At 39.3% G+C, this 144179-nt stretch overlaps 1 protein-coding gene, 2 non-coding genes and 1 pseudogene across 3 annotated transcripts; 3 read left to right on the top strand and 1 right to left on the bottom strand.

Moving 5' to 3' along the window:
- The first annotated feature begins 41147 nt into the window (after positions 1-41147).
- Positions 41148-76929, top strand: LOC139186639 (uncharacterized). Its single transcript, XM_070801925.1, has 7 exons — positions 41148-41304; positions 47044-47165; positions 47469-47711; positions 47825-48065; positions 48278-69742; positions 70353-70462; positions 72518-76929. Exons 1-5 carry the CDS (start codon positions 41148-41150, stop codon positions 49486-49488), a joined length of 1974 nt encoding a protein of 657 aa, XP_070658026.1. The 3' UTR covers positions 49489-69742; positions 70353-70462; positions 72518-76929.
- On the top strand, positions 47316-139219 carry LOC139186452 (large ribosomal subunit protein eL31-like; annotated as a pseudogene).
- Positions 69180-69253, top strand: TRNAN-GUU (transfer RNA asparagine (anticodon GUU)). The gene has a single exon. It is a non-coding gene; the product is annotated as a tRNA-Asn (tRNA).
- On the bottom strand, positions 103786-103858 carry TRNAS-GGA (transfer RNA serine (anticodon GGA)). Its single transcript has one exon. It is a non-coding gene; the product is annotated as a tRNA-Ser (tRNA).
- Positions 139220-144179: the final 4960 nt, after the last annotated feature.

The raw sequence follows: 144179 nt of genomic DNA, 5'->3' as shown, positions 1-144179 counted from the left end.
TTGTTGAGGATTTTTTGTGTATGTTCATGAGACATACTGGTCTTTAGTTTTCTTTTTTCTAATAGTTATTCTCCTTTTGGTATTAGGGTAATGCTGACTTCCTTCCTCTTTTATTTCCTGGAAAAGTTTGTGTAGAATTAGTATTATTTTTTCCATAAATATTTAGTAGAATTCACCAGGGAAGCCATCTGGGCCTCCTGTTACCTTTGTTTTAAGGTCTCTAGCTATACATTTATTTTTCAAAGGGATATAATACTATTCAGGTTATCTATTTTGTGTGTGTGAGAAAATTTCCACTTGTCCATTTTCTTCATATTGTTCTTCAAAGATCAAAAGATTTTACATTAATTATAGTACTTAATGGACTTCTTTGGTGGCTCAGATGGTAAAGAGTCTGCCTGCAGTGCAGGAGATCAGGTTCAATCCCTGGGTTTGGAAGATCCCCTGGAGAGGGAAATGTCTACCCACTCTAGTATTCTTGCCTGGTGAATCCCATGGACAGAGGAGCCTGGCAGTCATATAGTCCATGGGATCTCAAAGAATTGGGCATGACTGAGTGACTAACACTTTCACTGTTTCATAGTACATAGTACAATAGACAAGAGCAAGCAACTGTAAGTTCTTAATCAGCACAGAACAATGAGACATCGGGAAGCTGAGTAGGATTCAGACAGAATCCAAGAAGGAAACTGGGGTTAAGGAGACTACCTAGCAGATAAGAGTCAGGGAGAGGTAGTGGCAATGAAAACAAGGAAGAAAGGAGCACTCGAAAGTCACTTTAAAGAAGGAATTGACAGAACGTAGTCATGTCTGGAAGTAGGTAAAGATGAAGAGGAACACTCGAAAATGAACCCAAGATTCTATCTGAAGGGATGAGAAGGTCAAGAGTGCAGACAGACATGACTTGATGGAAAGGGTAGCCCTTTTAGAGTTAAGATAATGCTTCATCTAGGGGCACACTGAGTGTGAAGTGAGTTGCTCTGGGAACTGACAGCAACAATAGTGTGAGAAGTAGGACAGTAGAAAAGATTTTTGGATTAGTGATGTCAGAGTTCCTCAGAAGGAATGGAGAATCAGAGAGTGTGGCCATATACAATACTAGACGCTCAGTTAAATGAGAATTAAAAAAAAACAAACACATTTATATGTATTTATTTATTTGGCTGTGCCCAGTTCTTAGTTGTGGCATGCAAATTCTATTTTCAGTCAGTTGTGCCATGTAGGTGGGCTTCCCTGGTAGCTCAGCTGGTAAAAATCTGCCTGCAATGCAGGAGATCCCAGTTCAATTTCTGGGTCAGGAAGATCCTCTGGAGAAGGGATAGGCTACCCACTGTAGTATTCTTGGGCTTTCCTAGTAGCTTAGATGGTAAAGAATCTGCCTGCAATGCAGGAGACCTGGGTTTGATCCCTGGGCTGTGGAATCTAGTTCCAAGATCATGAATGGAACCTGGGCCCCCTGCATTGGGATCATGAATCTTAGCCACTAGACCACTGTGGAAGTCCCAAATGAGAATTAATAAGGAGTGAGGAGTTGTTGTTTTTTAATATGTTTGCCATATAAAGCCTCACAACAATGCTTCCAGGTAAGTACCATTATTTCCTTTTTACAAATAAGGAACCTAAAGCTAACAGGGTTTTTCTTGAGGTAATATAATATATTGGTTTGATAATGTTTTAACTAAACTGGAATTATTTTCCCCAAAATTTCTGTACTTGTATTTGTTGTTTAGTCACTAAGTCATGTCTGACTCTTTCTGGACCACATGGACTATAGCCCTCGGGGCTCCTCTGTCCATGGAATTCTCCAGGCAATACTGGAGTGGGTTGCCATTTCCTTCTCCAGAGGATCTTCCTGACCTAGGGATTGAATCCGCACCTCCTGCATTGGCATATGGATTCTTTACCACTGAGATACCTTGGAAGTTCTGCACTTGTGTGGTTCCTGTCTAACGTTGGCTCTGGAGAAATCTGTATAGGATTTGAAGTGAAGCAGCAGCCATCACCCTCAAAGCAGGCTGTCGCCGATGTCCTTGGTGGCTCATCTTTTCATCTTGAAGCTCAGCAGCTCCCTCAATGTCCATCAGTCTCCTTCAGATGCTCTTGAGCCCGGGCAAGATTAGGTGCAGCAAGAGACACGGTGTGAAGGCAATCCTCTGTGTTACCATAGGCAGGTGTGCCTGCTTCCCACCACTTGGCAGTCAGCTTTCCTTCCTGACTGCCCGCCTTGCCACTCTGCAGGCAGGTGACTTTGGGGCCACCAGCCGAGGAGTTGGGCTTCAAGAGAGCCCTTCATCAGCTTCCATTCATGTTTCAAGGTTAGCAATTTTATCTGATCCTCCAAATATCCCCTTCCTTCACAGACCTTTGCTATCACATCTTCCCCCACATTTGTGTAATATCTACTCCCTGTAATGAACCCCTTAGTCCATATCAGTCCTAAGAGGTCCTGCCTCCCCGACTGAATGATTAACCAGTTAGGTACACATCAAAAGCAAGTTGCTGAGGAGCTTCTCAAGCCCAGGTCTGTCTGACTCCTTCTTCTCACATTTAGAAGAGCAATTAAGATTTTTATTTGGATGATACTCATTATAAAGCTCAGTTTATTGTTATAGATGGTATACCTGGTTAATTGTTACCATGTTGAAATCAGGTTTCCCAGCAATTTGAACATGTTTTATATTTCCTAACATTTTTGTTGTTGTTATTTAACATTTTATTTTATTTTTACTTGTCACGTTTGGCCACACCCCCACACGTGTAGGACCTTAGTTCCCTGACCAGAGATTAAACCCAGGCCCCCTGTAGTGGCAGCACAGAGTCCTAACCATTGGACCACCAGGAAGGTCCCCTAAAATTTCATTTGAATTACAGCTGTTGTGTATATGTCCCCTCTAGTATTGAATGATGAAACTCTTCAAGGACAACATAAAACTTTCTCCTTATTTTTAAGCAGTTATTTTGTAAGTAGCAGGTACTCAATAAATGCTTGTGACTTTTAATAGAGTAGCTAAATTCCTCAAAAATAGGCACACTACTACCATGTCAAAATATAACACATGCATTTAGGGACACTGGGTGTATGCTATAAGATATGGAAGAGATGTTGCCGCTAAATCAGGACATATAAAAAGATGAACAGTTTTGAACAGAAATTGAACTACTGTTCAAAGCATTGGAACGTTCTTGTTACAAGCTGAGGCTTAGCTTCAGAATGAAAGGCAGAGTCCTGCCCTGCCTTTGACATTGTAGTCTCATTGTAGAGAATTCTGTTACGTGCTACTGCAAAGATACTGTCCTGTTACAGCTCTCTGGGAAAAATATGTTTTGTTAAATTTCTCTGCTATTTACAAGTAATGGTTATAAACATGACACACTTTTAGGTGAAATTTGTATTAACATTTTTCCATCAGTTAAATTTTAGACAATCAAGTTCTAGACAACAAAATAATAGATCAAGCCTCAATTTGTGGTGTTTGCCGATTTCCATGGTGTAAACACTCCTATGATGGTTGATGTCCGAGCTTCCAGTGTGATGTCACTGAACGTGAAATCAGGAAGAAATGTGCTAGAAATGTAAGAGAGTATATTACTTTGTTTTATAGATAATTTATATAATTGTGAGTTTATATTATATAATTTAATATTCAACATTACATTTCATGACTGGCTTACAAAATTCCTGAAACTTTAGCGATTACCTTTTACAAGCAGGGAAACCTGACTCCAGCACACCACTGCTTGGTGGCCGCTCAGCCAAGAAACTGCACTGCTCCACAGAAGCTAGCGCTGTACACAGAAGAGCTGATGGCACACAGCACAGCTGGGCACAGATCCTGTCACTGGGTGGGCACAGGAGCATCCTGCTGGAACCAGTGCTCATTGTTGGTTGAGGAAACAGCCACCAGCTGGCATCTGTCACCAGAGCAAAACACTCCTTGTGTCTTTTGTGTTGCTGATTCCAGGACTTTGAACTGGTAGATGCATCTGACTGACAGCTCTCACTTAGTTCAGTTCAGGTCAGTCGCTCAGTCATGTCGAGCTCTATGTGACCTCATGGACTGCAGCACTAAGCTCTCACTTAGGTGAAAAAAAAGAAAAGTGTTTCTCATTTTCATGTCTCATAAAGTGAGCGGTTCTAGAAATATGGAGAGAGAGTCCAGATATTTGGTGACAAAAATGAGTAACAAGCATATGCTCAGTTCTATATTTCACCTGATTGGCTGTGGGAAAATTGGTTGCTGGTTTGCTGTATCGCATGAGAAAGCACAGCAGTCTATCAAGAACATGTGTCATTATTCCACCATTCCATAAGGCCAGCTACTTCTGAGTGATGCATAAGTGAATCCCATGGGTACCAGCTCAGTGTCTTGGGCTTCCCTGGTGGCTCATACAGTAAAGAATCTGCCTGCAGTGCAGGAAACCTGAGTTCGATCACTGGGTCAGAAAGATCCTCTGGAGAAGGGAACGGCAACCCATTCCAGTATTCTTGCCTAGAGAATTTCCCGAAGGCCAGTTACTTTTGGGTGATGCATAAGTGAAGTCCATGTATATCAGCTGACTGTAATACTTCTCTTAAGTTTTTGTTTGAATTAAATTTTTGATAATATGCTGTCTTTTGCAAACATGTATCAGCTTCACTGACTATCAGATCACATCAGTCGCTCAGTCGTGTCCGACTCTTTGCGACCCCATGAATTGTAGCACTCCAGGCCTCCCTGTCCATCACCAACTCCCAGAGTTCACCCAGACTCATGTCCATTGAGTCAGTGATGCCATCCAGCCATCTCATCCTCTGTTGTCCCCTTCTCCTCTTGCCCCCAATTCCTCCCAGCAGCAGAGTCTTTTCCAATGAGTCAACTCTTCGCATGAGGTGGTCAAAGTACTGGAGTTTCAGCTTAAGCATCATTCCTTTCAAAGAAATCCCAGGGCTGATCTCCTTCAGAATGGACTGGTTGGATCTCCTTGCAGTCCAAGGGACTCTCAAGAGTCTTCTCCAACACCACAGTTCAAAAGCATCAATTCTTTGGTGTTCAGCCTTCTTCACAGTCCAACTCTCACATCCATACATGACCACAGGAAAAACCATAGCCTTGACTAGACGAACCTTTTTTGGCAAAGTAATGTCTCAGCTTTTGAATATGCTATCTAGGTTGGTCATAACTTTCCTTCCAAGGAGTAAGTGTCTTTTAATTTCATGGCTGCAATCACCATCTGAAGTGATTTTGGAGCCCAGAAAAATAAAGTCTGACACTGTTTCCACTGTTTCCCCATCTGTTTCCCATGAAGTGATGGGACCGGATGCCATGATCTTCGTTTTCTGAATGTTGAGCTTTAGGCCAACTTTTTCACTCTCCTCTTTCACTTTTATCAAGAGGCTTTTGAGTTCCTCTTCACTTTCTGCCATAAGGGTGGTGTCATCTGCATATCTGAGGTTATTGATATTTCTCCTGGCAATCTTGATTCCAGCTTGTGTTTTTTCCAGTCCAGCATTTCTCATGATGTACTCTGCATAGAAGTTCAATAAGCAGGGTGACAATATACAGCCTTGATGTACTCCTTTTCCTATTTGGAACCAGTCTGTTGTTCCATGTCCAGTTCTAACTGTTGCTTCCTGACCTGTATACAGATTTCTCAAGAGGCAGATCAGGTGGTCTGGCATTCCCATCTCTTTCAGAATTTTCCACAGTTTATTGTGATCCACACAGTCAAAGGCTTTGGCATAGTCAATAAAGCATACAGGTGACTTAAGTGGTGATGTGAAAAGAATCCTGTCCTTGCATCTGATAGGTTTGTTATGATAATCTTTATCTCTGTGACCCTCAGGTATGGGGCTTGCTTTTTGGTGACTTGTTGGTATAGGGGGATACACAGGAAATGCTCCAAGGGGTCTGATTGTGGCCCTTCCTACCGTCATAGCTCTTGCTCTAACTATGACAAGGAGTCATTCTTTCAGTCTTTCACTTCATCTATTCCTTATGCTCTTAGCACGGATGAGTGAAATCAGAGTCCTCCTGGGCCTACAGAGATGAACACAGATCAAAACTTTATTTCTCATTTTTATATATTCAGTAACTACATTGTAGGTGTTTGTCCTATGAAAGACATTGTTCTGGCTTCTTGGGACACAGCAAGGAACAAAACAGACAAAAAGCCCTGTCTTCCTGGAGCTTATGTTCTAAAAGTAGGTAACAATAAATTAACTAACTTAATAATATAGAACCTTAGAAGGCAATAAATTCTATGGAGTAAAACATCAGTCAAGGAAAGCAGATACGGAGTTCTAGATGGGGAAGTGTTTGTACTTTTAAATAGGGTGCTCAGAGAAGGCTGTATTTCTGCTAAGATTAAAGGCAGCAAGGGAATAATCTCTATCCTGTAAACCAGTTTCATTCAGGAATGAATTAGTTCTCAACCAGTTTCCAATAATCCCCCCAAAACATCTAGGTATTTGCCTCTACAATGTACTTTTCCCCTGAACAATGACCTTCAGGTACTATTGGGGAAATCCAGAAGGAAGATTCACAGTACCTATGTGTGTTGTTGTGATAGGATTTTCCTCCACAGGTCCCCACTCCCCGTTCAGTGTGGAGTCTTGGGGTCACTGAACCAACTCAGGTTCAGAAATCAGGTGAATGGCTCTGAACCCCCAATGCCAAGGCTCAGAGCAACTGTCATTCACCAGACTCATTAGTTGTTGGTTATTTCATCGAATAGTCCTTTAAGGGGCTGACCATCAATTTTGGTTCAAGGGACTGAATACTGAAATCGCTGCTAAAAAAATTCTTGTAGGCTTCACTCTCTTTACCACTCCCATTCTACTGCCACACATACCTTGCCCTGGTGACACTGCTGTGGGACCTTGGAACGCCCATTGCCAGTTCACTGGGGATTGAACCATTTCAACTAACACATCCCCAGGCTACACTGAATAGCCAGTTCAATGTCCATGTGCTTGTTCTTCAGTGTTGGTACCCCCTCCACCAAGGAGTGTCTCTGGACCCTCTAAGGGTACACAGCTGGGAGTTGGGGGAGCAGCCTCTCCCTAATGGATCCACTCCAACATTTTATCTCTCTGCTTTTTGTATTGTTTCTTTGACATTATATCAAGAAATGTGTGGCATCTCAACTTTATTCAGCCAGGTTTCAGTCAACCAACTGGGGAAAGCATTAGACCCAATCCTAGCTGCTGGCATTAGCACACCCAATAAATTCAGTCTGACCTAAAATTCTGTCCCTTAGTCTTAGCCTAACATCCTCAGAATCAGTTTCCAAAGTTTACAAATATAAATTAGCATAATTTTACAATTCTTCTGATATGTAGTCATTATCTCTTTTACTGGATTTTGTTATTATCACATATCTCCTCCAAGGCATGCTAGGGTATATATAATACATATTTTTATATACTATATGTATTCTATATACTAATATATGCATTTCATATACTACATATGTAGTTACTTATGTATATATTTAGACCCTTCCCTGTGGCACAGTAGTAAAGAATCTGCCTATATACACATATATATATGTGTGTATATATATATATGTATATAATATGTTTACATAACTAGATATATTTACATAGGTATAAATGTGTGTAGTTATTAATATATATGTAAGTGTACATAGTTGTATACATATATACACACACATACACATATAACCACATGTATATGTAACTATATATCTAGTAGAGAGATAGGAGACAATGATGGGTAGTGGAGGTAAGGTATGAGGAAAATATTTCTCACCAGATCAAGTCTTTACAGAGTTTTCAAGCAAGGCAAGCAGAATCTTATCTGCTGTAATTAGCGAGGGAAACTCCATGAGGTTGGAGTTTCAGTATATACTGAGTCTAATCCTCCCATGTATTCATACTCCAGTCCTCAAATCCTACCCTTGCTTATTCAGAGCCTTAACTTGAATATGAGCAATCTGGTGAGGTTGGTACTTCACCTGGTACTGAAATTAGATAACTCACAAGATCTAAGTGGTTGTTCAATTTTCAGTAATCTCAGCATTTATTTTGAGGTCTATCAACCCTGCTACACAATATATAAGAGATTTTTTAAGAATAATCATAGAAAGTCTCTGTTTGAGTCCTTGATAAAGTCCATTTTCTTTCTTTAAGCTCTCCCGTACCATTGGAAGCACCAATTCTACCCTGCAGTCTTTGAATTCATCATAGCTTTGAACTCTTCAACATCCCATGCTGTATTCTGGGGAAAGCCCTGGATTTCTCAGTGCCTCATATGAAATACAATAGCGCTTCATGCCAGGCGGCCGTAGTTAACCGCACTATGTGTTACCAAAGCTCCACCCTTCAAAACCGCTTGGTTGTTTACTCCATTCAGCCCCAACCTGGCCAGGCCAGGTTCCCAGTCCCTCTAGTTTTTCTGTCCCCTATCCCCAGAGCACTGCAGAAACACCAACAAATTCATGTATGTCTACCTTTGTGTTAGTCGCTCAGTCGTGTCCTACTCTCTGCGACCCCATGGACTGTAGCCTGCCAGGCTCCTCTGTCCATGGAATTCTCCAGGCAAAAATACTGGAGTAGGTAGTAATTCCCTTCCCTGGGGGATCTTCCCGACCCAGGGATTCAACCCGGGTCTCCCTCATTGCAGGCAGATTCTTTACCGTCTGGACCAATAAGACTCTGTTTATGTCATGGCTCTTCTGTTATAACTTTGCACATGCAGACATGTTGCAAGAAATTGAATCACAAAGATAAATAATTTTATATCATTTCTATTTTTTATTTGTAGTGGTTAAAAGCACTGGCTTTTGCTACTAGATCTGTAGTTCACTTGTATGGTCTTGGTTAAAGTACTCAGCCTCTTTAAGACTCAGTTTCTTCATCTGTAAAAATAGGGATAATAATATTTTATCTCGTTGGGTGATGTTGTCATGAGGATTAAAATCTATGAAGTTCTCAGTGGCACGTATTAAACTCCAAGTTTCTATTTCTTAAGTTAATCTCATGAGGATTTAGAAAGCACTCAGTTTCATCCAGAAGACATTTACAAATGATCAGAAAATGCCTCCGTCTAATCTCACGCATTATCAACAACACACAATTAACAAGCAACACACAAACAGCGTCAGTGCTATGGAGAGTGTCAGTGTGGAATTCAGAGATCCATTTGAATGCTCGTTACGTGGAGGTATTGTGTCTTGGTTACCACTGTATCTCCACATACCACCACAGCTCACAGAGGGCATGGCCAGAATCAGGCACCAAACAAATATTAATTGAAGAAATAACGTTTCTTTTGATCTTGTCCCCAAATTCTAGATTGTCCCCTTTTTATTTTCAACTTCCAAAGCCCTATAAACAGCACACTCCCAATCAAAATCCCAGTAAGTTTTCCCTTTTTGCTTTGTAGAAATTGTGAAGCTGATTCTAAAATTAATACGGAAAGGTAAAGGGTGCTGACTACCCAAGGTGATCTTAAAGAGCAAGGTTGGAGGACTTTCACTGTCAGATCCTAGGACTTCTATTACAAAACTTATAGTAATTAGGAAAATGTATTAGATATTCCTACATAGACAGACAAACCACCACACAGAACAGATAAAGAATCCAGAAAAAGACCCATGCATATACGGTTATCTAATTTATGACCAAAGTAGCACTGCAGGCCCGTAAAGAAAGGATTGGTGATGGATTGGTTGGATATATAAGGGGAAAAAATCTTAACCCTTGCTTCACACCTTACACAAAAATTAAGTTCCAGGTAGATTGCTTGTTAAAGGAAAAATTACAGAGCTTTTAGAAGAAAGCACAGGAGAAATATTCATAGCATTGGAGTAGGCAAAGATGGCTTAATCACAATACAAATAGGGCTAAGCAAAAAATAAGAAATGACAAATAAGACTATATTAAAATTAAGGAGGGACTTGGGCCTTTCAACCCGGAGAAGTTAGCCGGTCCTCTCCGGGTGGGGGGCGGCGGGCAGGCTCCCCGCCTCCCGGGAAATTATTTTTAAAAAAATAAATAAATAAATAAAATTAAGAATTTTATTCATCAAAAGAGACCCTTAAGAGAATGAGAAAGCAAACTATAGAGTGGGAGAAGATAAAACAATACACATATTGACAAAGGACTCAACCAGAATATGTAAATACTTCTACAAATCAAGAAAAGGACAAGATACCAATAGGAAAATGGACAAAAAGCTTGAACAGACTTTCACAAAAGATGACGTAAAAATGGCCAATAAGCTAATGAAAAGATGTTCAACTTCTTTAGACAATAGGGAAGTGCAAATTATAATCAATTGATGCTACCCAACATTTAAAGAATACCAATTATTTTCAAATTCTTCTGAAAAAAGAGGAAACATTTCATAATAAGAAAGTATTACTCTGATACTAAAACCAGAAAAAAATACTGCAAAGAAAACTACAGACCAATATTCCTTATAAACATTGATTAAAAAATCATTAACAAAATATTAGCAAATCAAATCTAGCAGCATATTTAAAGGATTATATACTATGACAATGTGGGGAATATCCAAGAAATGCAAAGGTGGTTCAACATAAGAAAATGAATCAACAAAACATACCGCATTAATAAGATGAAGGTGAAACATTACATGATCGTCTCAGTTGATACAGAAAAGGCATTGGACAAAATCTAAAACCCTATTCCCAAAAAAGCTAGGAAGAGAAGGGAACTTCCTCAAATGATAAAGGGCATTTGTGAAGAACCCATTGCTACCATCATATTCAATGGTGAAAGACTGAAAACTTTCCCTGTAAGATCAGTAACACTATGAGGATGCCTGTTTTAATCACTACTATTCAACAATGTGCTGGAAGTTCTAGTCAGAGCAGTTACACAAGAAAAAGAAATAAATGGCATCCAAATTGGAAAGGAAGAAGTAAAACTATCTCTGTTCACAGTGACATGATCTTATATATAAAAACATTTCAAAAGACTGTACCAAAAAGAAAAAAAAATACTGGAGCTAATAAATTTCAGAAAAGTTGTAGAAGTGTGATATAAACATCAGTTCAGTTCGGTTCAGTCACTCAGTCGTGTCTGACTCTTTGCGACCCCATGAATCAAAGCACACCAGGCCTCCCTGTCCATAACCAACTCCAAGAGTTTATCGAAACTCATGTGCATTGAGTCGGTGATGCCATCCAGCCATCCCATCCTCTGTCATCGCCTTCTCCTCCTGCCCCCAATCCCTCCCAGAATCAGGGTCTTTTCCAATGGGTCAACTCTTCACATGAGGTGGCTAAAGTATTGGAGTTTCAGCTTCAGCATTAGTCCTTCCAATGAACACCCAGGACTGATCTCCTTTAGGATGGACTGGTTGGATCTCCTTGCAGTCCAAGGGACTCTCAAGAGTCTTCTCCAACACCACAGTTCAAAAGCATCAATTCTTCGGCACTCAGCTTTCTTCACAGTCCAACTTTCACATCCATACATGACCACTGGAAAAACCATAGCCTTGACTAGATGGACCTTGTCAGCAAAGTAATGTCTCTGCTTTTGAATATGCTATCTAGGTTGGTCATAACTTTCCTTCCAAGGAGTAAGCGTCTTTTAATTTCATGGCTGCAATCACCATCTGCAGTGATTTTGGAGCCCAAAAAAATAAAGTCTGACACTGTTTCCCCATCTATTTGCCATGATGTGATGGGACCAGATGCCGTGATCTTAGTTTTCTGAGTGTTGAGCTTTAAGCCAACTTTTTCACTCTCCACTTTCACTTTCATCAACGGGCTTTTTAGTTCCTCTTCACTTTCTGCCATAAGGGTGGTGTCATCTGCATATCTGAGGTTATTGATATTTCTCCCAGCAATCTTGATTCCAGCTTGTGCTTCTTCCAGCCCAGCATTTCTCATGACGTACTCTGCATATAAGTTAAATGAGCAGGGTGACAATATACAGCCTTGACATACTCCTTTTCCTATTTGGAACCAGTCTGTTGTTCCATGTCCAGTTCTAACTGTTGCTTCCTGACCTGCCTACAGGTTTCTCAAGAGGCAGGTCAGGTGGTCTGGTATTCCCATCTCTTGAAGAATTTTCCACAGTTTATTGTGATCCACACAGTCAAAGGCTTTGGCATAGTCAATAAAGCAGAAATAGATGTTTTTCTGGAACTCACTTGCTTTTTCCATGATCCAGCAGATGTTGACAATTTGATCTCTGGTTCCTCTGCCTTTCCTAAAACCAGCTTGAACATCTGGAAGTTCACGGTTTACATACTGTTGAAGCCTGGCTTGGAGAATTTTGAGCATTACTTTACTAGCGTGTGAGATGAGTGCAATTGTGCAGTAGTTTGAGCATTCTTTGGCATTGCCTTTCTTTGGGATTGGAATGAAAACTGACCTTTACCAGTCCTGTAGCCACTACTCATCTTCACGACACAGATAATCACAATGGTGTGATCACTCATCTAGAGCCAGACATCTTTGAACGTGAAGTCAAGTGGGCCTTAGAAAGCATCACTACGAACAAAGCTAGTGGAAGTGATGGAATTCCAGTGGAGCTATTTCAAATCCTGAAGGAGGATGCTGGGAAAGTGTTGCTCTCAATATGCCAGCAAATTTGGAAAACTCAGCAGTGAGATCAATACACACACACACACAGGAACAGTTGTGTTTCTGTACATCAGCAATAAATGTATGGACAAGGAAATTAAGAAAACAATTTCATTCTCAAGAGTGTCCAAAAGAATGAAGTATTTGGAATAAACAAAACAAAGGAGGTGAAAGACTTGTATACTGAAAACTATAGAATATTGCTTAAAGAAGTTGTAAATAAATGGAAAGACATCCTATGTTAATTGAACAGAAGCAATATTGTTAAGATGGCTGCTGCTGCTAAGCTGCTAAGTCGCTTCAGTCGTGTCCGACTCTGTGCAACCCCATAGACGGCAGCCCACCAGGCTCCCCTGTCCCTGGGATTCTCCAGGCAAGAACACTGGAGTGGGTTGCCATTTCCTTCTGCCATCTTAAGATGGCAGCAGTACCCAAAGTGGTCTGTACATTGAATCTGTACCAACATTCCAATGATAATTTTTACAGAAATGGGAAAGTTGATTCTCAAACTCATATGGAATTGTGAGGGACTATTAAAAGCCAAAAAAAATTTTTAGAAGGACAAAGTTGAAGAACTCACATATCCCAATTTAAAAACTTACTATAAAGCTACAGTAAACCAAACTGTGGTACTGATGTAAGAATAGCCATGTAGACTGATGTAATAGAATTAAGAAATAAACCTGTACATCTATGTATATAATTTTTAAGAAGGATGCTAGGAACACTCAGTGAAACTTGCTCAGTCATGTCCAACTCTTTGTGACCCCATGGACTGTAGCCCACCATGCTCCTCTGTCCATGGAATTCTCCAAGCATGAATACTGGAGTGGGTAGTCAATCCCTTCTTCAGGGGATCTTCCTGACCCAGGGATTGGACCCAGGTCTTCTACATTGCAGGCAGACTCTTTATTGTCTGGGCCACTAAACCATATCCAATCAGTGTGAAAAGGATACTCTCTTTAGCAAATGTTGTTGGCATAACTGATCTACATGCAAAGAAATAAAGCTCAATCCTTACTTCACACCATATATAAAAATTTATTTAAGATGGATCAATAATGTAAATATAGAGCTAAGATCATAAAACTCCTAGAAAATGGTGGTAAGTATTTATGGCCTTAGATTTGCAATGAATTCTTAGATACGACATGAAAATATAAGCAACAAAAGGAAAAAAAATTGGACTTCATCAAAACTAAAAGCATTTGGGAGTGAGTGAGTGAGTGAATTTGCTCAGTTGTGCCTGACTCTTTGTGACCCCATGGACTGATATTCAAAGACACTATCAAGGAAGTGAAATGATAACCTATAGAATTGGAAAAAATATTCACAAATCATATATTTTATAAGGGCCTAGTATCCAGAATATATAAAGAACTCTTACAATTCAATAAAAAAAGACAAAAAATCCAGTTAAAATATGGGCAAGGGCCTTGAATCTCTGCAAAGAAGGTATATAAATGGCCAAGGAGCGCACGAAGTTGCTCAACATCATTTGTCTTTGGGGAAATGTAAATCAAACCTACAATGAGGTGCCACTTTATACCCACTAGGACGGCTATGGCCATCCAGAAAATAACAAACATTATTTTTTTTCTGCTGTGGATGTAGAAAAATTGGAGCCCTAGTACATTGCTGGTAGAAATCTAAAATGGAAACAGTTTGGCAGTTCTCTAATAAGCTAAAAAGAATCACCATGTAACACAGAAATTCCACTCCTAGGAATTATATATTCCTAACCAAAAGAATTGAAAAGAGGCATTTGGAACGTCCCTAATGGTCCAGCGGTTGTCTCCACACTCCCAGTGCAAGGGGCCCAGGTTCAATCCCTGGTTAGGAAACTAGATCTCACATACTGAAACTAAAAGCCCACATCCCGCAACAAAAATCCCAGGTGCCGCAACTAAGACCTGGTTCAGCCAAACAAATTTAAAAAAAATAAATATTTTTTTAAAAAAGAAACAAGACTATTCAACCAAATATATGTACATACATATTCATTGCACCACTATTCACAATTTTGGAAACAACCCAAATGTCCATCAATGGATGCATGGATAAACAAATTGTGGTCTATGGAATATTATTCCACTGTAGAAAAATGAAGCCCCAATACAATGTGAGTGAACTTTGAAAATATGCTAAGTGAAAGAAGCCAGAAGCAAAAGGGCATATATGGTATGACTCCATTTCTATGAAGTATTCAGAATATGTAAATCCAGAGACAGGATGCACACTGGTGGTGACCATGGACAGGTGGAGAGGAATCAGGGAATAGGGAGTGAATATTTAATGGGTGTAAAATTTTCTTTAGGGAAAATGAAATGTGTTAGAGCTAGATAGAGATGGTGCTTGCAGAATATTGTGAATGTACTAAATGCTACTGAATTGTTCACTTTTAAAAGGTTAATTTTATCTTATGTGAAATTCACCTCAATTTAAAAGAAATATTAAAAACACATACAAATTGGTATAACCACTAGAGGAATAAAACTAAAAAAGACATAAATGTTCAGTCAATTCAAATCAGGTCAGTAGCTCAGTCGTGTCCGACTCTTTGTGACCCCATGGACTGCAGCACAGCAGGCCTCCCTATCACCGACTCCTGGAGTTTACTCAAACTCATGTACATTGAGTCGGTGATGCCATCCAGCCATCCCATCCTCTGTTGTCCCCTTCTCCTTCTGCCCCCAATCCCTCCCAGCATCAGGGTCTTTTCAAATGAGTCAGCTCTTCGAATCAGGTGGCTAAAGTATTGGAGTTTCACCTTCAACATCAGTCCTTCCAATGAACACCCAGGACTGATCTCCTTTAGGATGGACTGACTGGATCTCCTTGCAGTCCAAGGGACTCTCAAGAGTCTTCTCCAACACCACAGTTCAAAAGCATCAATTCTTCGGCGCTCAGCTTTCTTTATAGTCCAACTCTCACATCCATACATGACTACTGGAAAAACCATAGCTTTGAGTAGACGGACTTTGTTGGCAAAGTAATGTCTCTTTTTTTTAATATGCTGTCTAGGTTGGTCATAACTTTCCTTCCAAGGAGCAAGCATCTTTTAATTTCATGGCTGCAGTCACCATCTACAGTGACTTTGGAGCCACTGTTACCACTATTTCCCCATCTATTTCCCATGAAGTGATGGGACCAGATGCCATGATCTTAGTTTTCTGAATGTTGAGCTTTAAGCCAACTTTTTCACTCTCCTCTTTCACTTTCATCAAGAGGCTCTTTAGTTCTTCTTCACTTTCTGCCATAAGGGTGGTATCATCTGCATATCTGAGGTTATTAATATTTCTCCCGGCAATCTTGATTCCAGCTTGTGCTTCTTCCAGTCCAGCGTTTCTCAGATGTACTCTGCATATAAGTTAAATAAGCAGGGTGACGGTATACAGCCTTGGCAAACTCCTTTTCCTATTTGGAACCAGTCTGTTGTTCCATGTCCAGTTCTAACTGTTGCTTCCTGACCTGCATACAGGTTTCTCAAGAGGCAGGTCAGGTGGTCTGGTATTCCCATCTCTTTAAAGATTTTCCACAGTTTACTGTGATCCACACAGTCAAAGGCTTTGACATAGTCAATAAAGCAGAAGTAGATGTTTTTCTGGAACTCTCTTGCTTTTTCCATGATCCAGCGGATGTTGGCAATTTGATCTCTGGTTCCTCTGCCTTTCTAAAACCAGCTTGAACATCTGGAAGTTCATGGTTTACATACTGTTGAAGCCTGGCTTGGAGAATTTTGAGCATTACTTTACTAGCGTGTGAGATGAGTGCAATTGTGCGGTAGTTTGAGCATTCTTTGGCATTGCCTTTCTTTGGGATTGGAATGAAAACTGACCTTTTCCAGTCCTGTGGCCACTGCTGAGTTTTCCAAATTTGCTGGCATATTGAGTGCAGCACTTTTACAGCATCATCTTTCAGGATTAGAAATAGCTCAACTGGAATTTCATCACCTCTACTAGCTTTGTTTGTAGTGATGCCTCCTAAGGTTCACTTGACTTTGCATTCCAGGATGTCTGGCTCTAGGTGAGTGATCACACCATCGTGATTATCTGGGTTGTGAAGATCTATTTTGTATAGTTCTTCTGTGTATTCTTGCCACCTCTTCTTAGTATCTTCTGGTTCTATTAGGTCCATACCATTTGTGTCCTTTATTGTGCCCATCTTTGCATGAAATATTCCTTTGGTATCTCCAATTTTCTTGAAGCAATCTCTAGTCTTTTCCATTCTATTGTTTTTCTCTATTTCTTTGCATTGATCACTGAGGAAGGCTTTCTTATCTCTCCTTGCTATTCTTTCGAACTCTGGATTCAAATGGGTATATAAATGCTAAGTCCCATAATGCTAAAGGGAGTGAAGCAATGGGGACTCTCACAGAATGATAGATATGTACATTGGTTGCAATTATTTGAGAAAACCCTGCTTTCTGCTACAGCTGAACCATCTGCACACCCTATCACCCAGCAAATCTTCTTTTCAGTATATAGCTCAAAGTACTGAGTGAAAGAAGCCAGACACAGAAGAGTGTATGCTATATGATTCCACATAAAGTTCAAATACAACCAAAGCTACTTTATGTTGATAGAAGTCCTCACAGTGGTTGGGGCTGAGGAGGTACTGACTAGAAGGAGTCACTCCTGGGGTGTGATGGTGTTCTGTTTCTAGATCTGTTGCTCTTTACACTGGTATATTCATTTGATGAAAGTTCATGAACTACGCCTTTATGATACATGGCCCTTTCTGTTACACTATTCCTCAATACAAAATTTAAAAATTTTTTTATAGATATAGGAGTGTAATTTATTATGAAATGCCAAGTGCATCCCAATATTTCAAACTTAATTCTTAAGAATCATTGAAAAAATTTTAAAGAATGCATAAAGAAAAAATTTCTTACAAAATTATGTTTTGTTGAATACTTACTAATTGACCAGTTTGTACGCCAGTATATAGACTTTAGGAGAAGGCAATGGCAACCCACTCCAGTACTCTTGCCTAGAAAATCCCATGGATGGAGGAGCCTGGTAGGCTGCAGTCCATGGGGTCGCTAAGTCGAACACGACTGAGCGACTTCACTTTCACTTTTCGCTTTCATGCATTGGAGAAGGAAATGGCAACCCATTCCAGTGTTCTTGCCTGGAGAATCCCAGGGACGGGGGAGCCTACTGAGCTGCTGTCTATGGGGTTGCACAGAGTTGGACACGACTGAAGTGACTTAGCAATAGCAATATACACTTTATAATTTACAGCTGTTATTATTTAAAATCCTGGTTTACAAACTGTGCCTCACAGCATCAGAGATGTTTTCAGAGATTCCAAAACCATATAGTATGCTGTCTCAAACAACAACATTTTTTTAAAGCCTTTATTGAATTTGTTACAATATTGCTTCTATGTTTTGGTTTCTTGGCCATAGGGCATGTGGGATCTTAGCTCCCCAGCCAGGGATGGAACTAGCACCCCCTGCATTGGAAGACGAAGTCTTAACCACTGGACCACCAACCAGAGAATTCCCAACAACATTTATTTTTATGGAGATGTTCTGGATAATCAGGAGAATTTGTTTCCGACGGCCTTTGAAAGAGTGAGGATGAAGCTAGACTCCCTTTTCTCTAAAAATCTTAGGACTCCAGGAAAACTTGGGTTATACAGGGGGAATCTTCGTGCCCTGTCTCTTTTGGGGGTTATCATGGCCACAAGGAGACTTCCACTAGGAATTTTTATTCCTATTTTGAAAAAACAGCATCATTTCATTTGTTTCTATTAGAAATAGAGAGTTTGGTAGCTGGAGCGAACCTCAAAGATGGTCTAGTCCAATTCCCTAATTTTATTACTTAGGAAAAAGCCTAGAGAAGTAACGAGCCACATGATTCTCTGAATCTCCTCTCCTCCCATTTATAATTCAAATTATATAACTTTAGGATTTAAGATTCTGAGATTATTTTTAGAAAGAAAAACTCAAAACATCAAGAAAGTACCCCTCTGAATGATCTTTCTTCAAGAAAATTAGAGATACCAAGGGAACATTTCATGCAAAGATGGGCACAATAAAGGACAGAAACAGTATGGACCTAATAGAACCAGAAGATATTAAGAAGACGTGGCAAGAATACACAGAGTTCGGTTCAGTTCAGTCGCTCAGTCATGTCCGACTCTTTGGGACCCCATGACGCAGCACACCAGGCCTCCCTGTCCATCACCAACTCCCGGAGTTCACTCAGACTCACGTCCATCGAGTCAGTGATGTCATCCAGCTATCTCATCCTCTGTCGTCCCCTTCTCCTCTTGCCCCCAATCCCTACCAGCAGCAGAGTCTTTTCCAATGAGTCAACTCTTCGCATGAGGTGGCCAAAGTACTGGAGTTTCAGCTTTAGCATCATTCCTTCCAAAGAAATCCCAGGGCTGATCTCCTTCAGAATGGACTGGTTGGATCTCCTTGCAGTCCAAGGGATTCTCAAGAGTCTTCTCCAACACCACAGTTCAAAAGCATCAGTTCTTCGGTGCTCAGCCTTCTTCACAGTCCAACTCTCACATCCATACATGACCACAGGAAAAAACCATAGCCTTAACTAGATGAACCTTTGTTGGCAAAGTAATGTCTCAGCTTTTGAATATGCTATCTAGGTTGGTCATAACTTTCTTTCCAAGGAGTAAGCGTCTCTTAATTTCACGGCTGCAGTCACCATCTGAAGTGATTTTGGAGCCCAGAAAAATAATGTCTGACACTGTTTCCACTGTTTCCCCATCTATTTCCCATGAAGTGATGGGACCAGATGCCATGATCTTCGTTTTCTGAGTGTTGAGCTTTAAGCCAACTTTTTCATTCTCCACTTTCACTTTCATCAAGAGGCTTTTGAGTTCCTCTTCACTTTCTGCCATAAGGGTGGTGTCATCTGCATATCTGAGGTTATTGATATTTCTCCCAGCAATCTTGATTCCAGCTTGTGTTTCTTCCAGTCCAGTGTTTCTCATGATGTACTCTGCATATAAGTTAAATAAACAGGTTGACAATATACAGCCTTGACAAACTCCTTTTCCTATTTGGAACCAGTCTGTTGTTCCATGTCCAGTTCTAACTGTTGCTTCCTGACATGCATACAGGTTTCTCAAGAGGCAGATCAGGTGGTCTGGTATTCCCATCTCTTTCAGAATTTTCCACAGTTTATTGTGATCCACACAGTCAAAGGCTTTGGCATAGTCAATAAAGCAGAAGTAGATGTTTTTCTGGAACTCTCTTGCTTTTTCTATGATCCAGCGGATGTTGGCAATTTGATCTCTGGTTCCTCTGCCTTTTCTAAAACCAGCTTGAACATCAGGAAGTTCACAGTTCACATATTGCTGAAGCCTGCTTGGAGAATTTTGAGCATTACTTTACTAGCGTGTGAGATGAGTGCAATTGTGCGGTAGTGTGATCATTCTTTGGCATTACCTTTCTTTGGGATTGGAATGAAAACTGACCTTTTCCAGTCCTGTGGCCACGGCTGAGTTTTCCAAATTTGCTGGCATATTGAGCGCAGCACTTTCAGAGCATCATCTTTCAGGATTTGAAATAGCTCAACTGGAATTCCATCACCTCCACTAGCTTTGTTCATAGTGATGCTTTCTACGGCCCACTTGACTTCCCATTCCAGGATGTCTGGCTCTAGGTCAGTGATCACACCATTGTGATTATCTGGGTCATGAAGATCTTTTTTGTACAATTCTTCTGTGTATTCTTGCCACCTCTTCTTAATATCTTCTGCTTCTGTAGGTCCATACCATTTCTGTCCTTTATCGAGCCCATCTTTGCATGAAATGTTCCCTTGGTATCTCTAATTTTCTTGAAGAGATCTCTAGTCTTTCCCATTCTGTTGTTTTCCTCTATTTCTTTGCACTGATCGCTGAAGAAGGCTTTCTTATCTCTTCTTGCTATTCTTTGGAACTCTGGATTCAGATGTTTATATCTTTCCTTTTCTCCTTTGCTTTTCACTTCTCTTCTTTTCACAGCTAGCTGTAAGGCCTAGGGTCCAATTCTATTTTTCTTAAAGAGAAACTTTAATAATCATGGAAACTGCTGGAGAAGGGAAACATTTTCTGCTCACAAAATGCTAGCAAACCATATCCTGCTGATGTTCAAGTTATATTTATATTTTTTCAGAGAAAAAAAATAAATGGAAGATTTCATCAAAACCTGTCAATTCTCTGGAATTCCAGTCCATTTATATTAAACAGGGCATGAATTGACAAGCTCTTAACCATAAACTAGAGACAGAGAGTCATTCTGATCTTCTCAGTTGGAATCCCTGTTCTCAACACCTATACTTGATGCACATACATAGTCCCTTGGCTGTCATCCTTGTGCCCATCTGTTGGCATGGCTCTCTGCCCACTCGCAAGTTTGGACTCCCGCCCTAGTGTGTAGGTGCCAGAGAATAACAGTTTACACGAGCAGCCTGTACCACAATATAAGTGTGCTCTCTGCCCGATGTCTGGGTATGGTGTCCACTAAATGTGGACATTGGGTGTGCCCCCAACCTTATTGGACCAAGCTTTTCATCATATGTTCTTGATGGAGGTCAGAGAGAAGAGGCTGAGGAAAGTGAGTTTCCTGGTTTTTAATGTTTTAAACCCTGCAGGTTAATTTCACTGGGGCAGCTCCCTCGACAAGGCGTGAGCTTCACAGGAGCATCAGCAAGTGGAAGGAAACACCTCCAGCCCTTTTACAAGATCAACCACAGCACACAAGTGACTCACAAAAGACTGAATTTGCTCCCTTAAATTTCCCAGTGATCCTGAAGGCTGAAATTCTTTTGTTTACTTTTTTCTTCCAGAAAGTTTTTGTTTCTGATGCCTCTTCATATCAGGCTTAGAAAAACAAGAGATTCTGGGTGTTTCTGAGTTTGGTGTGGTTGAAATAGAAAAGATAAAATTCTAATCTATAGCATCTGCCAAATTCTTCAAAGGCTGTTGCTTATAGCTCAGCTAGAAATGTGATTATTTTCAAACATAAGGTCTTGAATATAAATATCATGCTCTTTCCTATATGTTTTAGTTCATATTTTCTATATGATACCTAGAAAAATGTTAGGAGTAGCAATGGAATGTTAAAGCATAAGATTTAAAATTCCAATGCAAGGAAAATTAAAGTCAAATCTCCTGGACCCCTCAAATATGGCAGAGAGGCTGGAATCATACATATAGAAGGAAACGCAGATTGTATAAGATCTGATGATTTATTCTTTGGTTCAAAAGAAAATGACTCAGGGTCTTCCCTGGTGGACCAGCCATCATGGGACACACACACACACACACACACGCACACGCACACGCACACAAAGTAAAGAAAATGACAACTCAGGTCATAAAACTCAGACAATAATCTTGCAGAATTCCTAGAAAAAATATCAGGTGTCTTCCGATTAGAAAAACATATAATAAATAGGAATATCAATAGAAATATAAGGTAGCTTTTGTACCTTTGAAAAGTCCTGATACAATTTTTATAAAAAGTTAGCAAGATTTGGGGGTTTGTTTACTTTCTGCTAAATGGTATGAATTTTCTTTTTCTATGACAATTCTGGTAAGCCAGAGCAAAAGATATATAGATATATATAAAACCTTAAGCTGGAAACAAATATGGGTTAAGCAGTTATCATATGCCTGTTGCTGCTGTTGCTGTTAAGTCGCTTCAGTCGTGTCCAACTCTGTGCGACCCCATAGACGGCAGCCCATCAGGCTCCCCTGTCCCTGGGATTCTCCAGGCAAGAACACTGGAATGGGTTGCCATTTCCTTCTCCAATGCATGAAAGTGAAAAGTGAAAGTGAAGTCATTCAGTCGTGTCTGACTCTTAGTGACCCCATGGACTGCAGCCTACCAGGCTCCTCTGCCGTGGGATTTTCCAGGCAAGAGGACTGGAGTGGGTTGCTGTATGCCTAGCATGTGCTAAACATTAAAAGGGATACAATACTCACTCATTAAATTCAGCATTTAACAATAGAAGGTTGTGGTGGAAGCAATCCTGAATTCAGTATCAATTTGATCGTTTTGGCGGTCCTGGTTACATCAATTGCCAGCTATGAAACTTCAAACAAATCTCTTTTTCTGTTTGAATTTTCATAGCTGGCAATTGATGTAACCTTACCTGCAAAATGAAGATAATAATGCCCGTCGGGGTTTCTTTTTTAATGTGGTCATGGTTACAAATTAGCTATGTAAAAGCTCTTTGAAAATTGTATGATGCTGTAAAAGTAGGAGGAATTATTTATCATCACACATTTCTGGAAAATTCCTTACCTTGTTCTTTGAAAAATCAAGTTCTATGTAGGATACAGATTATAAAAGTGAGTGCTGGAAGTTTGGATTTTATCATGGAGGTTGTAGTAGTTACTTATGAATTTTGCAGTTGGGGAGTAAAAAACTATCATTTGCTTATTTGATTAAATTCATGTAACTTTTATACATTTAAAAATCTTAGGTAGTTTTCGCTTATTCAGAATATTCTTATTTCATGACGAGTTTCATAGGCCCAATATCATCATCTTCATCTAACAGTTACTATGCCTTTTTTTTTTTTTTGGCCACACTGCATAGCATGCAGGATACTAGTTACCTGACTAGAGATCGACCCCGTGCCCCGTTCATTAGAAGCACAGAGTCCAAACCTCTGGGCCTCCAGGGAAGTCCCACTGTGCTTTAAATATATTTACTCATTTAATCCTCATAACAACCCCAAGTATAATTACAGGCATGTCTCACTAGTTGAATTCGTTACCTGTCACATAAAAGAGATTAATTATGTCAACACTGCAGCTGAATAATAGGTTTGGAGAAAAACTATGGCCAAGCCTGAAGTTTTAATTTTAATTTCTATGGAAGAAGATATAAAGTAGCAAAGGAACAAGGAGATGAGGATTTTTAGCATTCAGGGCTGAATATGAAAAGAGAATAGGTACCCAAAAGGGCAAAGCCAAGAATGGAAAGGTTGGGTGTATTTACATGTTAAACTCTGCACTTCTTCAGAAGATAAATTTTTCTTCTCCTATCTCCCCGTCTTGGTAACCTCATAACTCATTCGTCATACTCTCCTACTTAAGCAACTTCTGTATTTTATTAACCAGAACACTCCTGCTAAGGGGCTATGTACTCCAAACCAGTTTGGGCAGCAGGACACACATATATTCTGGATATTAGCCGGATGGCATCTTCCTGCTACAGTCTCTATACAAACCATGTGTGCCACACACTGCTATTGGCTTCAAGATCCATTCTCCCTTGCTTTTCTACAGTAACTCCTGATTTTTAGCAGACACAAGACCACCCAGAATAAACATTGCCTTTCTGAGGCTGTCTTGCCATTCCTTTTGACAGCATGCTCATTTTGAGATTTACAACAAGCCTGGCCTCTTTCATGAAACCCCCTCTGATTCATGTACCTGACAGGTGACTTCACCCTTCTATGAATGTTCATGGGATTTGTCGGCAACTCTGTTATGACATTTGTTCAAGTGTCTACGTACATTCCTTAACACTTCTACTATCTTGTAAACTGTGTGGCCACATAAATTGGATCTTATTTATGTTTGGTTGCTTCATATCAAGTATTTCACAAGTAGAAGGCACTCAGTCATATCTTTTTGTATTAAATTGTGGAAGCTGCTTCCAACTCCCTTCCTACCTGTTTTGGGCTCACTCTCCTAATGTTTTCTTTCTAATTTTTATTCTTTCTGGTAAAGACAATGTAACTGAACCTCAACAAATGGAACTTAAGAGGTTCTTGCTTTCTTCCTGTCATCTTTTAACATCATATTTGCAAAAGAAGAGGCTTATACTTATTTAATTAATTGCATTTTTATTTAGGTCATTAGTGAAAAGCTTCCTAAAATTAAACTCAGCACTATTCTTTTGTTCAGGAGCCTGGAGTGGGCCCCTACTTTTTGTGTGTCAAATCTGAATTCCTCTGACTTGTTTTTCAGTAGATTCCTTCATTTGGATAACCAATGTAGTTTGTGAAAGTCACTCAGTTGTGTCTGACTCTTTGCAACCTCATGGACTATACAGTCCATGGAATTTTCCAGGCCAGAATACTGGAGTGGTTAGCCTTTCCCACATTCAGTGGACCAGATTCTGTCAGAACTCTCCACCATGACCCATCTGTCTTGGGTGGCCCCACATGGCATGGCTTAATTTCATTGAGTTAGACAAGGCTGTGGTCCATGTGATCAGATTGGCTAGTTGTCTGTGATTGTGGTTTCAGTCTGTCTGCCCTCTGATGCCCTCTCTCAGTGCCTATCATCCTACTTGGGTTTCTCTTACCTTGGACGCGGGGTATCTCTTCACAGCTGCTCCAGCAAAGCGCAGCTGCTGCTCCTTACCTTGGACATGGGGTAGCTCCTCTTGGCCGCTGCTCCTGACTTTGGACGTGGGGTAGCTCCTCTCGGCCACTGCTCCTGAACTTGGACTAGAATTTTCTTGAAGCGACTAGAGATCTCTTCAAGAAAATTGGAGATACCAAGGGAACATTTCATGCAAAGATAGGCTTGATAAAGGACAGAAATGATATGGACCTACAGAAGCAGAAGATATTAAGAAGAGGTGGCAAGAATACGTAGAAGAACTATACAAAAAAGATCTTCACCACCCAGATAATCATAATGGTGTGATCACTGACCTAGAGCTAGACATCCTGCAATGTGAAGTCAAGTGGGCCTTAGAAAGCATCACTACAAACAAAGCTAGTGGAGGTGATGGAATTCCAGTTGAGCTATTTCAAATCCTGAAAGATGATGCTCTGAAAGTGCTGCACTCAATATGCCAGCAAATTTGGAAAACTCAGCCGTGGCCACAGGACTGGAAAAGGTCAGTTTTCATTCCAATCCCAAAGAAAGGCAATGCCAAAGAATGCTCAAACTACCGCACAATTGCACTCATCTCACACGCTAGTAAAGTAATGCTTAAAATTCTCCAAGCTAGGCTTCAGCAATACGTGAACCATGAGCTTCCAGACGTTCAAGCCAGTTTTAGAAAAGGCAGAGAAACCAGAGATCAAATTGCCAACATCCGCTGGATCATGGAAAAAGCAAGAGAGTTCCAGAAAAACATCTATTTCTGCTTTATTGACTATGCCAAAGCCTTTGACTGTGTGGATCACGATAAACTGTGGAAAATCCTTAAAGAGATGGGAATACCAGACCACCTGACCTGCCTCTTGAGAAACCTGTGTGCAGGTCAGGAAGCAATAGTTAGAACTGGACATGGAACAACAGACTGGTTCCAAATAGGAAAAGGAGTACATCAAGGCTGTATACTGTCACCCTGCTTATTTAACTTATATGTAGAATACATCATGAGAAACACTGGGCTGGAAGAAGCACAAGCTGGAATCAAGATTACCAGGAAAAACATCAATAACCTCAGATATGCAGATGATACCACCCTTATGGCAGAAAGTGAAGAAGAACTAAAGAGCCTCTTGATGAAAGTGAAAGAGGAGAGTGAAAATGTTGGCTTAAAGCTCAACATTCAGAAAACTAAGATCATGGCATCCAGTCCCATCACTTCATGGGAAATAGATGGGGAAACAGTGTCAGACTTAATTTTTGGGGGCTCCAAAATCACTGCAGATGGTGACTGCAGCCATGAAATTAAAAGACACTTGCTCCTTGGAAGGAAAGTTATGACCAACCTAGACAGCATATTCAAAAGCAGAGACATTACTTTGCCAACAAAGGTCTGTCTAGTCAAGGCTATGGTTTTTCTAGTAGTCATGTATGGATGTGAGAGTTGGACTGTGAAGAAAGCTGAGCACCGAAGAATTGATGCTTTTGAACTGTGGTGTTGGAGAAGACTCTTGAGAGTCCCTTGGACTGCAAGGAGATCCAGTCAGTCCATCCTAAAGGAGATCAGTCCTGGGTGTTCATTGGAAGGACTGATGTTGAAGCTGAAAGTCCAATACTTTGGCCACCTGATGGGAAGAGCTGACTGATTTGAAAAGACCCTGATGCTGGGAAAGATTGAGGGCAGGAGGAGAAGGGAACGACAGAGGATGAGATGGTTGGATGGCACCACCGACTCAATGGACATGAGTTTGGGTAAACTCCGGGAGTCGGTGATGGATGGGGAGGCCTGGTGTGCTGTGGTTCATGGGATCACAAAGAGTTGGACCCAACTGAGCAACTGAACTGAACTAGCCTTTCCCTTCTCCAGGGGATTTTCCCAACCTAGGGATTGAACCCAGGTCTCCTGAATTGCAGTTGGATTCTTTACCAGCTGAGCTATACAGATGTAATTCCCACCACTCCCCAAATGAGCCTTCATTCCTACCAGGTTAAACTCTTTAATGCCTGTTAAACACTAAGAATGTCCACCTCTGTTATTTTGCTTATTCTCTTCCTCAACTTGTTACTCTTAAGCCTCTTGATGAAATCTTACTCACCTCTTAACTGCCTGCTTAAAGTTCTTCTTCTCCTTTTAAATTTTACTTGAATACACCAACACCTATTAACTGCTTTCTTTTCTCACCTTCTGCTATATTTATAATGTACAATTTTTCTTTTAATTTAATCCATTTAAAATTATGTTTGTGGTTTAGATCTTATATCCTCAACTAAATTATAAGCTCTTTGAATGTAAGAATATATATATTTAATTATGGGTAGTTATATAATCACCACATAGCAACTAGCTCAGGGCCGGGCATATAGCAGATTTTCAGTAAGTACCTATTTCTTGATGATTGATTGAATATAGAATTATATTCTATAACTTTGAATTGAATATAAACTAATTTCTTTTATTTAAAAATGTATTTATATGATGTGTATAATGTTTCCAACTATACATCTAATTTTATTTTTGTATCACTTTGAAATGAACTGAATTCCTATCTACTTTTATCACTCCATTTTAAAGTGATTTGTTGAGAATGCTCTCTCTGCAATGAAAATAAAAACCTACAATGATAATTCTCTCTTGAAAATTCAATTAACATACAAAATTACTTGGAATTAAAGAAACTTTTACAATTTAAGAAACTTTTAATTTTATTGTATACTGTTTAGAAAAGCCTAGTAATTCACTTTTTTCCTGAAATGCAGACTTTCCAAATTCCAGATTTTATTGTTGGCATATTATATTGAATAATAGAGTACCCTCAAATTTTCAAAAAACAAACCCAAATAAGCAGAATTGATTATGAGAAAGAATGTGAATTAGTGAGAAGACAAACTTACAATGTAAAAAAAAAAAGTATCTTCACTAAGAAAAGTTTTTTTCAGCACTATGCTGATAATATTGATGATAGCAACCCTTAGAGAGTGCTATAATGATGCAATAATACTGACTAATAAGTACTCCTGAATAAAATACTTCTAAAGCCCTAGAAAGTTTATTATTTTAAGTATGAAAACACTCTATTGTGGGACCTAATTTACACTTCAGATGCATTTATAAACCCTTTTAATAAACCACGTCATTGTTGTTTCGTTGCTAAGTTGTATCTGACTCCTGTCGACCCTATGGACTATAGCCCGTCAGGCACCTCTGTCCATGGGATTCTCCAGGCAAGAATACTGAAGTGGGTTGCCATTTCCTTCTCCAAGGGATCTTCCCAACCCAGGGATTGAACCTGCGTCTGATTCTTTACCACTGAGCCACCAGAAAAGCCTTAATAAAGCATATGAAGGTAGAAATATAATCACTGCTACTGCTGCTAAGTCGCTTCAGTCGTGTCCGACTCTGTGCGACCCCATGGACTGCAGCCTTCCAGGCTTCTCCGTCCATGGGATTCTCCAGGCAAGAACACTGGAGTGGGTTGCCATTTCCTTCTCCAATGAATGAAAGTGGAAAGTGAAAGTGAAGTCGCTCAGTTGTGTCTGACTCTTATCGACCCCATGGACTGCAGCTTACCAGGCTCCTCCATCCATGGGATTTTCCAGGCAACAGTACTGGAATAGGGTGCCATTGCCTTCTCCCAATATAATCATAGTAGCAGCTAACTCAGAATTCACAAGATATGAATTAATTAGGCTTCATTACTAGCTATTAAAAACAAAGTGTTCAACATACAATTTTAAATTTCAAAATTTAATTATAAAACTTTAACTTTAAGATGAATATTTAATTCCATGACAAAGAAAATATTTTTTCCATGATCCAGTAGACTAGTCTAAATTCATATTATCATCATAAAAGAATATTATTATAAAATGGAAAATTTCTACTATCAGCCTGGAAAAGTCTTAGTTCAACTTTGATGACTGGACATCAGAGATCAGGTCTGAAAAGCAGTCCATACAGCTATTGTATTCCAGTTGCTATTCCTGAAGTTGCAAAGTGTATATAACAACTACAATGCAGTTAAGAATTTCACTTAAAATTGTATATTAACATAGGACACAAATTTTCAGCAACTTGAAGGAAAAAAGAATTATTCTTTGATTTATGCATTCATGGGTCAGACTTACATGCTTGATTAATTGGAAAAATTCAGAAGCATGTATAATTTTCATCTTATAAAAGTCAAGTACAAATATCTTATAGTCCTTCATAAGCCCATACAGCCCCATTTATGATTAAGATTTAGGCCATTTTAGATCAGAATTTTAAGGTTTTTGGTCATGGCCATTAACAATCTTACAGAACAGATGATTACTTATTCTGATAATGGCATTGTAAGGGATTAATTTAAAGCAACATAGAGGCTAAGTTCCTGAGCATGAAAATAAGTAACATTCCAAATGGATTTAAATTTTAGAAATATCATTATTTTACTTTAACCACTAGGTCTAAAGTGCATATTTCTCCTATCTTTAAAACAAATGATTTAAAAGACTCTAAGGGTGATTAATTATATTGTTGAAGCAGTAACATATCTTTTCTCAAATTGATCTTAAACATGTGTCTGTCAGCTTGTCCCCAAGGACTGTCTGGCATGATACTTGTCACAGTGATTTCAGAAATTAGTCAGCCATAGAGCAGAGGTAATGGAGATGCGCCATTGCTTTCAGGAGTCAATACTCTACATTATTTTTAAATGTTCTTTGCTTCTTTGTGTGGTCTTTTATTCAGGACCCAGTATAGCTTGGACCTACATTTGAGCTGTGTAGGAAAGAATGTGATATTTGCAAAGAAATTTATTGGCAACTGGATGCAATTGTGAATTAAAGATATTTTAAATTTTTTGTCATCTTTCCCATTTTGTCTTCTAGTAAAGGTGCTTTTTGGGTAAGCTGAGATTTGTCATTTGAGTCTAATGATCTAATTTCTTTTCAAAGGAATAAAAGAAAAAGCCAACACTCGCACCTGAAAACTTGGCATTAGGCATGAAATCAAAACGCCCATCTTTGTCACACATTAAAGCAGGTATGGAAGACAGTGGGCCTTCCCTGGTGGCTCAGTGGTGAAGAATCTGCCTGCCAATGCAGGAGACGGGGGTTTGATCCCTGGGTTGGGAGGATCCCCTGGAGGAGTATTCTTGCCTAGGAAATACTAGTAATTACTCTAGTAATACTGAAGGATCCCCACTCCAGTATTCTTGCCTAGGAAATCCCATGAGCAGAGGATCCTGGTGGGTTACAGTCCATGGGGTTGCAAAGAGTTAGACACGACTTAGCGACTGAACAACAACAACAACAGTGGAAGACAGTTTCCAGGATGGCTCCCAGTGACCCCACATTCTGGTTGTTCTGTCCTTGTGTAGCCCCCTGAGTTGGACACAACTCTGTGACTCATTTCTAATGCAGAGAATCCAGCATATAAGAGACTGCAGCTTTCCTCGAGTCACCTGTTTCTGATTCTCTCTTAGATTTTTCCCTCTGAAGAAAGCCAGCTTCTGTGCTGTGAGCTGTCCTATTGAGAGGTCTGTGTGGTGAGGAACTTAGGGAGGAACTGGGGCCTCAGCCCAACATCGTGGGTCCACTAGTCCCTTTTGAGCCTTGAAATGGCTACAGACTCCTGAAAGACTCTGAACCAGAACCAGAACTGGGGGCTAAGCAGCCCCAGACTCCTGACCATCTCAGAAACTATGAGATAATGAATATTTGATGGTAATTTGTAATAAAGCAATACAAAGGTATTACCAAACGTAACTTCTGACACTTTAACAACTAAAATCCATTGGGCAGAGGCCCAGAAGGACCAGTTTTATGCCACGTTCTACTCCATAACTAGTAACATTATATAATATATGGAGTAGGTGTTTAGCTAAACGCAGAGATAGCATCTCCTATTCCTTAATGTGAGATTTCATTTTCTAGAAGTCAGGAAAGAGCCTCAGGTCTGGTGTCAGACTGCCTGGGCTTCAATCTTGACTACTGGTTATCAAGTGTATAAATCTGAACAAGTATTCAACGTACCGAAAACACTCTTCTTCACTTTGAATGGAGGCAATGATCATACTGTTGTGAGAACTGAATGAGGGGATTCATTTAAAGGACCAGTACACACTAAACATGGAAAATTACTATTATTATTGTCATCATTATCAGGTCAGAGAAAAGACAGTGGCAGCTTTTATTCCAAATATATTTTCTTCACAGCTTGAAAAAGAGTCACTTACTCTATAAAATAAGAACATGACTAAGTTCATTTTCTTCAGAAGACTATTGCTAATATTTGTCTCATGTTATAATTTAATTGCCAGCTCTATTTAGAGAGTACTTCCATTCTTAAAATGACATTGATATCCCTTTTTTCACCCTTAAAATATTTTTGATTTATAAATGTCTTATTTGCTCTGTGATGAAGTTTTTGTAAGTTTAACATGGGATGAAAAATGCAAGTACTAGAATTATCAGATTGATGACAAAACTTTTGAGTACTTCTTAGAAAACATCAATGTTGCTACAACATGCAGTATGTCTATAAGATGAGTGATTTTTTTTAAAACAGGCAAAACTACCCATTCAAATGAATTGTTTCCTTCAGAATAATAACTTTCATTCAGAATAATAACTTTCATTCATTCCACAAGCATGTGTTAGCACCTCCTGTCCCAGGCATTATTCCAGGTGCTAGGGATTCAGTGATAAACAAAGTACAGTCTGTGCCTTCAAGGAATTTGCAGTTGGAGACAAAAGAGTTTCAAGCAACTTTGTGTTAGTTAAAGGGGTTCAGTGGGATAGGCTCTGGGTGCCATAAAAAAATAGGTGTGGGAGAAGACTTCTTGGTTGGGGTGAAGGTTGACATAGGTCCCAAAAGGTTAGCCAGAATCACTGGGCAGGGGAAACAGACAGGGCGGGTGGTTGGTGTTCCAGTCTGGGCAGGAGCCTGGAGACAGCAGAGCATGAGGCATGTCTGGGAGGCAACCAGTATTCACTGTGGTTGGATTTTGCCAGGCTACAAAGAGAGGAATGACCAGAGGTGAAGCTGGGGAAGGAAGCACAGTTCCTGTCGTGAAGCATCTTGGGTGCCATTCCAAGCATTTTGGACTTTATGAGGAATGCTTTGGTGAGCCAAGGAATGACTTTAAGAAGAAAGTGTTCCCATGGGTAATATTCAATAATGCTCCTTTATTCAAAACTTTATAGAGCTCCTTTTAAATTACATTCAGCTTGCTCTTTTTAAAAATTCTTTTTCTTGATGTGGATCATTTTTTAAAGTCTTCAATGAATCTGTTACAATATTGCTTCTGTTTTACGTTTTGATTTTTTGGTCATGAGGCATGTAGGATCTCAGCTCCTTAACCAGGGATTGAACCCTCACCCCCAGCATTGGAAAGCAAAATCTTAACCATTGGACAACCAAGGAAGTCCCTAGCTCATTCCTTTGAATAGTCTCACTGCTGAGAATGCTTTTGAGGGTAGACGGGATTTAGGGGTGGGATGAAAGGTAAGGAATGGAAAAGAAACCAGTGAGGAGAATTGTGTTCTTTGCGTTCTATAAACAAAGTTGACGATGAAGCAGGTTAATATTAGTGAAGGGGTCAAAAATGTACTCTGATTATAAAGCCATGAGGTTGAATCTTTGCTTCTGACTGCATTTCATGGAATACACATCTGTACACTTTAGAATGTGTTCATTGGATGGCCACTTATGTTTTTAACTGACTTGGCAGCAGCTGAATCACCCAGATTCTTTGAAAGAATATTATCTCCCAGCCTTGGAAATGGCGCCCTGGGAAGCTTCCGGTCTCGGTCAGGGCTCCGCAGTCAGAGCAGAGCTGTGGGGCAAAATTTCCCCACTGTCCACACTTCAGACCACCAGCTGCGCCAGCAGATGCAGCTAGGTTTCTCATCTTGCTACACTGTCTACCAGTGTTTAAAGCATTTTTATATGCACTTATCTCCTCTAAAGTGTTGAGGACAAACTCTTTCAGTTCAGTTCTATGATGTGTGAAGTCCTTATCATTATAGTAAGATGTTTAAGGCTGATACTGAGCATCAATGTTTTACATTCATCCTACTCACAAGTTTATGGCATTTGGAGGAAAGTTAGTACTTTTTTCCCCCCAGGGACATCATATAGCGTATTTTTACCAAGGAACAAAGCAGAAACTCATACTTGGGACTAAAGTATTCTATTAAAGTCATTTTATAGCTGTGAAATGCTTAACCTCACTTTTTACTTTTGATATCTAGTACGTTGGTAGTTGTTGTTGTTGATTTGTTTGTCGGCTGCACCCTGTGCAGGATCTTAGTTCGCTGATCAGAGACTGAACCTGGGACCGTTGCAGTGAAAGCATCGAGTCCTAACCACTGGATCCCCAGGAAAGTCCCTGCTGATAGTTTTTCTAATTTGGGAAATCAAATATCTTAGTAGTTCTTCTTCTTTAGCAGAAATACTCTTATAACCCTATCTATTTTCAAAAAGATTCTGCTGTGAGGAGAAAAGAGGCAACAGAATGAAAAAACAAAAGTAAAGGGGTCAAGAAAAAGGAGAAAAAAAGAGTAGAAAAGATAGGATCAGGAGTCAGGTTAGCATACAAAATAGATACAGTGAGGATGGCACTTTTAGGGAGAGGGATACACATTTGCCTTAAAGCTTTTTTTTGTTGTTGTTGTTAAAGATTTATTTATTTATTGGCTGTGGTGGGTCTTCATTGCTATGCATGGGCTTTCTCTAGTTGCAGCCAGTGGGGCCTCCTCTTTAGTGACATCTTCTCAATGCAGTGGCTTCTCTTGTGGAGCATAGGCTCCAGGCACGTGGGCTTCAGTACTTGAAGCTCATAGGCTCAGTAGTTTCGGCTTGCCGGCTCTAGAGTGCTGGCTCGGTAGTTGTGGTGTACACACAGACTTAATTGCTCTGCAGTATGTGGGATCTTCCCCGACCAGGGACTGAACCAGTGTCCCTTGCATTGCAAGCCTATCTTAACCACTGGACCACCAGGGAAGCTCTGCCTTAAAGGTTTTTAATTTTAATAGTCAAGAGGGAAAAACCAACACCACTGGTCGCCATTCCCAGAATCTCAGTGGTACAGTATCTGCTGGCAAATACAGGAGACTTGGGTTTGATCCCTGAGTTGGGAAGATCCCCTGGAGAAGGGAATGGCAACCTACTCCAGTATTCTTGCCTGGAGAATCCCATGGACAGAGGAGCCTGGTGGACTACAATCCATGGAGTCGCAAAGAGTTGGACGTGACTGAGTGACTAAGCATGCACAGCATAGATGATTTAGAAAGATCACATCACCAGCAAAATCACCATCAGCAGCAGCAGCCTGCCTTTGGAGAAGCCTAGCAATTTGTGGTTGTGAGACCAAAGAAATTTATCATCCTCTAAGTACAGCTCATCAACTGTGAGGAAACCAAATAGACTATAAAGTAGTTTATTGTGGGTTACCTAACTTGGTAATATTTTGTACTGAAATAGCTAGAGACAAAAACCAAAAAGGGACAAACTCAAGTGGAGTTAATAATGATTTAAGACATTTTATAAAGAAGGGGCAATCAAGAAAGTTCCTGTTTAATGACTCCAGCTCCACCCTACCTCTGCTAATGGCCACCAGCAAAATGGCCAGCTTGTATCTGCCTCTCCTCACTTCACTCCATTTTCCTAGCTGCCACAGAATCTGGGAACTGCAGTTTTTAGCCTCCCAGTCTCAGCTGTACGGGAAGACACAGTGGAAGGAGGTTAGAAGTCATACTGTGTAAATAAGTTCACAATATCTACCTCAGCAATTTTAATCCTCTGGATACTGATTAGTCTAAGAATAGGCATGGAATCCTGTTCTCACTGATGAAATGGTGATGGCTATTTTTCTGACAAGGGCTTCCCTTTTTCTTTTTAAAAAACATTTTATTATTACAGTGCTGTGATTTACAACATTCTATTTCAGGTGTAAGGCACAGTGACTCAGTTTTACATTAATATATTCAGTTTACATTGCATAGATTTACATATATCCATTCTTTTTCAGACTCTTTTCTCATAGAGGTTATAACAGAATATTGAGAAGAGTTCCCTGTGCTATTTAGCAGGTTCTTGTTGGTTATCTATTTTATATATAGTAGTATGTGTATTTTAATCCCAAACTCCTCATTTATTCCTCCACCCTACATTTCCCCTCCGGTACCCATAAGTTTGTTTTTGATGTCTGTTTCTATAAATAAGTTCACTTGTATAACTTTTTAAAATTATATTTCACATACGAGTGATATTATATGATATTTGTCTTTCTCTTTCTGACTTCACTTAATAGATAACCTCTAGGTCCAAGGGGCTTCCTTTTCTGAACAAAAGACAAAACTTGTGAAGGAAATCATTCTCCACCCATACCTTTCTTCTTATCTGAAACACAGATGCAATGGCTGGCAATGTAGCAGCCATCTGGAGAACATGGGATAACGAGCATGAGAATGAAAGCTAAAATATTAAGGATGATAGAAAAGGAAGATAGAGCTGGGTCTTCAATGGCATTGTTGCACCAGACCTGGATTGCCTACCCTTGGACTACTTTTATGAGAGACAAGTATAAAGCTCTCTTTGTCAAAGTTATCATAGATGAGTTTTCTGTTGTTTGCTACTGAATGCATTCCTAAGACAGAACCTATTACAGTATTCCAGGCAGACACAGGAGTGATAGGTGTGAAAGCAGAGAGAAGCATTCAGACTCAGAATATATTTTGAAAGCAGAACCACGAGGACTTGATGATGGGTTGGCTGGAAAGGGATGGTAAGGGATGGAAGAAATCTAGGACGATGTCTACCTTTTGTCTAGATATGACAGATGGAAATGTAAAATCTTATTTTCATTCAGAACATGGGAAAATTCTTTCTCCCATCACTGCAGAAATAGCTAAGGAAGATAAAAACATCTTTTTTTTTTTTTGGATAAAAACATCTTCCTGTTGTTCTCCTGACACCTGTTTTCCATTGAGCCTAAGGGAAAATTGGGTTAAACTCATGTTAAATACTGCAGAAAAGGGTTGGAAATTCCTAACATCTATTATGGATCTTGTAGCTGGAACATACACATTCTCTCCAAAGCCATCTCATCATCAAAGCTTTTTACCCCATTGAGGTCCAGGTACACAAAACTAAATCCTGACATCAACCATTGTATTCTGGTTTTTATTGCTTGCAGGAGTAGACTATCATAATACTAATACTTCTAAAGAATATTATTAATTTCTTGAATCAGCAGGATAATGCTCCACAGCTGGATCAAATAAACATTCCAAACCAGAGCTTTTCTTTTTTTAAAGAATGTATTTTTTTAAAATGTCTACTATCATTACATATCTATATTTTAACATCAGGTGGAAAAAAAGAAAGATGACTTTGTATGTTTTCTGCTGATTACTTGCATCGCAAAGGCTTTTCTTTTGCTGATGAGAATATCCTAGGAATGTCAAACACATTGCCTGCTGAAACCAGTTACTTCTAAGGAAGATGGATCACCCCCCACACCTCCTAAGAGGGCAGATTTGAGGTACACGGATCACATGACCCCCTTCAACTCCCGTCCTGGCCCCAGCTGAAAGGACAGTAAATTCACAGGCGTGACACGGCATGACTAGGCTTGAAAGGGTGAGCGGACCACTTAAATTCTCTCCTTGTCAGGAATTTGAAACGAAAAACTTTAAGTGAACGAAGCAATCTGCCTGGGAAGGTAAAACTTAAAGTTATGAGGTACGGCGATGCCCTGAGAGCAGCCTGGAGGGCCTGAGAGGGAAATGAAGAGTTACGCTACTGGTCTGAGAGACAAAAGAGCCAGCCCCCCGCCCCCGCCCCGCCCCTGGTGGTGGAAGATTCCCTAGTCCTCCTCCCTCCTCTGCCCACCCTGGGGAAGCTGCAGAAGGAAACCAGGTTGCAGCCCTGGCAAGACAAGCCTCAGGACCGACACAGAGACACTCAGGAAGTGAGCAAAGCCCTGTAGGTGACCCCAGAGCAGGGTGTCTTCTGCACAGCCTCCACCCACAGGCCCCCTCCCTATCTCTCAGTGAGCTGAAATAACTTGAGTCAGGCTCTGACTTTTGAAACAGCTCAACTAAACCCCAAACAGTAACAAAAGTTTAATGTCTTTTACAGTGTAAATAATAATTATTAATAATGCCAGAATTATTGTTGTAAACAAATAATTACACCTTTGTAGTCTCTCCAGGCTCATGCTCCCTAACTGCAAGGATTATAGGAACATAGAATGCTTTCATATAAATGCCCCTGAGCAATATTTTATCCAAGGGTGAACCCAAACCTTACAGGAGGCATTTCATTCAAACTGGAGCATTCTGTGAAACAGGATGTCCAGAGAAAACATCTGTGCACCTTACTCCACAGGCCTGGGCAGGGTGTGATGTGTGAGGGAAGGGGGCAGACAGGGGCCTGCCTGACAGCCCTCAAAATAGCGTGGGATTGTGGCCCTCCACCCCGACCCCAGTAGGACAATTTTGTATCATTTTCCCCTCCTTGGGCCCACTCCCCATCCCCCTTCTTCTCTCCTCTTTCCTTTCTCCCCAGATGTTGGTTTCACCAGCCCAAAGGCAGCATTTTATAGTGTGAAAGTATTTGCATTGAGAGAGGAGCCAAGAGTTGACTTAGCAAGTAAACAACAACAAATTTGCAGACAGTCGGAGGAAGCTTGAGGGAATATGGTAAAGTGGAATTGCAAGAAATCCAAATTGAGATATACATACTTGATATAGAACCATCAATGTTTCTGCTGATACAGGATACCATTTCTGCCAGGAATCTGCCACCTGGGTCCTGGGGAAACGGCAAATATGCAGGAGTCCTTGCTTCTCTCCCACACACTTCTCTACCTGCCAGGAACCCAGTTAGTCACAGACTAACGGACTTCATATTTGCATTTTAAAGGAAAAGGCTATAGTCCTTCCTCTCCCCAACAATTAATCTAAAGCAGGTGATAAGGGAGCTGCTTTATCTAGCTTCCTGGAAGATAGTAACACAGGTCTTTCAAATTCCACCATCTCTTGTTTGACACTTTTTTTTTTTAATTCCTCTCACTCCCTTTTAAACCAAATTTAACCAGTTCAAATACCCCCATAAACTGTACTCATACATGGTCGCTAAAGCAAAGATAAAGTTTTCTTATACCTCTTTCATTTGTTAAGTAAGAGATACTGAACCATTCCTGACACACGTCAGCCTTCAGGAATCTCATCCTATAGTGACCGCGGGAAGTTTCTCTATGGACAAATGAGAACTTAAGGGCGAGAAAAAAGAAAAAACCCCAACGGTGCTAGAACCAGCAAACTAGCAGAGGAAGCAGCGTACACAAAGGCCCCAAGTCAAGGCAAGAGTCTGAGATATATAAGGAATTAAAACAAGAGCCAGTGAACTGGAGCATATTGAACAAGTGGGAAACGGCAGGATTTGATCTTGGGGAAATATGTAGAGGACAGACTGTGTTGGGACTTGCAGGCCACAGTAATAGGTTTGAATTTTAGTCCAAGCATAAAGGAAGCTTTTGAGGAGTTTAGGCTGTACTGTTATAATATGTTTTATGTTTCAAACATGTTGATACTGGTTATATAATGTTCAGAAATGGGCAAAACTCATCTATGGCAATAGAAGTCAGGAGAGTGGTTACTTCTGGGAGGTAATGACTGGGAGGAATTATATGGAGGGTTTGGGGGATACTAATAACATTCTACTTTTTGAGCTGAATATTGGTAATGCAGCTCTGTTCAGGGTGTGAAAATTCATTGAGCTGAATATTTATGATTTATGCATTTTTCTGTAAAAATTTGACCATACACATACACACACACACACATTCTCAGTATCTGAATAGAGAACATATTTCAGGAGCAATGCAGAAGGGAGGCCCCTTAGAAAGTTATTACAGTAGCACAGAGAAAAGTACATGGTGGCTTGAGCTGATATGCTGAGCGTCAAGATAGAGAAGAGAAAGATAGGAGACATTTTGGAGTGAAACTGATAGAACTTGATGATGATGTAGATATAGGAATTTTTTTTAAAAAAAGAATGAGTTCCAGGTTCCTGACTTGAGCAATTAGGTAAAGGGTGATGCCGTTCACTGAGAATGGGGAGGAGCAGATTTATAGGTAAAAGGTCAAGGATTTAGCTTCAGATATATTATGTGATTTTAGATGCCCGTGAAGCATTCAAATGGTGATATCAGGTAGGCTGTCTGGTAGATAAATTAGTGTTCAGAGAAGAGATCTCTAGAGAGGTGTAAATGCTGTCATTGTAGACATAGAGATGACAATAGAGTTATAAGGATATGTGAGACCATTTAGGAAAACAGCATTAGTCTCTCAGTCGTGTTCGACTCTTTGTGACCCCATGGATCTTAGCCCACCAGGCTCCTCTGTCCATAGAATTCTCCAGCCAAGAATACTGGAGTGGGTAGCCATTCCCTTTTCCAGGGAATCTTCTCGACCCAGGGATCTAACTCATGTCTCCTACCTTGCAGGCAGATTCTTTACCATTGACCCACCAGGGAGCCCTAGGGAAAAGAGTAGAGACAGTAAAGCAGATGGACAGGACCGTGTCTTAAGGAACCTCATCACTGAGAGTTAAGGTAAAGAAGGAAGAACCAGCCAAGGGGACTAATAAGGTGGGGAAAGAGCTGGCAATCATGTTTGCCTAAGAGGGTTGCCTGATGCTGAAGCTGAAAAAGATGACGGAAAAGGGTCCATTGCATTTGACAGCATGGAAGGCTATTAATAACATTGGTGAGCATCTCTGTCACCATATTAACTATTCTAAGCCTTGTTTCTCTTAAAGCTCAACATTCAGAAAACTAAGATCATGGCATCCGGTCCCATCACTTCATGGGAAATAGATGGGGAAACAGTGGAAACAGTGGCTGACTTAATTTTTCTGGGCTCCAAAATTACTGCAGATGGTGATTGCAGCCATTAAATTAAAAGAGGTTTACTCTTTGGAAGGAAAGTTATGACCAACCTAGATAGCATATTCAAAAGCAGAGACATTACTTTGCCAACAAAGGTCCATCTAGTCAAGGCTATGGTTTTTCCAGTGGTCATGTATGGATGTGAGAGTTGGACTGTGAAGAAAGCTGAGCACCGAAGAATTGATGCTTTTGAACTGTGGTGTTGGAGAAGACTCTTGAGAGTCCCTTGGACTGCAAGGAGATCCAACCAGTCCATTCTGAAGGAGATTAGTCCTGGGTGTTCATTGGTAGGACTGATTTTGAAGCTGCAACTCCATTACTTTGGCCACCTGATGGGAAGAGCTGACTGATTGGAAAAGACCCTGATGCTGGGAAAGATTGAGGGCAGGAGGAGAAGGGTACGACAGAGGATGAGATGGTTGGATGGCATCACCAACTCGATGGACATGGGTTTGGGTGGACTCTGGGAGTTGGTGATGAACAGGGAGGCCTGGCGTGCTGTGGTTCATGGGGTCGCAAAGAGTCGGACATGACTGAGCAACTGAACTGAACTGAAGCCTTGTTTCCTCAGTAAAATGTCATAATAATTGTACCCTCTTCTCAGAGCCTTTAAGTGTGTAAAGCACTTCCTACCCTTGTATAATGTCTAACTAAATGTGAGTTGTTACATGAGCTAAGAACAAATGCTTGCATTTATGTAAGATAAGTTTACTAATATTCTCCTCATTAACTTATTATGAGGAATAATATGTTTTTAAAAGTAGATTTTTTGGATTTTCCTGGTGGTCCAGTCATTTAGAATCCACCTGGGAATGTAGGAGACACAAGTTCGATCCCTAGTCTGGGAAGATTCCATATGCTGTGGGGCAGCTAAGCCCATGTGCCATAACTACTGAAGCCCGTGCACTCTAGAGCCCATGCTCCACAAGAGAAGCCACTGCAATGAGAAGCCTGTGCACCGCAACAAAGACGGAGCACAGCCAAAAATAATTAATAAATTAAAAGAAAGATTTTTAAAAAGAAATTAGCTTTTTAAAAAAAGCCACAGATAATTCCACAATCCCTATACTTGAATTAATTCTAGCCAAGTACATCTGGGAATAAGATGACCCAGCCATTCTTCAAGGAAGTAAAAGACTCCATAGTAGAGTTAGGCACTATCATCCATTTGCTTATGTCAGAATCCTAGAGAGAGGTAGTTGGATGTCAGTAAAAACCAAAAGAGCTATGTTGCAGAAAACATTATGATAAATTAAAGCACCGTTTCTTTCATTCTCTACAAGAACACCATCTGCCTAGCTCCCTATGGTTACATTGCTGATGTCGATGCTCGCAGATGCACTGGGATTTAGCCAAAATTGTCACAGGGCTGAACAAAGGCAGTGGCCCAGGATGAAGGGATCCAATACCAGGAAAGACAGAGCCATGGGGTTGTCCACAGATTTTTCAGCACGAAAGCCAAGACGAGTCCAGGAACGTGAGGCCTTGCTCAAGGCCTTCATTTTCTCCATCTTCCTTATCTGGAGGTACAGTTCTAAGAAGACAAGTATAACTGGTTGCTGGGACTGGCCCAGCACTGAGCCATCGTGGGTACTAGAGTTAGTTCCTCTATTCCTTTTTATTATTATTATTTTTTAAGTCTTTGTTGAATTTGTTAAAACATTGCTTCTGCTTTATGTTTTGGTTTTTTTTTGGCCGTGAGGCATGTGGGATGTTAGCGCCCAGACCATAGATCAAACTTGAACCTCCTGCATTGAAAGGCAAAGTCTTAACCAGTGGATCACCAGGAAAGTCTCTCTTCTATTCCTTTTAACTGCGTGTGTGCTCAGTCGGTTCAGTCCGTGTCTATAGCCCGCCAGGCTCCTCTGTCCATTGGATTCTCCAGGCAAGAATACTGCAGTGGGTTGCCATGCCCTCCTCCAGAGGATCTTCCCAACCCAGGGATCAAAACTGTGTTTCCTGCATTGCAGGCAGATTCTTTACCACTGAGCCACTGGGGAAGCCCATCCTTTTAACCGAAGTTGGACTAATTGATCAGGTTTTCAAACTAATGTGGTGGAAGGTCATCTTTGGCAGCCAATGAAAAAGAAATATTACTCATCAAATTAGTTAATAGAATAAATGGAAAGAAACCCTAGAACGACTCTGGAAGCACACAGGGACTCATTCCTGGACCACCTGACACCAGAGCAGCTGAGAAGGAAACTCTCGTCCGCAGACGACAGGTCCATCTTCTCAGCAAAGGGCAGGTGGTGGGGTGGTCAGGATACCAGGAAAAACAGCGCTGACTGCTTGCCGAGCTACTGTGTTTGTGATCCCATTCTCCAGGATCAGAGAAGCCAATCGAGACCATTTCAAAAACAAACACTAAGAAAGTTCAAAACACAGTTTACTGGTCAAGTCCAAGTTAGGAATATGGGAATGAAAAAATTCAGCTAGCAATCACAAAATAGGAAAACAAAATCAAGTCAGTTACGGGGAGGAGACAAAGGCAATTCAAATCGGACTCAGGAATCAGATAACCAGCTAGGAAAAGGCTGGAGTCTGCAATGCCTGCATGTGTCTGAAAGGGCGTCTTCCTTCATCAGAGGCCAGGGTACAAGCTAAACAATTCTTTCACACATCAACACAGATCAGCTTCCAAAATCAGCATGTCCCCAAGTCTCTTGAATTAATATAAGAAAGGCTGCAACATTGAGAAATGGTCTCCAGTTGTTCAAACTTAAGAAGAGTTAGTTTGTTGAAACTATCTTTGATCATGGATAAGTTATTGAATGGCAAAGCAGGATAATCAATTATAGGGATGACAAATCAGCTAGAAATTATATCTTACTATTTTTTGGTGTTGGATAATTCAGTGATTAGTTGATATTTGTTCAATATTTAAGAACAAGGGATACAATGAATTTCACTTTTATATCATTAGCATTTTGACCAACAATTCATTTTTTACTTTAAATTAGGGTGCCAAACTTAATTATTGATGATTCATTCATCTTCATTTGTTTGGAAATTGCCTGCTGCTGCTGCTGCTGCTAAGTCACTTCAGTCGTGTCCGACTCTGTGCGACCCCAGAGACGGCAGCCCACCAGGCTCCCCCGTCCCTGGGATTCTCCAGGCAAGAACACTGGAGTGGGTTGCCATTTCCTTCTCCAATGCATGAAGGTGAAAAGAGAAAGTGAAGTCGCTCAGTCATGTCCAACTCTTCGCGACCTCATGGACTGCAGCCCACCAGGCTCCTCCATCCATGGGATTTTCCAGGCAAGAGTACTGGAGTGGGGTGCCACGGAAATTGCCTGAAAACTGCTAAATACTGCTTTTAGGATAGAATCTTGACTGACTGTAACCAGACTGTGAGAAAAAAATGTCCAAGTACAGTTTATATTTTAAATAACTGAATCATTACATGATTGTTTGGCTTTCCTAACAATTGATTTTGAATTGACACATGTTCTAATTTCTTCACAGAATGGAACTCGTCATTAACATAGCCAATTTAAAAAACCCTAAGCTCTACAAAAATTATTTAAGAGACTGTCTTTTGTCATGATGTATAAGAATACAGCTCACAGTAAAGCTGAAATTTAGCAATCATCTAGTTAATTTGATTTATGTGGACAGATAAATTATCTGGTTGTCAAATACATAACCCAACCAATATTTCATTTTCTATTTTATACATGTGACTTTAATGATATGAGCATTTTACATTCAAGTTAAGTTTGCACCTGAAGTCTCTAATTAATTCATTTTCCCCTATGTATCTTACACTGATAACTTAATTGCCCAGATATAAGGAATGGTATGAACCAAAGCAGATTATAGATCATTAAATGCTATTTTAAATGGGACTTAGACTTGTCAGTTACTTTTGACTAAGCAAAATTGTGGACAAAATGTTTATCTCTGTTCCTCAACAATTTTCCATCCTTAGCCCTCTTTCTGCTCCTTCCACCTCCTCAAGTTCTCTCTCCATTCATATTAATTACTCAGTGTCATGAGACTTTCTTCCATGTACCAGCATTAGCTCTGACACTCATTCAAAAGTATAAATTATTGATAACATCTGAGAATATGAGTTTTGTTACTATTAGTTGGATTTTACCTACATTGTAACATCTAAGCTAAAACTCTGAAAGGGTCAATAAATGGGTAACAGAAGTATTTTAGAAGGATACACTCCTTGCAATTGCTCTTGAAATTGTACCAAGTGGCAATTTGCCTACTCCACCTGTGACAAAGGCAGGTAAGAATTCTGCACCAATCCCCTCTTCTCATAAAACTCTTTTGTTTTATAGAACCAGAAACTGTTTATCTTAATCATCTATGTATTGGTTTCTATTTTCCCTGCATCTTTGTAAGGAAGAGCATGGTGAAAGTTACAACATAAATCTTATGCTAAATATTCTAAATAAAGAATTAAAATGACAATCTCTAGATGCCATTTCAAATGACTGATTTTATTTCACAGTGTTCATAAGGATACTTTAGGAGTTTCCACCCCCCCCACCCCGCCCACTAAGTTAGTTAGTTTAAAATAATTAGGTAATTTCTAATTCCTCAGCAGAAAATAAATTATGTAAGTAGGCAAAATATCATTAGAAAAACAATTTGGTAGCCCCACTCTAAATTGCCTACAGTACAATGTACAGTATGCAAATGTTCATTCGTTAATTTTAGAGGACAGCATTTAACTGCAATAATTGAAAACAGCTCATAGCCTGTTCTGTGAAAAAACAAAACATTGTTTGTGTTAGTGTCAAGTAAGTTAATTATGCTTTATAATCTTCAAATGGAGCATATAATTGATTTATGAAATTCTGTTATCATTGCGTTTAGACCATTGTTAGTAATCAAGAATTCTAGTAGTTTCTGATTATTCTCGAAGTATGAAATCAGCTGAGTATTCTATATGTTTAAAAACAATTCTGTTCAGAATACTTGTACTATAATAAAGTGAAGAATTTAAAACAATATATGAAAATGAAAATATATGAAAATGTGTTAAAACCACTGAAAAGATTACTTAGTTTTACAAAACATTCCATTTATTGTAATAATAATTTTTAATTCAGTAAAACAATTATGCAACTTTTCTGTATTACTTGTAGAATTTTCATTATACTACTTAAGATCAGTGGCTTACATGCAATTTTTATTTGTGACATAAAAACTGTAACATTTTAGCTGATCAACATTCTTTTACTCTGTTACTTTTAGATCTTTACAATTATTTGAGAAATTGAGGCATTGAACACATTGCCAAATATTTAGCTGAAAACAAACAAAAATGTTTTCAAACAAATGTAGATTTTAAAAAAGCAGTAAGATTACCTCAGTAACTCCCATCACCATCCCTGCAACCACCATCAGCACTACATACACTTTTCTTAGAATATTTTGGTATCATATACAGCCCTCTTAAAGCAAAACATAGTAAAATAAAAGGAACACTATTCCTAAATTTCCACTTAATGTAAAGAATTATAACTTTTGAACTTGCTGTATTTCAACATCTATGTTCAACATATTCATTGTTCAGATGACCTTGAACTTCAATAAATTCTACATATTTGATAAATGAGTGCAAGTGTGCATCTTAATTTTATGTTAAAAAGTTGTTAAAAGCTTTTCACTACATTTCTCATAAAACAATTAAGAAACAACATTAAACATTAACAGGGGAAATTTTAAGATATTTCATTATCTAAGTGTTTGATCATGCTTGGTATCCAGTAGACATAATCAGAAGAGTAATTAACAAAGCAATGGATTGGGAAGTGATTGCTAAAGAATATAAACTGTATTACTTTTTAATATTTTAGTACAAAAATAAGATCTTAGCAAACTTTTAAATATTTTAGTAAAAAAATAAGGTCTTAGCAAATAACTTACTTCATGTTTTTAACTGAATGTTCTTAAAATGACTAGAATTATAGAAAAATGAAGTTATTTTCTTTGCTATTTCCTGTGATTGTACATACCTTATTTTAGGCATTTACATTTGTTTCTTATTAGAATCAAATACTTGAATGTATTCCATGTGCAATATCTAGTACTAAAAGTGTACTTCAAAATGTAAAAATTGTACATATTTGAAATTTAAGGTATTCATGAAACAAATAAGCAACATTTAAAATACTTAGTATAACATATTTCAGTGGGTTGAAGGAATTATGACTTATGCTATAACAAAGCAGGTGATTCTAAACATAAAGAAGTGCCTTAAAAGTATTCAATAAATTACCAATATTGAGATTTTGAAAGAGAAAAAGACCAATAGGTAATGTTAAGAATAATAAAATAGTTTTGCAAAAATTTTGTATAAGTTGACTATCATATATTGGACATTTTGGATTCAGTTTTTTTCATTCCTAAGAACTATCTTGCCAAAAATTTGCTCTGAAGGTAATTTATATTAACTATCTTTCTAAATGGATTTTGAATCAAACATAAGAGTTCTACTTCAAATTTGCCTCTTCTTTTAAGTCTAAGACAGTGACTGTATGCTTTTTTTACAGGGTAGATCTATCCAATAGAGATGCTTTTCTTTTTGAATGGTACACTACTTTGTACCATTTAACACATGAAATTCACATGAGTACCTTAACGCAATGAAAATTAATCAGTACCTGAACTTATGAAAAGAAACCCAGGTTTCTCTTGAGTTTAATAAATGCTTTGGAATGTTAAAGAACAAACAAACAAACAGAAAGTAGGCCTTAATACCTAATCAGTTGCATTCAGTGGCTAGATTTAAGAATGGACAGAGTACCTATTAAGCTACAACTTTCAACTTTTATTTCTGAAGGAAGTGATCCTTGAGAAATGAGAGAGTTATTTAAGTTTTATTTGCTCTTGTATTTGGCTGCCATAAAATATCCTTTCTAAATGGCTTTAGAGTTTGCACTTAAAAAGAAAAATCATGATTAAATTAAACATGGTGAGTTAAATTATAAACTTTCCCACAAAAGAGGGAAGCACAAAAACTTGAGTAAATCCAAGAAACAATATAAACATGAGACTTATGGACAATGCTCAATGTAAATTTCATATACTGTCAGATGATAAATATGTGTTCCAGATTGGAATACTTTAATTTTTAAAATGTTTAAAATCTCCTACAGTCCTTTCTGTTTCAGAAATTGAAGCTGCAGTGTTATTTGTGAACTAGGCCTTAGAGCTTTTCTATACTTTTTACTTCTTAATTTTGTAGAATCTTCTAAAACCATCACAGATGGCTCTCTGAGCTTGAACTTTAGCATTGATCTGCTTGTCTTTGAAAGTCACAAAAAACAGGAGGAGAAGATCACCTTACCTAAAGATGCCAAGACTAAAGTTGGAAGTTAGCCATCGAGCTTTCTCTTTTGGAAAAGGATTTAATCCTGAAGTAATTCTAAGCCTGCATTTTAATGCAACTTTTCTACTAGAATACAAGAAACTGGATGGGTTTCCCAACCCCACCCCACCCAACCCCACCCCTCGTTTGGAAAAGAGATGTTTTCCTTGTGGAAATCTGTAATCTGAAAAAAATATTTATATGAAGGATCAACAGTTGGAAATAGCCTAAATGTTACTTCAAAATTTAAAGGCCGGCTAACGTAGAAGTAGTGAGAAATTCGCGGAGTTCCAAGGTCCCAGGCAAAGCGGCAGGTGAGCCTGCGCGTGCGTGGCAGACGGAGCGAGCGTATTCAAGGGCCCGGCGGCTGGCGTCCAAGGATCGTCGAAGGCGCGGAGTTTGGCGCGTCTGATATACTGCAAGGTCTGAGTTATACGAACATTCCAGGGACTAGTGGCACGGATAGTGCTATCTGGTTAGAGTTGACCACGGAAAGAGGACGCAGTGAACGGGGGCGCACAGGAGTGAAGACGTTTCTTTTCCAGGTGCAAAACCAGGGAAACGCTGACCAAGACGCCCTGGGACACTGTGGGGTTCGGTTACCATTGCAGTGATCCCGAGTCCACACTTTTCACGGGCTCCGCTCCACCTGTGAAAGCCTGTGAAAGCCGTCGCTTCCAGACTCAAGCCACCACACTCCTGCGCCGGGAAGGAAGGAGGGCCCGGGAAGCCCACAGCGCTGCGCAGCGCGGAACCCGACGGCGCGTGTGGCCGCGGTGTCTCCTCGGCCGCCCCGTACGGGTCAATGCTGGGAGTTGGGCGAGGCCGGCCGCAGCTCTCGACGCGCGGCCTCGCTGCCCGGCGTCTCCCCCCGCCGCCGACTTTGTCCCCAGAGGATCGTCCGTGGAGCTAGCGCTGAGGTTGCGGACGCCGGCGAGCCGGGGGCTCCTCTAGCGCCGGCAAGGACGTCACTTTGAGTGAAGGACACTGTCAAGTGCAAGTGAAGAAACAAGGAGAGGGGTACGAAGGGAATCTACCCGGGGCGCGTTGGACACTCTTACAATAGACACTATCAGTCGACGGAAACTAGGAGTTGAAGGTCGGGGGTGAGAAAACCTCACTTTCTGTTTCCTAAAGAGCCTCCCATTGCCCCAGAATTTAACCCCGCAGGAGCTTAGGGACATCCCCGCGCCGAAAATCCCTGGGACTGCCACCGCGCAGACCGGCGTCCCAGCCGCCTCCCGGACGGGCGCCCAGAGGCTGGCTCTGGGCCATCGTTTCTCCCGGGCCCGCCTGAGGTTCCGGGCCGAGCCCGGTCTTAGCCGTTCTTCCGGCTGCGGGGACAGGCCTGGAGGCCTGGGCCCGGCGCCGCCTCGGGCAGCGGTGCTCCGGGTGGGCCGGGGACGTGGCCCCGGCGGGAGCGCGCGAACGAGGCCGCGCCTTCCCCGTCGCAGGGTGCAGGTGGAGGTGCTCCGTGGGTCGCTCGACCCGAGGCCGAATGCGGGCGGGACCCCCAGCTATTCTGGGAAAGGTCTAGGTTCGGGCGCCCCTCCTGGCTCCCCGGTCACTGTGCGCCCCTCCCTCCCCGCCTCGGGTGCAGTCGGTCTTTTTCAGTTTCTTTCCTCGACGCTTCTCGATTACACCATCCCTCTGCGGCACGCGCCCGCCGCCAACCCCGCGGGGGGAACTGGAGAGATCTGCTGGCCCCGGGGGTTTGGGTCGGGCCCCCTCGGGCCGGGGACCGAGGAGGGAGGCCGCCCAGCCACCAGCAGGAGCGGGAGGTGCGCTGGACGTCCGGAGCGGGGAGGGGGCAGCGCGGGCCCTGCGTGCCTCCCCGTCTGCCGGAGCAAAGCTGCTGAAGCTGCAGAAACGCGTTGGCGCCCGTCCACCCGCTGCAAACAAAACCAAACAAAACGCGGCGAAAGGAAAAGCGAAATGGCGCTGCTGAAAATGGAGCCTCGGCCTCTAGGACGTCTTTCTTTTCTCCTCCGTCTCTTACTTCGGCAACTCTGTTTCTTGTCCTTTAACGCTCCGCCGCCCCTCGGCTTTTCTCCCCGTAGTCGCTACCCCATCACCCCTTTGCTTTTCTTCTTAACCATCTCCTTCCCCCGCTTTTCCTTCTTTTCTTTCCCCTCTCGGTTCCTCCTTCTCCATTTTGTGTCACAGGCGCTTCTCTTAGTTCCTTTCTGGGCTCGCGCTCCCCCGCCCGTCTCACTTGGTGTTTTCTGCGTGTCGGGGAGCGGGAGTGGTGGGGGTGGTGAGGCTAGGTATCGAATTGGTTTGGTGGAGACAGGGTTGGTTTTTTTTTTTTTTTTTTTTTAGAACTCAGATGGCTCCTTTAATTAGTCGTGCGCTCGCCCGGCGCCCTCGTCCCCCGCGGCTCTGCTCCTGGACTCGCGCGGCGCCGTCCCACCAGCCGGGCGTCACAGACCTGGAGGAGACTCAGGGCTTGCGCAGAAGTTAATACCTTTTTGAATTTTTTAAGCTTTAGAATATCATTTTTGCCATCTTCGCGGGCATGGCATACTTGGATAGATGGATCTCATTTTCCCAAGGGACTTCCAAGGACCATTTTAAGAGAAGTGTGTAGAGAAGACGGCAATGCTAATAATTTTTTTCCCCTTGTTTTCTTTTGAGCCGAGGGAACCCTAAGCACTGAGATACTTGTGTTCTCCAGGCCGAACTTTTTTGAAAATTACTTTTCCTTTTACACGCATTGTTGACTTTGATCCTTTTGAAGAATGAGGATGAACTCTGTTTAAAAAAAGAGAGATGCTTTTAAATACGTAACGCCCCAAAATGTGGTTCTCGGACAGTTTCTCTAGACGCTTTTATGATTTTGAAGTTCAGGGTCTCTAAGCGGTGTTCAGTGAAACAATGAGAAATATGTCGCTACGTTAAAGATAAAGCAGAAGGTGATATTTCCGGATTGTGCTCAATCGTAGTAGTAGAGTCTCGGGTTTGTTTTTGCTGGGGGTGGTGGTAGTGTTTGGGCAGAACGTGCCTTGGTTCTATTAAAGAATCAGCTGATAGAAGCTATTTCAAGTGAAGGGCTTCAGGCAACACAAAACTCTGAAAGCAGTGACATCATTTTCTGACCTGAATGTGTCTTTTAGTCGTGGTAAAAAAAAAAAAGGTTAGTCTCTATACAATATTTGAAAACAAAAAGATTGTGCTTCCCAGTATAATTATTACCAACTACCTTTCACTTTATTTTCATATCTTCTGACTAGTTTGATCTCCTCTGTGGTCTGTCAGAACCATATCCTACAGAGAAAAATATACACATGCTCATTCCTTACAAGATTCTAGTGCTCCTGGAATTATTTGAAAAGATTTCAAAATTTCATAAGAAGAATCTCTTTAAAACTGTCTCAGGGTAGTATTCTTTGAAAGAATCTTAGAATGGTTCTTTAAAAATTTACCTTCCTTGGTTTTCATGAATTGCTTTGATTAAAGTTAGGTTTTGTTCATATCTTACTTTCAGACTATTTCTTCATAAAAGAAAAAAGAAAGGAAGTAGTCTTGGCAAGAGCTAAACCAGTGCAACTAGGCCTTATTAAGATCCTAAATCTGTAAATTGGTATCCTCCTGGTATGTTTATCAAATTGAGTTTTACATAAACAGCTGACTTTATGTCTTTTAAAAATAGTTTAATCCAGACTCCTACTTCTTTTTTATGCTTTTCCCTTGATAGATAAGCAAAATGAGTCTCAGTGAAAGGGTAGGTAGATTTTTTTCCCCCTAGACAAGCTTTCTAAAAATGGGTAAACTTCAAAAGTTATTACTGCCCTTTATTTTTTAATACCCTTCATTTTAATTGGAATGATTCAGTATTTATACCAAGTTAATCCTATTAAGATGTTGTTTCCTGCTCAAAGGGGATATATTAAGGCACAATTAAGTTTATTTTAGATGGACAACTTTGTATATGCTCTAAGCAAGGGGGTGGGGGGTGCCTAGAGAAAAGTCTCATTTATCTAGAATATATAGATACATACTATTAGTAATGTTCAAAGACCATTGAGTCAGTGTATTGGGGAGAAGGGTATAAATCAGACATGGTATCTGATGTTGAAGTAAATACACATTATAAGAAGTGATTAGTTCTTTATTTTTCTCATTTAAAAACAGACATTCCTATGGAAAAGAATAAAATTAGGTCCCTACCTTACTCTACACACAAATTAAATTCAGATAGACTAAAACCCTAAATAAGAAAAACAAAACTTTAAAAATATTAGAAGGAAATATAGGAGAATATCTTTAGGACCTTGGAGTAGAGAACAATTTCTTAAAACATTGAGATGCACAATTCATAGAGGAAAGGATACATTGAATTATATTAAAATAAATTGTATACGTATGACAAAAGACATCATAAAAGGTTAAAAGACAAGTGGAGACAATATTTCCAAGACATGGACTTGACAAAAGATTAATATTGAGAATGCATAAATAACCTACATGAAGAATTTAATAATTTACATATGAATAATTTCATATGTGAAAGAACTGGGTAAGGATATACACATGTGAAATATAGTGCTACTAACAGGAAGGACTCATTGACTTAAAAAAAAAATTGATTTCCTTTTGGAGAAAAGGAAGGAGGGGAATAGGAAGAAATCCAAAGGGGGTGTCGATTCTTCATAAAAAGATCAAGGGCAACTACAGCAAGATGTTAACATTTTTGTTCTTTCTACTTTATGATATGACTGTTACAATTTATTTAAAATCTCTAGCATTAATTCCTAGTCCAACAAACAAATGACACATTTCTTTATCTTAATTAGTAATAACTATTGTAAGATGGTGTTCACATATAGGATGACAAAGTAAACACCATTCCTCAGTGTTTTTCCTATACCATGTTCAATTATTATATGATGTTCACATCAGAGATTTCTCTAGTTTGGTGTCTGTCTTTTGAAAGCTTGTTTTCTGAGTAGATTTAGTAGGAGAGAGAGACTTGTTTGAAGCTATGAATAAGCATAAGAGTGTTTATTCTAATATGACTAAATCATTAAAAATGCTTTTAAAAGCAAGCAAATTGAGAACTTTCCACGTCATTATAAAACACTCTTGAAAAATCAGTCTCAGGCCTAGAATGTAAGGCAGTATTTTGGCATGTCTAATTTCTTTTTGATGCAGATTGAGTGTTAGGAATTGGTATTTTGGAAGTACATATGTGGCCTCATGTTCTCATTTTATATGGCAGAAATTCATATAAGATGTGGAGCTTCCCTGATGGCTCAGCTGGTGAAGAATGTTTGTAATGCAGGAGACACAGGAGACTCTGATTTGATCCCTGGGTTGGGAAGATCCCCTGGAGGAGGAAATGGCAACCCACTCCATTCCATTTTTGCCTGAAAAATCTCATGGACAGAGGAGCCTGGTGGGCTACAGTCCAAAGGGTCGCAAAGAGTCAGACATGACTGGATGGGCAGGCATACAGTGTACATTTCTACCATTGCTACTTTTCATTAACAGAAGTTTTATTTGCTTGTAACTTTTACAGGGACTAGTAACTTTCACAGAGACTATTCATATCATGGTGACACTGAAATAATATAATACTTCATTTGCTCTGAGACTTCATGTTTGTATTAGGCCAACCAGCGTGATAAAGTAACACAGTTACTGTTTTGGTTACTCATGTGTGAACTGAGTGAGGGGTGTTCACACATTGTATGAACTCTGCCATATGCAGTGGTGTGTGTGTGTGTGTGTGTGCTCAGTCATGTCTGACTCTTTGTGACCCCATGGACTATAGTCCACCAGGCTCCTCTGTCCGTGGGATTTCACAGGCAAGAAAACTGGAGTGGGTTGCCATTTCCTATTCCAGAGATCTTCCCGACCCAGGGATCAAACTCATGTCTCTTTCCTCTCCTGCATTGGCAGTGGGCAGTGCCAAATACAATCATGTCAAATAAAAGTAACTTGAAATGTATGATTCTTTGGGCACATACAGATCCTGCCAATTTTGCTAAAGTAACTTCTGGAAGTTCTAGAGCTTTAATCAAAAACCTTCTATGACTCTCTATTGCCAACAAAATTACAGCCTGTCTCCTCTCTGGCATTAAATGCCCCTGTAACATTATTACGTTTGCATTTCTAGCCTCATTTCCAAAGGCTACTGAACAAGCTGTCTTTAGCTGCTGATCTATTATTATTTGTAATATGTTTATTTAGAAGAGGGTGTCTATACTGTCTTCTCTATCTTTTCTTTCTTTCTATATAAATTAGAATGTACTAGAAAACATAGCTAAAACAGAAGGTTGGGGTTTTTATTCTTTTGTTTATGTAACAAGTCTGTAGGTAAAGACTTGCTGGTATTTTCTCAGGGTTTCAGTGATGTCACAGCTCTGCAATTCACTTGACCTTTAACTCATGATTGCAGAATGGCTGCCACACTTTAAGTATCACATCTTCACCTTGGTACAGAAGTGAAAAAATAGGCAGAAACTGTTCCTCATCAGCCTGACTCATGTCAAGGAGGTAAAATATTTTCCAAAAGCACCCCACCAAAGGATTTCCTCTTACATCTCATCAGTCAGAATTTTTATATAGTTTAGGAACTGGGCCCATTTTTCCACATCAAAGAGAATCTTCTCAATGCCTAAACAAAACTGAAATTCTGCTTAGCCAGGAGGAAATGAGGGAGTGGCTTTTACTTAAACAGTAAACTCTGCCACATCTCCCAGTTTGCACCCAGCATCTGCAAACTAGTTTGTCCCTATCACACTCTTGAAACACCTTTGACTGCTATCGTCATTGACTTTTGAACTTTTTAATCTAGTGAACACTGTTTATTTTCTAACTTGCCTGAGCGTCTTCTGGGACTTACCCACATTCTCCTTGAAATTTATTCATTCATCAACTATCCACTCATCACTTACTATGTATCAGGCATTCTGATAGGTGAGAGTACAGAATTAAATCAGGCATAGTCTTGGTCCTCCACAAGCTTATAGTCAAGTGGAGAAGACAGGTGAACAGATACATGCAAAAATATTAGAGATGCTGTGATGGAATAAGATAAAGTTGGGCACAGAGAAAAGAGCAGTCATTTCTATAACTCAGGTGCTAGGCCACTTTTCAGGGAAGGAAGGGATGGTGCAGTCATTAACAAAGACAGTCTTACTGTTGCTTTGCTGTGGTCTCTGCCTCCTGTCCTAGAAGAATACCGTTGTTATCTAGTTGCTAAGTTATATCTGACTCTTGGGACTCCCGTGGACTATAGCCCACCAGGCTCCTCTGTCCATGGGATTTCCCAGGCAAGAATACTGGAGTGGGTTGCCATTTCCTACTCCAGGGATCTTCCCAACCCAGGGATCTAACCCATTTTTCCTGTATCTCCTGCATTGGCAGGGAGATTCTTTACCAATGAGCCACCTGGGAAGCCCAGAAAAACACAGACCTTTGTATAAAAGTGGGAGCAGATGAGGGCCAGAGAGCTGGTCTCCCCACTCCCCTTGGCCTGACAAATGTATGTGAAATTCCAGAGAAGAGTCAGTCAGCCTTTTTTTAAACTTCAGATCATCTGACACATACAGAATCCACCCAGTGTAGAGGTTATGGAGTGACTTCCTGGTTTATTTACTTCTCACCACTAAACCCTGGATGGACCATATTTCTGCTCTCTTAGATGTCAGAGCCTAACCACTCAGGATGGCAGAAAGGACATATCTGGGGAGATGCAAGCCTGTCTGCTGGATTGCAGGGTAGGACTGGGGAAGAAGTCAAGGCATGATGAGACAGATGGGGTTGGAGAGGTAGGTACCAGTTCACTGCACCCTTAGTGTCTCTGCAATTTTTTTTACAATGCTCAAGACCAAGAGAAATACCTAACAGTTCCATTCATTAAGTTGCTAGTTCCAAATGCCATAATAGTAATTTGTGCAGTGTCTGATAGATGTTGCTGCATTTTCCTCAAAATAAATAAATAAATAAATACATAGTCTACAGCAAATCTGAGGTCACGGTGTGGTGCCCAAGGGTGACTTGGTGCACAGTGTGGGAACCATTCTATAGGTTATTCAAGCTTTTTCATCTAGTAAATTAAATACTTAATTTTGTATTTTAGAAAGACCATTCTTCCAGTGAACTGGAGGCTTGGTTGGAATTAAGATACGATGGGAGGTAGGGAAATTATGAGTTAATGGCAGCCATTTAGGGAAGAAGTGATGAGGATGTAATATGCAGCATACTAATGAGAATGCTATTGGATCTAAACTATCTTATGAATGGATAGGATTTCCTTATCAATTGGCTTTGGGAGAGAAGAGATAGGATAATTCCTAGATTGCAGGGTTGGGTTAAAGGGTACATGATAATAGGAATGTAGGAAAGGCAAATCTTGGGAGAAAGAGTTCCTTTTCTTGGCATGCTGAATTTGAAAGGATGAGATGGATGCATGGTATTGGACCTCAGGAGCAGGTCTGGAAAAGAATTATAAATTCAGGGATTTTCCTGGTGGTACAGTGGTTAAGAATCTGCCCTGCAATGCAAGGGACATGGGTTCAATCCCTGGTTGGGGCGCTAAGGTTCCACATGCCGGGGGGAAACAAAGCCTGAGCACAACTAAAAGTCCAAAAACTGCAGTGGAAAAAGATCCTGCATGAGGCAACAAGGATCCCGTGTGCCACAACTAAGACCTGATGCAGCCAAATAACTAAATAATTTTTTTAAAAAGAAAACCATTATATATATATAATGATACCATATATATACCATTATATATATATAAAGAAATGTACATTCACAAGTTATTTATCCAGAGATTGGGGTTGGCAGCATGACAGTAGACTAGGGAGGAAGCATCCCTGTGTTCAGAGTCAACAGGGGAAGAGGATCCTGCAAAGCAGACAGGACGAGGAGAGAGGTCATGAAGCTTGTACAAGGCAGTGCATCTGGATGAAGCCGGGACTCTACTCTTAACCATTGTACTGTGCAATAGACATCTGGGTCTCATATCTTCTGGGGTGGGACCCCCTGAGTAGAGCTTCCTAGCAGCAGCAGCATCACAAAGAACCCTGTGTGGGCTTATGCTGCAGTGGAGACGGTGGAGTAGAAGGCAGAGGGGCTCAGGAGAGGTGAGTGGCCCATCTCCAAGGAGGGCTCTCTGCAGCAGCAACTCAGCCTTATGTCCAAGGAGCTGCCCTTGCTGGAGCCTCAGGAGAGGAGTGCCATTTTTGTGCCTGCATTTTAAGAAAAAATAAGGTAATGGTCTGTTGACAGTATCAAAGATAATACGCTGATAAAGTAAGGAGTGGTGAAAGTCCATGAAATCTGACCATTTGAGGGGTCTTGGTGACTTATCTAAATACTTCTCTGCAGTGTGTGTGTGTGTCCAGTCACTAAGTTGTGTCCTGCAGTAGAGGGACACAAACTCGAGGAGCTCAGAGAATAGCAAGGAAGACAGTCATGTAAACAAATAATAACAATATTGCAGTCATCTCACACGCTAGTAAAGTAATGCTCAAAATTCTCCAAGCCAGGCTTCAGCAATATATGAACTGTGAACTTCTGATGTTCAAGCTGGTTTTAGAAAAGGCAGAGGAACCAGAGATCAAATTGCCAACATCCGCTGGATCATAGAAAAAGCAAGAGAGTTCCAGAAAAACATCTACTTCTGCTTTATTGACTATGCCAAAGCCTTTGACTGTGTGGATCACAATAAACTGTGGAAAATTCTGAAAGAGATGGGAATACCAGACCACCTGATCTGCCTCTTGAGAAATTTGTATGCAGGTCAGGAAGCAACAGTTAGAACTGGACATGGAACAACAGACTGGTTCCAAATAGGAAAAGGAGTACATCAAGGCTGTATATTGTCACCCTGCTAACTTATATGCAGAGTACATCATGAGAAACGCGGGGCTGGAAGAAGCACAGGCTGGAATCAAGATTGCCAGGAGAAATATCAATAACCTCAGATATGCAGATGACACCACCCCTATGGCAGAAAGTGAAGAGGAACTAAAAAGCCTCTTGATGAAAGTGAAAATGGAGAGTGAAAAAGTTGACTTAAAGCTCAACATTCAGAAAACAAAGATCATGGCATCCGGTCCCACCACTTCATGGGAAATAGATGGGGAAACAGGGGAAACAGTGTCAGACTTTATTTTTCTGGGCTCCAAAATCACTGCAGATGGTAACTGCAGCCATAAAATTAAAAGACGCTTACTCCTTGGAAGGAAAGTTATGACCAACCTAGATAGCATATTCAAAAGCAGAGACATTACTTTGCCAACAAAGGTCAGTCTAGTCAAGGCTATGGTTTTTCCTGTGGTCATGTATGGATGTGAGAGTTGGATTGTGAAGAAGGCTGAGCGCCGAAGAATTGATGCTTTTGAACTGTGATGTTGGAGAAGACTCTTGAGAGTCCCTTGGACTGCAAGGAGATCCAACCAGTCCATTCTGAAGGAGATCGGCCCTGGGATTTCTTGGGAAGGAATGATGCTAAAGCTGAAGCTCTAGTACTTTGGCCACCTCATGCGAAGAGTTGACACATTGGAAAAGACTCTGCTGCTGGGAGGGATTGGGGGCAGGAGGAGAAGGGGACGTCAGAGGATGAGATGGCTGGATGGCATCACTGACTCAATGGACGTGAGTCTGAGTGAACTCCGGGAGTTGGTGATGGACAGGGAGGCCTGGCATGCTGCGATTCATGGGGTCGCAAAGAGTCGGACACAACTGAGCAACTGAACTGAACTGAACTGAATATAAGATATAAGGTTTCCTATCCAGGGTGTAGATTTCTCCTGCCTCTGTCATTCACTCACCACTTGCTGCTTTGAAACATCTGTGCTCCTGGGTTCCATTTGAGTTTCTCTCTTCTCTGCTTGCTGTGTGCGTGTTTAATCACTCAGTTGTGTTCCACTGTTGCTGGTCCTTTGGATGGTAGCCTGCCAGGCTCTTCTGTTCAAGGGATTTTTCAAGCAAGAATACTGGAGTGGGTTGAAATTTCCTCCTCCAGGGGATCTTCCCGACCCAAGGATGGAACCAATGTCTCCCATGTCTCCTGCATTGCAGCCGATTCTTTACCCGCTGAACCTGATCTTCCCCAGCAGTTTCATCCCAGCTTAGGACTTTAACCAGCACCACTAGACTCTTGATTTCTCAATCTATATCTCTAATTCCCTGAGTTTCTGATCTTGAGTTCTGCATCTCCAAAACAATGTGTGCCTGAGCCTGGGCACATGCAAGCTTTTCAGTCAATGTGAACTGCTTTAAAAGTTGATCCTAAATCAATGGACGGTCTACAGACATAGATTTACATATCAAGCCATCACATATTATAGAATAAGTAGATAAGGAAATTTTTCCTGCCAGATTTATCACCAGATGTCAATAATTAGCCAGAAACCAGGTGACAGTTTCAACATGCGAGTTGGGTTAGATACGGATAGTCACTGTGAGTAGTGGACTAGAATACACAGATTTGCAAATCAGAGTGCAGGTTCCACTGCCAACTTTGGGCCATTTAGCTAATTCTCTGCCTTTATTTCCCTGTTAGAAAAGAATTCAAAGACACAATTATGCTTCTTATTTTAATTAAAATATAATTCATGCATCATAAAATTCATCCTTTTAAAGTGTACAGTTAAGGGTATTTACAGAGTGTGCAACCATGACCACTGTCTAATTCCAGAACATTTTCATCACTTCCCAAAGAAACCTTATTCTCATTAACAATCACCCTCTAGTCCCTGACTTCTGCTCTGTATCTGTAGATTTGCTTATTCTGGACATTTCATATAAATGGAATCATACAATATGTGGCCCCTTCATGGATCACAGCCTTCCTTATTATGGTGAAGGTGTTTGTGTAACTCAGTGAAGCTATGAGCCATGCTGTGCCGGGCCACGTAAGACAGATGGATCATAGGGAAGAGTTCTGATAGAACGTGGTCTGCTGGAGAAGGAAATGGAATCCACTCCAGTATTCTTGCCTGGAGAACTCCATGAACAGAATGAAAATGGAAAAAGATATGATGCCGTAAGATGAGCGCACCACCCCCACCCCCCCAGGTTGGACAGTGTCCAGTATGTTACTGGGGAAGAGTGGAGGGCAATTACTAATAGCTCCAGCAAGAATGAAGCGACTGGGCCAAAGTTGAAACGACGTCTGGATGTCTGGATGTGTCTGGTATTGAAAGTAAAGTCTGATGCTATAAAGAACAATATTGAATAAGAACCTGGAATGTTTGGTCCATGAATCAAGGTAGATTGTATGTGGTCAAGCAGGAGATTGCAAGAGTGAACGTTGACATCTTAGGAATCAGACAGCTTACTAAAAAGCAGAGATAATCACTTTTCCAACAAAGGTCTGTATAGTCAACACTATGGTTTTTCCAGTAGTCATGTATGAATGTGAGAGTTGGACCATAAAGTAGGCTGAGCACTGAAGAACTGATGCCTTCAAATTGTGGTGCCTGGGAGTCCCTTGGACAGCAAGGAAATCAAACCAGTCAATCCTAAAGGAAATCAACCCTAAATATTCATTGGAAGGACTGTTGCTGAAGCTAAAGCTCCAGTACTTTGGCCATTTGATGTGAAAAGCCAACTCATTAGAAAAGACCCTGATGCTGGAAAAGATTGAGGACAGGAGAAGGGGGACAGCAGAGGATGAGCTATTAGATAGTATCACCGACTCAGTGGATGTGAATTTGAGCAAACTCCTGGAGATAGTGGAGGTCAGAGGAACCTGGTGTGCTATGTATAGTCCATGGGGTCACAAAGAGTCAGACAGGACTTAGTGGTTGAACACCACCACCACAATATGTGGTCTTTGAGTCTGATTTTTTTGCCTTTGCATAAAAAAAGAGGTCCAACCTACCATGAAGTTTTCAAAGTTCATTCATCTCACAGCTTATGTCAATACTTTATTCCTTAAATAAATATTTGATCCCTTAAATCATATTCCATTAATTGGACATAGCACATTTTGTTTGTCCAATCATCAACTGATGAACTTGGTTCCATCTTGAGATATTATGAATAATGCTGCTGTGAACATGATTGAGTTTTTGTGTGGCCCTACGATTTTAACTCTGAGAAGGCAATGGCACCCCACTCCAGTACTCTTGCCTGGAACATCCCATGGACAGAGGAGCCTGGTAGGCTGCAGTCCATGGGGTTGCTAAGAGTCGGTCGCTGAGCGACTTCACTTTCACTTTTCACTTTCATGCATTGGAGAAGGAAACGGCAACCCACTCCAGTGTTCTTGCCTGGAGAATCCCAGGGACGGGGAGCCTGGTGGGCTGCTGTCTGTGGGGTCGCACAGAGTCAGACACGACTGAAGTGACTTACCTTACAATTTTAACTGCCTAGGAGTGAAATTGTTGGGTCATATGACTCTATGTTTAACATTTTGAGGACCTGTGTAACTGTTTTCCAAAGTAGCTGTGATGCTCTGCATTCTCACCAGCAATGTCAAAGGGTTCCAATTTCTTCACATCCTGGTCACCACTTGTTATTGTCCATCTTTTTTATTTTTGCATGCCAGCAGATGTGAAGTGATATCTCGTTGTGGTTTGAGTTGCATTTCCCTAACAACTAATGATATTGGGCCGTTTTTCCTGTGTCTGACACCCATTTGTATGACTTCTTCTGAAATATGTCTGCAGATCCTTTGCCGATTTTTAAATTGGGTTAGTTTATTGCAGTGTAAGATTTTTTTAATATATATATATTCTATATATTAGATCCTTATCTGAGATATGATTTGCAAATATTTTCTCTTTTTCTATGGTGTTTTTTTCCCCCCTCACTTTCTTGATAGGGAACTTGAAAGCACAAAAAGTTTTTAATCTTGATGACATACAATTTATCTATTTTTTCTTTTCTTTCTTGTGCTTGTATTTTTTTTTTTAATTGTTGCCTAATTCAAAGCATGGAATTTAAGGCCTATGATCTTTTCTAGTAATTTTATGATTTTAGTTCTTACATTTAGGTCTTTGATTCATTTTGAGTTCATTTTTGTATGTGATGTTTGTTAGGGATTCAACTTCATTCTTTTGTATGTGGATGTATAGTTGTCCCAGAACAATTTGTTGAAGACTATTCTTTCCCTACTAAATTGTCTTGGCCTACCTGTTGAGACTCAGTTAGTTATAGATATCTGGGCTTTCAATTTTATTCCATTGATCTCTATGTCTGTCCTTATACTAGTATCATAATTGCAATTCCAAAACCATAAAGTGAACTGTATTGAAGACATTCTTTTTCCCAAATTACTTGATAATTCAAGAGACATCAGTCTGAATTTTCTTTCATACCTTTTTGAAATAGAAGCCTTTGGATCAAAGTCTTCCATCTAAAAATAACTAAATTACATGCATAAATCTAAATTTATTTACTTATTTAAATATTTACTGGTGTATAGCTGCTGGCTGCCCAGGTGGCTCAGTGCTAAAGAGTCCACCTGCCAATGCAGGATCTTTCAGTCCCTGGGATGGAAAGACTCCCTGGAGGAGGAATTTCTTTTCTGGGAAATCTCATGGACAGAGGAACATGGAAGGCTACAGTCCATGGAGTTGCAAAGAGTTGGACACAACTGGGTGACTGAGCACGCACATAGTTGCTTTACAATGTTGTATTTATTTCTGCCATACAGTAAAGCGAATCAGCTATACGTATACATATATCCCTTCTTTTCTAGATTTCCCTCCCATTTAGTTCACCACAGAGCATTGTGTAGAGTTTCCTGTGCTACATGGTAGGTTCTCATCAGTTATCCATTTTATACATAGTAGTGTGTATGTTGTTTAGATGCTGAGTCACGTCCGGCTCTTTTTCGAGTCCATGGACTATAACCCACCAGGCTCCTCTGTCCATGGGATTCTCCAGGCAAGAATACTGGTTGTTGTTGTGTTGTGTTAGTCGCTCAGTCGTGTCCGACTCTTTGCAACCCCAGGGACTGGAACCCTCCAGGCTTCTCTGTCCATGGGATTCTCCAGGCAAGAATACTGGAGTGGGTTGTTATTTCCTTCTCCAGAGGATCTTCCCAACCCAGGGATGGAACCTGTGTCTGCTGCATGACAGGCAGATTCTTTTACTGCTGAGCCAGCAGGGAAGCTCTGAGCCACTTGGGAAGTACTATATATGCATAAATCTAAATTTAAATGCTCACCTACATGAGCCTTTTATATAATTCTACTTTTATGTTGATGATAATGGGCTTTGGCAATCTCTCGTGTATTCTATGAAGCAGTTAAAAAGTCAATTATGAATTGAGGCATTCAATTTCTTATTGTTAGAATGCTGAATATTAATTGAGAACCTAGTGTTCAACTTCCAGTAAAAGCCTTCAAGTTATTAAGTTTAAAAAGTATTTTTTTTGGTTATACCTTGTAAAATTAGACAAACAGATTAAAAGGTCTTTAAATGTAAGAATTCTTAGAAATGAAAAATCTCTTCTTTAGGCAATAGAACCTCTTGGTTTTGTATTTCTGTTATTGAAAATCTTAAAGGGGAAAAAAAAGTTTAAAAATATTTCCAAGGAAAAAGTTCTGTGGTAGCAAGGTGAAACTTTCATGCTGAGGAAAGAAATAATCCTCTTGGATTGACATAGACAGTTGTATTTGGTTCTGTAGCTCATAAAAAATTTTGGATTTTGTCCCCCTGAGTAAAATAGATCACAACCTGTTTCCTGGTCTTGACAAAGGAGGGCCATGGCACAAGTTTTCTGTAGAGATCCCTTGTTGAATTGTTCGTGGATCCCCTATTATCTCTGAGAGGATTTTTTTTTTTTTTTTTAGACAGTGCTAAATCCTTGAAAAATCTCTGCTCCCTATATTTTATTGATTATGCTTAAGAACTTTGTGATGGTTAATTTTATGTGTCAACTTGCCTTGGCCAAAGGATGCCCAAATTGCTGGTCAAATGTTATTTTTGGGAGTGTCTGTGAGAGTGTTTCTAGAAGAGTTTAGCATTTAAATCAATAGACTGAGCAAAGAAGATCCCCCTGGCCAGAGTGGGTGGGTATCAGCCAATCCACTGGGGGCCTGAGTAAAACAAAAGGCAGAGAAAGGACCTTTCTGTTTGAGCTGGGACGTCCATCTTATTCTGCCCTCAGACTCTGGTGCTCCTTTTCTTGGGCAGGATGGGGCTTACGCCACTGGTTCCTCTGGTTCCCAGGTCTTTGGGCTTGGGTTGGACCTCCTGCTTCTAGATGGCAGGGCGTAGTTCTTAGCTTTCATAACCTCAGGAGAAAACATTTCAGAAAAAAATCTCTTTTTCTATTTGTATGTATCTCCTATTGCTTCTGTTTCTCTGAAGACTAGTACAAACTTCTGTGGCAGCCAATCCAGGACAAGAGGTACCCTTGTCCAAACCCTGATAAACCCCAGCAGCTCCATGTGAGTCTTACTTCACAGTTTCAGAAATTAATATGCATCTGTTCACCAAGAGCTTAATAGGTGAGGAAGACTGTTATCATAACCAAGTGATAAAGGATTTTGTTTTTGAACCACAAAACTCAATGATGATTCACTGATCACAACAGATCATGTGAATGATCCATCCCACCCCCAAAACCGTAGGCAATGGTTATTCCCCTTTCAGGTGGCTATGTCTCAGGAGATGAAGTGTCCCGTCAGAGTGATTTAGTGAATATAAAATTGAAACAAAGAAGGGATAATTAGGGGATTTTAAAATAAAAATTTAAATTATTATTTCAAGAATATTTGTTTAAATAAATGAGATTATTCACATTGTATGATGTTGAGGAATACTGAAGTCTGTTCTGCCAAACTCAAGGTCATTGTCACCTATCTCCCTGGGCTTGTTCTAGCCTCATTTTTTTTTTTTCCATTTTTCCATTGTTTCAGATGGATGTTATAGCATCCAGTTTATTAAATGTGTTAGAGGGAGCAAAAGCACCCAACCTGAATCTGTTTATGAGGAAAACACCAGACAACCTGACATTTAAGGACATTTTACAACGTAACTGGCCTGTATGCTGCTGAAATGTCCAAGTCATGGTGTGTAAGAGACAAACAAATACATTCAGGAACTGTTACAGATTTTAAAAGACTGAAAGACAGTTCAATGACATGCAAATCATGACCTTGGATTATGTTTTGCAATAAGGGACCTTAGTGAAACAACTGGTGAAATCGGAATAAGATCTACAGATTAAGTCCTAATCCTCATAATGCCGTATCAATGTTAAGATTCTAATTTTGATCATGATTCTGTGGTTATGTAATGAAATTCCTTCACTTTAGGAAATACCCCAAAGTATTTAATGGCTATCACATCTGCAATTTACTGTTAAATCAGAAAAAGTTAAATATTGAGAGAAAGAGAAAAAGTTACAGTGTAGTAAGATAACAACATTTGTGACATTTGGTTAAATTCTTTGTACTATTCTTGCAACTTTTGTGTCTGAAATCATGTTAAAAAAAAACAACAACTTTAAACTAGTGGGAGATTTTTAAAGTCTCCAAATTGTTTAAAAACATGTCTAATGTACAGTTCTCAAAAACAAAACAAAAAAAGAGGCAGGATAGCCTAGTGGTTAAGAAAGTAGTCTGGAGACTTCCCTGGTGGCCCAGTGGTTAAGAATCTGCCTTCCAATGCAGGGAACCAATGGTTCAGTCCTTGACTGAGGAACTAAGACCCCTCATGCCCTGAGGGCAACTAAGTCCACACTTGGCAGCCAAAAATACATAAATACTGAAATAAATAAGCATAATTTTTTTTTAAGTGTCTGGAGTAACATGCCTGGATTTGAACACTGGCTCTGTCACTGACTGTGATTTTGGGTTAGTTTCTTAACTCTAGTTTCTCTACCTGTAAAACAGGGATGGTAATAGTGGAAGTTACTTAACTAGGTCACTGTAAAATTTAAACAGGGAAACATTGGTAAAGAACTTGGAACAGTGCCTGAAACAAAGTCTTATATGTTAAATAAATAAATTTAGAAAAGCACTTCAGCCTTAGCAGTACCAAAATCACCTTTAGGAATAGCAGTGTTTTAAACTTTTAAAAAATTTTAAAGTTTTTTTAGAAACAGTCGATTTGACCTTTTATTAGTCTCATCTTTGGTCAACTTGGGATTACTGTTGTTTCCCTTGATAATTCTGGTACTAAGTCTTTTAGTCAGCTTCATAGTAGGAATCTGTGAACTCTACTAATATTTTACAACAATATGACTATAACTTTCATTTTCAGTTGTTCAATACATTTAACATAACTAAGTCAAGTCCTATAGGAGGTATAAAGACATAACATTTCTGAGCTCTAGGCATGTACACAAGTTAGAAGGGGTTTAAATAGGTACAGAGATGGCTGCCAATATAATATGAGGTTTGGCCAAGGAAAAAGTGCTAGATGGTTACAAGAAGGAAAGATTAGATCTAGTTGGAGGGATCAAGAAAGGTTTCATAGGATGAGACCACTGTATGAGCTTGAAGGAGAAATAGGCTTTAAAAGGCAAGATGACAAGGGAAGGGTATTCTAAAAACAGGCATGAGAAGAAAAAAAAAAGGTACAACAACAAGGAACAACAGGTGGTACCTTGGGCAAGTTATTTAAAGTTTAAATAGATTTAGGACTTAAATTTAAAACCATTATAAGCCTTAGTTTCTTCATCCATAAAATGGGTATAACAGTAGTATCCATTTATTGGAGCTTAAGTTCTATGTAGGGAAATAGGAACATGGAGTATACCTTGTGAATATTAAGCAGTGAAAATGGGGGTGGAAAAGTGGAGACAAAGTCAAAGTTTAGAGCTGTTGCAAAGGTAGAATCTATGACTTTCTGAATGATCCAAGGTAAATAAAAGATAAGGAACTTGGATGATACTAGGATTTCAACTGAGCTTCCAGAAGAGTGGTAGTGTCCTTTAAGGGCCACAGTGGGGGAAAACTACCTTTACCATATCTCATAAACATTGAGCTTGCGCTTTGTTTGTGATATCTCATATTTGAAAAACATCCTTTTGGTGGGATCATACTTTAAATATATAAGAGCACTTGTTATTTACAATATTCTAGGATGAATCATTTTGTAAATATTGTCAAATCTTTCAAATATGGATTTATTTGAGCTTGCTTGTGCTTTTTTTTTTTTTTTTTTTTAATAAAAATGACCTGTATAATGTTTATATGCCTTTGAAAACTCTAATGATGTTATGGTCAATGTTTCATTGAGTGAACAGTTCATTACATACCAGCTCTTTAACAGCTACAATCTTCACAGTGATTCAGTTGACTTTAATTCAAGGTTTCAAAATCCATTTACAGGATAATAGCCACAAGGAGGAGGCTATTCCCAGGGCTTTGGTCTGACTCCCTTTTACTGCATAGCAGTTTTAAAATGTGATTTCAGTTAGTTTTGAAAGTGGGTCTCAGTTCTTTACTTGCTTTTAGAGACTGCTGGTTCAACATTCTCTTTTAACTGATTTCCTTGTGTCCCAATCTCTAACTCCCTGGATTTCTTTTTAAATTTTAACTAACTGGATTTTTCTTTTTTCTAATTTTTTAAAATTTATTTATTTTAATTGGGGGCTAATTGCTCTACAATATTGTGGTGGTTTTTGCCGTAAGATTTTTCATTTTTAACAACTCAGTCACTGTCCTTTTGAAATACAGGAATTGAAAAGAATTAAGGTCATGCACAATTGTGTTCATGAAAATCCTGTGGGTTGCGTCTTCTATTGGTTTGAAATTGGAGGCATGGCTTCTGAGAGCACTGGAATCATGATACCAGGAAGGTCTATAAATCAGTGTGAGCCATCTTGCCTTGTATGTCAAGATAGGTGGATTCCATTTGCAAGATGTTCTTTTTCTCTCTTTTTTCCTCTCTGAGATGGAAATAAAATATAGAGGCCCATTAATCTGCAGAGGTCAGCTTCTTTGATAGGGCACATTCTTGGAAGAGTTAAAGTTGCAGTTCATTGTATATAATATACAAAAAGGGGGCAAAATGCCCAGTCCTTTGTACTTTTAGCAATTATAAAGACCCTAAGTATTAATGAAGCTGTAAGAATCATTTGTTGTGGGTTATCCTGAAATTTAAGGAAAAATGATGTGTGTTTCTGAAGTTAATCCAGTGGACTTAATTTGGCTTTAAAAACTGGGCATAGATATTAAGGCCTAAAATGAGATAATCACAAAGATTTAGATGACAACACATGCACTTATTTTTGTAAATGGGCATTTTGCATAGAAGTTACATTTGATATGCATCATGGGAGTGAAATGTTCATATTCCATTTAATATATGTTCTTTTGAAGAATTTACAAATAGACAAAATGGCAAAGCTAATGAACTGTGGATATAGCAATTTATTTTCTTAAAAATATTAACAACCACAGAACTAGGCTTGAAGACCAAATTTTAAAGAACTATCTTCACATAGAAAAAAAATTTTAGGATACAGTGAGCTAATTAATTAGTGTATGATGAGCCAATTATTTCTTTTTCTCATCAACCTTTTCAGCATCTCTCTTTTTCAAAGTTAGAATGTTAGCATGATGACTGAACTGAGGAAAAGAGATTGGAGCTTTAGGTAATCTCATGAATAGAACTGTCCCTAATATTTCAAGCAGCAGAGTAAATATTGAATGAAAGGGTGGTGAGGTACTAGTCGCAGTCTGTTCTAACTGAACAGTAACAAGCACAACAGCAAAGGAGAGAATACTCATTTTGGTATTCAGAGAAGAAAAACCAGTGTCTCATAGTTTTTGCTCACATTAACAGGTACATAAAACGTTTAAGTATGGATGTAGCATCATATAATGAAAGCAGATTCATTATATGTTCTTTATAAGTACTTCCTGGATTTTTCTTTAATTCAAAATTTTCAAATGCATTTCTTAAAGATCTTTTTTTTTTTTTTTTTGAGGGCAGCGTGGTACAGCTTGGTATGAATCCACAGCTGTTTGATATCTCAGTGCTTTCAAGGAACTTCACTAATAGGTTCCAAAGCCAATTTAAGTTGTCTTATCAAGCCACAGGAACTCAAAATGTTGACTGGACTAAGGCACACCACATACAACTTCTATAAATCAAGATATGAATTCTTCCTCAAGGGATTCTAGACAGCAATTTAGTGACTGTTAAAAATTTAAATATAGATTTGTCAAGTGGAAAGTAGCAATTCTCTGAGGCGGAAAGAGGGGGAAGTGTCTAGGGTTTTGAAGATTATCTCAAAAGGCATCAGGATATAGTCACACAAAGGGTAAGATTTTCATATAGTGTATTTACAGGGATGTAGTGTTTGCCACAGGTGTTTCTGTGTTAGGGATTTTCAGGCATTAATCATAAATCATACTTTTTTTTCTTCTTTAACTTCTCTTTCCTCAAATTGGGTTGTAAATATCCTGTGACATGTATGTTTTCAGTGGCATAGTTCAAATGTAGGTGTACAGGCTAATTTCAGGGAGACTTGGGAGCGAATTTAGCAATTAACTACAGTGTACAGAGATTAAAGAATAATGCTGTAGCTTTTCCCCAATAACAAAATGTAAGTGATGAGTAATTGCACTTAGAGATTAGTACACAACAAATGGGAATTGTATATACGGATTATTTTAATAATACCTGAATATAAAAATGAAGGCAGATACAATTCAGATGACCTTGGGAATGCTACACAAGAAAATTATGAAGATTAGTGAACAAAGCACCGGATAGAGTTTGAAACAAAAGGAAAGTTTCTCAGCTCATAAGATTAAAATTTTTATTTCCCTATAAAACGAACATAATAAATAGTTAACTCCCTGAAACAAAACGTTCCAAACGGGAGGGGGGTGGGGAGTAACAGCAGTATTTTAACTCTCTTGCAATATGAAATTCGGCTCGATCTTGCTGTATTTTATAATTTTACAGTATGCTTAAAGGTAGAAAATAGAATTAAAGGGTTAGAAATGCTAACTGGAAAAATTGGATTTTAATGAGAGGAATCAGTAAGCAGAAAAGAAAGAAACATTCATGCACTGCCTTTATTATTCTTCATAAAGGTTATGGCTGGAGGTGGTAACCGCATCGGAGTCTCTGTGGCGCAATCGGTTAGCGCGTTCGGCTGTTAACCGAAAGGTTGGTGGTTCGAGCCCACCCAGGGACGCTCTTCTATTTTACAAGATTGTCGCCGGCAGTTTTGCACAAATCATGGGGTTGAGGCCTCTGGGCTACGCTGAGCTGGATTTTCGGAGCCGGTGAAGAACAACCGCGGGTCTCACTTCGCGGTCCGCGGGCAGGCGGAGGGGGGAATTCTTCAGCTTCCGGGCGCGCAGGGGCCCCTCCTCCAGCCGCCTCGCTGCCCGTGCGGCCAGGTGGGCGCTTCCTGCCAGCCCCGGGTCGGGCGTGTGCGTCCAGCGCCTTAAAGCCCCCGCGTCCTTTCACTTACACGCCCTCAGTTCCTAGACTCCGGCCCTCACCCGGTCGCCCGGGCCGCTCGGCTCGTGCCCCGCCCGCTGGGCTCCGGCGCCGCGAGCGCGCGCTGAGGCGGGGCGGCAGCCGCGTCCCGGCCTCGAACCCGCCGCCCCGGCTCCCGCGCGGCCGAGGGGCCGGCGTTCCCCTTCAGGACCCTTACCGTGTCGGAGGTTGACTGAACGTACGTATTTAATGTCAGGTTCAAGCTGTACATCGACTTAAGACACTCCAGGTGTTTGTCCCCCCGCCCCCGCCCCCGCCCCCCGCAGTGTTGAATTGTGCAGCATTTTGTTTGCTCCCTGTCACCAAATAATCCCAGAATTTAACTTAGCCTGGCGTTGGTAAACTCAGAAATGTGTCATAAATAAAGACTCTGTGTGACACTATTGTAAGAGTATGTGTATATTTTACTTTTTCTACTAAAGTTTTAGAATTTAATAAACAATAGAATATACCTGCAAAATGTCCCATATATTCGGAAAGGGAGAAAGCTTTATTTTACAACTGTGTTGTTGTTACACATTAAAAAAAAATGAGAAAGATTAAAAATGAAACTGCTACTATATTTTACTTCGACATTCTATATGCATATTACCGTTTCACAAAGCTCTCGCAAGATAGTTACCTTGTACTTTGTTCTCTAAATATATGCTGCCTTGAGACTTAATCACAGGTTCATCATGATAATTATTGTCTTGGGTGTAGATTAATTTGAAAGATGATTCTGGAGAAAAGTGGTATGTCTTATCCCTGAGAATATACAGTTATGCTCTTCTTCATATTTCCTCCAGGTTAACATATTAATAAAGGCTAATGTTTTCTGCATGGTTACTCCTTGCCAGGCACTGTTCCAAGTGCTTTCCTGGGTGAAAGTGTGAGACCTTTGCAACAACGCTCGCAGGTATGTCCCGTGGTTCCCATTGTACAGATGAGCCAACTAAGTCTCCATGTGGTGCTGAGTGATTTGCCTAAAGTCACATTTGGTTCCTAGCACAGTGCAGATTAAAACCCCAGTTATCAGGCTTCAGAGCCCACACTCCTCAACCCTGTACTACCTACTCAGAAGTTTTCTCCTCTAAAATAGAACTACTTGATTGATTAGTTAATTTAAAACCAAAGGTAATACTTTAATTGGTTTTTCTGAAGTTTCATTAATATTTTGTTCCAAGTTTCACAAAGGAAAGAAAAAAAAAAAAACAACCCACTGAACATTCATGAAATACTAAAGGGCATTGTTAAATCTTGTATTCATTGTGCTGCTTCATTGTACTGAAATGAAAACTGTGTGGAATGAAATCATCCTGTGAAATGTGTCTTTAGAAAACAATTTTATAGCATTTGTGTCCAGAAGACAAGGTTAGAAACAGAGGTGGGTTGGAATAACCCAGAGAAAATATGGAAGAAGAAAAAGAATAGGTTCAAGCCAAGCTGAGGGGGTTAACATGGTGTCTAGGAATTCTCAGACCCCTGGCTGGTGTTGGGCCATTGGGGTGCCCAGTCAGACCCCTATTTCAGGACACTTTTGTGAGAGAGTTACCAGGATTTTCACTTGACTGGGGCCTAGGTGGCGGTTTTAAATTTGATCCTAAATTTCTAAGTATATTCTACTTCACCCTATTCAGGCAGCTAATGGGATTTAGAGGCCAGAAAATAAAGAGAGAGGATTACATGAGAAGGGAGGTGGGCTGAGGAGTGCAAAATTGCTCTCTAATGTAAGTAGTTGATTTTATTATGTGGGCAAGTGCTTAGTGATTTTCTTTGTGCTGGGCTGTTGCATACAGATAGGATAGATGAGAAACATTTTAGAAAACTTGCTTAAATATTTATGGATATGTTGGCTTTGTACCGTGTATATTGGTAACAGTATAAATGATGTTTCTGGGGCAGCTGCTGCTGCTGCTGCTAAGTCACTTCAGTTGTGTCCGACTCTGTGCGACCCCATGGACTACAGCCTTCCAGGCTCCTCCACCCATGGGATTTTCCAGGCAAAAAGGAGTGGGTTGCCTTCTCTGTGTTTCTGGGGAGTGTTATTTTATTCCTAGTTTCATGGGTCTGTAATATCAACGAAGCCCAGGCTATGCCAAGATCATTTAGAGCATTAGTTAAAGTTTGAAAAGCATTTGAAAGGCTTTGTTGAGCATCTAAGCATGTAAGTATGTTCCTGATGAACAGTGATATACTTAAACTTACTATGTCAAATCAGAGGGAAACTCATTGCTGCTAAGTCACTTCAGTCATGTCCAACACTGCAAACCCCATAGACGGCAGCCCATCAGGCTCCCCCATCCCTGGGATTCTCCAGGCAAGAACACTGGAGTGGGTTGCCATTTCCTTCTCCAATGCATGAAAGTGAAAAGTGAAAGTGAAGTCGCTCAGTTGTGCCCGACTCTTAGCGACCCCATGGACTGCAGCCTACCAGGCTCCTCCATCCATGGGATTTTCCAGGCAAGAGTACTGGAGTGAGTTGCCATTGCCTGCTCCGTGTTTCTGGGGAGTGTTATTTTATTCCTAGTTTCATGGGTCTGTAATATCAACAAAGCCCTGCTACTGCTACTGCTAAGTCCAGGTTATGCCAAGATCATTTAGAGCATTAGATAAAGTTTGAAAAGGATTTAAAAGGCTTTGTTGAGCATCTAAGCATGTAAGTATGTTCCTGATGAACAGTGATAAACTTAGTATGTCAAATCAGAGGTAAACTCATTGACATAATGCAATAAAAGGTTAATCAAATACTATGGTTTATACACACTTATTAGAGAAAGTCATAGTTGTGTGATTTAAAATAATTAACAATTTAAAGAGGTTTTTTGTATTGTAGCATTTCTTTACATAATGGAAGTTGGGCATGTCCCACATGGCTAATATGTTTCTTTCTTTTTTTTTTTTTTCTTTTTTTTCCCCATCCTGAACCCTCCTCCCTCCTCCGTCCCCACACCATCCCTCTGGGTCGTCCCAGTGCACCAGCCCCAAGCATCCAGTATCGTGCATTGAACCTGGACTGGCATCTCGTTTCATACATGATATTTTACATGTTTCAATGCCATTCTCCCAAATCTTCCCACCTTCTCCCTCTCCCACAGAGTCCATAAGACTGTTCTATACGTCAGTGTCTCTTTTGCTGTCTTGTATACAGGGTTATCATTACCATCTTTCTAAATTCCATATATATGCGTTAGTATACTGTATTGGTGTTTTTCCTTCTGGCTTACTTCACTCTGTATAATAGGCTCCAGTTTCATCCACCTCATTAGAACTGATTCAAATGTATTCTTTTTAATGGCTGAGTAATACTCCATTGTGTATATGTTTCTGTCTTCATTTGTAACACCTGTATCTGATACCATGTGATACAAGGTTTCAGTTCAGTTCAGTTCAGTCTCTCAGTCGTGTGTGACTCTTTGTGACCTCATGAACCACAGCACACCAGGCCTCCCTATCCATCACCAACTCCTGGAGTCGACCCAAACCCATGTCCATCGAGTCGATGATGCCATCCAACCATCTCATCCTCTGTCATCCCTCCTGCCCTCAATCTTTCCCAGCATCAGGGTCTTTTCAAATGAGTCAGCTCTTTGCATCAGGTGGCCAAAGTATTGGAGTTTCAGTTTCAACATCAGTCCTTCCAATGAACACCCAGGACTGATCTTCTTTAGGATGGACTGGTTGGATCTTCTTGCAGTCCAGGGGACTCTCAAGAGTCTTCTCCAACACCACAGTTCAAAAGCATCAATTCTTCGGCACTCAGCTTTCTTTATAGTCCAACTCTCACATCCATACATGCTACTGCTAAGTCACTTCAGTCGTGTCCAACTCTGTGTGACCCCATAGACAGCAGCCCACCAGGCTCCCCCATCCCTGGGATTCTCCAAGCAAGAACACTGGAGTGGGTTGTCATTTCCTTCTCCAATGCATGAAAGTGAAAAGTGAAAGTGAAGTCGCTCAGTCGTGTCCGACCCTCAGCGACCCCATGGCCTGCAGCCTTCCAGGTTCCCCCGCCCATGGGATTTTCCAGGCAAGAGTACTGGAGTGGAGTGCCATTGCCCTCTCCAACATCCATACATGACCACTGGAAAAACCATAGCCTTGACTAGATGGACCTTTGTTGGCAAAGTAATGTCTCTGCTTTTTAATATGCTAGCTAGGTTGGTCATAACTTTCCTTCCAAGGAGTAAGTGTCTTTTAATTTCATGGCTGCAATCACCATCTGCAGTGATTTTGGAGCCCAGAAAAATAAAGTCTGCCACGGTTTCCCCATCTATATGCTGCACAATTGCACTCATCTCACATGCTAGTAAAGTAATGCTTGAAATTCTCCAAGCCAGGCTTCAGCAATACGTAAACCATGAACTTCCAGATATTCAGGCTGGATTTAGAAAAGGCAGAGGAAACAGAGGTCAAATTGCCAACATCTGATGGATCATCAAAAAAGCAAGAGAGTTCCAGAAAAACATCTATTTCTGCTTTATTGATTATGCCAAAGCCTTTGACTGTGTGGATCACAATAAACTGTGGAAAATTCTGAAAGAGATGGGAATACCAGACCACCTGACCTGCCTCTTGAGAAACCTGTTTGCAAGTCAGGAAGCAACAGTTAGAACTGGACATGGAACAACAGACTGGTTCCAAATAGGAAAAGGAGTACATCAAGGCTGTATATTGTCACCCTGCTTATTTAACTTATATGCAGAGTACATCATGAGAAACGCTGGGCTAGAAGAAGCACAAGCTGGAATCAAGATTGCGGGGAGAAATATCAATAACCTCAGATATGCAGATGACACCACCCTTATGGTAGAAAATGAAGAACTAAAAAGTCTCTTGATGAAAGTGAAAGAGGAGAGTGAAAAAGTTGGCTTAAAGCTCAACATTCAGAAAACTAAGATACAAGGTTTGGGGGGGGGCGGCAAAAAACTTTAACCTGCCAAAGAAACACAATTGCCTTATTTCTGCATTCATAGCACATCCTAATGAGTAATGCCCACATTAATTTTAACTTTGTTTCTCTGAAGTTTGGTGGACTTTGTTGCCTGAAATGTTCAACTGATTGTTAGAACCCAGAAGAGCAGAGATACATTGGTGGTAGAAGAAACCTTAATGCATTCAACTAGAAAATAGTTTAAGAAGTTGAAACCTTTTAGATAATTAAGAATGTTAATTTTATCAGCTGCAGCATTTCATTTAAAGTGCTTCATGTTGAGCCTCTTTGGTGGTGTCTACGTGGTTTGTGCTTTTGCATATTGAGAACAATGGTGTCTGTGTTGTTTTACATGTATTTGGTTTTTTAAAATTTTTATTGGATCATGGTTGATTTACAATGCTATGTTAGTTTCTGCTGAACAGCAGAGTGAATCATACTCCACTTTTTCCAAAACATCTGTTGAACTTACAAGAAAGATGTGAGAATAAAGGGTATCTCTAAAATTGTACTACATACCTCAGTTTTAAATTGTTTTCATAGCTTAAATTTTTAAGAAAAGCCATTCAAATTTTAATTGTTCAGTATTTAAATTAAAAAATGTAGAGATTCATATCTTTAAGAAATCTCTTAAAATATAATTTTAAAAGGAACTCTATTAAGCTTAAATACATAAAGAACTGTGCACAAGTCTTTAGGAGTACAACTGAAGAAATTTTTACAAAATACACACACTTTTGTAATCATCTTGGTCAACATGTGAAACAATGTTAATATCCCATAAACCTCTGCTTTATAAACACTCTTTTGTAATCATCTTGGTCAATACATGAAACAATGTTAATATCCCATAAACCTCCTCTTTCAGTCACCAAAGTTCAGTTCAGTTCAGTTCAGTCAATCAGTCGTGTCTGATTCTTTGCGACCACATGGACTGCAGCATGCCAGGCCTCTCTGTCCATCACCAACTCCTGAAGTTTACTCAAACTCGTGTCCATTGAGTCAGTGATGCCAAAATGTAACTTTTAAACTGCAAATATATGGATTATTAAGTTGAAGTGTGAATTTTAAATTGTCATAGATCAGACTCGAAAATAAATTTACTACCAAACCCTATCAGGTAAGTATTTACACATAAAGGTTAGGAAAAACAATAGGAATTAGAAATCTTGTTTTCATGCTTATTCACTTTTGACTTAGTCGTCTATGACAAACTTGCTAAGAATAGATTTGTGTTATTAAGAAAGTATGAAAATTTTACTATTTATTTGAACTGTTGAATTTTGTCTATAAGCAAATAAAGTGCTCTTCTATTGACCCCACCCATTAAAAAAAGAAAGAAAGAAACAAAAACAACCTTCTAGACATGAGGGCATTTCAATTAATATTTTTTTTTAACTTTTTGACAATACATTTTAAACTTTAAAACCAAGATGAGATTTAAGATTAAAAGTTGAAATAAGAGATGATGACTCTTGGTCTCCCAATAATATATTCTAAAATCTTAAAATATTTTTAAGAACAAATATTAAAAGCAGCAAGGGAAAAACAACAAATAACACACAAGGGAATTCCCATAAGGATAACAGCTGATCTTTCAATAGAAACTCTTCAAGCCAGGAGGGAATGGCAAGACATACTTAAAATGATGAAAGAAAATAACCTACAGCCCAGATTATTGTACCCAGCAAGGATCTCATTCAAGTATGAAGGAGAAACCAAAAGCTTTTCAGACAAGCAAAAGCTGAGAGAATTCTGCACCACCAAACCAGCTCTCCAACAAATACTAAAGGATATTCTCTAGACAGGAAACACAAAAACGGTGTATAAACTCGAACCCAAAACAATAAAGTAAATGGCAACGGGATCATACTTATCAGTAATTACCTTAAACATAAATGGGTTGAATGCCCCAACCAAAAGACAAAGACTGGCTGAATGGATACAAAAACAAGACCCCTACATATGTTGTCTACAAGAGACCCACCTCAAAACAGGGGACACATACAGACTGAAAGTGAAGGGCTGGAAAAAGATGTTCCATGCAAATAGGGACTAAAAGAAAGCAGGAGTCACAATACTCGTATCAGATAAATTAGACTCTAAAACAAAGGCTGTGAAAAGAGACAAAGAAGGTTACTACATAATGATCAAAGGATCAATCCAAGAAGAAGATATAACAATTATAAATATATATGCACCCAACATGGGAGCACCGCAGTATGTAAGACAAATGCTAACAAGTATGAAAGGAGAAATTAACAATAACACAATAATAGTGGGAGACTTTAATACCCCACTCACACCTATGGATAGATCAACTAAACAGAAAATTAGCAAGGAAAAAAAAAAAAAAAAGAGGTGTGTAAGGCAACTGGAAATTTAAACATCACTGGATATTTAATGATATTAAGAATTTATTCTTAAAAAAAAAAAAAAAAGAAACCAATATTCATTGCAATACTATTTACAATAGCCAAGAAATGAAAGCATGAATAAAGAAGATGTGGTACATGTATACAATGAAATATTACTCAACATTAAAAGGAGTGAAATAATGCCATTTGCAGCAACATGGATAGACCTAAAGATGATCATACTAAGTGAACAAAGTCAGAGAAAGACAAATACATATGATATCACATATGTGAAATCTTAAAAAATGATATAAATGAACTTATTTACAAAACGGACAGACCCAAAGACATAGAAAACAAACTTATGGTTCCCAAAGAGGAAAGAGGGAGAGGGATAAATTAGGGATATTAGATTAATAGATACACTCCTATATATAAATCAGAAAAGCAACAAAGTCCTACCGTATAGCACAGGGAACTCTACTCAGTATTCTGTAATAACCTATAAGGGAAAAAATCTGAAAATAATATGTGTAACTGAATCATTTTGGTGTATACCTGAAACTAAAGAACACTGTGAATCAATTATTAAAAAAAAAAAAGAAAATAAAATAAAATCTGTTTCTGTTAAAAAAAAAAAAAACAAAATAAAAGCGAATCACATGAAAAAAATAAAATAAAATCTTAAGAATTTTGATCTTGAGTACTCTGTTGGAGGAACACAAATAGTGGTCCTGTTATTTCGAAACTATATGTAATTATAAAGGAAAATCTGATCTGTGTTGTACAAAAACTATGCTTAAAGTTGTGGAAAGTTTAGTTTTTAATATGACTGAGGAAAACCATTCTAGAAAGAGTCAGCATGCAAGAATCCACAGAAGTTTTACCTCTTTTAGAAAAATTCTTCATTGTTATTTATTAAAGTAGTATATACCTAAGGTTATAATAATAAATATATGTATAAATTTAAGTACAGTGAGGTTTACTGCAACATTATTTATAATAGTGAAAAATTACAAGCAAGGTGAAATATGCAACACTGATGGAAATAGTGAAATAAATTATGGTATATCAAACATTGGAATACTATATAAGTATTTACAAAATTTTCAGGAAAAATGCCTTTGGACAATGTTAAAATATTGCATTAGGTATTCAAAGCTAGATTCAAAACTATCCAAAGAGCATGGTACCACTTTTGTAATGAGACTGAATTGATCTATTTTCTCTAATGGTATAATACTATCAGTATTTTGGCATAGATTTATACCAAAATAAGATTACACCGAAGTAAGAATACACCAAAATAAGATTATCAGTGGTTTTTCTTTTTATACTTTACTTTCCAAAAGTAAGTTTATTATCTATAATAAACATGTATTATTTTTATTTGTTAACTAACATCTTTATAACTTAAAAATAATGCCTGAACTCATACTGTATATAAAGTTTTGAATTGTTTTTTCTCTGTTAAAATTAACATTGAGGGTGAATAAGGAGCTCAGATGTAAACCTTTGCATGTATGATCAATAATTTTCAACAAGAGTGCCCAGACCACTTAATGTGAAAAGATAAATCTTTTCAACAAATAGTGTGAGGAAACCTGAATATCCACATGCAAAAGAATGAAGTTGGGCCCTTACTTTATACCCTGTACAAAAATCAACCTGAAATGGATCAAATACCTAACTGCAAGGTCTAAAATTATACAACTCTTAGAAGAAAACATGCTTTATGACATTAGATTTGGTTCTGTTTATTGGATGTGAGATCAAAAGGACAGACATCAAGAACAAAAATAGATAAATTGATAAACTACATCGGAGTTAAAACTGTCTTTACAAACAAAGGACACTCAGTAGAGTGAAAAGGCATCCCATAGAATGGAACAAAATATTTGCAGATAATGTATCTGTTAAAGATTTAATGTCCAGAATATATACAGAACTATACTTCAACAATGGGGAAAAAGTCCAATTTAAAAGTGGACAAGTATTTGAGAAGAAATTTCTCTAAAAAAGGTATACAAATAGCCATTATGTGCAAATAAGCTCAACATCACTAACCATTAGGGAAATGCAAATCAAAACCACAATAAATACTACCTTGTATGCATTAGGATGGCTATCCTGAAGGACAAAAACAACAAGCAGAAAATAACAAGTGTTGGTGAGGATGTAGAGAAATAGGAAGGCTGGTGCATTGCTGGTGGGAACATAAGATGGTGCAGCCACTATGGAAAATAGTATGGCAGTTTTTAAAAAAATAAAAAATAGAATTACTATAAAATCCAGCAATTCGACTTGTGCATACATACCCAAAAGGATTGAAAGTAGGATGTCGAAGAGATATTTGTATACCCATGTTCATAGTAGAATTATTTGACAATAGCTAAAATGTGGAAGCAGCCCAAATTGTCAACAGGTGAATGGATAAGCAAAATGTGATACATGCATACAGTAGAATATTATTTTGTCTTGAAAAGGAAAGCCATTCTGACACACACTACAACATGGTTGAAGTGCAAGGACATTATACTATGTGAAACAAGCTTGTCACAAAGATACAAAAATAGGAGGTACCTAGAGTAGTCAAATTCAGAAATAAAGTATTTAAGATGGGGTGGCTGCCAGAGGGTAGGGGAAGCAGGGGAGTGTGGACCTGTGGTTTAATGGGTATAGAGTTCCAATTTTGTAAGATAAAAAGAGTTAGGGAGATTGGTTGTACAACATTCTAAATGTACCTATACTATGAACTGTGCACTTAAAAGGATTAAGATGGTAAAATTAATCTATATATTTGCCACAGTTTTAGAAATGATATTTAGGAGATTTGTTTCCCCTTGTTATATAAGACCTACTGCTGCTGCTGCTAAGTCACTTCAGTCGTGTCTGACTCTGTGCGACCCCATAGACGGCAGTCCACCAGGCTCCCCCATCCCTGGGATTCTCCAGGCAAGAACACTGGAGTGGGTTGCCATTTCCTTCTCCAATGCATGAAAGTGAAGTTGCTCAGTCGTGTCCGACTCTTCTCGGCCCCATGGACTTCAGCCTATCAGGCTCTGCCATCCATGGGATTTTCCAGGCAAGAGTACTGGAGTGGGGTGCCATTGCCTTCTCCATAAGACCTACTATAAAGCATGTAAGAAAATAGGTTATTGATGAAGTTGTTTCTAGTGGTCTACTTATTTAAGAACCATCCTTAAGGACATTTAACTTTTTGAAGAAGGTAGTCTCTCAAGGAGAGGTGGAGGAGGGGAGCAGAACTCCCCACCCCTTAGAACTCCCCACCCCTTAAGTATGTGTTGTGTAGAGTGATTTTCTTCCAAAGAGAGCAGTATGGAAAGTGGCTGGAGGTTGGGGGTGAAGAAAGAGTAGTGTTCCGGTGGAGAAATCTGACAAACACTGCCTCCGGCAGAGGATCAGGACCTCAAGGGTGATAAGTCACGTTGATAGTTTGAACCCTTGGTATGATGACATTTCACGTCTGTGGTTCTTCCTCTCCCAAACTCATAATCCAGTCTGTTCTGATGCAAACCTCTAGTCTGATAAAAAGATCAGGCCATCGTCAGTGCAAGGTCATCCTACAGAATGTTTGACTAGTACTCCTTGCAACGATCAAGGTCATCAAAAGCAAGAAAAGTCTGAGAAATTGTCACAGCCAAGAGGAGTCTAAGGAGACAAGTTAATGTGATGTGGTGTCCTGGATGGAATAAAGACATTAGGCAAAAACTAAGGAAATTGGAATAACCTGTGGACTTCAGTAATAATGATATGCCAGTGTAGATTTGAGAATTGTAACAAATGTACTATATTAATGTAAGATTAATAACAGAGGAAACCGAGTGTGGGGTATGTGAGTGCTCTGCATTATCCTCTTAAATTTTTTTAAACAAATACAAAGTTCTAAAAAATAAAGCCTATTAAAAAAAAATAAGGTAGCCCTTCAGAACAGTGGGGAGAGGACTGCATTTTCAATATATGGTATTGAGACAGTTGGTTCACAAATCAGGTTCCCAGGGAAACAGATACTAAGATGCTGGGATTTGGGTACAAGAGGTGAAGTACTCTAAGGAAAAATGAGATTGGACAGAGGGAGGAGTGGAAATGGGTTAGAGTTACAACAGAGACCCTAACCAATCCCATAGGAAACTCTGGAGCTGAGAAGACCTTTCAAAAAGATCCCAAATCAAGACAAAGGTGCTAAGCCTCTGTACCTCCATACTAAACAGTCATTAGTTAAGTTAAATCGCTCAGTTGTGTCCAACTCTTTGTGACCCCATGGACTATAGGCTACCAGGCTCCTCCATCCATGGGATTTTCCAGGCAAGAGTACTGGAGTGGGGTGCCATTTCCTTCTCCAGGAGATCTTCCCAACCCAGGGATTGAACCCGGGTCTCCCACATTGTAGGCAGATGCTTTCCAGTCATTAGATATATACAAATCATGGGGAGGGGTCGGAGCCTTGGGCAAAACATCTTTCTTTGGCCAAGGGCAATTCCTGAAGAGTGATGAAGCTGTGAGTTGTCAACAGCCAACACTATCATCAGAATTGGAGAAAGGCGTCCCAAGAGATGCCACCCTGAGTCACCAGGCTGTCACTGTATTCTTCTCACTCCTAGCAAGGAAGGAGCAATCCTTTTTCTCCCCCAGTGATCACTGTCAGGTACTCTGTGTGTGCTCAGTCGTTTCAGTCATGTCCAATTCTGTGCTACTCTGTGGACTAAAACTCAGCAGGCTCCTCTGTCCATGGGATTCTCCAGGCAAGAATATTGGAGTGGGTCGCCATGCCTTCGTCATCAGGAACTCTTTACAGAATGGTAATTACTTTCCTTGCCTGCTGGTCTCTCAGCACAAAGAGCTTGAAGTGATTTGGAGGGAGCCGTGCTTTAAGTTTATGAACAGTCTTGCTGTGTCTCTTGGTGGAAGCAAGAATTGTGGATACAGGAAGCACACATTTCTTAAGTACGTTATTGGAAGTGATGGTAACATGTTCTACTCCTACATCCAAACCTTAGTTCCCGTATATTTTATGTTCCCATATATTTTATTTATGACACAATATCATGTAATGGTGATTGACTTCAGGTGTATACCATGTCCCAAGGAGCAGCTATCCAGGGTATCACCTCTAAGCCAGCTTTGGCTTTGGTTCAGTTGTCTTCAAGTGGCCATCCCACTGCCCTCTCTGCCCAGCAGCTTCTGAATAATGTAAGTAAAGAAAAGTTGATCTCATGGTCATATGCCCATTGCTGCACCTTCTCTGAAGAAAGGTGGCTTGATGTGATACAGTGTGGGCCCTAATCACTGATCGAGCACCACCTCTTAGATAGTGGTGTAGCTTAGGTTGTGTGGGTGTCAAAGAGAACTGCCTGTACCTATAGCATGTATCAGTCAGAAGCCTGCCCCTGTCAGGGTGGAAGGGCTCCAGTGTAATCAATTTGCCATCACATGAGCAGTTGGTGTCCTTAACTGGTTACCATGTTGAGGACTGCATGGTGTTAGTCTCTGTTATTGGCAGAATGAACTTTCAGCAGTGGCAGCAACTGGCTCAGACTTGGTGAATGGCAGTCCATGCTGTTGGGCTCATCCCTAGCACCATGGCTGTTCCATTCATGAGCTCACTGACTCACTGTGGGGTGGTGGATCACAGATGCTGGCTGATGGGAACTGGCTTCCTTGTGGGAATTAACACACAATATAAAGAACGTTACATTTTATGTCCAATGCCATTGGCTCATCCACATCCCTCTTCCCCAGGCCTCCTTTAAAAAAAAATCCTTCTAGTACACTGTATTTTCTATTTGTATTGCCAGTGACATGGCTTTATTTTCTAATAGGCTTTCTCTAGTTTCAGAGAGTGGGGGCCTCTTTGGTTTCACTGTGCGTGCTTCTCATTGCACTTACTTCTCGTTGTGTAGCACATGTTCTTGGGTGTACAGGCTTCAGTAGTTGTGGCACATGGGCTTAGTTGTGGGATCTTCCCAGACCAGGGATCACACTGGTGTCCCCTACAATGCAAGGTGGATTCTTAACCACTGGACCACCAGGGAAGCCCCTTCCCCAGGCCTCCTAACCCCAATTGTTTTGTTATCTGTTGCTGCGTAGCAAACTACCCCTAAACTTAGTTATTATAATTTAATTATAGCTCATGACTTTGTGGTTTGGCTGGGCTCATTTGGGGGGTCTTTTCTACTTGTGCTGTGTGGGATTTTTCACTCAGTTGCAGTCAGATGAGGCTGGGCTGGATATCCAGGTGCCTCATTGCTCCTCCATGTGGCCACTCCATTCAGCAAAATAGCCAGAACTTCCTACATGTTGTCTTCAGTGTCAAATTGCAAAGAACTGGAAGCTGCTTGACCTTCTTGGTGCCTGCCTTCCAAAGTCCCAGAATATCGCCTCCTTGCATGCTGTTAATCAATGCAGTCATGGGCTCCAGCCTAGATCGATGGGACATAAGCTTTGTCTCAGGTGGGAGTAGCAGTAGGTGCATGCAGGCAGGGGCAGAATTATTCAGGGTTGTCCCTGGAGAATAGCTGCCACAGTCCACCCTCTGCCCACAATTCACATTTCTCCCTTACACAAAACACAGCTCGTCCCTTTTCCCAGGACCACCAGTCTCATCCCATAATGGTATCAACTTGAACCCAGGATTTTATCATCTAAATCAGGCATGGACATTGATGGATCTTCTCAGTTGTGTTTCTTTGGATGTGGCTCCTTAGTATGGTTCTTCTTGCTCTAAAGATCTATAAATTAGAGAAGTTACTTGCTTAGAGATGATAAGACAAGAATAGGAAAACTGGAATAGCCACGGGGGTGGGATGGGGAAACAGTAGGCACACCATAGTCATGATTTATGAGCTTCTGAAATCGTGCAGGGCACACATTCCCGGTCCTTCACTGTAGGCCAGTCCTGATCTCTAGGATTAGTTCCCAAGAGTCTTGGCTCTGCCCTGAGTCATCCTTCGTTTCCCATAATAAATAGCCCCTCTCTGAAGGTAAGCAGCTTTCTTAGCCTGCTTACTGCCTGCAGAAGTTTGAGGGTCTTGAGACCTCTTTTCATCATAAAATGACTATTCCTTTCAGTCCAAGTGGATACAGTTCATTTAAAACATCATGCACTTTGTTTATATCAGATCACGGACAACTCCACTGGAGGAAAGCCACAGCTACGTATTTTTCTGAAACGGGCCTGTGAAGTTCCTCTGGGACTACGTCCTTGGGATTCTTAGAAGCCCTGTTGTCTGGGAGAGAGGCCATATGAGGCACACCCAGAGGATTCTTAGAAGGCTCTTTGTTCGGCTGAAAGGACTTTATGACACATCACTTAAAATCTTCCTGAGGTTTCAACAAAGTGTCTCACGGTCCCACCCTTAATCTGAACTTGACACTGAGGTATGTTTTTCTTTGTGTGTCCTGATTTTATTTTTTTTCCCTTTCCCTCTGAGTCCATTTCTTACCTTGTGAATTGCTTTCAAATCCAGTAATCTTGGTTGCTTTATATTTCCTTTAAGGCTGCTCAAAAACTGTATACTTCCTTTTAAAAAAATTTTTTTTTTCTTTTTTACTTTACTCTTCATAGGCAGCTAAAAGCAAAAACAAAATAAAGCAAAAATGGTCTTTCAACAGTCTGCCTGTAAATATCCTCAGCCAGACTCATGTGTTCCTTAGGTCCCTTTTCTCTTTCCCAAAGTGCAGGTGAGAGTTTCACCACTGGGTGTGTCATACGTGTGTTTGCACAACGTGCTGTTATGACATCACAATACTCAGGTCACCTTTCCTTCAGTCTCCAAGAGCAATTTCATTGCTGTCTTTCAAGTCTTTACTTTGATCTCTTGAAGGAACTCCATCCTGGTCTCAACACAAATGCCACATGTTTTAGATTTTTGTCCAGGCAGACACCATTTTCAGGTACCAAGTCCTGTTTTAGTTATCTGTTGTTGTGTAATAAACCACTATAAAACTCAGTGGTTTAAAACAGCCCTTTTATTATCTCTCTTGACTTCATGGACTTAGCTGAGCAATGCCTTGATTGACGTCAGGTCTCATGGGGTTGTACTCAGATTGGGACTGGGACCAGATGCCTGGCGCTTGGCTTCTTCACCTGGCCTCTCTCTCCAAAAGACATCTTACCCTTCAGGGCTTCTCTGGGCCTCTCTCCATCAGGGCAGCCTAGTTTTCTTCTTCTTTTTTTTTTTTGGCTGCGCCTCACAGCTTGCAGAAGTCTTAGTTCCCAGACCAGGGAATGAAACCAGGCCCTTGGCAGTGAAAGCTCAGAGGCTACTGGACAATCAAGGAATTCCCCAGCATGGTTTTCTTTAAATGGCAGTCCAGGGCTCCAAAAGGGAGAGAGTGAAAGATGCTAGGCTTTCTTGTTGCTTGATGAGCATGGAAGTCTCAATGAGTCACTTTCCCTGCATCTTACTGATGAGAGGAGTTGTAGGCTGTGCCTAGATCCCCAAACTCCAGTTGTTTATGAGAACAGAGACATGTATAAGGAACTGTGGGATTGTTGGGGGTCTTTTTTGAGGACATGCCGCTACACCCATCTTCCAATCTTTCACCTAACTAGCCAAGCACTGTCTATATTCTTCCCCTGGGCTTCCTTTCTCTCTATCTGGAGGGACAGCCTGAAACTCTGCCCCTTGATCGGCTTTGTCCTCACTGCTGCTCAGTAGGATAATTGGGTCACTGCTGTCCAGCAGGATAATTGGTGTCAATCTTTGGCTTGCACCCATGCACTGACCTGATCCTTTGTGACTTTATTCAGCTCTTTTCTTCCATTGTCACCTCTTCATAAGAGACCCTCCCTGCCCCCGCCAGTTTGGCCATAGATGTTGGCTGAAGGAGAGGGCCTGGGGCAATACTGGTGGGTGAGGTAGGGTTTTAGGCCCACTGCTCCCACATCTCCTTTGACCCTGATCCTGAAGGATCATGTCCATCTCATTGTGGATGACTGTGGAGCTGCTCGACTTTATAACATTGTGGGTCTGACAGAGCCCAGCTCAAGATGGTGGTTCTGGTCTCATGATTACTCAATGACATTGTGGTCAGGTGCACTGTACCTCAACCCTGGAGTGTGTTCAAGGATGGGTTTTGGATGGTGTGTAACTATTGGCTACAGATGGTATGGCCTTGTTCCAGAACTCTAAGGGTCTATATTATGATTCTCATTTGTGGGATGGCCATTAACTCCACAAGGCACCTTTTTCCACCAGAGACACATCTGAGACCATGGGATATGTTGAGTTGTATGGCCCTACTGGCAAGGCTGCTTGCATTACAGTCCAGACTTACAGCAGTACCCCTTCCTGTTCTGGGCTCCACTCAGCCCTTCATGTCACCTGATAAATGGGTTGAAGTAGTGACAGTCAATGTGGAACCTGACGAGCCCTAGCAGGCATTGGCCATTTTCTTAGTGATGGGAAGTGTGAGATGCAGTAGTCTGCCAGTTACTTTCCGAAGGGGTCTCCCAACCATAGGATTCCTTGTAACTTCACCAATATGGTGGCCTCTGCATATGGGATCCATTTCTGGACAGCATGTATCGCACCAAGGCCTCTGATGTACTTTGCCTTCTTGCTTATCTGCTGTGTCTGTCATGATGTCATCATTAGGGTGGACCACCTCACGATCCTGCAGAATGTCTAGGTAGTCCAGGCTGCTCAGACCATACAATGAATGGGGTGAAAGAATTAACATGACCGTGGAACTAGACTGGAAATATAACTTGTGTCTGTCCCACATGAATGCAGACTGCTTCTGACCTTCCTTCCTGGTGGGATGGCCACTGTGCATATACCCTGGACCTTGTTAATTGCAGGTACAGTCAAGGCCACCATTTGATAAAATTTGTGGCAGTCCACTATCATCCTCCAGGATCCATCTGATTTTTGGAAAGATAAAGCCAGTGAATCCAACGCAGATATGATGAGGACTTCCTCTGCATCCTTTAGAGCTTGAAGTGGCGGGAGTCTCTGCGCTTCTCCTTGTGACATGATATGGTTTTTATTTTCTGGCTGGTTGGGGGCATAAGGATGCACTTTCAAAGCTTCCCATCTGACTAGTCCCACTAGGATAGGTAGCTCATGCCCCACAGACCAAAGAAACAGTGTGGGGCTTTCTGCCAACTACCAAGTATATCCATATCAATTATGCATCTATGCCTTCAGCACTGCTGCGTGGTCTTTGAGACCAGGACTCCATTCGTTACCTGAATCGTGAAAGTGCCCACTTGGGCATCAGTGTTAATTCAGACCCTTTGCTCTTGGAATGTCTGGGAATTCCTTTCCCCCTATGTACTGGAGTGAACAGTTATGTGTCCATTTGGGGTAAAGACTGGGAGAATCTTCATCATAAATACCATATGTGGTAGGATTCTTCCTCCCAGGATGCAGCCAAGCTTTAATCAGTGGGTTCCCAGCTTGAGGGATGGCTCAGATCCAGAATCTAGGCAGATTGTGGTTATCTTTTATTGGGGTGATTGTTCTTAGTCCTTGAAGTCTCTTGATTGTGTTATTTGGGGACTGTGCCTATTGGCTGCATATCCATCTTGTTCCTAAGGATGCCATGTTCTGTGATGCATCTCCATATGTCAGCAGGTCAGACTCCACTCTTCCCCACTCCTTCAATCTAACCTTGCCAGTGATTACAAGAATTGCCCACACCCTGCCCTCTGTTCAACACTGTACTATCCCAGTTGCTATCAGGGAGCCCAGTTCTGTAGGAGCACCCCCAGTGTCAGCCCAGCCCACAGATGACAGCCACACTGACCTTGACAGTGACGTTGGTGCCTCTCACCCTGGTGTTTATTTATACAGGGGCATCCCCTGGGCTCTCCCACAGAACAGTGTTGGTGAGTGAGTTTGCTAAGCTGACACAGTAATCCACTCTAGAACATTCCTCTGAACGTTTTGAACTTCTTTTTTCCTGTCCACTGTGGCAGTTCTGGGATTCCCTCTTCATCAAATGTAGCCACGTTTCCTACAAGCTTCTCAGAGTCCCAGCGTGTGTTGGCATCATCTTCCAGGATACTTATTTAGGGTTAAATCCTGTGTCATAGGGTTGTCCATATTGATCAGCTTTCCTTTATCCAGCTTTGTCTTCCACTCACTTTGATCCAATACCCTTTGATTCAAACACACTCTTGGGACTTTGCTGGTGGTCCAGTGACTGACTCTGAGCTGTCAATGCAGGGAGGCCAGTGGGGGAGGGTGGGGCCCAGGTTTGATCCCAGGTAGGGGAACTGTAGATCCCACATGCCGCAAATAAGAGTTCACATGCTGCATGCAACTAAAGATCTTGCATGCTCCAACTAAGACCCGGCACAGCCAAATAAATAAATACTTAGATACACACACACTCTTGGTTTTTGCTGGTACATGTTAGCTTGGTCCTGTGGCTCCTTTGGGGGGCATAATCTCTTCTCTTAGCAGGCAGGGTTACACAGGTTAAGTAGACTTAACCCTACTTATTTGTCTGATGGCCAGAAGGGAGGTGGGGGTAGGTCTGAGGGAAATGTGTTTATTCTTGCAAGACAGAAGACTTTGCATTATCTTGAAACAAGGAGGGAGGCGTGGCCTTTCATGGGGTAGGGTGGGCTACTTCTGCAGGCCCAGAGGCTGGGGAGAATGGGGGAAGTAGCATGTCCCCATCACACGCTGTAGGGTCAACTCCTTTCCAATAGGCTCTGTTCTTAAGCAGCAGATGGGCCAAGCCTGAGCATTCAGCCTCTTCTGAAGCTTGGCTCCTCCTGCAGTAATTGAGTCTTGGACTTGACCCTCAGCCTTTCCTGCTCTCCACTCATAGGAGATGAGAGTCTCCTTAAATGGTGCCAAAGAGGCTGTCTGATTTCACATTCATTTCTAATTGGCCTTAACCCCAGTCTTTCATTGACTTTCTCTGGTGCATCTGTAATTCTCAGCAAGTCTTCTAACTACTGCTTTTTCATTTCTCAAAGTCTTGAGATATTGCGATGACTGGTACATTCCCTTTCACCAGTATGCTACCCCTGTTCATGCCATGCACATTTTAATAACTATATCACCCTCTCATGACAGAGACTGTCTGCGCCCCATTCTACACCAGGGATGGGTCTTCAGTGTCAGCTGGCCAGTGAGAGTGGGTGATCCAGCTCCAGAATTTGTTTCAAATAAATTTCTGAAATTAAATAACATGAACTTACCTGCTCAGATACGTCCGACTCTTTGCGACCCCATGGACTGTCGCCTGCCAGGTTCCTCTGTCCATGGGATTTCCCAGGCAAGAATACTGGAGTGGGTTGCCATTTCTTCCTCCACAGGATCCTCCCGACCCAGGGATTGAACCCGCATCTCCTGCATTGGCAGTCAGATTCTTTACCACTGAGCCATCAGCTCAGGAGGCCCCAGCCAGGATATTGCCACTAGGATATTTTTTTTGAAGAATCAAATGGATTCCATTTTTATTGTGAGTAGTTTTTCCTTAAAGTTGTTGTCATATTTGATTCTATTTGTAGCAATTTAAAGCAGGTTATATGTTGTACTATCTTTTCTTTAGAAACAGACAAATCTAGATTGAAAATAATTTGAGTGTTTATTGTAAATACAGTTGTAGAAGCAGAGTTGGGACTAAAGGGAAAATACATCATGTCTCACAAAATGGATTGAGGTGTACATTATCATGAATTTATTGCTTTTTGTTTGTAGATGCCAGAGCCGAGGGGTCTATTAACATAAGTAAGAGTTCATGGAATGACTTTTTTTTGGGGAAGAGAAGCCTTGAAACTTAAAGTCACTTGCAGATGAAACATTGAAACTTTGAGTTTGAAACTCCTCTCTGACTATCTGGTGCTCATTATAGCATCCATAAACCCTGTATCATGTAGTGACTTGCATTGTAGTTATTGCTACTGTTTTATCTTTTCTCTCAGGTATTTCTTAAAATTTTAAAATGTGGCTTATTAAAGATAACTTGAGAATACAAACAAAAGGGAAAAGTGTTAGGCTTAGTTGTAATCATATTGTGCATCCATTTTTGTGCTGTCACTTTTCCTTTGTGTCTTGTAATTTTACATGTAAATATCATGTAAAAGTGATTTACCCAGACAAGTATGTAATACATTTTTAGTGACATTTAGCATGTATTCCACAGCACATGTAACTATTTCAATACCACTGAACACTTATAATGTTTCCTTTCTTCACTGTTATACATGATAACGAAATATGAATCTTTGTATATAATGACTCCTCCCTCATATTTAGAATGAATTTCACAAGTAATATTTTTATGAACAACACTGCTGAGGCAGAGTGTTACTATATTTGAAGTTCTTGATATGTGTTGGTAAACTGCCTTTAGCAAGGGCTGGGCCACTTTGCAGCCTCACTGACAATATGTGAGAATATTTGTTTTGCCATCTTTCTGGCAGCAGTGAGAATTATCATTTAAAAACTAGCCCCCTAATATTTTGATTGGTAAGAAGAGTGTTTCCTTATTGCTCTGGTTTTTATGTCTTTGGCTACTGGGGATGTTGATAATTTCCTCATGTTTGTGCACTTGCTCTCTCTTCTGTGATATGACTGTGCGTGTTATAATAATAAATCTATTTGTAATATTGTATATTGCTATAATATGTAGTATTGGAGAAGGCAATGGCACCCCACTCCAGTCCTCTTGCCTGGAAAATCCCATGGATGGAGGAGCCTGGTGGGCTGCAGTCCATGGGGTCGCTAAGAGTCGGACACGACTGAGCGACTTCACTTTCTCTTTTCACTTGCATGCATTGGAGAAGGAAATGGCAACCCACTCCAGTGTTCTTGCCTGGAGAATCCCAGGGACGGGAGAGCCTGGTGGGCTGCCATCTATGGGGTCACACAGACTCGGACACGACTGAAGTGACTTAGCATAGCATAGCATGGTGATTAAATATACTATATATAGTATATTGAATAAATGTACTATATATTGGAAAGACCTTGATGCTGGGAAATATTGAAGGCAAAAGAAGAAGGTGGCAGAGGATGAGGTGGTTAGGTAGCATCACTGACTTAATGGATATGAATTTGAGCAAACTCTGGGAGATAGTGGAGGACAGAGAAGCCTTGTGTGCTACAGTCCATGGTGTCACAAAGAGTCGGACGTGACTTAGCAACTGAGCAACAACTAAATTGATATAATTCATATACATACAATTCACCCAGTTATAGTGTACAGTTCAGTAATTTTTAATATGTTCACAGAGCTGTGCAGTCATTGCCATGGATAATTTGGGAGCATTTTCATGACTCAAACAAGGAATCTGGTACCCACTGGCAGTCATTTCTCATCTTCCTTGAAACCCACCCCAGACCTGGGCAACCACTCATCTGTACTCTCTGTCTCCCTATGTCTACTTGCTCTGGATTCAAGAGAATCATACAAACATTTCATATGATATGGTATTTCAGGGCTTCTGTGGCTGACTTCTTTCTCTTAGCTTAAGTTTTCAAACTTCAGCCATGTTGTAGCAGATATCAGTACTTCATTCTTTTTTTATTGCCCAATAATATATTGTCATATAAAGATTTTATACATTTTATTTCCACTTATCAGTTGATGGTTATTGGGGTTATTTCTAGATTTTGATTATCATGAGTAGTGCCTCCTTGAACATTATAAGTTTTTTTTTAACTTTTTGTTTTACATTGGAATATAGCTGATTAACAATGTTGTGAAGGTTTCAGGTGAACAGCAAGGGGACTCAGCCATACATATACATGTATTCATTTTCCCCAAACTCCCCTCATATCCAGGCTTCCACACAACCTTGAGCAGAGTTCTGTGTGCTATAATGTACAGGTTTTTGTGTGGACATGTATTCTCACTCCCCTTGGGCATATACCTAGGCATGCAATTGCTGGGTCATATGATCACACTGTATTTGAACTTTTGAGGAACTCCCAGACTGTTTGTGCATGATTTTTGCATATTTATCTTTTGGGATGTTGGTATTTTTCTTTTAGATTTGTATGAGATTTTTATGTACAGCCAATATTCATCTTGCATACTTGCAGAAACTATTTTATCTCCATAGATTGCTTGTCTTTCATTTGTAATGTTTTGTGTGTATGTGCAGATAGTTTTAATTTTTATATTGTTGGTTCTGTCAATACCTTATTTTGTAACTTATTTCATTTCTAAGCTTTAAAAAATGTTCTTCTGTAAAGTTTGATAAATATCAAGGTTTATTATAATTTTTCTATAATTTGATCTATAAAAAATTTCATGACTTCATCTATTTAGTTTATCTGAGAAAATGGTATGCGATCTCCATTTTCCTAACACGTCTTCCCTCTCCTGATGAATTTTTTTGGGGGTGGAGCTTCCGTGGTGGCTCAGTTGGTAAAGAATCTGCCTGCAAGGCAACCCTTGGGTCGGGAAGATCCTCTGGAGAAGGGAATGAAAACTCACTCCAATATTCTTTATCATTTATTATTTTTTAAACATACTAATATTCATTTTGTTCAGTATATACATTTTTACAGTAGTGCCACATGGTTTAAATTGTTGCAAGTTTATGTTTCATATCTGGAAAAACAATCATTTTTCCCTTCTTCATCTCATTTAATGAATTATTTTTTTCAAAAATTTCTTGATGATTCTTATTTTTTTCCAGATGTTTCCTGGATTTTCCCAAAGTCATGTTATGCTTTCTAAATACTATTGGAATATGCACTGCTCTTACATTAAATGCCTAATTTGATTTTGAGAGACTTGACATTTTAATAGGATTGAGTTTTGTCATCCAGGAATCTTGCCTATCTCTCTGGTTACAGCGTTTTGAAATATCTTAGCCAAGTATCGAGCTCACATGGAAATTATGTCTTGTTTATTTCCTTGCTGGGGTGGATCTAGGTTTTGTTGGGGGGGGGGGGGCTGCAGCTTGTGCAGTTTTGGAGCCATTCTTTAGGGAGAATAATGAGGACACCTTATTATGTATTTTAATATGTTATTAATGCCTTTAGTGGGCTTCCCAGGCGGTGCTAGTGGTAAAGAACCTGTCTTCCAATGCAGGAGACACAGGAGACTCAGGTTCGATCCCTGGGTTGGGAAGATCCCCTGGAGGAGAGCATGGCAACCCACTCTTGTATTCTTGCCTGGAGAATCCCATGGACGGAGGAGTCTGGTGGACTATGGTCCATAGGGTCTCAAAGAGTTGGACAAGACTGAAGCAACTTAGCAATGCCTGTAGTAATAAGCCATTTACCAAACTTAGAAAATATTTTTAAATACTCGTCTGGTTTTCCATTTTGGAATTTCTATATAAATGTTCACACTGTATGCAAATAGCAATGGCTTTACATTATCTTTTATACCTTTTCCCATATCTTAAACTTCTTGAGAGAAAGGATTGTAATTAATAAATGTTAGTGATGGATGATAAACACCAAAGTTATATTCATAGAGGACTCAGAAAGATGAATTTGATACTCACCAAATTTCATGCTTCAAATGAACCAAAATTTTGCAATACTGTAGGATGTAGCCAACAGTCCCATTAAATTTGCCTTAAAGACATATTTTATTGGAGTGTATAACAGCGTACTTTGTATTAAGACTGAGTTTTTAATACCATTTTAATGCTCTAAACTCAGAGTATATTTATAGAGAACATTCAACAGTTTTCATTCCAGAAATTATTCAAGAAACTTTGTATTTGGCCTAGATTCTTGTGCCAAAAATAGATTACCAAAATGGGAAGAAAACTTCCTAATGAAAGAGTCTTGAGATCATAAATCAATAATTAGGTTAAAAAGCCTCACTGGAGACTTCTAGTTAAAAAACAAAGGAAAAAAAAAAGGACAGTTTATTTGGCATATATTTTCTACTATTACAGCATTTTATAAAATAAGGGATCAGATTTTTATAGGCCATCTGAAAACTACATGTTTTAGGAATCTCAGTAGGCAATCTGCCTTATTCTTTAATGTCTTTGAATTCTAATGTAAGGTGTTGTAGGACAACAGAAAAAATAGACAGTTCAAGTTATTTCTTAGTTAACTGCCTTTGTTGGAACTGAAACAAGTTTTTGGAAAACAAAATCCTACAGAGCTCAAAGGAACCGTCAAGTCTGCAGAACATTATAGTTGATGGCCCTGGGAACACCACCCCTGATTCTTAATTATCCAAATAACCAAGAATTCTGGGATGTTTTTAGTAAAGTCTTTTTGTTTTAATAATCTAAGACACCTACATGCAATTAGAAGTGCCTAGAATATTATGATTATAGCTGTTAGTTAAATTAAAATGAAAGTGAAAGTCGCTTGGTCGACTCTTTGCAACCAGGCCAGAGTACTGGAGTGGGTAGCCTTTCCCTTCTCCAGAGGATCTTCCCAACCCAGGGATCGAACCCAGGTCTCCCGCATTTCAAGCAGATTCTTTACCAACTGAGCTATCAGGGAAGCCCTTAGTTACATTAAATGCATAATTAAATGTTTGGGACACGGAGTTAAGAAGTGATGTGTTCAAAAGCATGTACCTTTAAGTGGCATTAAGTAGCCCACCATTAAGGTGGAGGGAGAAAATCTTAGGGGTGCACCTGAAATTGTTTTCAGTTAATCTGACTTAATTAGATTTTTGCCATTTCCTAAACAGAACAAAATAAAAGCATCTTAGAATTTATATGTGCTTTCAGAGTTGGTAATCATAGCAAAATCTGTAAGTTTTAGGAGTTTGTTTTAATGTACGGGAGTTTTGGACATTTCTTCTTGTAAATTTTTTTTTCTGTACAAATGGGAATAAAAAGTTGATTACAGGCATATGTCAGTGATATCATGGATTTGGTTCTAGATTACTGCAGTAAAGTATTCCACATGAATTTTTGGTTTTCCATTGCATATAAGTGTTATGTTTACACTTTCAAGTGTGTGGTAGCACACTATTAAGTGTGCAGTAGCATTATGCCTAAATGTACACAGCTTAATTTTAAAATACTTTATGCTGAAAAATGCTAAAAAAATGTATAATGGTAACATCACAGATCACTGGTCATGGATAACCTAACATACAATAGTAATGAAAAAGTTCGAGTTATTGTGAGAGTTACCATAATGTGATGCAGAGATAGAAAGTGAGCAAATGCTCTTGGAAAAATGACCCCATGGACTTGCCCAATGCAGGGTTGCCAGAAGCCTCACTCTGTAAACAGTGCAATAAAATCTATGAAAGACAGTAAGGTGAAGCACAATAAAACAAGGTATGCCTATATCATTGTGAATTAGCGCAGAGGAAACAATTGCTTGAGATGCACAACATTCCACTCAAATCAAAAAGCCTGAATTTGGAACAAAATTGTGAAAGACACAACTAAATAAAACTTCATAACCCTTAATTACCTTAATTGTGGCCAGACGAAAGAAAGAGATGAATAACAGTACAGTTGTTATAGCTCTTCCAATGGAGGGCTTTAAATGGAATATTGTGATTAGTGTGTGGTTGCTTCAGCTTTAACCTTTTATCGTCTAGTCTTTAAAGCAGGACGTGCACTATCATATCTAAAAGCTCTTTAATTTTTAAAAACCCTAGAGAGCCTTTATGTGTGACTTAATTAAAGTTCACATCAACCTTAAATGTGTATCCAAGACAGTTTTCAAAAGACGCTTACATACAGCCTGTATGTATCAGCTTACATACAGCCTGATCATCAGAGTATGATTCACTCATAATCATAATCATGATTCACTCATACTCTGATGAGCATCTCCAGTGGTTCTCACTCAGGGCAGCCCCTGCACTGCCAGAGAGTTTGGAAATGAGGCGCATTTAGGGTTGATAGAATGATTTGATATGTGGGGTGCCACTGGCCCTTAGAGAGGGGGCAGTTTGTTTGGTGTTACCCCAAACTTAACTCTGTTCTGCACAATGAAAAATACTCTTGAGTCCTGCTAGAGTTTTTTTTTTTTTCTTCTTCTTCTTTTAATTAGATGGGTCCACTGGGAACCCCTACCCTTTTATTAAAAAATTATTATTTTATTTATTTTTGGTTGTGCTGGGTCTTCGTTGGTGCATGGGCTTTTCTCTCGTTGCTGTGAATGGGGGTTACTCTCTAGTTGCCTTGCACAAGCTTCTCATTGCAGTGGCTTCTCTTGTGGCTCACAGGCTCTAGGGCATGGAGCCTTCAGTAGTTGTGGTACATGGGCTTAATCGTCCTGCAACACATGGGTTCTTCCTGGACCAGGGATCAAACCCATGTCTCCTGGATTGGCAGGCAGATTCTTCACCACTGAGCCAGCAGGGGAGCCCTGCTGCTGGAGTTTAAAAAACATGCACTGAATTAAGGAATATGGTCAATGATACTATAATAACTTAGTCTGAGGATAGATGGTTACTGGACTTCTCATGATGATTGTTTCCTAATGTGTGCAAATGTCAGATCAGTATGTAGTACACCTGAAACTAACACAGTGTTGTATGTCAACTCTGTTTCAATAGAAAAAAAAAAAGAAAAGACACCCTGAGCCATATCCTACTACAAATATGTTAATAGTACATTAATACTGGTATAAATCAGTGGCCCTTCACTATAAAGTAATACTGAAAAGTTCTATCAGAAGCTACACATAAAGACTCATAATTTAGGAAAAGTCGTTATGGACATAATGTCATTAAATGACATAAAGATATTGTGTCAGAATTACTGGAAAACTTACTCTGTATATCTTATCTTTAAAACTTTGTTACTTTCTTCATCATAAGGTTTTTTTTTTTGGCACTAATTGGATGTTTTAAAAGATTGTATCAAAATATTGTTGATCTTGATTACTGAGTTTAAATTTAAGGAGACTTTTAAATTTTGTGCCCAAGGTGAGTACCCCTCTCCCTTCACCCTAGTCCTGGCTCTGATGTACACAGTTGAATAAGGTATTAATGGAGTCAGTCGTACAGTTACTGCAAAGGCAAGGAAATCTTTTGTTCCCTGGAGCAAAGATAGAAACTGCAAATCTCTTAAGCCATGGCACAACTTAAGACCCCCAAAGTTACACAGCATCTTTTTGCTGGATTCTATTGGTCAAAACAGATCACTGGATTCTGCCCGAATTCGAGGAAAGGCAAAAGAGCCTCATCTGTTGGTGTTGGAGTGGCGAGATTATATTGTCAAAGAACCTGTGAGGTGGAAGAGATTGTTGTAGCCGTCTCTGAAAGCATCATCTATCACATATCGTGAAATGAAATTCTTACATAATAGAATCTGAGGCCCAATGTTTTAAAAAATGAAAGCAGCACCCCAACTGTAATTTAACAGAGGAATAGAAGAAAATAATTCATAAAATGTGTATTCAATATATAAATGCTCAGGTATGACTACACTAAAGATCTAGTAAGGTAGCCAGATTTTTTTTTTCTTTTTCGACTGTGCCGTGTGGCATGCAGCATCATACTTCCCCAATTGGGGATCCAACCTGCGCCCCCTGCAGTGGACATGTGCAGTACTAACCATTGGACCCCAAGGAGGTCTCAAGTACCCCGATTATTGGAACCAGCTGCCATGCTGTGAAGAGGCCTGAGCAGTCACGCAGAGGGACTCACCTGGAAGAGAGGTACGGTCTGCGCTGATCTGCAGCTGAGCTTCCAGCCAGCACCAACTCCAGTTGTGTGGGTGAGACGATTTTGACATCTTAGCTGTCCTGAGCCTCACTTAACATCACACCAAACAGAAGAACTGCCATGTGAACCCACAGAATCATGAAAGTAATAAATTGCTGTTTGGGCTTGTTCGTTCTGGTGTCATAAATAAACAAAGTAGGCTATGAAGGGGGACATTAGGAATATTCCTTATAAAAAGGGTTGTTAAATCTGATACTATTGGGGAATTTCCCTGATGGGTCCAGTGACTAAGACTCCATACTGCCAATGCAGGGGGCCTGGATTCAATCCCTGATCAGGGAACTAAATCTCACATGCTGCAACTCAGACCTGGCACAGCAAATTTAATTAATTAATTAAAAATCTGATATTGTTGAGAATCACTGTCACAGATAGTAAATGCTTTACAATTAGAATGTTTAAAAGATTCAATAACTTGCAAAAATGTATTTTCTAACTGAAGATAATTTGGATTAAAAAATTTATCAATTCCCGGATTTAACAAGAGAACCAATAAGCCAGAAACTTGTCACAGCCATGTCTGACTTTTTCTTATTTCCTCTCATTTTTTTTTTTTTTTTAAAGTGAAAAGTTCATTATTCTCTACTGTGCTCATTCACTTCAGTCTTGTCCAACTCTTTGCGACCCCATGGACATAGCCCGCCAGGTTCCTCTGGCAAGAATACTTCTAGGGATCAGGGTATCTTCCTGACCCAGGGATTAAACCCATGTCTTGCGTCTCCTGCTTTGCAGGTGGATTCTTTAGCACTGAGCCACCTACTGGAAGACAGAAGAACATAGGCAGGGTCAGCTGTAGGTCAGTGGTTGCCTACTTGTGGGTCAGAAATTACTGAGGCCTCTTAATCTCCATACTTACCAACTATCATCTCTCTGCTAATTCTCAAATGTATACAGATGCTGTTATGATTAGGAATGTACAGATGAATTAAAAGTGTTACTAATTTTCTAGTTTTTTGGTCATTTTTCATTTTTCAGTTCTGGTGGTATTTTGACATTCAGAGTTTTTATATTTGAAATATTGGGAAAACCATTGGCGGAAGTCCCTATATCTACCTACTAATAGATTTGTAGCTGCTAAGATTCCTTCAAACCAATTAACAACAGCAAATTAACCACTGTCTGCTGTTCATTTGGTTTTATGGACCTTGACTTCTTCCTGTAAACTGAACAAGTATAGGAAAATTAATTCCATAGAAAAGTTCAAGAAGAAATTTAGGTGGCTTCCATAAGGTAACAGCTCTTAATTATCCACCATAATGAGATTGCTTCATGGAGTCATTTTTAGAAGGCAAAGACTTAAAAAAAATTTTTTGGCCACACCGTACAGCATGTGGGATCTTAGTTCCCCAAGCAGGGATGTAACCCATACCCTCTACATAGGAAGTGCAGGATCTTAACCACTGGACCACCTAAAGAAGGACCTCTCACTGGAAGTTCTGAGAAGGCAAAGACTTTTTGTATAAAGGCCACTGGGAGAAAATAGAAAACTAGTGGGTGTATGAATGAATGGAAATTTTTAGTAATTTGTGGTATATGACTTATATGCTGTAAGTAAATAAGAGTAGGTCTGAAAGTTCCACATTAGTAAATGTTTATTAAGTTTGAACATATCTTATAATATTTTTATAGTGCTTTGTATTTTCCAGAGGACTTTCCTGACTGTTATCTATCTCACAAGAGTGTCCTGAGAACCTAATGAGATGTTCTTCCCACTTATAGACCAGGACAGTGAGTCCCAAAGTGAAATACAGAGCTAGGGCAGGAGCTTAAATCTCTCAGAACTCATCTTTATGATAAAAAATTATAAAACGTGTGTTCTAGTTAGGTACTGGTACTGGGTTTGCCAGTTCCTAATGGATATTAACTTGAGGTACTCAGCCAGAGAGAACCTGCTGTAATATCCGTGCAAGACAGAGAGAGGGAGAATGATACATAATCTTAAAATATGAACAAAATCAAGGTGAGCAATGTTGTTTGAAAAACTTACACATTGAAGTGATTTCACGTAATTATTATTCTTATTCTTTGATATGGACAGTTGATGATTTACAGAATGAATAAAAGCACCTCAGTGCTGCTAAGTCGCTTCAGTCGTATCTGACTCTGTGCGACCCCATAGACGGCAGCCCACTAGGCTCCCTGTCCCTGGGATTCTCCAGGCAAGAACACTGGAGTGGGTTGCCATTTCCTTCTCCAATGCATGAAAGTGAAAAGTGAAAGTGAAGTCGCTCAGTCGTGTCTGACTCCTAGCGACCCCATGGACTGTGGCCCGCCAGCCTCCTCTGTCCATGAAATTCTCCAGGCAAGAATACTGGAGTGGGTAGCCATTCCCTTCTCCAGGAGATCTTCTTGACCCAGGGATCAAACCCAGGTCACCCGCCTTGCACACAGATTCTTTACCATCTGAGTCACCAGGGAAGCCCTTGCATCAAAATTGGAAGAGACTTTAGATATATATAATTGAACATAGGTGTTTTCCATTTTTTTCTCCATTTTTTTTTTTTGTTGTTGGTGACCAATTGATATTTATCAACTTTTAAATTTTGTTAATAAGAAAAATCCAAAGATGAAGTAGGAACAGGAAGGGGAGAAGGAGGATGAAGAGATAAATAACCATCTGTTGTCATCACTATTTCACGTAAGATGGAACACAGAATAAAGGACAGTCATTTAAATTGGGCAGAGCTGGCTTCATGAAGCTCCTTTTCTCACTATCCTGTGGAATGGTGGGAATTTAATGCAAGCTTCACACACTTGCATTGGTAACCACGGATGTAGGACCATCGCTTCATTTTACAGATGAGAAGATTAAAATTTCTCTCCAAGTAAATCCAAACATGGGACTTCCCTGGCAGTCCAGTAGTTAAGACTTTGCCTTCCAATGTGGGGAGTTGGAGGGGGAATGGAGGTGAGTTCAATCCCTGGTGGAGGAGCCAAGATCCCACATGCCTTGCAGCTAAACATACACACACACACACACACACACACACACAAAACAGAAACAATATTGTAACAAAACAATACTTTAAAAAGTTGGTTCACATAAAAAAAAAAGCCTTAAAAAAATCCAAACATCCTTTAAGATGCATAGTTAAGTTGATTCACAAAATAGTTTTTGTTGTTTCTTTTCTTTATTTAAAAACTTTTTTTAAAGCAAGAGGGTCCTACTTCAGTTTCTGTGCTTATACTGACCCCTTCCTTACCTTAGAGATAATGAATCTTAAAAGGTTTAATTCTAGTATTTTGTCGAGTTTCCTGCTATCATGTCAAAAACAGTACTATCTTTCTGGTAAACACTGGCTTCTTTTCCTTTACATTTGCACTGCAGTTGTGCATAGAAATTTATTTCTCTGATGTGAAACCTGAACGCTGTTCTAGCTCCTGATGTCGTTAACCAGAAAAGTCAAGTCCTTTATTCACATTAACTAGGTTGGTGTATAAGTAGAATTGGGGACACTTTTATAATTTTGTTATAAAACATAATAGGATTTTTGTGACATTGTTATCTTCGTAATGCCATGTCTGCTGTTTTTTTGTTTTGTTTTGTTTCCTAGCTTCTTTTTTTTTTTAATTTTATTTTATTTTTAAACTTTACAATATTGTATTAGTTTTGCCAAATATCGAAATGAATTCACCACAGGTATACATGTGTTCCCCATCCTGAACCCTCCTCCCTCCCCATACCATCCCTCTGGGTCGTCCCAGCGCACCAGCCCCAAGCATCCAGTATCGTGCGTCGAACCTGGACTGGCAACTCGTTTCATACATGATATTATACATGTTTCAATGCCATTCTCCCAAATCTTCCCATCCATAGTCTTTCCAGTATAGAGAACTTTGTTTTCTTAATATAGATATTCTGGTTTCTTCCAAATCTGCATACCTAGGAAAAAAGATGTTAAATTATTTGTTGAAATTGGACATTATCACCAATCTTTTCTTCTTCGTCAATCCCTCTTACTTCCTTTTCTCTTCCCCTTCTCTCATTTTTAGCTCAACTCCACTCTTCTCCCAACACATTCCTGTTCCCAGAGTTTCCAAACTACATCTTTTGAAATTCCAGTTTACCTTTACATCAATGTAGAATTTTTCATTGTATTAAAATTCTAAGAAGCACTTTTTAATATCAATCATTTACACCCTAGTATGAATAAGTTCATGTGTTTCTCTCCTGCCCCTAAGATCTAATTTCTTTTTGAGTAAGAGAGACAGAGAGAGGGAGAGTAACATGAAGATAATGGATCTTGAAGAAGGGTGCCATCAAGTGGGGAAAATGGCGAAAGAATGGCAAAAACATTGACCATGAATTTCGTCTACTTTACAGTTTACTTGGGACTGAATGTTGGTCCACTTAAAAAAAAAATCCATCCAAGTAGTTAATCAAACTTACCTGCAGACAACTTGAAGTGGACAAAAGAGAAATGGGTGTAGTTATGTTTAAAAAAAAAATAGAAAATCATGCTTTACAAATAATGAGCATAAATCCTTCTTGTTAATCATGGTGGTTTGGGTAAATGCATTTATTTGTGTTCCCTCTGTAAACCATACTCAAAGGATATTGAAGGATTAAAAAAGACCAAACACACAAGAACTAAGAGAATGGGAGGAAATGACAACAGACAAAAGATGTCAACAAAGACTGAACAAGTTGGGGAGTGATACCTGATTCAGCAGTATGAGTAAGGTGGAAACCCTAGACTGCTGGTAGAGAGCCAGCTTCTGTCTGCAGAACCCCAGAAAGCCCCAGGAATTGGCAGGAAGTAGGAGTCTCTCAGACAGGGGTCCCAAAGTGGCACCAACATTCACAGACTTCCTTGAGAGGCTCTACTTGGACTTCCGGAGCAGGTCAGCCACCTCTCTCCAAAGACTGGCTGTTTGCTCAGGAGAGTGTATGGATGATTCAGAGGCAAACAAAGCAAAGGAAATTATCTGGGAAAATCTGTATGATAGAACCTTGTGTGGCTTTGATATTTAGATTTAAGATGCTAATAATGAGTCATAGAAGGTTAATTGATTATGCTGTAACTACACTGAGAGGAGGGAAGATGGTTTTGAGGCAGGAGGGAGATGGGCACCCCCTCCCCAGGGTAAATCGATAGGAGGTTATTCCCTATGGATCGGCTGGACAATTACGAGAGAAGGCTGGGCCCTGGCCAGACCACATATTTCTCATTCTCAAAATCAGGAGACTTCCCTGACTATACGTGCACAGAAAGTCTCCTTGGAAGTCAAAGGGAAGAGATGCTAAGGGATGCTCTACTCACAGGTCTCTTCAGTAGGATCCATCTTAGCTAAGAGATGTGTGCACACACATTAGAGGACCCTGAGGTCTACTAAGTACGGACTCTGAACCAAGAAATCAAAATGATTGGCCAAAGGAAAACTGGAAGAAATGCCTCATAAAAGTAATTCACACTGCCACGAGGGTGCAATTCAGGGACTCTCTGAGTCTGTGCCTATGTCTGTCCACACATACTATACTTTTCCTCCTGATAAATATTTCAATTCACTACCTTCCGTCTTTGTGGGAATTCTTTTCTGCAAAGCCTGGACCTTGTCACTGACTGCTGATCTAGTGGCTAGGATTTGGTGCTCTCACTGCCGCAGCCCTGAAGCCCGGCTTCAAGCTGTGGCAGGCCAAGGCCACCCGTAATCATATCATTTGTTTGGTGGAGGTGGATAGGTGAGCAGTTCATTTTCTGTAGGAAGAAATCAAAAGGCAGTATGAAGAACAGCAAACAAAAATCAAGGAATAGCAGAGTAAACTAGGGGCTTCCCAGGTGCTGCTACCGGTAAAGAATCCAACAGCCAATGCAGGAGACACAGAAGAAAGCCAGAAAGGTGAGAGTGGTACCCCTCTGGGGTGAGATTCCAGAGTGGGAAGTTTCAGCTTTACTCGTTGTAAAGTTTCAAATGTAACTGTAAAAATTTTTTAATTAAGAATTATTTCTTGTTTTATTATCTTTTTTTCCATAAAACACATCTTGGTATGAAAACCAGAAATCAAACGGTTGCTTCAAAAAAATCTGTATTATTCTAAACTTTGACATAACTGAGGATGAAACTGAGAAAAATACTTCAGACTGAATCTTCTTTGGAAAGGTTAGACTTTTTTTTCTTCCATTTCTTAATTTTATTGGTTTCTTTGATTTTGTTTGTTTTTTACTCTGCTTGGTTCTGTTTTCTTCGTCATAGTGAGTGAAGTTGCTCAGTCGTGTCCAACTGTTTGCGACCCCATGGCTTTGCGACTACCAGGCTCCTCCCTCCATGGGATTCTCCAGGCAAGAGTACTGGAGTGGGTTGCCATTTCCTTCTCCGGGGGATCTTCCTGACCCAGGGATCGAACCTGGGTCTCCCGCATTCCAGGCAGACGCTTTAACCTCTGAGCCACCAGGGAAGCCTGTAAGAACCAAAACAGTAACTTGCCAGGTTTTGTGTTTGTTCAAAAAAAAAAATTGACATGTGAAAGAAATTTAGAAAATCTGAAGTTTATTATTTTTTTTGATTCTGAAAATTGAAGAAGGGTTGTAGAATAATCATCATTATGGTTTATAACTGGCTATTCTTTTCCTTTAAGCTTAGATTCACTGATGTTTCTATTTAAGCAAGGTAAGCAAGTTTAAAAGAGAGCACAGAGAAACAAACAAGAACAAGAAGGATACTACACTGAAGCTTCTGCTGTGGATGGGATAAATTGCAAAGTCAGAATTTACTCAAGGAAGTAATTTGACTATGTGTGATAGTTGTTGTTCAATAGCTAAGTAAGTCGTGTTTGACTCTTTGCGATGCCATGAACTGCAGCACGCCAGGCTCCCCTATCCTTCACTACCCCCCAGGTCGGAAGGCGTCCAGTATGTGATAGACTCCTCTACAAAGGGAAGCTGACTGCTGAGACAATGTAAATCAAGGGAATTCTTTTCATTTACATATAAAGAACAAAAACACCAGAGAAGGTACAAATAAAGTTGGCATTTATTATTGTCTCAGAATGGCACTGAATTTTATAGCCAGTTAGTGAAATTGGAGTTTGAATTTTTATCTTAAATCAATAAACTTATCAAATTCCAGGCTAGAAAAAATCTGTTGTCAAAATCCTTTCTCCAAATGTAAATTTACTTTAGGAAAAGGGCAGGTATTTTAGATGCTAGATGAGTGTGGGAATGATTGTCTTGGGTAAGCATCACAATATTTATTTTAAATTCTTTTGCAGAATAAACTAGGTCATTGGTGAAAAAGACAATTTTGTCCTACAGTATCTCTTTGGAATCTGAGTCAATACATTGACTTAGTATGCAGAATTCTCAGTAAAACAAATGAATATTAAAGTAAATATTTCCACCCCATGTGTATAATTTATATACTTCAAATATACTTAGTGACTTAGTCGTGTTTACATATAAAAACACTTTTTAACTCTTTTATAGGAAATATTTCAACTCAGATACCTAAGTTAGTGTTTTTAGTCTCTCTTTGGTTCATTAGAAGCTCAGAGGATTCAGTGTTTTGTGTAAAACTATTTGGGCTTCCCAGGTGGCACTAGTGGTAAAGAACTTGCTTGCAATGCAGGAGACATAGGGACATGGGTTCAACCCTTGTGTGGGGAAGATCCTCTGGAGGAGGGCATGGCAATCTACTCCAGTATTCTTGCCTGCAGAATCCCATGGACAGAGAAGCTTGGCAGGCTACGGTCCATAGGGTTGCAAAGAGTTGGGAACAACTGAAGCGACAGCACGTTTGTTAAGAGGGAAAGCCTGGTCAGTCCTTGGTAGAATGCTATTTAATATGATAAGTGGGACGCTCTTTTGTGTAGTTGGATTTGAACTGGATGCATCTCTGGTGCTGAGGATAGTCTGGCATTTGGTCAGGAGATGACTGCTAATCTGGTCTAGATCATTCATTTTCGGCTCTAAAATTATCTGGTGATTAATAGGAAAAACCCAGTTATTTAGGAACTAAGGTAGGAGTTGATTTTCCTGAATTAAAAAAAAATTATTAATACTTATTTGGAAAAATTTCTGAAACTGTGCCATGGAAGAGGAGGAACTGTGTTAAAGCTGGTTTGGCCTCATGCTTTCTATAGTTCAGGGAGATTAAAATGCAGTTTATTTGGGGGACAAATTTTGGGTTTGGATTCTGAAAGATTTCTTAATCCTGCAAATTCAGTCACTCAGTCATGTCTGACTCTTTGTAGCCCCTGGACTATAGCCCGGCAGGCTCCACTGATCCACCTGGGAAGCCCTTTCTTATATTAACATTGTTCAATTCTGTGAATAAAATATCTCAAATAAAAGAGTGTGATGGCAAAGATGATGTGGTTCATTTGATGATGCTCTTGATCAGGATGATATATATATGCACACTTACTGAGCTCCTGCTGTATGCTAAGCACTGTGCTAAGGACTTTGCATCCATGGTATCATTGAATCTCAACAGTGTGAAAGATAAATAGTAGTATCCCTGATTATTAATGAATAAACCGTGCAGTTAGACTTTCCTTCAATTCTAAATTGCCTTCCCTTTAAGCAGGTGTACTCCCTCAATTAGTTGCAGGAGTATATATAGGAAAAAGAGTATCATTGCCTGTATACCTAGTGAGAACTTTTCCCTAGCTGTCTTTCCAGATCTTTACCAGGAAGAAATTATAATTGCAATTATAGTTTTGTGAAATGTGTTCATAAAACTGTAGCTCCTTGTTCTTCCTGAGGAACCCTTGAAACTTTCATTATAGAAAATAGGAAATTCCAACTCTATTCCTGCATTTCATTCATCAGACTCTTCTAAAATAAATGTGACTAACTGGCTACCCTTTCAATCTGCCTCGACCCATCCCCCCAGGGTGATGGGGAGTTCTTATTTATGTTACACGGTTGATTGGTTGTCATATTAATTTCCAGCAACTCAAAACACTGTGTCTGATATGCTTCCCCATAGAACTGCCTTTGGCACTAGAGCAGAGTCTGCTCTAAGATACTGCTTTCAATTTTTCACGCATAGGTTTAATTAAATTTTGTTTTATTTAATTGACTATTCACAGCATTTGGAGACCTCTAAAAATGCAGCGTGTGGAGCAGGAGAAAGATTAGGTAAAATCTTCCTACAGGAAATCGGACTGTGCTCAGTGAGGATGGCATCCAGTACATACTGGGGAGAGATTCCAAAGGACTTCCACCCCGTGTTAGGAAATGACATATGTTATATATTTATAGCATACTTATAACTTCAAACTTGGTGTATTTGAATATGATTGAGTTACTTGATATATACATATATATCAGAAAAATGGAGGCTTCCCGGGTGGCTCAGTTGATAAGCAAGCCGCCTGCCAGTGCAGGAGACCCAAGAGACATGGGTTCAATCTCTGGGTCAGGAAGATCCCTTTGGAAAAGAAAATGGCAACCTACTCCAGTATTCTTGCTGGAAAATTCCATGGACAGAGGAGCCTGATGGGCTGTAGTCCATGGGGTCGCAAAGAATCAGATGTGACTGAGCACGCACATGCATGTATCAGAAAAATTACATATACATTTAATTTTTCTTTTCCATTGTGGCTTATTACATGATATTAACTATAGTTCCCTGTGCTATACAATAGGACCTTGTTGTTTATCCATTCTATTATACTTAATTTTTATGAATAGATTTATTTTTAAATGATATGGGAAAATAACTATTTTTAAAGCCTAAGATTATAATTTTATAATGAGTGATTATTTAATTTTATACATTAAAAAAAATTAGATATGTTCCATAACAGACTCTCCTAAAGGAAGCATTTATTAATTGCAGTTATACCATGAAAGATATATTGAAATATACAAAAGTTTGCAAATGAAAATATAGTACCTATCTTGGATAAATGTCATATTTTTATTTACCATGAAAATTAAGTTGTACTCACTAAAAAAATATTTATGATATGTGTAATCCTCAGAATTTTAAATCTACAACATATTTAAAATATTCACAGCTCAACTTATTCCAAGTTTAACAATGTAAATTTATTGCTAAACTCTTGAGTTAGTGGCTATAAATGATATACTCCTACATGATTTCAATTTGTTCCAAATGGAAAGAAATGAATCTGCAAGAGCAGTTTTACCTATAATACTTAAGTCAAGAAATTAGTTGCGGGAATTCCCTGGCAGTCCAGTGGTCAGGACCTGGTGCTTCCACTTGGTCACGAGTTCCATCCCTGATTGGGGAACTAAGATCCTGTAGGTCCCACAGTGTGGAGAAAAAAAAAAAAGACTTCAGTTGTTTTCCTGAAATGGTGATGAGGTAACCCTGCTCTCCACACTGTCCTGTTACACCAGGAAACATTTTGATCATTTGGTCACCTGGCTAATGTCAAGTTGGATAATTATTTCATATCTCATAATGTTAAGCCCTGTTGTCCATCTCTTCTCCAATTTTATTACCTAATGCTGGCAATATTTATTTTTCTCAGTTTTTGTTTATGTGAGGTTTGTGGTATGGATATCTGGTCCATAAAATTTACTTTGGCCAACTAACACTGAAACACTTACTGGATTCTTCATAAGTAACTAATAAATTACTGTTGGTGAAAGGAGTACTTAATTAGCTCTAATCTTCATAGTAAGGATCATTAGCATTTAATGAGAATTAATAATTTCATAAGACATGGAAATATATTGCCCCAAGCCAAATAGTTTATAACCATAGTATTGCAAATTGGTATTTAAAATTAACGAGTGACATTTTCACATATTGTTAGATGATCTATAATATTTTTATGTTATACCTCTAGGTCCAATAGAATGTATACTGGGGTCATGTAATTTCATTGTAAATTATTGTAGTTAACCAGACTTGAGATTCTACCTTCCTGTGAAATGCAGCTCTTCTTCTCCTGGCTAATTTCTACTTCAGTTTAAATACCTCTTTCTTCTAGAATCTTTCTCTGATCCCCTGTGTCCATCCAACCTCTCATTCTTAGGGTTCATGGTTCTTACCCTTTCAGAAAACTTACTGCTGTCTGTAAACCTATATTTACTTGTGTATTTCTGTGTGACTCTCTATATATGTTTATGTAGAGGCAAAGAACAAAGGTAAATGATTTAACAAATGAAGAAACTTCTAGTGTGAAGGACAAAGTCTCATTTCTCTCCTTTACCCATAAATACATCAAGAATTACTTGGATACATCAGTCTAATCAGAGGGTGACAGAGGATGAGATGGTTGGATGGCCTCACTGATTCAGTGGACATAAACTTGGGCAGGTTCCAGGAGATGGTGAGGGACAGGGAAGCCTGGTGTGCCTCAGTCCCTGGGGTCGCAAAGAGTTGGGCACGACTTGGCATCTGAACAACAACAACAAAAATCAGATCTAATCAGTTCAAAAGTTTCAACGGCCAACACCTGGATACACTTAAAAGTCTTAAGCTGTGTTGCCTAATATTACCTCAGTCTTTGGGCTCAAACACTTTCTTTACCATTGATGGTGGTATTGAATAAAGATCAGCTTCAATTGTTTTTCTCTCTTAGCTACCATTCTTATGAACAGAATGGTAGCACTTAAATCTGAATATCAGCTTACCTGTGGATCAACAGTGTCTCTGAAGGTTCAGAAATTATTATCTTACTCACTGAAAGCATCTGACACTGCCCTTAATGATTCTTCTGTCGTGTCCATGTTTTAGCAGAATTATTCCAAGTAGTTACTTTATTTCTGCAAGTAATTTAAGTTTTACAAAATATGTTTAGGCTGAAATTCATATTAAGACAGAAAAAATTGCCTCTATCTTGGTTTGAGAACATCACCATTTTAGACAGAGCTTGGTGATGTTATGAAGTGTGGGTGTAATGACATTTATGACATTTAATCCCTGCATTTTAATTTGACAGAACCTCATTTCTACTCACATCTAGGTTGTCCTCCTCCTTCCATCTTACTCAGTGTCACCATGATTACCTTCTGTCTCCTCTCACCCTCCCCCTAACCTTCAGAAGATCTCTCCTGGCTTTAGAATCAAGCCCAAGCTTCTTAGGGCATGACCTTTGAGGCTGTTGAGACCTGACATCAACTAATATTTCCAGTCTTAAAATCCTCTACTCCCTTCAGTAGATCCTGCCCTCAGTTCAAACCAAATACTTGTTTTTATCTCTGCACAAGTTAGCTTTTCCCAGCTCTGTGCCTTTATGCCTTTTGTTGATGATGACCATCTCCTGCATCTTCACATTCCAAAATCCTGCTGTGCTTCACGGACCAGTTTGGTTGTCTTGTCCTTCATGGTGGTGTCCTGAGCACCTGAGCTTTGTCACCTTTCTCCACTCTTGTGCTCCAATCTGGAAGGGCATTTTGTGTCTCTGTCTTATTACATGACCTTCTACCCTGTCTCATGCTTATTAATATTCACTACTTATATCTGTATCTAATCTCTCTTACTTTGAAAAATGATCACTGAGAGTTGGGTTTCTGTTTCATTTTCTAAACTCCCAAAGTGCTTAGTAAGTGCAAGTTTGGCAGGATGCTGCAGTGCTGAAGGAATTAACTATGATGTAAATGCTATAAACATAGTAATGAAATAATTTTAGTTTCAGTGTCTATCTGTCTTCTGTTGTGGTGTACTTGACACATGTGTGCTCAGATCTTATTTGTGTTGTATTTTACCAAGTTTTCTAAGCCAAGAATGGCAAATAAAGAGGGTCAGAACTGCTGCCTCACAGTGGGCTGCTTTGGCATATAGATTATTTCGAGTTGAAGACAATTGAGAAACAGCAGTAGCAGGAAGGGCTCTCTGCCCTCCTCCTTTCTGTCTAAAAGCAGGTCACAAAGTTCCTGTGAGAAAGGTGCCTTCTCTATAGCAGAAAGAGGAGAACACTCTTATCACCCAAGACAGGAAATAGATGTTGAGATGAATCTATTAAAAACCTTAAAGAATGCATGTATATGTATGACTGAGTTGCTCCACTGTGCACCTGAAACCATCTTTCAACATTGTTAATCAGCTTTACTCCAATATAAAATTAAAGATAAAAAATCAAAACCCCAAATTTAAAAAACTGCTGTATAGCACAGAACTCTACTCCGTGCTCTGTGGTGACCTAAATGGGAAGGAAATCCAAAACGGAGGGGCCATATGTATACATGTAGCTGATTCACTTTGCTGTACAGCAAAAACTAACACAATACTGTAAAAGCAACTGTACTTCAAAAATTTCTTTTTAAAAAATAAAATGTAAACCTAAAACAACAATAACAGAAAACTTTATTACAATTACCCTTACCTGTCATTATTTTCCATCATTTACTTCCTTGTTACTTTCCTACAGTTTATCATCTATAGTCCCAACCCCCTTTTCCTGTCTTATTGCATCTCCAGTATTTCTCACTCTTTGTTAAAATGCTATGTAAGCTCTCAGACCTATCCACTTCTTTGGGTCTTCGTTTCTTTTATATGAAGACCGCTGTATACCCTAGACACATTAATATCAAATAGAATGTGTATGCTTTTTTCCTGTTAACCTAGCTCTGTCAGTTTAATTTTCAGGCCCAGCAACAGAACATAAGAGGTTAGGGGAAAAGTCTTTACTCCCTAACAGAAACATTGTATAACCAAGATATATCTCCTTCTTTCCCTAAAGCTCTGAGAACTCTGGAGTATGTGTGTACATGTGTGTGTGTATATGTTGTGTATACAGAATTCAGAATGATAAAGCCTCTAAGCATAGAGAGGGAGGGGATTCTGCCAGTATCTGTGCAATTATTATAATTTGCTAAGTCACTGAGATTAGGTACTTACCCTGCAGATCTTCCTGGTAATTTTCACAGCCTTAGTGATGGCTAGTCATCTTAGTTAAGTCCTAATGTTACCTTCCAGAGTACCAGTTCTGCATTTCCCACTATATGCTGAAATTGGATGGGCTCTTAATAACTTAAATTCAACATCTTTAATACCAAATTAATCATTCCCTATTTCCTACTTCCTAACCTACTCATCTTGACCTTACCAAGCTCAGGACCCCATTACTGTTTGTAAAGAATGTTAGAATAACTGTCTCACTTGTGTCTCCCCACGGCCATCCATACTACATTCTCCTGTCAGATGAACTGCCCTCCAAATCATGAATCACATTACTTTTGTTCAAAAACTTTCTTCTGTACTGATTTGTGTTCAGACTTCTAGCCTGGACTTCAAGGTCCTTGACCAGGAGAGAACCACAGTGACATTAGTAGACACATCCAAGTGTACATGGCCAGAATGGAGCAACTACAGGGTGATTATCCAGCACTTTCTAGAATGTTCAAGACACCTTGGTGATACAGGCCAGGTACAACCACCACACTGGTTTTTGTCTCTCTGTGGTTAAGCTGACCATGATCAAAAAAGAAACAACCATCTCTTCTGACTTTTGCAATGTTTGATGATACCGTTTACTGGTAAATATTTAAGTTGTGCACTGTGTCAACTTAACATACTATCAGCAAACCTATTTTTAAGTCTTCCATAAAGAGAAAAAGAGTAAGTGGAAATTTGAGACCAATTTTTCTCAAGTATAAACCTATGGGATGGAGAGAGAGTGAGGGAAGGCAGATAGTGTGGAACACCTGTTTCTGAGGCTTCTTTTTCCTTGTGTGAGTTTGTCTCTTCAGTTCAGTTCAGTTCAGTTCAGTTGCTCAGTCATGTCCGACTCTTTGCGACCCCATGAATCGCAGCACGCCAGGCCTCCCTGTTCATCACCAACTCCCAGAGTTCACTCAGACTCATGAAGAGTCCATTAAGTCAGTGATGCCATCCAGCCATCTCATCCTCTGTCGTCCCCTTCTCCTCCTGCCCCCAATCCCTCCCAGCATCAGAGTCTTTTCCAATGAGTCAACTCTTCGCATGAGGTGGCCAAAGTACTGGAGTTTCAGCTTTAGCATCATTCCTTCCAAAGAACACCCAGGGCTGATCTCCTTCAGAATGAACTGGTTGGGTATTGACCAAATCCACAAAGTTATTGAGCTTCACTTTATTTGCGTGAGGAATCACAGCTTTGGTCAGACACTGACCAACCTTTAGGAGAAAATTGTAAACATGGTCTGATGGAGTAAAAAGTAAATTCCTATAAGGTTCACACTTAGTTTTTACCTTTACTTTCACTCAATCCCCAAAATCATCTTTGAAGAGTTAGGGTGAAAATATTGAAATGCTTTTTTTTTTCTAGTGCCTGTAAGCCTTCCATGTCACATGATTTATTATTTCAAGATCCTGCTCATTTGAGATTAATTCAGTAAAAGAAGAGACGAGCTTACTTGTTATGGATCGTCTCATAAGAATGTGATCTAAGATTTAGCTTCTTAATTTGATTGCTCCTCAGCCCTGGGATTTCTTTGGAAGGAATGATGCTAAAGCTGAAACTCCAGTACTTTGGCCACTTCATGTGAAGAGTTGACTCATTAGAAAAGACTCTGATGCTGGGAGGGATTGGGGGCAAGAGGAGAAGGGGACAACAGACGATGAGATGGCTGGATGGCATCACTGACTCAATGGACGTGAGTCTGGGTGAACTCCGGGAGTTGGTGATGGACAGGGAGGCCTGGCATGCTGTGATTCATGGGGTCGCAAAGAGTCGGACACTACTGAGCGACAGATCTGATCTGATCTGATCTGATCTATAACTAAATTGTGTTAACTATTGATGCCAAAGTTAATTATTCAATATTTGCAAATTCTCAGTTAACAATGAAAGGAGCCTCTCTTTAATTGTAGTTCTTGATTTATTGATTTTACTCCATCAGTCTATTGTGTTTAGGCATGGCTATTCTTTAAATTTTTCTCAATTATAATAAAAAAGAGAGAAATATACATATTTATTTTATCTAAAACTCTTCAGTGAATCCCCTCTTAGCGTACAGTAAGGCCTTGACTTTGTGCCTGCCTGAACACAGAAGCTTACCTCTCCCTGAACCTTCTCCCTGTTACAGAGCCTGCACCCCAGTGACCACAGCTTTTATTTTTTTGCAGGGGTGATCTAGAACTCTGGACTAGGATCAAAAAAATTTTGTTCTAGTTCTAGCTCTGCTTGCAACTAAGTGTGCTTGTTTACATATTTACCATGTTTTCAGTTATGTAACAAGCACCCTCAAACTCACTGTGTGAGACCTTGACAAAACACCTGAATCTTAACCATATGGTTCATTTCATCTCCTGACCTTCCCTGATCTCATGTAACTCTTGTCCTGAAGCCTGTGTTTGTACGTTCTTTTTTCTCCCATTTAATGTTGTTTTGTGGCATCTATGTATTTTCCCAAGAGAATTTTATGTTTTATTTGTTTTTAACCTTTAAAGGGCATCAGTCTACCTCCAGACTTACCCATTGTATTCCCATGAGTTATAATTGTATTAAGTTAATTTGAAGTGGATTTTTCTGGTACTTGCAATAAAGTGACTCATAACTGATTCGGTGCCGAAGCTTAACTGGAAATAAAGGACAGATCTCCCTCCACATTCAGTTAAAGGAGGCAGAGTGTTTTTGAATGACCTGTGAAAGTGAAAGTGAAGTCGCTCAGTGGTGTCCGACTCCATAGCCCACCAGGCTCCTCCGTCCATGGGATTCTCCAGGCAAGGATACTGGAGTGGGGTGCCATTTTGCAGCAATATCCTTATGCACTCATGTTTCTCATACAGGGATGATGGGCAATTAGGGCTAGGAGGGAATTCTCCTGTCAATCAAGCCCTTGACAGAAGTTTAGCTAGACTATCTTAATGTTAACATTGCCTTAATTTATGAATGTTCTTCACTATTCTAAAATTTAAGTGTTGGATTTTAAAATGGTAGAGGGGGAGACTTCCCTGGTGGTTCAGAGTCTGTCTTGCATTGCAGCGGATGTGGATTCAATCCCTTATCAGGGAACTGGGATCCCACGTAATATAACTAAGACCTGATGCAGCCAAATAAATAAATATTTTAAAATAAAAAATAAAATGGTAGAAGAACTAACAGGCTAACTCAGGGTAGCAATTTTTGTCTTCTGGCTGACAGTGAATAATTAATTGATTAAATAATTGAACAAATGTCTATTGAAATAGTATGTGACTGAGTCTTAAAAGACCCTCATGCTGGGAAAGATTGAAGGCAGGAGGAGAAGGGGATGACAGAGGATGAGATGGTTGGATGACATCACCAACTTGATGGACATAAGTTTGAGCAAGCTCCAGGAGTTGGTGATGGACAGGGAAGCCTGGTGTGTTGCAGTCCATGGGGTTGCAAAGAGTTGGACACGACTAAGTGACTGAACTGAACTGAACTGAGTCTTGAAAGGTACTCAAGATTTGTTTTAATCAGATAAGACACACAGACATGGACAAGATTGTCAGAAGAAACAAGTTTTTACTCATAGATCCCTAGGATCAGGAGATTTGGCACAGTGTGCCATGCAGGGCCACATGGGGAAGTACCAGAGTTGGTCAAGAGACAGAGGGATGTTAAAGAGAAAACATGGGCAAGGGCTCTGAGTGTAGTTTCTGCAGAAGGAACCAAGAAAGTAGGGTAAGCAGCTTAGGATTGGCTAGTTTGAATAATTTTAGCAAGCTCTGTGGTAGAGGGACTGCCTCTAGTTGTTTGTTTCCTGGCCTGGGGGTGATGAGGGTAAGGGAATAATTGCCTGGCGCCTAAGAACCCTTTGGGAGCTCAATAAAGGATGTGGCTGAGAGTATGGGATTGGAATTGGTTGGTTTGCGTATGAAAAGCATGCTTGCTGATGAGTCCTTCATTATGTCTTGGGAGGGAGGGAAAGTCTCTCTAGGATCAGGGAGGCCCCTAATGTTAAAACATCAAAATAAAAAGATATGTTTGGGACCTCCCTGGTGGTCCAGTGGTTAAGAATCCACCTTGCAATACAGGTGGTGTGGTACTTAGTCCCTGGTCAGGAAACTAAGATCCCATATAAAAAGCAGAGACATCTCTTTGCCGACAAGCTATGGTTTTTCCAGTAGTCATGTATCGATGTGAGAGTTGAACCATAAAGAAGGGTGAGCATCAAAGAATTGATGCTTTTGAATTGTAGTGTTGGAGAAGACTCTTGAGAGTCCCCTGGACTGCAAGGAGATCAAGCCAGTCAATCCTAAAGGAAATCAACCCTGAATATTCATTGGAAGGAGTGATGCTGAAGCTCCAATACTTTGGCCACCTGATACAAAGAGTCAACTCATTCAAAAAGACCCTGATGCTGGAAAAGATTGAATGCAAAAGGAGAATGGGGTGGCAGAGGATGAGATGGTTAGATAGCATCATCAACTCAATGGACATGAATTTGAACAAACTCTGGGAGATAGAAAGCCTGACATGCTGCAGTCCATGGAGTTGCAGAGTTGGAGAGGACTGAGCGACTGAACAACAGCAAGCTTAGAGGATAATATGAAGTCAGGGAAAGGAGAAATAAGCATATTTATAACTCAAGGGGATGTTTCCAATAGAAAGAAAACAAGACTGTAAGTACAAGGTGGTACAAGGTGAAGGTCATAAGGGAAGAAGGAGAGGATGGCATTCAGGGCACAGGTGTAGAGGTCCTTGAATATGAGAAGGGATTTCTGATCCTCTAAGACTGGGAGAAAGGGAGAATTTCTAAGAAGGAAACAGCTTTCATCATTTGATCTGTATTTAAACTTGTGGGTCTCCACGTTTCTCTTCAGATAAACTTGGCTGCTGCTGACTGAAGCTAAGTTACTGCCACTTGTTTTCCGTTGGGCAAAAGCATGGCTCATTCCCTTAGTCACTCATATTTAACATTGTTTTAAAAGTACTTGTATTAAGAAATTAAGGGAAAAACAACAAATGTGTGAAAAGGAATATAAGTATTGAATTTTTTTCAATGAGGATGAGATGGTTAAATAACATCACCATCTCAATGGACATGAACTTGAGCAAACTCTGGGAGACAGTGGAGGACAGGGAAACCTGGCATGCTGCAGTCCATGGGTTGCAAAGAGTGGGAGGGCTTCTCTGGGAGAGTTCTGAGACCTGAAGGATGAATAGTTATCTAGGTGAAATGTGAGGCCAATACCATTCCTGGCAGAAGGAATAGCCACGGAGAAGGACTTGCTGAAAGTTTTGTTGTCTTAGGAAATAAAAGAAAGTACTGTGAGTAAAATCTAGTGACAAAAGAAGGGCTTGAAGAGGTAGGCTCTGTTAAAGATCTTGACTTTTATTCTAGATGCAGTGATAAACTACTGAAAGGTTTAGGGCAAGGCAGTGTCCTAACCTAGACTGTGTTTTCAAGAGTACCCTGGGTATTATGCAGAAAGAAAGGAGAGGAGCAGAGTAGAGCTGGAAAATCCATTTGCAGACTAGATTAGTAATGAAGTGAAAGATTACGATGGCTGAGACTAGTGAGTTTGCCTTGGAGATTGGCTATAATACTTGAATTAGATTTTCCGAGAAACCCTACTAGTGCATCATACCCATTCATTGTTTTCCTGTATGGCCCACATAAGACAATAAAATGAGAGGAATAAATTAAGGGCAGAAGAATGAGATAATAAGGAATCTGAAAAAAAAAAGTCGTTATTTGCATATGACATATATAGAGACCCCAAAGAATCTACAGAAAAAATTATAAATAATGTAAGAGTTTAGTAAGATGTCCAAATACAACATTTAAAAGAGAATAGAGGAGGAAGTAAACACAGGAGAGGGGCTTCCCTGGTGGCTCAGTGGTAAAAAAAACCTGCCTGCCAATGCAGGAGACTTGGGTTTGATCCCTGATTTGGAAAGATCCCACATGCTGCGGATCAACTAAGCCCATGCACCACAACTATTGAACCTGTTCTCTAGAGCCCAGAAGCCAAAATTACTGAGCCTACTCGCTGCAACTCCTGAAGCTCTAGAGCTTGTGCTCCGAAACAAAAGAAGCTACCATAGTGAAAAGCCCAAGGACTGCAGCTAGAGAGTGATCCCTGCTCACCACAACTAGAGAAAAGCCCACACAGCAATGAAGACCCAGCACAGCCAAAGATAAATAAATTAATTAAAAACAACACCAGAGAGAGGGGATGACTACAAGTGGAGTAATGTAGGTTAAAAAGATAAAAAGAGAGAGAAAAGGAAAGAAAAGAAAAAAAAAGAGGAAAGAAGGAAGGAAGGAAATAAAAGAACAAAGATTAAAAACTGTTCTACTCCATGTGGTTAAACTAGATTGATAGGAAGTTGTGTTTGAAAGGGGGCATAAATGAATTAAGTTGGTGATATGATACAGTTCCTGATTGATCGAGGCGTGACTTGAAAATAGGTTATTGAGGTGGAGGAAGGTAAGTCACCAATGAGGAGGTATTCAAGGAACTGAATGACTAGTTCATGGGTCACTCAAGCTTGTGTCAGAATGAGTCAGGATGGTTGCTTGAATTGGGATGGGGGAAGCCTGAAGCCAAGTGCTTTGTCCTTCATGAATGAGGGGCAGCAGATGATTGCTGTGGGGAGGGGGAGAGGGAGGTATAAACAGATGGTTGAGTCTCCAAGGAGCAGGTGTTTTGCAAAAGGAAGAGAAAATAATGGTCTGGAACTGACTATAGGGAAGAGGGAAGATGGATAGGTGGATCTTCCATTTGAGAGGACAGATATCTCTAAGGGATGTCTAAGACTTTGGTTATGGCAAGAAATTGAAAAGGGAAGACCATTAAAAAGAATTAGCTAATTATAGATCAGAATTTTGAAGAGCACTTGGCCAAGTGTCAGTGCACAGTAGATGCTCAACACATAATTAATAAATCAACCAATTAATCATGAACACAGTAGAGAAGCTATATCATCTCAAGCCCACAACCCAAACCAATTTGCATGTTACTGCCAAATGGGCTATTTGATTCCAAGTGCTTCAGAGAGTGCTTTGCTCTCTTTATTTTAAAACTCCATTCAATATATAAATGTATCTATACATTCAATACTCAATGTATCAATTAATATGTTGTACATCTTAAATTTATACAGTGTTGTATGTCAAATATATTTCAATTAAAAGCCAAATAAAAATAACTCCATTCAGTCACCAGGAAGATCCTCAGTTCTTAGTTGGAGAAAACGTCTTTTTTGGAATTCTTTATTTTTCTTATAGGGGGTTGTAGCCAAAGAGTATAAATCTCCCTGTCTTCATGTAGTTATCATATTAATAACTGGGCACAATCTGATTCTCATGTTTCTGCCAAACTGAAACTATTAAATGCTTTTAATAAGCACCTCATCTCATAGCCTCCATAGCATCTAATTCTTCTTTTTAATTTCCTCTACTGACACACATAAATGCTCTTTTTAAACACATTTTTAAAGTAATATCTTAATCTTTAGACTTAGTGATATATTTTCTCCACATGTCAGTTTATAGCATTTTTAAAGTCCTCTATGATGTCTATGAATGCTTATAAATTCGCTGATTTATGCAGTGTATTTTCCTGAGGGGGGAAAATGACCATCTGAGAAGCTGGCGAATCTTGGCTTTCTGTCTTATGGTAGCATTTCATCAAACCAGTAATTAATTTTTTAAAAAGATCTAGGTTGATGTTTAGCCTTAAACAGAACCTTTGAAATTCCAAATGATTTTTTTGTTTTCACTCCATACTGCTTCAACCCTTTATTTCTTAAACCATGCATTATTTCTAGTGAAGGCATTTATCATTTACAATTTTTTTTTTCTTAATGTATTTATGGCTGGACTGGGTTTTCAGTGCTGTGTGGGCTTTCCTCTGGTTGTGGTGCGTGGGCTTCTCACTGCGGTAGCTTCTATTATTGCAGAGCACAGGCTGCAGGGTGCATGGGCTTCCGTAGCTGTGGCACAGGCTCACTAGTTGGAGCTCTAGAAGCAGGCTCAGTAGTTGTGGTGCACTAGCTTAGTTGCTGCACAGCATGTGGGATCTTCCTGGATCAGAGATCGAACCTGAGTCTCCTGCATTGGAAGGTGGATTCTTTACCACTGAGCCACCAGGGAAGACCTCCAATTCACTTGAATCAGTTTTAAACAGCTTTATTGAGGTATTAGTGACATGTAATATGCTGTAGATATTTAAAGTATATAATTAGATACCCAGGAAACTGTCACCACAATGAAGATAATCACCTCCAAAAGTTTCTGTATGTCTCTGATTTATCCTCTCCCCTGTTCCCTCAGTTTCCAAGAAATTTGATTTGCTTTTTGTCATTGAGGATTACTTTTACATTTTCTAGCATTTTATATAAATAGAATTATACAGAATGTACTTTTCTTTGGCTTCTTTCTCTTAGCATCAGATATCAAGATTCTTCCATGTTGTTGGATATATTAGTAGTTCATTTCTTTATATGCTAAGTAGTACTTCATTGTATGGATAGACTATTTATCCTCTGATCTGTTGACAGACATTTGGGTTGTTTCCAATTTAGGATTATGACAAATAAAGCTGCTATTAGCATTCATGTTCAAATCTTTGTATGAACACATTCTTCCATTGATTTGGGGAAATACCTAGGAGAAGAACTGTGGAGTCATACGGTAGACATATGTCTAACTTTTTAGGCAACTTTCAAACTGCTTTCAAAAGTGATGAAAACATTTCACTTTCCCACCAGTAGTATATGTGTTTCATTTCCTGCATATCCTTGCCGGCACTTAATATATTAATTCCTTTTAATTTTAGAAATTTGGAGGTACATAGTGTTCTTTCCTGGGGGTTTTATTTTGCATATCCATATTGACTAGTAATGTTGAGTATCTGATCGTGTAGCTGTTTGTCATCCACATATCTTCTTTGGTGAACCATCTGTTTATACTGTTTGTATTGTTTTTATTAGGGCATCTTTTCTTATTATTGCATTCTGAAAATTCTTTATATATCCTGGAGGCAAGTTGTTCAATTGATATGTAATTTGCAGATATTTTTCCCCACTCTGAATTGTCTTAGCAGAATTTTTTGAAGGGCAAAAGATCTTGATTTTTTTAAAAGATGTATTTGTTTGTTCATTTATTTGTTGGCTGTGAAGCATGTAGGATCTTAGTTCCCTGACCAGGAGTCGAACCCATGCTGTCTGCAGTAGAAGCATGAAGTCTTAACCACTGGACCACCAGGGAATTTCCAAAAGCTCTTAGTTTTTATGAGGCCCAATTTATTAACTTTTTCTTCTATGAATTATGCTTTTGATATTATTTCTAAGAAATCACTCCCTAACCTAAGGTCACAAAAATTTTCTTTTAGAAGTTTTTAGTTTTACATTTAGGTCTATGGTTTGTTTGAAGGTAATTTTCAAATACAGTTCTGTATTATAATTTTTACCAGCTTTGTTGATATATAATTCAACCTGAGTCTCCTGCATCGCAGGCAGATTCTTTACTGTCTGAGCCAGTAAGACACTGTTTACATCATAGCTCTTCTGTTATAACTTTCCACATACGGACATGTTGCAAGGAATTGAATCAAAAGGGTCTGAGCCATCAGGGAAGCCAAATCTTAATATAGCCACTTTTAATTAATGTTGGCATGTTATGTCTTTTTCCATCCCTTCACTTTTAACGTACTTGCGTCTTTGACTTTAAAGTGGATTTCTTGTAGGTAGTACATAGGTGGGTTTTTTTAAACCACACCAACCAATATTTGTCTTTTACTGTGGGTGGTTCAGTTCAGTTCAGTCGCTCAGTTGTGTCCAACTCTTTGCCACCCCATGGACTACTGCAGCACACCAGGCCTCCCTGTCCATCACCAACTCCCGGAGTTTACTCAAATTTATGCCCATTGAGTCAGTGATGCTATCCTACCATCTCATCCTCTGTCATCCCCTTCCCCTCCTGACTTCAATCTTTCCCAGCATCCGGGTCTTTTCCAATGACTCAGTTCTTTGCATTGGTGGCCAAAGTATTGGAGTTTCAGCTTTAGCATCATTCCTTCCAAAGAACACCCAGGACTGATCTCCTTCAGAATGAACTGGTTGGATCTCCTTGCAGTCCAAGGGACTCTCAAGAGTCTTATCCAACACCACAGTTCAAAAGCATCAATTCTTCTGCACTCAGCTTTCAGGTGGTTAGGTCATTACATTTATTGATATGATTTGGTCCATCTTGCTATTTGGTTTCTTTTTTGTCCTATCTGTTCTTTGCTTTCCCTTTTCTCTTATTCTACTTTATTTAAAATTATCTGGGTATTTGTGTATAATATTTGTGTTTAACCGGTATTATTTCTTCCTTAAATGTTTGGATAAAACTCTATTTATCTGCTTTGTTCGAGTGTTATTTATATTGTATTATTTTAGATGTTACTTTACAGTTCATAGTATCCATTTTTAACTTAAAAGAGTCTACTGTTAAATGATATTATGTTACTTCATGTTTAGTATAAAGAACTTTACAGCTTTCTGTTTCCATTTCTCCCCTCAGACTTTTGTGCTTTTGTTATTATACATTTTACTTTGCAGGTGTTATATCAGCTCCACAATACATTGTTATTATTTTTGCTTTCAACAACTCATTTTCTTTTAAGGATATTTAAATAATATAAAAAAGAGTCTGTTTTATTTACACACACAGTTTCCCTTTCTGGTGCTGTTTTCTCCTTTGTGTAGTTTCCCATCTAATGTCATCTTTCCTTCTGCCTGGAAACTTCTTTTTATTATTTCTTATAGTACAGATCTGCTAGTTATTAAATCTTTCCTTCTTAAAAACTCCTTCTTTTGCCTTCAATTTTGAAAGATGTATTTGTTGTCTATAAAATTCAAGTTTGGTAATTTGAAGGGGTGGTCATTAAATGTTTTACTCAACTGCTTCTGACACATTGTTTCCTATGAGAGATTGTTATCATCCTTATTGTTTGCTTTCCTCTGCATAACATGCCTTCTTCTCTGGCTGCTTTTAGTAATTGGTCTTTGTAAACAGTCTTGGGAAATTTGTTTATGATAAACCTTGGTGTAACTCTCAATATTTTTCTTGTGTTTGGAGTTCATTGGATTTCTTTGCTTGGTGGTTTATTTGATCAGATTTGGGAAATTCAGGGCCATTTTTCCCTTAACTATTTTTCCCCTGCTGTAAACTCCAATTACACATGTATTTGGCCACCTGAAATTTTACCGTATCTCACTGATGTTCTGTTCATTATTTTTTTAGTCTTTCTTTGTTTCTTTTTGGATAATTTCAATCGCTAAAAAGTCAAGTTCACCCGCCTGCAATGTCTAATATGCCATTAATACCATTCCAGTGAAATTTTCATCTCAGACATTGTAGTTTTCAATCTCTTGAAGTGTGGTTTGAGTCTTTAAAATATCTTCCATGTCTCCACTTAACATATTCAATCATCTTCTAACTTCTGAATATATAGAGTATAGGAACTCTAACAGTTGCTTGCTCAGTGATTCTATCCTTTGTGTCATATATGGGTCTTTTCAGTTGATTGATTTTTCTCTTCATTATGAGTCATATTCTCCTACTTCCTTGTATTCCCAGTAATTTTTTGCTGGATGCCAAACATTGTGAATTTCATCTTGTTGTATGTGGGATATTTTTGTATCTCTATAAATATTCTTGATTTTTTTTCTGGGACAAGGGTAAGTTGCTTGAAAACAGCTTAATCCTTTTGGGCTATACTTTTAAGGTTTGCTAGGCAGGACCAGAGCAGTGTTTAGTCTACAGCTAATTTTGGCCCACAAGTTATGAGGATTCCCTCTCTGGATTGTGGGAACCAGAACTATTCCTGGTTCTGTGTGAGTTCTGGGAGTTTTCCCCTCTAATACTTTAAGAATGGTTTTTGTCTTGGCATTTGATCGTTTTCTCCGTGCATGTACTGATCAGTACTCAAGCTGAATACTCAAGGGATCACTCTGTAGATTTCCAGGGTCTTCTCTCTGAAACTATTTCCTCTCCATTAGTCTGCCCTGAGAATCTAGCTGCCTTGGACTCCCCACATTCCTAGCTTTGCCTCCTCATTTTAGAGCTATTATTCAGCTCCATCTGAGTTCTTGTTTCCTGAATGGGAGCCTGGAAACTCTCAACAGGCAGTAATGGAATAATTGTAAGACTCACTTCATGTGTTTTCCTGCCTCTCTGGCCTCATTATTCTTTTTTGTTGCTGTTGAAGCCCAATATCTTGAAGACTATTATTTCATATATTTTGTCTGGTTCTGAGTTTTTTTTTTTTTTTTTTTTTTCAGTCCAAAGGTGTGGTATAATAAGAACAATATTTGGTCTTTTCCCCTGGTTCTTGGCACAGAGCATCTAAAATCTTTGGCATTTCCTGAGAGACAGGAGTGTCTTTTGTTATTTATAACAGGCTCCTTTCATCACATCTGAGTTTATGCTCCTGAAGTGACAATGGGTGGGGCCTGTAGATAGCTTCGGAAGGGGGCTGATCACCAGAAAGACCAACTAATTGGTCTTTATTAAATATCAAATTATAACTGAGCTGCATAAGTCCACGTATATGAGGATTTTTTTCAATAAGTATATTGCAAAAAATGTTGGCCGTTTACAACCATTTGAAAAAAAACACCTCACAAATGAACCTTGAAGCCTAGAAATATATATAAAAATGTTAGATATGTCATGAATTCATAAAATATATGTAGATACTAGTTTATCCTTACACAGACATAAGGGGAGTGATATTTAATATAAAATTAATCATGTATTAGTATGCTTACTGAGTTGTAGCCTTTATAATAAACCAGTAAATGTAAGTAAAGTGTTTCCCTGAGTTTTGTGAGCCATTCTAGCAAATTATGGAGCCTGAGGAGGGGTCATTGGAGCCCATGGTTTATATCTTGTTTGTTGTTGTTCAGTCAATCAGTCATGTCCAACTCTTTGCTACCCAATGGACTGCAGCATGCCAGGCTTCCCTGTCCTTCACTATCTCCGGAGCTTGCTCAAACTCATGTCCATTGAGTTGGTGATGCCATCCAACCATCTTATCCTCTGTTGCCCGCTTCTCCTCCTGCCTTTAGTCTTTCCCAGCATCAGGGTCTTTTCTAATGAGTCAGCTCTTTGCATCGGGTTTCCAAAGTACTGGAGCTTCAGCTTCAGCTTCAGCATGGTCCCTCCAATGAATAGTCAGGGTTGATTTCCTTTAGGATTGACAGGTTTGATCTCCTTGCTGTCCAAGGGACTCTCAAAGAGTCTTCTCCAGCACCACAGTTCAAAAAAAGGGCTTAGTCCTACAGACTGCCCCGACTCCAGATTCAATCACAAATACTTCTGACCAACAAGCTTATGGAAGAAAACAAAGAGGAACTAAAGAGCCTCTTGATGACAGTGAAAGAGGAAAATGAAAAAGCTGGTTTAAAACTCAACATTCAGAAAACTAAGATCATACTCCCTCAAAAGCATCAATTCTTTGGCGTTCATCCTTCTTTATGGTCCAACTCTCACATCCATACAATACTACTGGAAAAAAACATAGCTTTGACCAGATGGACCTTTGTTGGCAAAGTAATGTCTCTGCTTTGTAATACATTGTCTAGGTTTGTCATAGCTTTTCTTCCCAGGAGCAAGTGTCTTTTAATTTCATGGCTGCAGTCGCCATCTGCAGTGATTTTGGAGCCCAAGAAAATAAAGTCTGTCACTGTTTCCAGTGTTTCCCCATCTGTTTGCCATGAAGTGATGGGACTGGAGCCATGATCTTAGTTTTCTGAATGTTGAGTTTTAAACCAGCTTTTTCATTCTCCTCTTTCACTGTCATCAAGAGGCTCTTTAGTTCCTCTTTGCTTTCTTCCATAAGCTTGTTGGTCAGAAGCATTTGTGATTGAATCTGGAGTCGGGCAGTCTGTAGGACTAAGCCCTTAGATGTGTGGAGCTTGCTGCTAACTGCAAGTAGTTAGTCTCTGAATTGAATTTTGTAGGACCCAGTTGGTGTCAGGAAGAGTGTCCAGAGAGGGTAAATCTGGTCCCTGTGAATTGGCAGGGACCAATTACTTGACTGGTAGTAAAATTTCCTTTTTTATAAGTGTAAATAAGTAAAATATTAAATTAACAACCCCACTGAATGTTAAAAGAATGTGCCTGTATTATAGAAGCAGAAATAGAATTTTTGGACAGATTTAAGTATAAGTTAGGTAAATAAACAAATGAAAAGATAGTATGGTATCTGAGTAAACTTACTAAATCTGCCACCCTCCTAAGTAAAAAGAAAATAGAAACTTAGCATGCAAAGTAGAGATGAAAAATCTGTTCTTGAAGAATCAGTTCAGTTCAGTCGCTCAGTCATGTCCTACTCTTTGCAACCCCATGAATCTCAGCACGCCAGGCCTCCCTGTCCATCACCAACTCCTGGAGTTCACTCAGACTCATGTCCATCGAGTCAGTGATGCCATCCAGCCATCTCTACATGTAATTAAAAAAAATTAGTAGCCAATTTGAAAATATTTTTTGACAACATATGAAATTAGTTTTAATATCTTTTATTTAGCCCAGTATATCCAAAATATTATTATTTCAACATATAATCAATATTAAGATTACTAAGGAGCTATTTATATTTTATCCCTAGTAAGACTGAATCTGGCATGAATTTTACACTTAGAGCATATCTCAATTAAGATTAGTTGTAAAAAAAAAGAGATTAGTCATATTTCAGCTTTTCAATGGTCACTTGTAGACAGTGGCCCCTTATGTTGGACAGTCAGGCTATAGAAGTACTTAATGAGTCTATGAAATTTTTTAAAAAATCAGAAAAATAAAAAATAAGGTGAAGCACAAAGATGAAAAGAGAGTTTACTGTCAGTATCCTACCCATGTCCCTGCAGTCTTGCCCTCAGTACAGCTCTTCTTTATAAACCTGTGATTCCGGAGACTACCTGTGACACTCTGCCACAGGTCATTTTTCTGTCAAAGCAGTCTGCCCAGTCCACATTCAGGGCAAGTGAAAAGTTGTTGTTTAGTCACTAAGTCATGTCCAACTCTTTGCAACCCCATGGACTATAGCCCACCAGGTTCCTTCTGTCCATGGGATTTCCTAGGCAAGAATACTGCAGTAGGTTGCTTTTTTCTTCTCCAGGGGATCTTCCCAACCCAGGGATTGAAACCTGCATCTCCTGCAGTGGCAGGTGGGTTCTTCACCACTGAGCCCACCAGGGAAGCGCAAGTGAGAAGTATCAGAATCTTATTGCTCCCAAGAACAGCCTAGAACCAGTGACAGACAAGAAATTGTTGGATAACTACCCCAGCTTCTTTTCCTCCTGGTTGGGATAATGCTGAGCCTTGTTCTGCAGTGTCTCAAAGGACACCTTCTAGTAGGTTTTAACTCCAGCTGCTTACAGTAGTTACTTGCTTGCTAACATTATTGGATTCTTTCCCTTTCATGTCTTACTTCCCCACCCCTTTATTAGTGTTTCCTGAAATTACCTCTCAAATAAATTGTTTGCACTCATATTCCTGGGTCTGCTTCTGGGGAATGCAAACTATGACACATAGTTTAGGAACAAATTGGGAGCCAAAACAATGCCCCTAAAAGCCATTAAAAAAAATTAGAAACAGCAGATAACAAAACAGACACAACATAAAACCAATTACTAATTTAGGGGAAAGGCTTGACAATCACAGGGTCTGCAGATTTAAAAAAAAAAATGAAAGAAACTTAAGTAGAAAGAAAGATATTTGAAAAGACAAAAGGCTAATTAGAGTAAAGGTAATTGAGGCCTTAGAATTGGAGAAACTAACACAAAGGTAACAGAAATTGTACTTAAATTGTACAGAAAATGCCAATAGAAGAGAATTTTCCTGATTAGAGGAAGGAATTACTCTAGTTAGAATATCTTGCTCTAGAAGAAAATGTTATAGGAACAGCTAAACAGATATATTCTAATGATTTTTCATTTCACTGATGAAGATAAATTTTTTACATGTCCAGACAGGTACTAATTATTTGCCAGGAGAAAAAATCAGGATAGCTTCAGACTTCTCCAAGAATTATTCATTGTCTGAAAAGTGCTGAGAAAAGGAAGGTGAGATTCAAGAATGATTTTCTCAATCAAGGTGACCTTCAAATATGAAGGCAAGAAATAGTCAAGTAGACAATCTGTCATAAATAAGCCAAGACCTACATGACGTTTTTGAAAAGACAAGAAAAATCAAAGCCAAATAACCAAAAAGTAAAGAGAGAAGCACAATAAAAAGACTGGTGATAAAACTCTATAGAATTAAGAAAGCAATTATGGAAAATATGGTCACAGAATGTTAGTGTTATAAATCATAGCAAGGTAAAAGAAATGGTAATACAACAATTGAAATCAGGAATGGAGGGGAAGGGAGGGACATGGGAAGAGATTTACTTGTGATCATTTCTTTGATATTCTTCTATAACTGAGACTTAACAGATACAGTGTGAAGTCACTAAATCAAGAAATAGAGTTAATGATACTAAAAAAGTTATAATGATTGCAAAAGATTAAGAAAACCCCAAAAGTAGATAATAAACCTTCAAAATTATCCAAATAAACACACACACATCTATAAAACCAAATACAGAAAAAAACATTACATTTAGCAGTTGGTAGTACATAATAGAAAACTTGGAAAATAAAAATAGTAAACTGGTGGTCCAGTGGTTAAGACTCCGTCTTCCAATGCAGGTGGTGTGGGTTTGATCCCTCATCAGAATACTAAGATCTCACATGCCTTGCAGTCAAAAAACCAAACCATAAAGCAGAAACAGTATTGTAACAAATTCAATAAAGACTTTAATAAATGGTCCACATAGTAGAAAACTTGAAATAATACATATTAAATATATTTCTTATTAAGTTCACCCATTACACAATGTCCTAGATAGATGAAACAAAAAAACTCACAAAATCAAACCATGCATTTAGAAGAATGGAATATATAGTTCAATTGCCAAAAAAGAGCAGATTCTTTGAAGAAGACATAACAAAAAGGCAAATAAAAACCAGATAAACCACTTGCTAGTATAGTAGTAAAAATAAAAGAAAAAGGAAAAAAAGGACAAATACATCTATAAAAAGTTAAAAATGAAAAAGAGGAAGTAACTGTTGATATAGAGGAAATTAAAAATTCTGAAAAAAAAATCATTTGAAAATATAAGTGAAAAATACTGAACAACAGCCAATATCAACAAACCTAAACAGACATATAGCAATTGAAAAATTTATACAAGAACTTCCTCTTTAAAATCTCCAGGCCATAAAACCATGAAAACATGGTTTCACTGTTAATTTTTTCAATTTTTTTTTAAAAGAAAGAAGTAAATTGAATATAATTTACTGATTTCAAAAGAAGAAATCCTTCAAGTTACACTTGCAAAGAAAGTCTGACACTAGCATCAAAACCTGACAAGACAGAACCAACTCACTTATCAATATTTAAGTAAAAATTTTGATAAAACAATGGCAATTGTAGTTCAGCAGTACTTAAGAATATATGCCATTACCAAATCAATTCCTCCCTGAGCTGCAAGGGTAGGTCAGTATTAGGAAAACTATAAATACATTATGTGTTATCAGTAACCTGAAGGGGAAAATATTTATAGTGATTTAGTATATGCAGAAAAAAATATTTGACAAACTTCAACATCCAATGTAATTATGAAAATAGAGAATAAATTAAGACTAGATGATTTGGACTTGCAAATGTGAATAATTATATATAGAATAGATAAATAATAAAGCTCTACTGTACAGTATAGGAAACTATATTCAATATCCTAAGCATTTCCTCTAAAGTCAGGAACAAGACAAGGGTGCCCACTTTCACCATTACTATTCAACATAGTTTTGGAAGTTTTGGCCACAGCAATCAGAGCAGAAAAAGAATTAAAAGGAATCCAAATTGGAAAAGAAGAAGTAAAACTCTCACTATTTGCAGATGACATGATCCTCTACATAGAAAACCCTAAAGACTCCACCAGAAAATTACTAGAACTAATCAATGACTATAGTAAAGTCGCAGGATATAAAATCAACACACAGAAATCCCTTGCATTCCTATACACTAATAATGAGAAAACAGAAAGAGAAATTAAGGAAACAATTCCATTCACCATTGCAACGGAAAGAATAAAATACTTAGGAATATATCTACCTAAAGAAACTAAAGACCTATATATAGAAAACAATAAAACACTGGTGAAAGAAATCAAAGAGGACACTAATAGATGGAGAAATATACCATGTTCATGGATTGGAAGAATCAATATAGTGAAAATGAGTATACTACCCAAAACAATTTATAGATTCAATGCAATCCCTATCAAGCTACCAACAGTATTCTTCACAGAGCTAGAACAAATAATTTCACAATTTGTATGGAAATACAAAAAACCTCGAATAGCCAAAGCAATCTTGAGAAAGAAGAACGGAACTGGAGGAATCAACCTGCCTGACTTCAGGCTATATTACAAAGCCACAGTCATCAAGACAGTATGGTACTGGCACAAAGACAGAAATATAGATCAATGGAACAAAATAGAAAGCCCAGAGATAAATCCACGCACATATAGACACCTTATCTTTGACAAAGGAGGCAAGAATATACAATGGATTAAAGACAATCTCTTTAACAAGTGGTGCTGGGAAATCTGGTCAACCACTTGTAAAAGAATGAAACTAGAACACTTTCTAACACCATACACAAAAATAAACTCAAAATGGATTAAAGATCTAAACGTAAGACCAGAAACTATAAAACTCCTAGAGGAGAACATAAGCAAAACACTCTCTGACATACATCACAGCAGGATCCTCTATGACCCACCTCCCAGAATATTGGAAATAAAAGCAAAAATAAACAAATGGGACCTAATTAACCTTAAAAGCTTCTGCACATCAAAGGAAACTATTAGCAAGGTGAAAAGACAGCCTTCAGAATGGGAGAAAATAATAGCAAATGAAGCAACTGACAAACAACTAATCTCAAAAATATACAAGCAACTCCTACAGCTCAACTCCAGAAAAATAAATGACCCAATCAAAAAATGGGCCAAAGAACTAAATAGACATTTCTCCAAAGAAGACATACAGATGGCTAACAAACACATGAAAAGATGCTCAACATCACTCATTATCAGAGAAATGCAAATCAAGACCACTATGAGGTACCATTTCACACCAGTCAGAATGGCTGCGATCCAAAAGTCTACAAGTAATAAATGCTGGAGAGGGTGTGGAGAAAAGGGCATTCTTATTCTTACACTGTTGGTGGGAATGCAAACTAGTACAGCCACTATGGAGAACAGTGTGGAGATTCCTTAAAAAACTGGAAATAGAACTGCCTTATGATCCAGCAATCCCACTGCTGGGCATACACACTGAGGAAACCAGAAGGGAAAGAGACACGTGTACCCCAATGTTCATCGCAGCACTGTTTATAATAGCCAGGACATGGAAGCAACCTAGATGTCCATCAGCAGATGAATGGATAAGAGAGCTGTGGTACATATACACAATGGAGTATTACTCAGCCATTAAAAAGAATACATTTGAATCAGTTCTAATGAGGTAGATGAAACTGGAGCCTATTATACAGAGTGAAGTAAGCCAGAAGGAAAAACACCAAAACAGTATACTAACGCATATATATGGAATTTAGAAAGATGGTAACAATAACCCGGTGTACGAGACAGCAAAAGAGACACTGATGTATAGAACAGTCTTATGGACTCTGTGGGAGAGGGAGAGGGTGGGAAGATTTGGGAGAATGGCATTGAAACATGTAAAATATCATGTAAGAAACGAGATGCCAGTCCAGGTTCGATGCACGATACTGGATGCTTGGGGCTAGTGCACTGGGACGACCCAGAGGGATGGTATGGGGAGGGAGGAGGGAGGAGGGTTCAGGATGGGGAACACATGTATACCCGTGGTGGATTCATTTTGATATTTGGCAAAACTAATACAATTATGTAAAGTTTAAAAATAAAATAAAATTTAAAAAAAAAGCTCTACTGTACAGTATAGGAAACTATATTCAATATCCTATGATAAACCTATGGAAAAGAATATGTAAAAGAAAAAAGAAAAAAAAAAGAAAAAATATATGTATACCTGAATCACAACAGAAATGAACACAACATTGCAAATCAATCATACTTAAGTAAAATACATTTTAAAAAAGAATAGTTAACAACAGCAGAATACATGTTTTTCTCAAGTGGATGTGGAACATTCACCAGGATAAACCATATGTTATGGCTCAGACAGTAAAGCATCTGCCTACAATGCGGGAGACCCAGGTTCAATCCCTAGGTCAGGAAGATCTCCTGCAGAAGGAAATGGCAACCCACTCCAGTATTCTTGCCTGGAAAGTCCTGTGGATGAAGGAACCTAGTCCGCTACAGTCCATGGGGTAGCAAAGAGTCAGACACGACTGAGCGACTTCACTTAGGCCATAAAAGAAGTCTTCATAAATTTTAAAAGATTGAAATCATACAAAGTATCTTTTCTGATAATGAAATGAAACTAGAAATCAATAACAAAAGGAAAACAGGAAAATTCACAAATATGTGGAAATTAAACAAGACTCTCTTGAGAAACCAATGGATGAAAGAAGATATCACAAGGAAAGTTAGAAAATACTTTGAGCCAAAAGAAAACAAAGCTCCACATACCAAAATTTATGGGATGAATTGAAAGCAGTGCTAAGAGAGAAATGGATATCCGTAAATGCAGGCATTAAAATGGACTCTATCATGTCAAGGAAGTTTCCTTCTATTCCTAGTTTATTGAGTATTTTTCATAAAGAGTGTTGGATTTTACCAAATGTTTTTTCTGCATCCGTTGAGATGATCATGTGAGGTTTTTTCCTTTCATTCTATTAATGTGGTATATTAATTACATTGGTTGATTTTTCATATGTTCAAACATCCTTGCATTCCAGGGATAAATCCCACCTGCTCATGGTGTTTAATCCTTCTAAAATGCAGCTGAATTCACTTTGCTAGAATTCTCTTGTGGGTTTTTGCAATATCTCGTCAGGATATTGGTGTGCATTGTCCTTAAAATGTCTTTGTCTTACTCTGTTTATCAGGGTAATGCTGGTCTAATGGGTGAGTTAGAAAGTCTTCTCTCCAGTTTTTTTTTTTTTTTTCTTGGAAGCGTTTGAAAAGGATAGGTGTTAATTTTTTAAATGTTTGGTAGAATTTACCAGTGAAATCATTTGGTCCAAGGCATTTTTCTGTTGAGTGTTTTTTTGACTAGCAGTTCAATCTCCTTATTAGTTACAGATCTATTCAGATTTTCTGTTTATTTATGATTCAGTTTTGGTAGATGTGTGTTTCTAGGAATTTTTCCATTTCATCTAGGTTACCCAATGAGTTAGTGTATAACTGTTCATAGTATTTTCTTATAATTCTTTTTATTGCTATGTAATTGGTAGTCATGTTCCCTCTTTCACTTATATTTTCAGTAATTTGAGTCTTCTCTCTTCTTTCCTTAGTCTAGCTAAAGTTGTCAAGTTTGTTGATCTTTTCAAAGAATCAGCTTTGGTTTCATTGATTTTTGCTATTGTTTTTCTATGCTGTATTTTATTTATCTCTGCCCTAATCTTTATCATTTCTTTTTATCTGCTAGTTTTGAGTTTAGCTTACCCTTCCTTTTCTAGTTCCTTAAGGTATAAAGTTAGGTTACAGATTTGAAATCTTTCTTCTTTTTTTTAATGTATGCTTTACAGCTATAAATTTCTCTCAGCATTGCTTTCACTGAATCCCATAAGCTTTTGTATATGAAGTTTTGTTTTCATTTAGTTCAAAGTATTTTCTTTTCTTTTCTTTTATTTTTAAACTTTACATAATTGTATTAGTTTTGCCAAATATCAAAATGAATCCGCCACAGGTATACATGTGTTCCCCATCCTGAACCCTCCTCCCTCCTCCCTCCCCATACCATCCCTCTGGGTCGTCCCAGTGCACTAGCCCCAAGCATCCAGTATCGTGCATCGAACCTGGACTGGCATCTCGTTTCTTACATGATATTTTACATGTTTCAATGCCATTCTCCCAAATCTTCCCACCCTCTCCCTCTCCCACAGAGTCCATAAGACTGTTCTATACATCAGTGTCTCTTTTGCTGTCTCGTACACCGGGTTATTGTTACCATCTTTCTAAATTCCATATATATGCGTTAGTATACTGTTTTGGTGTTTTTCCTTCTGGCTTACTTCACTCTGTATAATAGGCTCCAGTTTCATCTACCTCATTAGAACTGATTCAAATGTATTCTTTTTAATGGCTGAGTAATACTCCATTGTGTATATGTACCACAGCTCTCTTATCCATTCATCTGCTGATGGACATCTAGGTTGCTTCCATGTCCTGGCTATTATAAACAGTGCTGCGATGAACATTGGGGTACACGTGTCTCTTTCCCTTCTGGTTTCCTCAGTGTGTATGCCCAGCAGTGGGATTGCTGGATCATAAGGCAGTTCTATTTCCAGTTTTTTAAGGAATCTCCACACTGTTCTCCATAGTGGCTGTACTAGTTTGCATTCCCACCAACAGTGTAAGAATAAGAATGCCCTTTTCTCCACACCCTCTCCAGCATTTATTACTTGTAGACTTTTGGATCGCAGCCATTCTGACTGGTGTGAAATGGTACCTCATAGTGGTCTTGATTTGCATTTCTCTGATAATGAGTGATGTTGAGCATCTTTTCATGTGTTTGTTAGCCATCTGTATGTCTTCTTTGGAGAAATGTCTATTTAGTTCTTTGGCCCATTTTTTGATTGGGTCATTTATTTTTCTGGAGTTGAGCTGTAGGAGTTGCTTGTATATTTTTGAGATTAGTTGTTTGTCAGTTGCTTCATTTGCTATTATTTTCTCCCATTCTGAAGGCTGTCTTTTCACCTTGCTAATAGTTTCCTTTGATGTGCAGAAGCTTTTAAGGTTAATTAGGTCCCATTTGTTTATTTTTGCTTTTATTTCCAATATTCTAGTCAAAGTATTTTCTAATTTCTCTTGTGATTTCTTCTTTGACTCATTGGTTGCTCAAGAGTGTATTGTTTAATTTCCACATCTTTTTGAATTTTCTTTTTTTTTGTTGTTATTGATTTCTAGTTTCATTTCATTATTATCAGAAAAGATATTTTGTATGCTTTCAGTCTTTTTGAATTTACTAAGACTTATTATGGCCTAATATATGATCTGTCCTGGAGTGTTCCATGTCCACTTGAGGAAATGTGTATTCTGCTGCTTTGGGGTAGTGTCCTGTGTGCTTTATATGTGTGGAGTGTTCTGTATAGCTAAGTTATCTATCTGTCCATCCAGTCTCTCCATCCACCCATCCACCCCCCCCCCATCTTTCTATCTATCTTAGTATGGGACATTTATACATATTAAGTAGCCTGGAAAATTGCACCCCTAGATGTTTTCATGGCTGGTTTCTCCTTATCACTCAGATCTATGCTCAGATATAACCTCAGAGAAATTTTCTCTGACCACAGTGTCTAAATTTGCACCCCACCTCACCACATCCCCAGTCACTCTCTATCTTATTTCCTTGTTTGTTTTCTTCACAGCATTTATCACAATCTGAAATTACATGATTGTTTTGATTCTTTACTTGATTGTTTTTTGTCTCTCTCAGTAGAATATAAGCTCAATAAAAGAAGAAACTATTTTGTTCACAGCAAGAGCTTAATAAATATTTGATGAATCTGTATTTGTTAATGTTTGTTAAATGTCACCTCTTCAAACTAGCACACTATTTTTACTTAAATAAATTTGTTTAGATGATTGTTCATGCTGGGAGATTTGAGACAGTTCTCATATCCTGTGTAGTTTTTCTGTACTTCTTCCTCTGCTGAAGTTGCTATTTTAAAATTTCATCAAAACTGTTTGCTCTTGGTTGTGTTAGGAGTAGAAAGTTGGTGATCTAGATCAGTTTTCACTCTATCCTTTACGACTTTATATGTTTCAATCAAATCCTTGCTAACTTCTTCCCATATTTTAATTTTAGATTTTAGAATAGCTTCTATTCTTTTCTGTATGTATACACTAGCTATGTTTTAGTATAATATGTATTTCCTAGGATGGTTACTCATTAAACTAAGTAAAATTATTTAAGGAGATCTTAGAATCTCAGTATTTTTTGTTATTCATGTAAATTATATATATGTAATTAGTTACATGCAATTAATTTTTACTACTGGCAGTTTGACTAATTAAAATGGATACCCTCTCATCAAAATTATATGTTTTATGCCATATTTTAATAACCTATAAAGACAAAATTATTTGCTGTTTTTACTTTTGTATCTTACTTTTAGTTTAGTTCAGTTCTGTTGCTCAGTCGTGTCTGACTCTTTGTGACCCCATGGACTGCAGCACACCAGGACTCCCTGTCCATCACCAACTCCCAGAGTTTACTCAGACTCATGTCCATTGAGTTGGTGATGCCATCCAACCATCTCATCCTCTGTTGTCCACTTCTATTCCTGCCTTCAATCTCTCCCAGCATCAGGGTCTTTTCCAATGACTCAGTTCTTTTCATCAGGTGGCCAAAGTAATGGAGTTTCAGCTTCAACATCAGTCCTTCCAATGAATATTCAGGACTGATTTCCTTTAGGATGGACTGGTTGGATCTCCTTGCAGTCCAAGAGTCTCTCAAGAGTCTTCTCCAACACCACAAGTCAAAAGCATCAATTCTTTGGTGCTCAGTTTTCCTTATAGTCCAACTCTTACATCCATACATGACTACTGGAAAAACCATAGCCTTGACTAGATGGACCTTTGTTGGCAAAGTAATGTCTCTGCTTTTGAATATGCTGTCTAGGTTGGTCATAACTTTTCTTCCAAGGAGTAAGCATCCTTGAATTTCATGGCTGTAGTCACCATCTGCAGTGATTTTGGAGCCCCCCAAAGTAAAGTCTGTCACTGTTTCCACTGTTTCCCTATCTATTTGCCATGAAGTAATAGGACCAGATGCCATGATCTTAGTTTTCTGAATTTGAGTTTTAAGCCAACTTTTTAACCCTCCTCTTTAATGTTCCTTTTTTTCCTGTGTATCAGTGTGTCTATTCATTCAGTCTACCAGAATTGCTCATTTATGTGATTTCAATCTCAGATACAACCAAGCATTGCACTTGATCTAATACCTGGCACTTCTTTTCTGCCTCAGTGCCTGTCTCTGACAACTTTACTTGTAAGCAGTATTTTAGAATCTATTTTAAAATTAGATTAGTAATTAAGAAGCAAGAAAATGAAATTGTTTAATATAATCTGGGGTCAAACCACTACCTTGTTCTTATTTTCTCCTTAGGCACACTGCTTTTGTTGGTAATGGAAAACTAATGGCTGTAAGGGCCCAATATGACTCCTAGGTTCGGAGAGAATAGAAAGAAAAGTCTTCACTTAAAGGTAAGATTGTGCTTCACCCAGTTTTCATGCATCTTTAGAGCCTACCTTTCTTGAAGCTTAGCTTCTTATTCTAGGAAGCCTTCTCTTTTGTCTGGATTCCTTTAAGGAATTGTCATTCATATCACAGTCTAGTAGCACATTCTGGTACATTCTGATTTTGTAATTGTTTCATGTTGAAGTACTGTTTCCCTCTTACCCTAAATGATGTAAGCTTCTTGAAGGTAGGACCGTGCTTTAATAAAAAACAAATAAGCAGGCAACTATTTCAGGAGTACCTTTGTTGTTGTTCAGTTGGTCAGCCATGTTGATTCTTTGCAACAGAGGAGCCTGGCAGGCCACAGTCCATGGGATTTCCCAGGCGAGAATACTGGAGTGGGTTGCCTTTTTCTTCTCTAGGGGAGCTTTCCCATCCGGGGATTGAACCTGAGGCTCCTGCTGCATCTCCTGCCTTGCAGGCAGATTCTTTATCGCTGAGCCCCTGGGGAAGCCCCATTAGTACCATAACTGTAGATTATATGTCCCATAGGATTAGACTTTAAAATGATGTGTTAATGATCTAGTTTGTGAGAGGGAGTCTAGTCATTTAGATATAATTTTAATGTTCTGAGTTTTAGGTTAGTAAATAGAAAAGGACCATTCTTCATGAGACATCATCATTTCTTCAGCGTACTGTTCCCCCCCTCACCCATTGTCACTCACCCCCGTCATAATACTTGCAGCTATTTTTATAGAGAAGTTAAAATGTGCTCAACACTCCACATGTTACTTAAAGCCCACAAAAACCCTACAAAATACATAGTACAATTGTTACTATTAATACTCATAAATATTATCAAGGTCTCGGTGCACAGAATTGTATTAAAATGATGTTTAGCTTGTTCATGATCCATATTTATTTATTTATTTAATTATTGATTTTCAATAAAGTCATAAACACCTATGATCCCACCACCTGAAACAAAATCTAGGACTATAACCTACATCTAATACTTGCTCATCAACCTTCTCCCCTGCTTCTCCCCATTGTGTTGTTCATTTGCTAAGTTGTATCTGACTCCTGTGATTCCATGAACTGTGTCCTTCACTTAGGGCATAGAAAAGTAAGTACTGGTCCCCACATTTTACGGAGGAATCTGAGACTGCTGAAGGTTAAGAGGTTTGTTTTTTTCTTTTAGATTACCTAGCTAGTCAATGGACTATCTGCTGCTAAGTCACTTCAGTCGTGTCCAACTCTGTGCAACCCCATAGATGGCAGGCCACCAGGCTCCCCTGTCCCTGGGATTCTCCAGGCAAGAACACTGGAGTGGGTTGCCATTTCCCTCTCCAATGCATGAAAGTGAAAAAATAAAGTGAAGTCACTCAGTCGTGTCCGACTCCTAGCGACCCCATGGACTGCAGCCCACCAGGCCCCTCCGTCCACGGGATTTTCCAGGCAAGAGTACCGGAGTAGGTTGCCATTGCCTTAGGTGTGTCTAATTCTGACACCTCCCCCTAACCTGCTCATGTGGACTCCCAATCATTTGTCTGCAAGATAGCTGAGAAGTGGTGCTCAATGAAATAAAGTAGATACTGGCACTTACATCTTGGAATAAGAATAATGACTTAGGAGTTTACTGGTTTGGGCTTTCCAATCCAAACCAGTACCCTGGTGCTATAGGATGATGGCTCCTGCTAAAAAGGGCAGTGAGAAGAAGGGCCAGCCTGCCATCAACAAGGTGGTGACCAGAGAATACGCTATCAGCATTCACAGTGCATCCATGAAGTAGGTTTCAAGAAGCCTGTCCCTTGGGCACTCAGAGAAATACAGAAATTTGCCAGGAAGGAGATGGGAAGCCCAGATGTACGCATCTACACCAGGCTCAACAAAGACGTCTGGGTCAAAGATACAAGGGACGTTCTGTACTAGATCTGTGTGCAGTTGTCCAGAAAATGTAATAAAGATGAAGGCTAACCAAACAGGCTCTACATGTTGGTTACTCACATGCCTGTCGCCACTTTCAAAAATCTACAGACAGACAGTGTGGTTGAGACCTAATTGCTGATTGTCCAATAAAGTTATTGAACTGCCAAGAAAAAAGAGTGTACTAGTTTGAGGGACTTGCCTGGTAGTCCGGAGGTTAAGAATCTGCCTTGCAATGCAGGGGATGTGGATTCAATCCCTGGTGAGCCTGTGAGCTCTGGAGCCTGTGCATCACAACTAGAGAGCCCTAGTGCCACAACTAAGACCCAATAGCCAAAAAAGTAAATATTAAAAAAAAAGAGTGTACAGGTTCATCTCCAGCATTGAGCTTGGTTTTGGGTAATTTGTCTTCTTAACCCAGCCCTCTGTAGGTTATTTCATCTCTCAGCTGTCCCATGACTGAGCATATTCCAGTTGGTTCAGGTTTCAAAAACCAAACCAAAAGAAGATATAATTAAGGGCAACACTATGTAAATTGCTTAAGCCTGAAAGAGAATTTTTTTTTCCCCTAAATGACCACCTTGTTGCAAAATGGTTTTTAAAATGGTTAATTTCAGCAAAAAGGCTTTATGAGAATCCCAGGGACGGGGGAGCCTGGTGGGCTGCCTTCTATGGGGTCGCACAGAGTCGGACATGACTGAAGTGACTTAGCAGCAGCAGCAGCAGCAAGAAGAACTCTCTTGGTCTTCAACTGATGCAGGCTGATGTGAAGTCTGATGTTCTCTAGAAGAGTATATATAGATTTATACTCGGTTGTTTTATTCTGCTAGTATATTGCACTACAGATGAGAACACACACGCATACACACACACATTCCTCCTGAAATTCTGTACAATATAGAAATGCAAAGTTTAAGACAGAGGCTAATTAGTGCGACTTTAAGAAACCTTACAGGACAATGTGTGCCCGGATACCCAGAATATCAATAGAACTGAAAGCACATCTGTTGGATATCACAGGGGTTTGTCTTCAGATAATTATTTCCTTTTTGGCTTTAATGGAAAAGAATGTCAAATATGATACTGGGACACTTGTAGAATGACATTCTGTAACAACAGACTTAAACAGGATAGAAAGAGTGAATAACTGGGCATCAAGTGTGATGAATGAGGAAGCTGTTATTATAACAAAGGGAGGAAAAGGTCTCTGTTCATAATGCCAAGTGTGTGCAGCACAAAGATCAGGATATTAGGTAAGATTTATGTAAACAATTTATTGAACTATATTTGCAGCTTTATAAGAGAAATGATGTTACCAAAATAAAGCATGTCAACAACTTATCTGAGGTGCTTTACCTAATTCCCAATTGTATCGGTGGGGTTTTTTGTTTGTTTGTTTGCACTAACTTAATTATGCAGTACTTAGAAAAAATGTAAACTGTTCAATATGTTCTACATGTGTTGTTGTTCAACACACCCAGACTAGGGATTAACCACATGATATATTTAGTATCTATTTGGCTGATACAATGTTTTCAAAACTTGCATTGATACATGATGCTGTTTCCTTTTTATCAGTGATAGAAATCCATCTTTTCCCCTTGGATTCCAGTTAGCTAAATTGACTGCCTATGAGGTCAAAATGCCAAGTATTTTCTAACTTCTTCATAGTATTTTTTGCCCCCAAATAAAAGAATGCATGAAAATTTCCTCTGCTTTGTTCCAGTGTGAGTCTCAGTTTGTTTCCAATGGAAAGACTCTCTTTGAGCAGAATATTTCTGATAGAGCACTGAGCAGATTATCAGTTGACTCAGCACCTCCTGTATCACCAAGCACAGATTTATTTCTGCCCTCAGACTTGAAACCAGCTTCCCTGGTGGCTCAGTGGTTAAAGCGTCTGCCTGGAATGTGGGAGACGCGGGTTCGATCCCTGGGTCAGGAAGATCCCCTGGAGAAGGAAATGGCACCCCACTCCAGTACTCTTGCCTGGAGAATCCCATGGAGGGAGGAGCCTGGTAGGCTACAGTCCATGGGGTCACAAAGAGTTGGATACGACTGAGCGACTTCACTTTCAGTTTTCAGACTTAAACAGAGCTCAGGGTCTATTCTGTGCCTTTTTTCAAGCACCATTTCCCCTCTGAACTACACAACACATTCTCCACTCTTCCCAGGCTGGTGCTTAACTAGTACCATTCTAGATGCTTACAAGAGAAGTTACTTCATTTCTTACAATGGAGATCTTAGGGACTAATTGTCTCTCTGAACCTGCATTCAGAAAGACTTGGATTTGGATAGGAGGAGGGAGGTAAATAGTAAATAAATACATACACAAGTAATGTTATAATTGTGAAAAGAATTGTGAGAGACTGCGACAGGTAGACTCTTGGCCAACCTTGTGGTGAGGTAGGGTAGCTTTTCATTAAAGCAATTTCCCTAGTCAAACTGTTCTAATTTTAATTTTAATGGCAATTTTCTAATTATACAAGTAGTATTTTTAAAGTGTTTTTTTCATTAAAAAACTGAAAAAGTTAGAAAATATAAAGAAGAAAAAAAATATCACCTTAATCCAATACAGAGAGGAAAAAAATCCTCCAGTGTGTTTTCTACATATCTATATAACATTGAATTTGCCTGCAGTCAGTTTTGTCACTGTCTTTTTTCATGGTTTCCTTTTTTGCTTTTATTTTTCAATAGCTTTCCTCTTCTGCTACCTCTCAGATCATTGTTAAGAATATTTAGGTCTTTCCCAAATTCTTCTGTGATTTCATTTTCTCTTGCTTTTAACTCTAATTCAGGCAGTTTAATTTTTCTCTGAGTAGCTAGTTGTTCCAACCCTATTTGTTGATCATTTTTCTCACTAACTTGAAATGCTTTCTTTATAATATTCATGTATATATGTGCGTCTGTTCCTGAATACTTCTTTTTTCCGCTAGCAATTCTTCTGGCATCACCTGTTTTTACTAGAATAGCGTTAGACTACATTTTGAGAACCGATCACTCATGTGCAGCCCACGCTGCTCATAGTTAATGTGTTATGCTTCACATTCTTGAACAAGGAGTGTCTACATAAATTATTTGGAATTACTCTGCATGGGAGATCTTTTTCTCCCTGTTTATTTCCTTATGTAGCTATCTATATCAGTGAGACTTACGTGTGTTTATTTGATATTTTGGGTTATAATCCAATACTAATTTATTTATTTTATTGCTCAAATTATTCCAGCCTTGACCCTTGGGAGATCTTTCAGTTGGCTCCTGTGTCTTTTTGACACAGCCCTATCAATTTGGTCTCTGTAGTTTGTGTGTGTGTAGCACTTTGTTATTTTCTGGCTCTGTAAGATGCTCCAGGTTCATCTTGCATGTCCCCTAACTCAGCCTTAGAATGGGCCATTGGTCCGAGTATCTCTAACTCTTCAGTTGGAGAATAATACTGGGAGCAGAGATTGATCTGGGAACCCACTGTCATTCTTTGACTTTTGATCTTTCTGTAGCCTTATGTTTAGATATATATTCTGTAAATGTCATATACCTAATTTTTAAAAAATTTAGTTTTATGATCTTGGTCTTTCAATTACAGAGTCTAGACTATTTATTGGAGAAGGCAATGGCACCCCACTCCAGTGCTCTTGCCTGGAAGATCCTATGGACGGAGGAGCCTGGTAGGCTGCAGTCCATGGGGTCGCTAAGAGTCGGACACGACTGAGCGAGTTCACTTTCGCTTTTCACTTTCACGCATTGGAGAAGGAAATGGCAACCCACTCCAGTCTTCTTGCCTGGAGAATCCTAGGGACAGAGGAGCCTAGTGGGCTGCCGTCTATGGGGTCGCACAGAGTCGGACACGACTGAAGCGTCTTAGCAGCAGCAGTAGCAGACTATTTATATTTCCTGTGTTTGTTCATTTTAGGGCTCATTTTGTAGTACTACTAATCTGTCTTATTTCTGTTTTTTGTTTGTTTTTAATGGTTTTATTCTTTTTTCCTCCTTTACTGTCTTCTTTTGTATTGATTAATTTTGCTCATGTTCCTTCTGTCTCATTCTATTTTTCTCTCTGCTTGTTTGAAAATTATATACTCTGTGTATACTTTTAGTGGTTACCTCAGGTATTTTACTTGCATTTAACTCAGCAAAATCTGATGTTAATCAACGTCTTTACCTCATTCCCAAACAATACAAGCACCTTTCAGTTCAGTTCAGTCACTCAGTCGTGTCTGACTCTTTGCAACCCCATGAATTGCAGCATGCCAGGCCTCCCTGTCCATCACCAACTCCTAGAATTCACTGAAACTCACGTCCATCAAGTCAGTGTTGCCATCCAGCCATCTCATCCTCTGTCGTCCCCTTCTCCTCCTGCCCACAATCCCTCCCAGCATCAGAGTCTTTTCCAAAGTGTCAACTCTTCACATGAGGTGGCCGAAGTACTGGAGTTTCAGCTTTAGCATCATTTCTTCCAAAGAAATCCCAGGGCTGATCTCCTTTAGAATGGACTGGTTGGATCTCCTTAAGCACCTTTAATATGCTTCAAATGTGGTTACAACCTCTCATATCATAATCTGTTGTTAACTCATATTTAAGTTCTAGTATATTTTCCTCCCAACAAAGTAAGCATTATATTTGGTTGTACACATTCAATGTTTGCTTAGTTTTGTCCATATAATTGTCTCTCTACAAACTTTAGAACCAGTTTGTTGATATCTGCAAAATAATTTGCTAGAAATTTTATTAGGATTGCACTGAATCTGTATATCTGATTAGGAAGAACTGATATTTTGACAATATTAAGTCTTTCTATTCATGAAAATTGATTTTATCTCCATTTATCTAAAACTTATTTAATTTCTTACATGAGAGTTTTGTTAGTGTTCCTTATATGGGCTTAAAGCATATTTTGTTAGATTTATACTTCAGTATTTCATTTTTGGGTCATGACTGTAAATAGTATTATGTTTTTAATGTCAAGTTTCAGTTGTTCCTTTCTAGTATATAGAAAACAATTGACGTTGTATATTAACTTTATATCCTGCAACCTTACTAAAATTGCTAACTAGTTCCCCTCTCACCCACACCCACCCCCACTTTGGCATCTTTCAAAATTTTGTCTTGCCTTTGACTTTTCTGCAGTTTGAATACATGCCATGGTGTAGACTTTGGTATGTGTCTTTCTTGGTGTTATCAGAGCTGCCCAGATCTGTGGTTTGGTGTCTATCATCAGTTTTGGAAACTCTTAGTCATTATTGCTTCAAATATTTCTTCTGTTCTGTTCTCTCTTTCTTCTTATTATTCTCATTATGTATAGGTTACACCTTTTGTAATTGTTCCACAGTTCTTGGATATTCTGCCCTGTTTTCTTTTTTAATTTGTTTTACATATTGTATTTCAGTTTGGGAAGTGTCTACTAACATTTCTTCAAGATCACTGATTCTTTCCTCAGTTATGTCTAGTCTGTTGACAAGTCCATCATAAGCATACTTCATTTCTGTCATGGTGTTTTTTATTTGTAAGCATTTCCTTTTGACTTGATCTTTGAGTCTCCGCCTCTCTGCTTACATTAAACCATATGTTCCTGCATCATGTCCACTTTTTG

The sequence above is a fragment of the Bos indicus genome, chromosome 13 (genome assembly GCF_029378745.1).
Source record: "Bos indicus isolate NIAB-ARS_2022 breed Sahiwal x Tharparkar chromosome 13, NIAB-ARS_B.indTharparkar_mat_pri_1.0, whole genome shotgun sequence".
Taxonomy (NCBI): Eukaryota; Metazoa; Chordata; class Mammalia; order Artiodactyla; family Bovidae; genus Bos; species Bos indicus.
The sequence above is the reverse complement of the archived record's forward strand: the minus strand, read 5'-3'. Positions and strand labels throughout refer to the sequence as shown.

What these genes read in the sequence shown, in the direction of transcription:
- LOC139186639 (XM_070801925.1), top strand. Translation starts at nt 41,148, where the DNA reads ATGTCGATGCTCGCAGATGCACTGGGATTTAGCCAAAATTGTCACAGG. An exon ending in CTAAAGATGCCAAGACTAAA is followed by an intron (nt 47,166 to 47,468) that starts GTTGGAAGTTAG and finishes CCAAGGTCCCAG; the next exon opens with GCAAAGCGGCAGGTGAGCCT. An exon ending in GACTTTGTCCCCAGAGGATC is followed by an intron (nt 48,066 to 48,277) that starts GTCCGTGGAGCT and finishes GTCGGGGGTGAG; the next exon opens with AAAACCTCACTTTCTGTTTC.